General features: G+C 42.3%; 2 protein-coding genes across 7 annotated transcripts in view; one reads left to right on the forward strand and one right to left on the reverse strand.

The window, feature by feature from the left end:
* Positions 1-332: 332 nt before the first annotated feature.
* tax1bp3 (Tax1 (human T-cell leukemia virus type I) binding protein 3) lies at positions 333-68,560 on the forward strand. Its single transcript, XM_059991815.1, has 4 exons — positions 333-488; positions 15,006-15,125; positions 37,860-37,937; positions 67,087-68,560. Exons 1-4 carry the CDS (start codon positions 450-452, stop codon positions 67,219-67,221), a joined length of 372 nt encoding a protein of 123 aa, XP_059847798.1. The 5' UTR covers positions 333-449; the 3' UTR covers positions 67,222-68,560.
* A 19,611-nt stretch (positions 68,561-88,171) lies between these two features.
* Positions 88,172-144,179, reverse strand: part of ctns (cystinosin, lysosomal cystine transporter) — a 72,712-nt gene continuing 16,704 nt past the window's right edge. For 2 of the 6 annotated variants that reach the window (XM_059991806.1, XM_059991807.1), the window contains 10 exons: positions 140,281-140,356; positions 136,765-136,843; positions 127,320-127,404; positions 115,979-116,073; positions 110,821-110,958; positions 106,770-106,869; positions 103,543-103,662; positions 101,228-101,398; positions 99,544-99,661; positions 88,172-96,336 (listed from right to left, as the gene is read on the reverse strand). In XM_059991806.1, coding sequence (XP_059847789.1) covers positions 96,191-96,336; positions 99,544-99,661; positions 101,228-101,398; positions 103,543-103,662; positions 106,770-106,869; positions 110,821-110,958; positions 115,979-116,073; positions 127,320-127,404; positions 136,765-136,843; positions 140,281-140,293 — 1,065 coding nt within the window. In that variant the 5' untranslated portion in view covers positions 140,294-140,356 and the 3' untranslated portion in view covers positions 88,172-96,190. Of the gene's footprint in view, positions 96,337-99,543; positions 99,662-101,227; positions 101,399-103,542; positions 103,663-106,769; positions 106,870-110,820; positions 110,959-115,978; positions 116,074-127,319; positions 127,405-128,787; positions 128,870-136,764; positions 136,844-140,280; positions 140,357-144,179 lie in introns of those variants that run through there. The other 4 variants (XM_059991805.1, XM_059991804.1, XM_059991808.1 and 1 more) reach the window with 3 other exon arrangements.

Genomic DNA, 144,179 nt, shown 5'->3' on the forward strand with positions numbered 1-144,179 from the left:
TGGCGATTGATGATCGTGTTACGATTTTATTGTGGGAGCAGTTAATGTTTCTTTTTAAACGATTTCTATGGTTTTCTGTTTTGTGGTTATTTGGAGAAGAGTTGAATACTGCATACTTTGATAATAAATGAACTTTTGAACACATATGTACTTTGATAATAAATTTACTTTGAATTTTGACGCCGACGCTACTCTAGCAGGCAGCACGAAGTCCAGCTCCTCCGACAACGAACAACTCGCTGATGAGGTAGCCCTGCAGTACTTCGAATTCTTAATGTCCAGCAGTTTCTTGTAATCGTCACAAAAATAAGAGCTTAGGTTGATGCCGCAACAAAGCGAGCCACCGTCTTACCGGAAGTTGCCGAAAGGGTGACGTCAGGGCTGGGGAGCGACCCTGAGCCGCGGCTTGTAGACGGCAGGCGTTGTCTCAGCAACCGGTTGGTCTCAGGATGTCATTCGTGGCCGGGCAGCCGGTCACTGCTATTGTGGTGAGTGAATGTGGTTGGTCGGCCCGTGGCTTCGCTCGGGGTAGCGCCCGGTACCCGAGCCTCCAGCCTTTGTCTGCTCGTCCCTTCCTCCTTGTGCTCTCAGTCGCTGTTTCTTGTTATCAGTCTGTTGTTTTAGGGTGACATTGTCGGGGAGGCTGTCTCTGCAATGATTACGTATAAAGTTTGCAAGCTGTTGTAAATCAGTTTCAAAAGTCCTGATGTTTCCTGTACTGTGTACAGAACAGTCATCTCTTACTATCAGTAAGAGTCAGTCCTGACGAAGGGTCTCTGCGTTCAACCAGCATTTTGAGTGTGTTGCCTGAACAGTCATATTCGGCCCCACTCCTGGAATGCATAGGTGCTTGCCTCTGCATGAATTGAATTCCACACTGTTGTCCTCACAAGTTGTCTGACTGCTGTGAATCTGCTGTCCTGGATAAGGTCGAAATCGATGCACTTCCTTGGGGGGGGGGGGGGGGATTCTTGAAGTGATATTGAAGAGGTGCAGCAAGCGCATTTCAAAAGAATTACTGAATAGTTCATCTGAGCATTTTGTGAAGTACTGACTGTAGGTTGATCACAGTCGCTGAGCTTTCACATCTGCACTGATCAGTCAGTGTCTGTGTGAGGTTTTTGTATTAATGTTATATAATACAGAAACCAGTTCTTTGGCATATCATATCTATGTGGATTTTTACAACTCATGCTCTCAGTGTTATTTTTATTTATAGTTTGTCTTTTGCATATTGTTTTTGTCAGTCTTTGTGTCTAGTTTTTCATAAAATTCTATATTTCATTTTCTTCCAAAGAACCATAGAACATTACAGCACAGAAACAGACCTTTTGGCCCTCCTTGCTTTGCCGAACCATTTTTCTGCCTAGTCCCACTGACCTGCACCTGGGCCATATCCCTCTAAACCCCTCTCATCCATACACCTGTCCAAGTTTTTCTTAAATGACAAAAGTGAACTGGCATTCTCCACTTCATCTGGCAGCTTATTCCACACTGCCACCACTCTCTGCATGAAGAAGCTCCCCCCCAATGTTCCCTTTAAACTTTTCCCCTTCACCCTTAACCCATGACCTCTGTTCTCCCCCCCACCCCCCCCCCCCCCCCCCGTCTCAGTGGAAAAAGCCTGCTTGCATTCACTCTATCTATACCCATCATAATTTTATACACTTCTATCAAATCACCCCTCATTCGCCTACCCTCCAGGGAATAAAGCCCTAACCTATTCAACCTTTCTTTGTAACTCAGTTTCTCAAGTCCTGGCAACATCTTTGTAAACCTTCTCTGCACTCTTTCAACCTTATTAATATCCTTCCTGTAATTAGGTGACCAAAACTGCACACAATACTCCAAATTCGGTCTCACCAATGTCTTATACAACCTCACCAAAACATTCCAACTCTTATAACATTCCAACTCTTATACTCAATACTTTGATTTATAAAGGCCAATGTACCAAAAGCTCTCTTTACAACCCTATCTACTTGTGATGCCACATTTAGGGAATTAATGTATCTGTACCCCCAGATCCCTCTGTTCTACTGCATTCCTCAGTGTCCTACCATTTAACGTATGTTCTACCTTGATTTGACCTTCTGAAGTGCAATACCTCACACTTGTCCGCATTAACCTCCATCTGCCATCTTTCAGCCCATTCCTCCAACTGGTCCAAATCCCTCTGTAGGCTTTGAAAACCTTCTTCACTGTCCACTACACCTCCAATCTTTGTATCATCAGCAAATTTGCTGATCCAATTTGCCACATTATCATCCAGATCATTGATATAGATGACAAACACCAATGGACCCAGCACTGATCCCTGTGGCACACCACCAGTCACAGGCCTCCACTCAGAGTAGCAATCCTCCACTACCACTCTCTGGCTTCTTCCATTGAGCCAATGTCTAATCCAGTTTACTACCTCACTATGTATACCTGGCGACTGAATCTTCCAACCTCCCATGTGGGACCTTGTCAAAGGCCTTACTGAAGTCCATGTATACAACATTCGCTGCCTTCCCTTCATCCACTTTCCTGGTAACTTCCTCGAAAAACTCTGATAGATTGGTTAAACATGATCTACCACACACAAAGCCATGCTGACTGTTTCTACTAAGTCCCTGTCTATCCAAATACTTGTAGATCCTATCTCTTAGTATTCCTTCCAATAATTTACCTACTGCCAATGTCAAACTTACCAGCCTATAATTTCCCGGCTTACTTTTTGAGCCTTTTTTAAACAACAGAACTACATGAGTTATCCTCCAATCCTCCAGCACCTGACCCGTGGATATCGACATTTTTAGTATTTCTGCCAGGGTCCCTGCAACTTCAACACTAGTCTCCCTCAAGGTCCGAGGGAATACCCTGTCAGGTCCTGGGGATTTATCTACTCTGATTTGCCTCAAGACAGCAAGCACCTCCTCCTCTTTAATCTGTATAAGTTCCATGACCTCCCTACTTATTTGCCCTGTTTCCATATACTCTATTCCAGTTTCCTTAGTAAATACAGATGCAAAAAACCCATTTAATATCTCTCCCATTTCTTTTGGTTCCATACATCATCGACCACTCTGATCTTCAAGAGGACCAATTTTATCCCTTACTATCCTTTTGCTTTTAACATACCTGTAGATGCTCTTTGGATTATCCTTCATCTTGACTGCCAAAGCAACCTCATGTCTCCTTTTAGCCCTCCTGATTTCTTCCTTAAGTATTTTTTTGCACCTTTTATACTCCTCAAGTACCTTATTTGCTCCCTGTTTCCTATACATGTCATACATCTTTCTCTTCTTCTTTATCAGAATTCCAATATCCCTAGAGAACCAAGGTTCCTTATTCTTATTCACTTTTCCTTTAATCCTGACAGGAACATACAAACTCTGCACTCTCAAAATTTCTCCTTTGAAGGCCTCCCACTTACCAATCACATCCTTGCCAGAGAGCAACCTGTCCCAATCTACGCTTTTTAGATCCTTTCTCATTTCTTCAAATTTGGCCTTTTTCCAGTTTAGTACTTCAACCAGATCTATCTTTATCCATGATCAAGTTGAAACTAATGACATTATGATCACTGGAACCAAAATGTTCCCCTACACACACTTCCGTCACCTGCCCTAACTCATTTCCTAATAGGAGATCTAATATTGCATCTTCCCTAGTTGGTACATATATTGATTTAGAAAACTTTCCTGAACACATTTCACAAACTCTAACCCATCTAGACTTTTAACAGTATGGGAGTCCCAATCAATGTGTGGAAAATTAAAATCCCCTACGATCACAACTTTCTGTTTCCCGTAGTTGTCTGCTATCTCTCTGCAGATTTGCTCCTCCAATTCTTGCTGACTATTGGGTGGTCTATACTACAACCCTATTAATGTGGTCATACCTTTCCTGTTTCTCAGCTCCACCCATATGGCCTCAGTAGACAAGCCCTCTAATCTGTCCTGCGGAAGCACTGCTGTAATATTTTCCCTGACAAGCAAAGCCACCCCCCCCCCCCCCCCCACTCTTCATCCCTCTGCCTCTACCACATCTGAAACATCGGAACCCTGGAACATTGAGCTGCCAGTCCTGCCCCTCCTGTAGCCAAGTTTCAGTAATGGTAATGATGTCATAATTCCACGTGTCAATCTACGCCCTCAACTCAGCTGCCTTTCCCACAATACTCCTTGCATTGAATATACACACCTCTGAAGATTGTCACCACCACACACAACCTTACTATTTGTGACTTTGCATGAACTACTAACATCGTTTATTTTTACCCCTGTTCCACTATCTACTCTGGCACTCTGGTTCCCATCCCCTGCAAATCTAGTTTAAACCCTCTCCAATAACACTAGCAAACCTCCCTGCAAGTATATTGGTCCCCTTGTAGTTCAGGTGTAACCCGTCTCTCTTTTACAGGTCCCACCTGCCCCAGAAGAGGTCCCAATGATCTAGAAATATGAAACCCTGCCCCCTACACCAGCTTCTCAGCCACATGTTCATCTGCCAGAGCATCCTACTCTTACCCTCACTGGTACGTGGCACAGGCAACAATCTGGAGATTACTACCCTTGAGGTCCTGTTTTTCAACTTCCTACCAAGTTCTCTGTACTCACTCTTCAGGACCTCCTGATTCTTTCTACCTATGTCATTGGTACCAGTGTGTACCATGACATCTGGCTGATCACCCTCCCACTTTAGAATGCTGTGCACGCGATCAGAGACATCCCTGACCCTGGCACCCGGGAGGCAACAAACCATCCGGGAGTCTCTGTCACGACCACAGAATCTCCTGTCTGTACCCCTAACTGTGGAGTCCCTTATCACTACCGCTCTCCTCTTCTTCCTCCCTCCCTTCTGCACTGCACAACCAGACTCAGTGCCAGAGATCCGGCTGCCGCAGCTTGTCTCAGGTAAGCCATCCCCCCGCAACAGTATCCAAATCGGTATACCTGTTCTAGAGGGGAATGGCAACAGGGGAACCCTGCACTACCTGCCCTTTCCCCTTCCCTCGCCTGACGGTAACCCAATTACCTGTGCCCTATTCCTTAGGTGTAACTACCTCCTGGAAGCTACTTAGTAAACTGCTCAGTCTCCTGAATGATCTGGAGGTCATCCAGCTCCTGCTCCAGTTCCCTAATGCAGTTTATTAGGAACTGCAGCTGAATGCATTTTTTGCAGGTATCGTTGTCAGGGAGACTGGAGACTTCCCACATCCTGCAAGAGGAGCATTCCAGCATCCTGCCTGGCATATTCTCTAGTCTGAACAAAAAAAAAACAAGTCTTCCTGTTAATACTTGCAAGGAAATGAATCTCAAGATGGTATATGGTAACATGTATCTACTTCTATAACAAATTCATTTGGAACTTTGTACATCTTCACTAATCCCAGTGCTGGCCTTCAAAGGGTCTCGTCCCAAAACGTCGACAGTGCTTCTTCCTATGGATGCTGCCTGGCCTGCTGCATTCCACCAGCATTTTGTGTGTGTTGCTGGCCTTTAAACTTCAGATTTTGATTAAATTATATGTAGCTTAGTGGAAGAACCCAGTAATGTTATCTGTGTTTTACTGAAGACTGGAGTCTGGAGCAACAATCTGCTGGGTTTCCAACTGAATTGTTGACAGTTTCTTTTCACCCCATGGATGCTGCTTAACTTAATGGGTTCCTACAGCAGATTGTTTGTTGTCACCTGTCTACTTTTGTTCTGAGAGTGTCATCTATTGCTACGTTCTTTTGCTTCTGTGTTGCCAACATCACATTGGAGTTGAAGCTAATGGTGAACATATCTTAATACAGGGTGTGAAATTTAAAAAAATGCTGAAGTAGAAGTCATTGACTGAAGCAAAATAAGACCATAAGACATAGGAGCAGAATTAGGCCATTTGGCCCATTGAGTCTGCTCTGATGTTGTACATTTTTTCCAGAGATAATGGTAAAAATCATGGATAGAGCACTACAGCACAGAAACAGGCCCTTTGGCCTATCTAGTCTGTGCTGAACTGTTATTTTGTCTAGTACCATCAACCCACACTTGGAACCATCTTTCATAACCCTCACGTATCATCCAAACTTCTCTTAATTGTTGCAAATGAATTTGAATTCACCACTAATTCTGGCAGCTATTTTTAAACTAATTTTTTCATAAAATTTCTAATATTTGAGAACTATCAGTATTATTATCTGGTACTCAAAATATCTCCTGGACTTCCCTACATTAACCAGGAAGTTCCATGATTCATTTCAGGCTAGAATTTAAGTTCAATGAGTTAGAGGCATAACAAGTGTAGGCAGGATGGTAGTTCAGGCAATGGAAAGCTGCTCCTGTGAGATGTGGGATTTCAGGGTACCTAACAGTCTCTCTGATGACTGCATTTGCAGGAAGTTTACCCAGCTTCAGCTCCTGACTGATTAGGTCAAGGAACTGGAGTTGGAGCTGGATACATTCTGGACCAGCTGGGAGGCTTAAAACTTCATAGATGGATTTTTGGATTGAGATGGTCGCATGCATCAGAAAGTAGATGAGTAACTACCAGGAGTAAGCAGTCAATGTAGGGTTTTCGCTGTAGCTGTTTCCGTCAGCAACAAGCATACCCCTTTGGAAACTGCTGGGAGGGTCAATCTATCAGGGCACAGCAGGAGCTGGGCCTGTGGCATTGTGATTGGCTCTGGGAATCAGCAGGGAAGGGTAAAGTAAGGTGGAGCAAGACTGACGGGTGACTGGATAATTAGGGCAGGAGATTCTGTGGCTGAGAAAGAGAAGCCAGAGTGGTGTGTTGTCTCAGGTGCTATGGTCTAGGATGTCTTAGAGCAGTTGAAGAAGATTCTGAAGAGGGAGAGTGAGCAACCTGAAGTTGTGGTGCACATTGGAATCAATGACCCAAGTCAAAAGGGGGAAAGGGGTGTTGCACACTGAGTATTGGAAGGGTCGTTATCAGGGATGATGGCAAAACAGCATAGGCTGGAGTTTCCGGGGCAATTCGGAAGGCATGGAATAGATACATCCCAAAGAGAGGATGAGGGAACACTGGCTGACAAGGGACATCAAAGACAACGTAAAAGCAAAAGTGGAACCAAAATTAGTGAGAAATTAAGAGGATTGGGAAGCTTTACAAAAACAACAGAAGGCAACAGGAAATGTGGGATGAACTAAATAAGTATTTTGTATCCATCTTCACTGTTGGCAGTGGCAATATACAGGTAGTCCCCGAGTTACGAATGTCCAACTTAAGGACAACTTGTACTTGCGAACTGAGGAAGGAGAATACCGTCTGCCATTTTAAGTCAGATCGTGGTGCAGTCTGCCATTTTAAATCGTTGCCGTTAACACTGTGTTGAGTGTTTAACTTTGTATTTGGCTTAAAATTTTCTTAGCACGATTCACCCCCCCCCCCCCATTCCGGTCAGCTGGTGGCGCAGTGAGATCAGCGCTGGGCTGGAGAATGGAAGTTTCCGAGTTTGATCTAGTGACAGACCGCTCCCGTGCCAGATTGATGTCGATCCAGTAACTTCCATATCATCCCTACCGGGTTGATGTTGTTCCAGTGACTCCCGTACCATCTGTGCCAGGTTGATGTTGAGCACTGCCACCTCCAGTTTTAAATTCCCACGCGGAATATTGTGGAGGATCAAATACCTAAACCCAGCACAGCCACCACTTGTTCCATTTAACCTATCTCAGTGCGCTGGTCCTTAGGACCCAGCAGACCTCGGGAGCCAGCAGAGCTTGGGAGCTGTCGCCCGCAGTGTTTCTGTTCCATTGACGGGAAGCGATCGTGATTGAAAATAAAGTGGAAATAGTAAAGCGTTTGGAAAGAGGTGAAATGCCATCAGTCATTGGAAAATCGTTAGGCTACAGTCGGTCAAGGATTGGAACAATTTTAAAGGATAACTGATAAAGTGAGAATAATGGAGCATGTGAAAGGCCCTGCCCCAATGAAAGCTACAATTATTACTAAGCAACGCAGTGGTTTATTTATTGGAATACATACGTTTCTTAAATGTTTTATATGCATAGAAAAGTAAAATATATACTATATACTAAGACAAATGTTTGACTAACTGATGCTAAATAATACCAGATATACTTGTTCCGACTTACGTACAAATCCGACTTAAAGACGGACTCAGGAACGGAATTCGTACGTAACCTGGGGACTGCCAGTACTGGAAATTCTAGATCAGAGGTCGGTAACCTTTTTGCCTCTGTGGGCCAGATCGCATATTAATGAGCAGACGGTGGGCCAGATAAATACCATAAAAAACTTGAAATATGGGAATTATCTATTTAAATACATCTAGTTATGTTTTGCCTCAAATTAATGAATAACGCATGCTAGAAAATCATTTGTGCTTAACCAAGGATGCCAATTAGTAATCCAGTAACAGTGTCCTTCATAGGAATTAATTGAATAAACTCTTCAAAAATTTGAAAAGTTGAGGTCACTTCTCGTACAAACACTGCAAGTTGAGCAGAGTCTCTCAAGTCTATGCTCTCATCAAGCGCATTTGGAAAAAAATTGCAGTTCGTTGCAGGCATCCCTTAAACAACTTATAATGTCTGCTGACATTTCTTCAGCTCGACATGTGATCATTCTTGCTGACAGGCTGATAGATGCAAATAACGATTTCTTTTCAGGACAAACAATATCCACCACTGCCAGTAAATAGTCTTTGACAAACTCTCCATCTGTAAAAGGCTTCATGTTTTCTGCAATATGTTTTGAGACTTCCGAGCTGGCACGGGTATTTCCTTCATTTTCACTGCATTTCTTGGCAAAAAATGACGTTTGTTTTCCAAAACTGGCCTTCATTTGCTCAACTTCATCTTTCCTTGCTTGCCCAGTAAACTTGTTAAAATTTCCACTATGGCAGGTCTTGTAATGTCACCTGATACCTGCCACTTCTTCACAGCAACATTTTCTAGGCAAATGAGACAAACTGGTTTCCCAGCTTGCTCGATGAAGAAGTAATCTAGTGTCCAAGTGTCTTGGAAATTTCGGCACTCAGTGTCTACCTTCCTGTATTTTGCATTCATTGCCATTGGAATTTTTTTCTTTGATTTTATTTCCAGACATGAGTTATTCAACAAGTATCGTAGCACATGTAAATATCTGGATATTTAGCATGGATTTCTTGTTAAAACACAGTGATGCTGTTTCTGTTTACAAATTTGAACGATCCCATCTGAAAACCTGAGTTTTTGCACGGAGAGTATCTAATACATATTAGTAAAGTAGTTTGCCTTTCTGTCATTTGTATATACCAGTGTTTGGTTTGGAACAAAACAGAACCTGGGGCCAGTGTAACAAGGCACCATGCATGTCCATCAGTGTTGGTCACATGAAACACTCAGAGTAAGGAAAAATCGTTTGCGGCTGGATAAGCATAGTATCCCAATATTTGCTCACGGGCCAGTACAAATACCTTCGCGGGCCTTAGGCTGCCTACCCCTGTTTTGGATTATCAGGAGACAGAAGTGAATGCTTATGATGCTGAAAGGTCTGAAGATGGATAAGTCACCTAGACCAGATACACTACACTCCAGGGTTCTGAAAGAGGTGGCTGAAGAGACTATGGAGGCATTAATAATGATCTTTCAAGAAACACAAGATTCTGGAATGGTTCTGAAACACTGGAAAAATTGCAGATGTTACTCCACTCTTCAAGAAGGGAGAGAAGCAGAAGGAGGGAAACTATAGGCCAGTTAGTCTGACCTCAGTGGTTGGGAAGATGTTTAAAAAAAACATAGAAAACCTACAGCACAATGCAGTGCCGAACATGTCCCTATCTTAGAAATGACATGGTTTACCTATAGCCCTCTATTTTTCTAAGCTCTATGTACCTATTGTGGTGAACTACATATACCTGTCTGGACATGCCCCCTGCTGACTGCTCCTGTGGCTCCTCCCACAGACCCCTGTTTAAAGGCGATTGAGGCCGGAGCCCGGCCTCTCAGTCTCCAGGATGTAGTATGGTGGTCACTCACTGCTTGTTCCTTCTTCCAGTCAATAAAAGCCGATATCCTGCCTTTATGTCTCAGAGTGAGTTATTGATGGTGCATCACCTATCCAAAAGTCTCTTAAAAGGCCCTGTCATATCTGCCTCCACCACCGTTGCTGGCAACCCATTCCACGCACTCGCTACTCTCTGAATGAAAAAACTTACCCCTGACATCTCCCCTGTACCTACTCCTCAGCACCTTAAACCTGTGTCCTCTTTGTGGCAACCATTTTAGCCCTGGGAAAAAGCCTCTGACTATCCATACGATCAATGCCTCTCATCATCTTATACACCTCTATCAGGTCACCTCTCATCCTTCGTCGCTCCAAGGAGAAACGACAGAGTTCACTCAACCTATTCTCATAAGGCATGCTCCCCCATCCAGGCAACATCCTTGTAAATCTCCTCTGCACCCTTTCTATGGCTTCCACATCCTTTCTGTAATGAGGTGATCAGAACTGAGCACAGTACTCCAAGTGGGGTCTGACCAGGGTCCTGGACAAAGCTGCAACATTACCTCTCGGCTCCTAAATTCAATTCCACAGTTGATTGTTAAGGATGAGGTCTCAGTATACTTGGAGGCACATGATAAGATAAGCCACAGTAAACGGTTTATTCAAGAGAAAATCTTGCCTGACAAATCTTTTGCAATTCTTTGAAGAAATAACAGGCAGAGGAGAGTGGGTGGATGTTGTGTACTTGGACTTTCAGAAGCTCTTTTACTAAATGCCGCACATGACGCTATTTAACAAGATCGGAGCCCATGCAATTGCAGGAAAGATACTAAATGGAGGAAGCATTGGCTGATTGTTAGGAGGCAAAGAGTTGAAATCAAGGCAGCCATTCTTGTTGGCTGCCTATGTTGTGGTGTTCCGCAGGGTTCGGTATTGGGGCTGCTGTTCACATTATATGTCAGCTGTTTGGATGATGGAATTGAGAATCTTCCATTTTAAGATGGCCCTGGTGAAGCTCAGCGACTACTTGCTGGTGGCAAAAAGATTAGAAAGGCAACAGCTGAACACTTTATAAATCACATTTTCTGGTAAATGGTCACTGCAAACAATAGCCAGTAACTTCCCCATCTCTGTTGAGCTTTTGAACCGCTTTTACAACCTGATATTTTTGCGGTGTGAACTATTTCAAAGGTGCAGTGTGGTTGCAGTGCGGCCTGTACAGGCTGAATTGAAGTGGTGAGGTCTGGGCTGGAGAGCAGGGAATGAGCCAATGCATGGCCATTGCTGAGTAGACTAGGGGGTAATGCAATGTGTTGGAGTTGAGGCAGACCCCAGAGCGAGGAAATATCCAAGGTTTGATCAATTTAAGTGCCAAGTTGAATTGGAAATATTGGCCATGGGCTGAATTGAGGCGGCACGGCTTGGGCTCGAGTCTGCAAGCAAGGAATGACCAGAGGTTTGGTTGATTTGGGCCAGATTGAAGAGGTCAGGGTGTTGGGGCTGGAAGTGAGGGACAAGCTGGTTCACCTCTCTGCTCTGTGAGATTTACTCATTTCTGCACTGAACTTCAGCTCATTGCTCTACAGTTTCTCGTCTTGTACGGAACAGAGGCTGTGGCCTGTAACTAATAGGCTTCTGAATCTGCCTGACTGTGTCCTCACTTTTGTGACCTTCAGTTTCGCACATTGGGTGTTTCAGCTGTGTTCTTTTGTTTTAATATATTCTATTTGATTTGTTTGTTTTGTGGCTGCCTGTAAGGAGAAGGATCTCAAGCTGTATAAACTATGCATACTTTCATAAAGAGCTTTGAACTTTGACTTTGTAACGAAGTTTGCAAACGTTACAAAGATGGGTGGAGGGGCAGGCAGTGTTGAAGAAACAGGGGGCCTGTAGGAGAGCAGATTGGGAGAATGGGCAAAGAAGTGGCAGATGGAATATAGTGTAGGGAAGTGTGTGGTCATGCACTTCGGTAGAAGGAATAAATGCGTAGGTTATTTTCTAAATGGAAGCAAATTATAAAATCAGAGGTGAAAAGGGACTTGGGAGCCCTTGTCCAGAGTTCTCTGAAGGTTAATTTGCAGGCTGATGTGGCAGTAAGGTTAGCGTTCATTTCAAGAGGACTAGAATGCAAAAGGAAGGATGTATTGCTAAGGCTTTGTAAGACATTGGTCAGACCGCACTTGCAGCATTGTGAGCAATTTTGGGCCCCTTATCTAAGAAAAGATGTATTGGCACTGGAAAGGGTTCAGAGGAGGTTCATGAGAATGAATCCAGTAATGAATGGGTTAATGTATGAGCAGCATTTGATGGCTCTGAGCCTGTACTCACTGGAGGTTAGAAGAATGATGGGGGATCTCATTGAACCTTATTGAATATTGAAAGGCCTAGACATAGTGGATGTGGCGAGGGTGAGTCTTGGAGCAGACGGCATAGCTTCAGAATAGAGAATCAGTCATTTGGGTTAGAGATGAAAGGAATCTCTTTAGTCGGAGGGTAATGAACCTGTGGAATTCATTGCCACGGACAGTTGTGGAGGCTACATCACTCAGTATACTTAAAGCAGAGGTTGATAAGTTCTTGATTAGTCAGGGCATCAAATGTTATAGGGAGAAGGCTGCAGAATGGGGTTGAGAGGGATAATGAATTAGCCTGATGGAATGGTGGCCCAATTCTGCTCCTATCTCTTATGATCTTTATACCGGATGAAACTATATTATCATCTGAAATTGTAAACAAACTCCCCACTATTTACATCTGTTCTTGTTCTTGATATTTATTTATTTATTTATTTATTTATTTATTTATATTTTCTACTGTAAATTCTGGTGTATAAGCTGAGAATTTGGCCCTAAAATTAGGGGGTCGGCTTATACAGAGGGTGCCAACTTTGGAAAAATGAACACACAGAAGACAGGTTGTATTTATTGGCTGTTTTTGAGTTAAAGTGGTTCTACTGTCGACTCATGAATTCTTTGGTTTGTTTAAACTCGCATCTAGTGGCTGAAGCACGGACATCAAACCACCGGGGATGACTGCAATGTATGTATTTTCAGCTTTCAATGCTGCTTTTGTCTCACCTGACAAGTGCACTTTGAACACGTCCCAGACAAGTAACGACTTTTCCTTCCTGACACCTTTGTGACGTCGACGCCACACCTCTTTAACCCAATTCACGCAACCCGCTTCGTCCATCCAGCAGCGTTCTTGAATGTAAACAACACCCTGTGGGAATTTTCTAAGCAATCTTTGTTTTTTGTCTCAACACAAGATCACGTTTATTCATAAATCAGGTGCACCAACTTCGTGTAGCTTTGAATTTTTTGCTGCCCTCACGGTGCTTTTTCTCCCAGTTCAACACTTGAACTCGAATCATTTCTCTGGTAACAGTGTATCCAGACAATCGCTGGTGATTCACCCACTCTAAAACTTTTTCTTCCAGTTCTGGCCACCGGCATGTTTTCCTGCGGTTTGCACATTTCGTCTTTGACATTTCCCTCAGCGTGTTCTCTGCCTTTCTCCACTCTCTCACTCTCTCTCGTTTACACTAAACTTCTTAACAGCTGCAGAATTATTCATTCCTTTAGCAAAATCAACAACCTTCAGCTTGAAGCCAGCATCATATCACATTTGTTTTAATCTTTTGTACATGGTGGTCACAAACTCAATAAGGAGTACACGTACTGATCCCACCACCCCGTGCTATGTTTTAACTAGATTATGATGGGCGCTAAATGGTTTCACGGTGGTTACATTTCCATTGGAGACCTAATCCAAAATTTCTCTCCCTGATTTATTTATTAAGAATTTGCCTATAATGCTCTACAATGTGTAAGCCTGTTTTCTTAGCAGGTACTAGTTCACAAAATTTCCAGGGTCAGGATCCGGCAAAGCTGAGGGCATGTGAGATCTTGTGATCTTTTCCGGTTAAATCAAAAACTTCAACAAAAGGGGTCAGCTTATACAAAGGTAACATGAAAAAGTCACTTTTTTAACCTTGAAAATGGGGGGTTGGCTTATACTCCGGGTCGGCTTATACCCCGGAATATATGGTATTTGAAAAGTTTGTTGTCTTCTGTGCCTTTGTTTGTTTGCCTTGTATGTGGTTTTTCATTGATTCTATTGTTTCTTTGTATTTACTGTGAATGCCTGCAAGAAAATTAATCTCTGGGTATTGTGACATAATTTATATAAAAGAAACAGCAGCCAACAAAACACACAGTTCTTTAATAGCTCCAGCCTTTACTTGCATTGTATGGCACTTGCCTTGCACCTAATGAGGATCAGAAATTTTCAGGAGAATTGACTCAGAGACTGTTGTATTATGTAAACTATAGTTGAAACTTGCATCTAACTGCTAGTGTTACTTACAGGCACATGGCCTACAAGAAAATTGATGGTTCTGTATTTGAAAATTTATGAAGAAGTATTCTTTTGTAACTGTACTAATTGGGTCATAGAGTCAGAGAGCATTTCAGAACATAAACAGGCCGTTCAGACCATTTAGTGCATGCTGAACTGTTATTCTGCCTTGTCACATTGACCCACACCTGGGCTATAGCCCTCCACACCTCTCCCATCCATGTACTTGTACAAATTTCTCTTAAATGTTGAAATTGAATCAGCATCCAACCTTTCCATTGGCAGCTCTTCCTACAATGGCCACACTGTGAGTGAAGGTGTTCCCCTTCAGATACCCCTTAAAAATTTCATCTTTCACCCATGACCTAATCTCAGGAAACCTCAGTGGAAAAAAGCCTGCTTGTATTTACCCTATTTATACCCTTGTGCTCTCCCTAGAGATCACTGAAACATTGAGTGGATTTTTTAAAAACAATATTGTGAAGAAAGGAAGCTGATGGAATTGATTAATTTTGCATGGTAGAAGACTGTTGACAAGGATAGTATAAATGGATAGCTAAGCATGGAGGGAGAAACCCTCTGCTGAGTTGTTGCAAGAAGGCTGAGCTCTTTTTAATTAATTGTGCACTTGGAGATAGAGTTACTGTATCCATGTTTAGAGTTTATTCGCCACATATTTCCAGGTCTTCTTTTTTTTTCAGCAACGTATTGAAATCCATAAATTACGCCATGGTGATAACCTAATCCTGGGATTCAGTATTGGAGGTGGAATTGACCAGGATCCTACACAAAACCCCTACTCGGAAGATAAAACAGACAAGGTACGAAAGTGTCATACCAGGGAAAAAAATGGCTCTATCAAACTGTCTCTCCCCCTCCCCCCCTCTATCCCTCTACCCCTCTCTCTCAAGATATATCTATCTTCACCTCAACACTTTATGCCACTAATGTTCAAATGTATCATGGAGTCATTTAGCATGAAAACGGGTCCCCATGCCACAATTTCCACACAGACTAGTCCCATTTGCTGATGTTTTCACATAACCTTTTAAACCTTTCTTATCCCTGTAACTGTTCATTTAATTGTCTTTTAAAAGTTGTTATTGTACCTGCCTCAACCATTTTCTCGGGCAACTTATTTCACATGAATACTGCTCTGTGCTTTTTGCCCCCCGAGTTCGTATTAAATCAGGTAGAGGTGTATAAGATAATGAGAGGCATAGAATGAGTGGACAGTGGGCACCTTTTTTCCAAGGACAGCAATGGCTAAGTGCATTGATATAAATATTAGAAGTAGAAAGAATAAAAAAAGTAAATTACCACAAACAGTCTAACAAGAGGAGATCCTTAAGACACATGAGCAGAATTGTGCCATTCAGTTCATTGACTCTGCTCCGCCATTCCATCGTGGCTGATCCCGTATTCCTTAAATATACACATGGACTTGGCCTCTACCACGGTCTGCAGCAGAGCATTCCAGAGATTCACTACTCTGGCTAAAAAAAAGTTACTCCTTATCTCTATTGTAAAAGGTCTCCCCCTCAATTTTGAGGCTGTGCCCTCTAGTTCTGGATACCCATACCAGAGGGAATATCCTCTCCACATCCACTCTACCTAGTCCTTTCAACATTTGGTAGGTTTCAATGAGATCCCTACATATTCTTCTAAATTCCAGTAAGTACAAGCCCAGAGTTGCCAAACGCTCCTCATATTTTAAACCCTTCATTCTCGGAATCATCCTTGTGAGCCTCCTCTGGACTCTCTCCGGTGACAACACATCCTTTGTGACAACACGGGAATATGGGGCCCAAAACTGTTGACAAGAATCCAAGTATGGCCTGACAAGTGTCTTGTAAAGCCACAGCATTATCTCCTTGTTTTAATAGTCTATTCCCTAAGCCCCTCTGCACCTCTGACTTTTGAACCTTCTCTCCATTTAGATAATAGTCTGCACTATTGTTCCTTTTACCAAAATGCATCATCATGCATTTCCCAACACTGTATTCCATCTACTACTTTTTTGCCCATTCTTCCGAGTCCTGCTGCAATCACATTGCTTCCTCAGCACTACCTACCCCTCCACTTATCTTCGTATCATCAGCAACTTTTGCCACAAAGCCATCAATTCTATTATCCAAATCACTGACAAGCAATGTGAAATGTAGCTGTGCCAATACTGACCCCTGAGGAACACCACTAGTCATCGCAGCCAACCAGAAGAGACCCCTTTTATTCCCACTCGCTGCCTCTAGACTGTCAGCCATTCCTCTATATATGCCAGTATCTTTCCTGTAACACCACAGGATTTTATCTTGTTAAGCAGCTTCATGTGTTACACCTTATCAAATGCCTTCCGAAAATTCAAAAATTCAGAAGACATCCTCTGCCTCTCCTTGGTCCACTCAGCTTCTTACTTTCTCAAAGAACTTGAACAGATTTGTCAAGCAAGATTTCCCTTCGAAGAAACCATGCTGACTGACTTATTTTATCATTAATCTCCAAGTACCCTGAAACCTCAGTCTTAATAATGGACTCCAACACTTTCCCAATCACTGAGGTTAGGCTGATAGGCCTATAATTTCCTTTCTTTTCCCTTCCTCCTTTTTAAAGAGTGGAATGACATTTGCAATCTTCTAGTCCTCTGGGACCTTGCCAGAATCAAATGATTCTTGAAAGATCATGACCAATGCATCCATTATCTCTTCAGCACCTCTCTCAGGACTCTGGGATGTAGTCCATGGTCCAGGTGACTTATCCACCTTAAGACCTTTCAGTTTGCCTAGCACTTTTTCATTTTTAATAGCAATGGCACTCACACTTGCTCCCCGACACTCCTGGACTTCTGGCACACTACTAGTGTCTTCCACAGTGAAGGCAGATGCAAAGTACCCATTAAGTTCATCTGCAGTTTCTTTATCCCCCATTACCTCGTCACCAGCATCATTTTCCAGTGGTCCAATATCAACTCTCACCTCCCTTTTATTATCTGTGAAAACTTTTGGTGTCCTGCTTTATATTAATGGTTAGTTTGCCCTCACATTTCATCTTTTCCCTTATAGCTTATTTAGTTACCTTTTGTTGGATTTTAAAAGCGTCCCAATCATCCAACTTCCCACTCATTTTTGCTACCTTTATTGCTCTTTTCTATGCTTTTAAGCAGTCCTTAGTTTCCCTTGTCAGCCATGGTTGCCTATCCCTGCCATTTGAGAACTACTACTTCTGTGGGATATGTCTATCCTGTTCCTTGTGAACTACACCCAGAACCTTCAGCTATCCCTGCTCTGCCGTCATCCCCGTTGGTATCCTCCTCCAATCCACCTGGGCAAGTTCCTCTCTCATGCCTCTGCAATTCGTTTTATTCAATTGTGATACTGATACATGTGACTTGTGTTTCTCCCTTTCAAATTGCAGTATGAATTCAATCATATTATGATCACTGCCTGCTAAGGGTTCCTTTATGTTGAGCTCTCTAATTAGATCTGGGTTATTACATAAATTCTAAGATGGCCTTTCCCTTTGTAAGCTCAAGCACAAGCCGCACTTAAAAAAAAACTTGTACACATTTAACAAATTCCCTCTCTTATGATCTAACACCAACTTGATTTTCCCAATCCTCTTGCATATTTAAGTCCCCCATTACAATTGTGTAATGCCTTTTATATGCCTTTTAGAGCTCCCTTTGTAATCTCAGCCATACATCCTGGCTACTATTTGGAGGTCTATATATGATTTCCATAGTGGATTTTTTATCCTTGCAGTTTCTTAACTCCACCCACAAAGAGTCAGCATTCTCTGATCCCGTGTCATCTCTTTCTAAATATGTAATTCCATCTCTTACCAACAGAGCCACACCACCACCTATCGTTTGATTTTAAGCTCCCACCTTTCCTTCAGCCATGACTCAGTGGTGCCCATAGGATCATACCAACCAATTTCCAATTATGCCACGAGTTCATCCACCTTATTCTGTATGCTATTCTTACTGTTGCATGGCTCACATATCAATCCCGAGATTACTAACCTTGAGATGCTGCTTCTCAACTTCCTTCCAAACTCCCTGTTTTCTTTTTTCATGACCTCCTCCCTTTTTCTATCTATATCGTTGATAAGAATATGTACCACGGCTTCTTTTTTTCAATCTTTTTATTAATATCAACATATTGAAAATAACAATTGGTACAGGGGAATTAAGTCTCCCAAAATCACACATAATACAAATATGATGTACACAAAGCAAAGAAAATTGGAATGACAATAAGAAAAAAGAAACAAAAAACAGAAAAAAATATATATCCCAAAAATCTAATCTATCCTAGGCTAAGCACTAACTTAAAAAAAGAAAAAGAAACATGGGCTGTTTATAATATCTAAAAAAAAAAGATAAAGAACCATAAGTGTCATCAACTCCAATCCTCTCTACATATATAAAACCAGAAAAAAAAATTCACATAGGATTTATATGAATATAATAAGGAACTAATTTATCCTAGGACATATGGGCCCTGTGCACAACTTTAAACTGTATCTACGAATGTTTGGAACATGTAGAGGATGAATTAACTAATTGAAGAATTTTTTCCCATTTTTCAATAGGTAAAGTAAACTTAACTTCCCTTTCCCAGTCATTCTAATTTTATAAGATACATCTGAACATATTTTCATAATTATGTTGTAAACAGTTGCTATTACACCTTTCTGAAAAGGATTTAAATCTAAATTTTTTTCCAAAATACCCATAGAATCCAGATTCGGGAAGGTCGGAAGCACAGTGCTTAAAAAGTTTCTAATCTGTAAATATCTAAAGAAGTGGGATCTAGGCCAAATTATATTTATTAGATAATTGTTCAAAAGACAAGAAACAATTATCCAAAAATAAATCGGAAAATGGTAATATACCTTTAGTTTTCCAAGCTGAATAGGCTTGGTCCATAATAGAGGGATGAAAAAAGAAATTAGATATAATAGGAATTGCTAGAATAAATTGGTTCAACCCAAAGAATTTCCGAAATTGAAACCATATTCGTAAAGTGTATTAAATTATTGGATTATCCATTTGTTTATGCAATTTAGAAAAAGCAAAGGGAAGTGAAGTCCCTAAAATAGAACCAATGAAAACCTTTGTACAGATTTACATTCGAGATTTACCCAATGAGGACTTGAAGTTATATCCAAGTCCCATAGACAAAATTTCAAATAGCAGATATTAATTGCCCCCAATAATAAAATCTAATATTCGGCAGTGCCAGACCACCCTCCTTTTTAGATTTCTGTAAGTATATTTTACCTAACCTAAAATTTTTATTCTGCCATGTATATGAAGAAATTTTAGAATCAACATTATCAAAAAAGGATTTCGGAATAAAAATTGGTACTGCTTGAAATATATTTAAAAATTTAGGTAAAATAATCATCTTAATAGCATTAATCCAACCTATCAGTGACAGAGACAATGGTGACCACTTAGTGAACAAATGTTTAATCTGATCGATTAAAGATAAGAAATTAGCCTTAAATAAATCCTTATGCTTTTTTGTAATTTTATCCCCTAAATATATAAAGTGATCGGTAACCAATCTAAAAGTTAAACTTCCATAAATTGGAACCTGCATACTTAGGGGAAACAGTTTGCTCTTATTAAGGTTCCGTTTGTAACCAGAAAAATTACTAAAATGAGCCAACAAGGATATAACTGCGGGAATGGATTTCTCAGGATTAGAAATGTTTAATAACAAGTCGTCCACATATAGTGATAATGTATGTATCTCCATCCCACGAGTAATACCAAGAATATTAGGTGATTCTCAAATAGCAATTGCTAAAGGGCAATATCAAATAGTAATTGACTAAGAGGACAACCTTGCCTAGTACCCCGAAATAGGCGAAAAAAGGGAGATCTTTGATTATTAGTAAGAACTGAGGCTACTGGGGTGTGATATATCATTTTAATCCAAGATATAAATATCGGACTAAAATTTAAATTTCTCAAGCACAGTAAATAAATATACCCATTCAACTCTATCAAATGCTTTCTCAGCATCTAATGAAATGACACATTCTGGAGTACTACGTGAAGGAGTATAAACAATATACATTAACTTCCTGATGGTAAGAGATGAATAACAGTTTTTGATAAATCCAGTTTTGTCCTCAGAGATAATTTGAGGTAATACCTTCTCTTACCTAGTTGCCAATATCTTGGAAAAGATCTTAGAATCTACATTCAACAGGGATATTGGTCTATAGGATGCACAATCAGTAGGATCTTTGTCTTTTTTTAAAATTAAAGAGATAGAAGCTCTATAAAATGATTGTGGTAATTTACCTAATCTAATTGCTTCTTCAAAAACCCTACCTAACCAAGGAGAAAGAGTAGAAGAAAAAAAAACATGAAAAATTCAACTGTATACCAATCTGGACCTGGTGCATTTCCAGAACTCATTGAGGAAATGACGGCTTTTATTTCTGCATCTGTAATAGGAGTTTCTAATGTTAAACGTTCTTCAGGTGATAGTTTTGGAAAATTAAATTTCCCTAAAAAATCATGCATGGTATTGGGATCATGAGGAAATTCAGTGTGATACGGAGAGGTATAAAATTCTTGAAAAGATTTGTTTATCTCGTCATGATTAACTGTCAAATCATCATTCTGTTTATGAATCTTAATAATTTGACATTTCACCGAGGCAGTTTTCAATTGGTTGGCTAATAATTTGCCCGATTTATCACTGTGTATATAAAATTCACTTCTGGTTTCATTAATTGATTTTCAGTCGAGGATATAAGTAATAACATGAGAAAATCTGCAGATGGTGGAAATTCAAGCAACACACACTAAATGCTGGTGGAACACAGCAGGCCAGGCAGCATCTATAAGGAGAAGCACTGTTGATGTTTCGGGTCGAGACCCTTCGTCAGGGTTAGTCCTGACGAAGGGTCTTGAGCCAAAACATCAACAGTGCTTCTCCTTATAGATGCTGCCTGGCCTGCTGCGTTCCACCAGCATTTCGTGTGTGATGTAAGTAATAAGCTGTGTTCCATTTGAAGCTCAACTCTTTGTTTATAAAGCTCCTTACTAGGAGCAATAGAATATTTCTGATCAATTTCTTTGATCTTATCAACCAATAAGAGAGTTTCATTCTTAATACGTTTTCTCAAACCAACAGGAGATAATCTATCCATATATATATATATATATATATATATATATATATATATATATATATATATATATATATATATATATATATATATATATATATATGCTTTAAAAGTGTCCCAAAGTGTCCTGCTGGAAATTTCTATTGTATTAGTTGAAAAGAAGAAATCAATCTGTTCCTTCACAAATTTAACAAAGTCCGAATCTTGAAGCAGAGTAGAATCAAATCTCCATTGTTTAATACTAGGAGCTGTATCCATTAATTTGATAGAAAGTTTCATTGGAGCGTGATCAGAACTGGCTATAATGTCATAATTACAATCAATTACAGATAAAATAAAATGAGAGTCAATAAAAAATAATCAATTCTTGAATAAGAATGATAAACATGTGAGAAGAATGAAAACTCTTTGTCCTTAGGGTGTAGAAATCTCCAAATATCCAAAATTGCAGAGTCAGTCAAAAAAGAGTTGATAAGAGTAGCCCACTTATTTGGTAAAGTCTGAGTAGTTACAGATCTATCCATCAAGGGATTTAAACAACAATTGATATCACCACCCATTATCAACATATATTCATTTAGTTTAGGTAGAGAAGTAAATAAAGACTTAAAAAATTTGGTATAGTCCACATTTGGAGCATAAACATTGACCATAGCAACCTTTTTATTAACATGTAACCTAGTAATTAACAAAAATCTACCATTTGTATCCGAAATAATATCATGCTGAACAAATGTAATTGAGGAGTCTATAAAAATTGAAACTCCTTTTACTTTGGCATGCGAGTTCAAATGATACTGTTGTTTCTTCCAAAACCTAAAAAAACATTGATTATCCTCTTTCCTCTCATGATCTTATACAAAAATAATATGAGGATTCAGTCTTTGGAATACTTTGAAAATCTTTTTCCATTTAATTGGATGGTTTAAACCATTTGTATTCTAAGAGACAAAATTAATAATCTGAGCCATATTTCCTAGGAGCGACCCTTTGGTATATAAAGAGTTAACCAGACTGAACTCATGAACCTGGAAGAGGAACAAAAATTCAGGGAGGAACTGGAAGTGACGACACTGCAGACACTTTGGTAGTTCTAAATCAGCCCAAATGAAAAAAACTAGAGAAACTAATAAAAAAAGATCCGCCCACGAAGACCCCAAACTAAGCCTGAAGAAGGCCAGAAAAAAGAAGAAGAATACTAAATCTACCCCCATGTCTCCAGAAGGCAACTCCAAAGATATATGTTTAAAAAAAAGAACCACCCAAAATCCAAAAGAATTGTTAAACACTATACTAAAACAATCCTTGTAATATAGTTTCTAAAAAGAGAAGAGAAAGTAAGCACCGGTACTATATTATATTATAAGTCGGGTAAAAACCAAAGCATATAGGTTACAAAAAAAGGCATTATGGGAAGAACGTGAAAAAAGATGGCGAGGTAAAAGATCAAAGGGTGTTTTAAAGAAAGGAAAATAAACCACCATCTTAATTATACAAAAAATGAGAAAAACAAGATATTCATCCAGAATACAAATTCACCATTAAATCATTAATAAGTGTCCAGAAAAAAGAACTAAGTAGTTAAAATTAGTAAATTAAAAAAAAGATAAATACATCAGCAAAGAAAAACTTTAGTTGAAATATAAAATGAACCTTCACTAGTAACCAAAAATGAAAATCTTAAACTTATCTCAAACTTCATAAGATGATTATAGTCTTTAAAAAAAATACGAACGAACAGACAGCCATACATTTATTAGAGCTGAGAGACCGACACAGTAGGATAATGCTCATCCAAGAAACTTCAAGCTTCACTTGTAGAGAGAAAAATACGACGTGGTCCTTCCAAAGGTGAAGTTCTTAGGTGCGCAGGGTATAATAACGCTGGTTTGAGATTTTTCTCATACCATTCCGACATCAAAGATTTGAAGGCATCTTCATCACTTCTGGGCTATAATCCTCTACAAGGTAGAAATGGTAATCTTGAAAATTAATCATACCTTGCCGACGAGCAATGCGGATAAGATACTCTTTAACATGAACATAATGAAATCTTACAACTACAGCCTGTGGTTTAGTTGAGGAAATTGGTGTCTGGCGCGTGGTGTGGTGGGCTCGGTCGAGTAATGGAGGGTTCTCTGGGAATTCAGAGGAGAATGTATCCTTTAAAAGTTGAGAGAAGAATTTTGAAGGGTCCCCTTTCGCAATATCTTCAGGGAGACCAATTATACCTAAGTTCTGTCTTCTGGATCGATTTTCAAAATCGATAATTTTGGATTTAAGAGTCTCCAACTGTTAACTGTCAAGGATAATTTTTGTTCCAAATTCTCAATTTTCAAATCCCTCTTCCGAGCATCATCTTGCAGACTTACGATGTTGGTTTGATGCTGTTTAACTTCGAGACCAATCGTTTCCAAAGAATCCTGAAATGACTTTAAATCTTCTTTAATACTTTGACGTTGTTCATCAAATTTTTCACTTAAAAGCTCCAACAACATGTTAATTCAGTTAAGTTAATTCAGTATGCTTAGATTCAGGCTGTTTCTTCTTTCCATTGCCATTGGAATCTTCCCCATTTTTAGGCTCTCACCCATTAGATCTTAAAGCCATTTCTGTGCTCATATCTTCTGAAGATATGAAATATCTGAAGATAATTCAAAAGAAGTAATAAAAATCTTCGTGTAGGTAAGAGCAAGTTAAATAAGGGTGATCATGGGTTAAAAAAAAGTAAAGGTAATGAAGCAAATCCAAAGCTGACCTCACTCCATAAGCACCTGCTGGAGAATCATACCATGACTTTTAGCAGCTCTCCCTCCCTTTTCAGGATCTGGTGGACATGTTCAGAAACATTATGGACCCTGGCACCTGGGAGGCAAACTACCATCTGTGTTTCCTTTTCGTGCCTACAGAATCGCCTGTCTGCCCCCTGACAATAGAGTCCCCTATTACTGCTGCCATCCTTCTCCGTTCTGTACCCTTCTGAGCAACAGGACAAGACTCGGTGTCAGAGGAATGGCTGCTGTTGCTTCCCCCAGTTAGGTCATTTTCCACCCCCCCCCCCCCCCCCCAAATGGAGTACTACTTATTGTCGAGGAGTACGGCCCATTCGATATTCTCACTTCTGACACTTTATCTGTCTCCTGTAGCCTTGGGCTGACTACCTGTAACTCTTATCACTGCTTCACTTTCCCTAACAAGCCGAAGGTCATCGAACTTCAGCTCTAGTTCTCTAACATGGTCTGTAAAGAGTGGTGCAGATGTGGTCATCAGGGAGGCTGGTAGTCTTGTGGAAATCCCACATCTGACGCCCAGAGCAGATGCTGAGGGTAAAAATGACCTCATATAGTGCAGTTGTCTTACTCTATTACTAAAGTGCTCCTCTGTTCAGCTAAGGTGGCATGCAGAGGGTGCAAAGCATTGTCCAGAATTGCCAGGATTTTCTGTAGGGTCCTTTATTCTACCTCAGCCTCCAGTATGCGCAGTTTGACTCCTATAACAGAGCCAGTCTTTCTAATCAGTTTTTCAAGCCTGTTGGCATCATAGGAACATAGAAAACCTACAGCACAAAACAGGCCCCTCGGCCCACAAAGTTGTGCCTTACATGTCCCTACCTCAGAAATTACTAGGCTTACCTATAGCCCTCAATTTTACTAAGCTCCATGTACCTATCTAAAAGCCTCTTAAAAGACCTATCATATCCGCCAACACCACCATTGCCGGCAGCCCATTCCGTACACTCACCACTCTCTGAGTAAAAAAACTGGCATCTCCTGACATCTCCTCTGTACCTACTCCCCAGAACCTTAAACCTGTGTCCTCTTGTGGCAACCATTTCAGCCCTGGGAAAAAGCCTCTGACTATCCACATGAACAATGCCTCTCATCATCTTGTATACCTCTATCAAGTCACCTCTCATCCTCCTTCGCTCCAAGGTGAAAAGGCCAAGTTCACTCAATTTATTCTCATAAGGCATGCTCCCCAATCCAGGCAACATCTTTGTAAATCTCCTCTGCATTCTTTCTATGGCTTCCACATCCTTCCTGTAGTGTGGTGACCAGAACTGAGCACAGTACTCCAAGTGGGGTCTGACCAGGGTCCTACATCAGTGGTCCCCAACCACTGGGCCATTGACCGATACCGGGCTGAAATGTTATGAATTGGCGATATGAAACTATATTAGTCAGCTGCACCTCTCCTCATTCCCTGTCACGCCCACTGTTGGAACTTGAACGCACACAAGGCCATTACCCACGTGTCGGTGTGGGAAGAAGATCAACTCCTCGAGCTTGCAGATGATGGTGGGCTGAAAAGTATGTTTGACATAACATCTCTGCCAGCATTCTGGATCAAAGTCAAGGCTGAATATCCTGAAATAGCCACGAAAGCAATGAAAACGTTGCTTCCATTTCCAACATCATATTTCTGCGAAGTGGGGTTTTCTGCAATGAATACAACAAAAACTAAATTGTGGAATAGACTGGACGTAAGGAACCCCCTTCACGTATCGCTGTCTCCTATCACCCCTCAATGGGACCATCTTGTTGCAGGGAAACGAGCCCAGGGCTCCCACTGATTCAGTGTATTGGTATGTTGCAATGATATATATTCATACGATGAAAATATGCGCTGTGTGTTTATTAGCCAAACGTTACTTAATGTTATGATGCTGTAGGTGATGAATTATAAGTGACTTATAATTGACTTATCACTATATTCAAGCGAAGAAACTATGTGGTGTGTGTTTAATATTAAATTCGTTGGATAAACCCTTTTAGAAACGAAATTGAGTGTATTAGCCACTTATAAGTGACTTATAGTTGACTTATCACCTATATTCTGGTCTTGATTAACACCCCCCACCGTCCGTCCCTCTTGGCCAGTCAGCAAGAATATTGTCAATATTAAACCGATCCGCGGTGCAAAAAAGTCTTACATAGCTGCTACATGACCTCTTGGCTCCTAAATTCAATTCCACGATTGATGAAGGCCAATACACCGTATGCCTTCTTAAAAACAGAGTCAACCTGCGCAGCTGCTTTGAGCGTCCTATGGACTCGGTCCCCCATGATCCCTCTGATCCTCCACACTACCATTAATACTATATTCTGTCATCATATTTGACTGACCAGAATGAACCACTTCACACTTACCTGGATTGAACTCCATCTGTCACTTCTCAGCCCAGTTTTGCATCCTATCAATGTCCTGCTGTAACCTCTGACAACCCTCCACACTATCCACAACACTTCCAACCTTTATGTCATCAGCAAACTTACTAACCCATCCCTCCACTTCCTCATCCAGGTCATTTATAAAAATCACGAAGAGTAAGGGTCCCAGAACAGATCCCTGTGGCACTCCACTGGTGACCGACCTCCATGCAAAATATGACCTATCTACAACTACTCTTTGCCTTCTGTAAACAAGCCAGTTCTGGATTCACAAAGTAATGTCCCCTTGGATCCCATGCCTCCTTACTTTATCAATAAGCCTGCCCCAGCACACCACCATATTGAAGATTGTACTGGCAACAACAGACTGGTGGGACATGTGAAGTAGAGGCCTGTGATATCCAAAGGAACTCAGTCTCCTCAGGAAGTAGAGTCGACTCTGGCATGTTTTGTACACAGCCTGTGTGTGGGTGCTGCACATCTGTCATCCAAATGCATCCCCAGTTACTTGTAGGTCCTCACCACCAATAGTAACATGGAGCAATGTAGGCTTAGTCTTCCTAAAGTCCATCACCATCTCCTTTGTCTTACTAATATTGAGCTGCACTTCATTCAGCTTGCACCATTTGACAGTCCTCCACCAAGGCCCTGTACTTATCCTCCCATCCTTCCTTGATACACCCAACTATTGATAAGTTATCAGAGAATTTGTGCAGAAGACATAACTCAGTGTTGTATCTACAGATTGAGGTATAGAGTGTAAACAGGAAAGGAGTCGGTGCTTTCAAACAGCTGACGCACAGCTCTAAAGCCGCACATACTGTGGTCTGCCAGACAAGTAGTCATTATCCAGGATACAATAGAAGTGCTAATTTGCATTGAATGGAGCTTTCCCCCCAGCTATGATGGCTGTATGGTATTGAAGGCACTTGAGAAATCAAAAAACATGACCCTTACAGTGCTGCCCTGCTTATCAAATGGGAGTAGGATCTGTTCAGCAGGTAGATGACAACATCATTGACTCCAATGTGCTCCTGGTAGGAAAACTGCAGGGATCGAAGGCTGATCTGACCAGTGGTCAGAGGCGAGCCAGGACCATCCTCTAAGGTCTTCATGATGGGTGAGATAAGTGGACATAATTTTAACACAAGGGACATAATTTTAAGGTGATTGGAAAGTTTAGGGGAGATGTCAGAGGTACATTTTTTTATATGGAGAGTGGTAAGTGCCCGGAATGCACCATGGGGGATCATGACAGAGACTGATTCGTCAAGGACATTTAGGGGACTCTTATGCTCATGGATTAAAGAAAAATTAAAGGTTATGGACCACTAGGAGGGAACTGTTAGATTGATTTGTAGTAAGTAAAAGGTCAGAATAACATAGTAGTCTGTATTGTTCTGTTTTCTAAATGGGTTGGGCAAGTTTTTTCCCTGAATTTGGTGCCAAAGTTGATGCTGGCTAATTCAAGTGCTTTCAGTAGCATTTTCTTTTGCAAGTTCATCATCAAATTTAGAGTAAAACACATGGCTGTGGATCTGAAACCAAATTGCTAAATAATCTAAAGCAGTGGACTGAAGGGCCACTACATCTATGCTGAACTTTTTTTCCTCATACACACCAAATCACAGCAAGAGGCGGAGAGGGAAGAGCTAAAAGAAGCTCGGAGAGAAGCTGTTTTTTCTTAACTGATTGTGGCAAAGAGGCTAGACTGCGCAGACACGTGATGTAGCGTGCCAAAGGTTTAAAAAGAAAGACCGACATATACAGTGGCCATCGTTGGAGTGGACTGAGGCAGAGTGGGTCGGCTTTGGCGAGAACAGGCAGAGGCAAGGTTTGAACGGGGCATAACTGCGCAACTGCTTGAAAGCGGGGGAATTTAAATAGCGAGCAGAGGCTGAGTATGAGCTTCACTCCAGGTGAGGTAAGGCCGGGTAAGCTCCTTTAATTAATCTTAATTAGATTAGGAGTAGGTAATGTAGGCAGCTGAGTGCTCCGTTTGCAGTATGTGGGAAGTCAGGGAGAGCACAGCTGTCCCTGATGACTACACCTGCAAAAGGTGCATCCAGCTGCAGCTCCTGACAAATTGTGTTAGGGAGCTGGAGCTGGATGAACTTCGGATCATTCGGGAGGCAGAGGCAGAAATAGACAGGAGTTTCAGGGAGATAGTCACCCCTAGGAGTCAGGAGACTCAGGAGAGGGAAGGGGAATAGACAGGAAGAGCAGGGCACCCCTGTGGTCGTTCCCATCAACAATAAGTATACCGTTTTGGATATTGTTGGTGGGGATGACCTACTAGGGACAAGTTGCAGTGGTTGCGTCTCTGGCACCGAGACTGGACCCTCAGCTCAGAAGGGAAGGAGGGAAAAGAGGAGAGCAGTAGTGATAGGGGTTCGATAGTTTGGGGGACAGATAGGAGGTTCTGTGGAAGAGATCGAGAAACCCGGATGGTCTGTTGCCTCCCTGGTGCCAGGGTCCGCGATATCTCGGATCGAGTTCTCAGTATTCTCAAGAGGAGGGGTGAGCAGCCGGATGTCATGGTCCATGTAGGAACCAATGACATGGGTAGGAAGAGTGAGGAGGTCCTGAAAGGTGAGTTTAGGGAGCTAGGTGCCAAGTTAAAGGACAGGACCTCCAGAATAGCAATCTCAGGATTGCTACCAGAGCCACGTGCAGGTGGGTTTAGAAATAGTAAGATAGTGCAGATCAACACGTGGCTGAAGACATGGTGCAGGAGGGAGGGCTTCAGATTTATAGATAATTGGGCAGTTTTCCAGGGAAGGTGGGACCTCTTCTAGTGGGCTGCTTAACATCTGAACTGGAGGGGGACAAATATTCTTGCTGGCAGTTTACTAGAGAGGGTCCAGTGGATTTAAACTAGATATGAGGGGAGAGGGGAACCAGAGTGTAGGGAGAAGGAAGAAAAAGAAGACAGTAAAGTTTTTTATACTGTTAGAGATAAACAGAGGAAGAGGTGGAGAATTTCTTAAATGCATTTATTTTAATGCTAAGACCATTGTAAAAAAGGTGGATGAGCTTAGAGCATGGATTGATACCTGGAAATATGATGTTGTAGCTATTAGTGAAACATGGTTGCAGGAGGGGTGTGATTTGGAACTAAATATTCCTGGATTTCATTGTTTCAGGTGTGATAGAATCGGAGGGACAAGAGGGGGAGGTGTTGTGTTGCTTGTCAGAAACTATTACAGCGGTGCTCTGACAGGATAGATTAGAGGGTTCATCTAGGGAGACTACTTGGGTGGAATTGAGGAATGGGAAAGGTGTAGTAACACATAGAGGTGTATTATAGACCATCCAATGGGGAGCGAGAATTGGAGGAGCAAATTTGCAAGGAGATGGCAGATATTTGTAGTAAGCACAGGGCTGTGATTGTGGGAGATTTTAATTTTCCACACATATAAAAGAGATGGATGGTTTGGAGTTTGTAAAATGTGTGCAGGATAGTTTTTTGCAGCAATACATAGAGGTACCAAGTAGAGAAGGGGCAGTGTTGGATCTTCTGTTAGGGAATGAAATAGGTCAGGTGACGGAGGTATGTGTTAGGGAGCACTTCTGGTCCAGTGATCATAATTCCATTAGTTTCAATATAATTATGGAGAAGGAAAGGACTGGACCCGGGGCTGAGATTTTTGATTGGAGAAAGGCTAACTTTGAGGAGATGTGAAAGGATTTAGAAGGAGTGGATTGGGACAATTTGTTTTATGGGAAGGATGTAATAGAGAAATGGTGGTCATTTAAAGGTGAAATTTTGAGGGTACAGAATCTTTATGTTCCTGTTAAGTTGAAAGGAAAGGTTAAAAGTTCGAGAGAGCCATGGTTTTCAAGGGATATTGGAAACTTGGTTTGGAAAAAGAGAGATATCTACAATAAATATAGGCAGCATGGAGTAAATGAGGTGCTCGAGGAATATAAAGAATGTAAGAAGAATCTTAAGCAAGAAATTAGAAAAGCTAAAAGAAGATACGAGGTTGCTTTGGCAAGTAAGGTGAAAATAAATTCGAAGGGTTTCTACAGTTATATTAATAGCAAAAGGATAGTGAGGGATAAAAGTGGTCCCTTAGGACAGGATATTCCCTAGGACCTTGAGGGAGGTTAGTGTAGAAATAGCAGGGGCTCTGACAGAAATATTTCAAATGTCATTAGAAACAGGGATGGTTGGCGTATTGCTCGTGGTTTAAAAAGGGTTCCATTGTTTAAAAAGGGTTCTAACACTAAACCTAGCAATTATAGGCCTGTCAGTTTGACGTCAGTGGTGGGTAAATTAATAGAAAGTATTCTTAGAGATGGTGTGTATAATTATCTGGATAGACAAGGTCTGATTAGGAACAGTCAACATGGATTTGTGTGTGGAAGGTCATGTTTGACAAATCTTATTGAATTTTTTGAAGAGGTTACAAGGAAAGTTGACGAGGGTAAAGCAGTGGATGTTGTCTATATGGACTTCAGTAAGGCCTTTGACAAGGTTCTGCATGAAAGGTTAGGAAGGTTCAATCGTTAGGTATTAATATTGAAGTAGTAAAATGGATTCAACAGTGGCTGAATGGGAGATGCCAGAAAGTAGTGGTGGATAACTGTTTGTCAAGTTGGTGACTAGTGGTGTGGCTCAGGGATCTGTACTGGGTCCAATGTTGTTTGTCATATACATTAATGATCTGGATGATGGGGTGGTAAATTGAATTAGTAAGTATGCAGATGATACTAAGGTAGGTGGCGATATGGATAATGAAGTTGGTTTTCAAAGTTTGCAGAGAGATTTAGGCCAGTTAGAAGAGTGGGCTGAAAGATGGCAGATGGAGTTTAATGCTGATAAGTGTGAGGTGCTACATTTTGGTAGGTATAATCCAAGTAGGACATACATGGTAAATGGTAGGGCATTGAAGAATGCAGTAGAACAGAGTGATCTAGGAATAATGGTGCATAGTTCCCTAAAGGTGGAATCTCATGTGGATAGAGTGATGAAGAAATCTTTTGGTATGTTGGTCTTTATAAATCAGAGCATTGAGTATAGGAGTTGGGATGTAATGTTAAAATTGTACAAGGCATTGGTAAGGCCGAATTTGGAGTATTGTGTACAGTTCTGGTCACTGAATTATAGGAAAGATGTCAACAAAATAGCGAGAGTACAGAGAAGATTTACTAGAATGTTACCTGGGTTTCAGCACCTAAGTTACAGGGAAAGATTGCACAAGTTAGGTCTTTATTCTTTGGAGCGTAGAAGGTTGAGGGGGGACTTGATAGAGGTATTTAAAATTATGAGGGGGGATAGATAGAGTTGACATGGTTAGGCTTTTTCCATTGAGAGTAGGGGAGATTCAAAAGAGGACTTGAGTTGAGACCTAGGGGGCAAAAGTTTAAGGGTAACATGAGGGAGAATTTCTTTACTCAGAGAGTGGTAGCTGTGTGGAATGAGCTTCCAGTAGAAGTGATTGAGGCAGGTTTGGTATTGTAATTTAAAGTAAAATTGGATAGGTATATGAACAGGAAAAGAATGGAGGGTTATGGGCTGAGTGCAGTTCAGTGGGATTAGGTGAGGGTAAGCATTCGGCATGGACTAGAAGGGCTGAGATGGCCTGTTTCCGTGCTGTAATTGTTATATGGTTATATGGTTATAATCTGTTTGCCTGCATTAGGACTGTATGTGGCAAATGTTCTGGTGATATTTGTGTGGAGTTCTGCATAGTTATGTTCCAGTGAAACAGGGAAGTTATGGTAGGGTACAGGAATCATGGTGTACAAAGGCTGTAATAAATCTAGTCAAGAAGAAAAGCTTATGGAAGGTTCAGAGAGCTAGGTAATGCTAGAGATCTAGAAGATTATAAGGCTAACAGGAAGGAGCTTAAGAAGGAAATTAGGAGAGCCAGAAGGGGCCATGAGAAGGATTAAAGAAAACCCCAAGGCATTCTATAAGTATGTGAAGAGCAAGAGGATAAGATGTGAAAGAATAGGACCTAGCAAGTGTGACAGTTGGGAAGTGTGTATGCCAGAGGTACTTAATGAATACTTTACTTCAGTATTCACTATGAAAAAGTATCTTGGTGATTGTAGTGATGATTTGCAGCAGACTGAAAAGCTTGAGCATGTAGATATTAAGAAAGAAGATGTGCTGGAGCTTTTGGAAAGCATTAAGTTGGATAAGTTGCTGGGACCAGATGAGATGTAACCCAGGCTACTATGGGAGATGAGGGAGGAGATTGCTGAGCTTCTGGCAATGATCTTTGCATCATCAATGCAAAGAGGTTCTGGAGGATTGGAGGGTTGCGGATGTTGTTCCTTTCTTCAAGAAAGGGAGTAGAGGTAGCCCAGGAAATTATAGACAGGTAAGTCTTACTTCAGTGGTTGGTAAGTTGATAGAGAAGATCCTGAGAGGCAGGATTTATGAACGTTTGGAGAGGTATAATATGATTTGGAATAATCAGCATGGCTTTTTCAAGGGCAGGTCGTGCCTTACGAGCCAGATTGAATTTTTTGAGGATGTGACTAACACATTGATGAAGGTAGAGCAGTTGATGTAGTGTATATGGATTTCACCCAATGCCAGGATTATTGTGAAAGTAAGGCAGCATGGGATCCAAGGGGACATTAGTTTGTGGATCAAGAACTGGTTTGCTCACAGAAGGCAAAGAGTGGTTGTAGTTGGGTCATATTCTGCATGGAGTTCGGTCACTAGTGGAGTGCCTTAGGGATCTGTTCTGGGAACCTTGCTCTTTGTGATTTTTATAAATGACCTGGATAAGGAAGTGGAGGGATGGGTTGGTAAATTTTCTGATGACACAAAGATTGAGAGCTGTCAGATGTTACAGTGGGACATTGATAAGATGCAAAACTGGGTGGAGAAGTGGCAGATGGAGTTCAACCCAGATAAATGTGAGGTGGTACATTTTGGTAGGTCAAATATGATGGCAGAATATAGTATTAATTGTAAGACACTTGGCTGTGTGGAGGATAAGAGGGATCTTGGGGTCTGAGTCCATAGGACGCTCAAAGCTGCTGTGCAGGTTGACTCTGTGGTTAAGAAGACATCTGGTGCATTGACCTTCATCAATCGTGGGATTGAGTTTTGGAACCGAGAGGTAATGTTGCAGCTATATAGGACCCTGGTCAGACCCCACTTGGAGTACTGTGCTCAGTTCTGGTTGCCTCACTACAGGAAGGATGTGGAAACCATAGAAAGGGTGCAGAGGAGATTTACAAGGATGTTGCCTGGATTGGGGAGCATGCCTTATGAAAACAGGCTGAATGAACTCGGCCTTTTCTCCTCGGAACGATGGAGGATGAGAGGTGACCTGATAGAGGTGTATAAGATGATGAGAGGCATTGATCATGTGGATAGTCAGAAGCTTTTTCCCAGGGCTAAAATGGTTGCTACAAGAGGGCACAGGTTTAAGGTACTTGGGAGTAGGTACAGAGGAGACGTCAGGGGTAAGTTTTTACTCAGAGAGTGGTGAGTGCGTGGAATAGGCTGCTGGCAACGGTGCTGGAGGCGGATACGATAGGGTCTTTTAAGAGACTTTTGGATAGGTACATGGAGCTTAGAAAAATAGAGGGCTATGAGTAACCCTAGTATAGGTTTCCCTCGCTATTCGAAGGTGGAGCATTTCTGTGAAATGGTTTGCAAGCTGGAATGTCGTAAAGTGAAGAAGCTATTACTATTTATTTATATGGGAAAAATTTGTGAGCTTTTGCAGACCCAAAAAATAACCTACCAAATCATGCCAAATAACACATAAAACCTAAAATAATTGTAATATATAGTAAAAGCCTGATAAATACACAGCCTATTTAAAGTAGGAATACTTTTCTGCAATCATTGCAGCACTGTCCACCGTAGCGAAAATCTCATGTAAGCGCTCTCGGCAGAAAGACTCAGCACAAGCGCTATCGGCAGAGGCACTCTTTCCAGTAACTTTTAAGCTATGAAGCTGCCAAATTATACCAAATAACATGAAAATACACAGCCTATATAAAATAGAAATACTATATGTACAGTGTAGTTTCACTTACTGGAATTGGGAAGACAGGGAGCACAATTGGGAAGACATTGATGGTATGTTAGGCTGCGTCATCGGAGGTTGGGGTGGTGGGAGACTGGGGTGTCATCTGATCATCGTCTGTTTCCATCAGGGCAGGCAGGTCACCTTCTATGTCTGCCTGCCTCGGTGTTGAAGGTCGAGGTTTGTTGTCTGCTGTGGCTGATGTGGAAGGCTTGAAAAACGCCAGTATGCTTGACTGCTTAGCCTCGCGCATTTTTCTATCATACAGATCTTTGTAAGCACTCAAAGCATCCTGCAAACATGCCCTAAACCTTCGTGCCCTTTCAAAATTATGGTCATACTTTTCTGCAATCATTGCAGCATTGTCAATCACAGTGAAACTCATGCAATTGCTTCACGTTCAGTTCCTGGACGACTTCACTTTCGCTACTGCGTTAGGTTTCAATTGTTATCCTTTGCTCTTCATCAGCTCTTCATCTGTCAGTTCTTGGTCATGGGATGCCAAAACTGCTTCAAAATCATCTTCGTCTGCTTCCACACACCCAGCCTCTTTAGCCAAACTCACTATGTCCTTACTTCGTTCACCACGATCAAAACAATTAATTATGTCTAGTTTTACGCTGTGTAACACCCTACGTGCTCTTTTAGGCTTTTCTGATACCAGAACTTACCTTGCTAACGGATGCACAAAATAAATTGACATTATGCACAGATGCTCACAGCCATGTGTTTAAGCAATGCTGGCTAGAATGCAGTTCCGAGGGAGGGGCTTGGCTGCTCGGGGTGTGTGCTGCCTTTTTTCGTAACAGTGAAAACACCTTCTGTAAGCGAAAACAGGTAACTAATGTAGGTCTTTCATAACAGTGAGGTGTCGTAAAGCAAATGTTCGAAAAATGGGGGACACCTGTAATTTCTAAGGTAGAGACATGGTTGGCACAACTTTGTGGGCCAAAGGGCCTGTATTGTGCTTTAGGTTTTCTATGTTTCTATGTATCCTTCAGTGCTTTGCTTATTTAAGCATCTATAGAAATATTTCTTTAATTTCTTTTCTTCCTTCATTTCGGTGAATACAAGACCAACTTATACGATCTCTCCATATAACTAATCTCCTCAAATCTAGACAACATTCCAGTGAATCTCTGCTATCTCCTGTGCAATCACATATTTCCTATAGTGTGGTGACCAGAACTGCACACAATACTTCAAGTGCAGTCTAACAAGTATTTTATAAAGTTGCACATAACCTCCTTTCTTTATTCTAAACCCCAGCCCATGAAGACCAGCATACCACATGCCTTTACAATCTTTATGACTCATGTTGCCTACTATGCACAGGTTTGTTCACCTGTTATAGAGATAGCATTAATAAACTGGAAAGAGAGCAGCGAAGATTTAAGAGGATGCTGTCAGGGCTTGAGTGTCTGAGTTATAAGGAGAGGTTCAGCACACTAGGATTTTTTTCCCTTTAATAAAGAAAATTGAGAGCTACTGTACAAAATCATGAGGGGTGGATAGGGTGAATGTACACCATGGTCAGAGTTCAATTCCAGTCTGTAAGGAGTTTGTATGTCCTGCCTATAAATGTGGGTTTTGTCCAGGTGCACTGGTTTCCTCCCACTTCCCAAAGTCGTACCAGTTTGTAGGTTAATTGGTCAGTGTAATTTGTCCTGTAATTAGGCTAGGGCTAAATTGGTCAGTTGCTGGGTGGTGCAGCTCATTGGACTGGAAGGGCAGTTTCGTGCTGTATTTCAAAATAAAAATTGAATAAATAAAAACTAATGGGGCATTGGTTTATGGTGAGAGGTGAAAATTTAAAGTGAGTCTGAAGAGCAACTTCATGTGGTGGGGATGGGGGTGGTACATTTGAAATGAGCTGCTAGAGAAACGGTTGAGACAGTTACAATGTTAACATACAAAAGACATTTGGATAAGACATGCATGTTTAGAGGAATGTGGGGAAATGGGACTTGCTAGGTGGCCAACATGGACAGGTTAGGCTGCAAGGCCTGTTCTGTGCTTTGTTACTCTATAGAGCACTTGTCTCCCAGAATTGTGGGGTGATGACTTCTACCACTAGCCCTGTCATTGACAGATGTTGCTGAAAATTTATATTAGCAAGGCTTTGGAGAGTGTGTGGAAGGGATTAACTACACCAGTTATAAGTTTGAGGAGCTTACACTTAGAGGTACTTCTTGGGACAGAAATTTCATAATGGTTGTGCTTTAAAATCCTGAAGCCTATGGACAGAGTAGAATGAACAAAAAATTCTCATTAGCAAAGGCATCAAGAACTAAGCAATTCAGAAAGAAAATTTTTGATAAAACCAAGGTTATCAGCTATTGTTATATTTCCAGTGTCTTCTACCAAGACACTGGTCTAGTAGTGACAAACACAGGAGATTCTTGCAGATGCAGGAAATACAGAGCAACAGACACAAAATGTTAGAAGAACTCAGCAGGTCAGGCAGCATCTATGAAAATGAATATACAGTCAAAGTTTTGGGGTGAGTGCCTTCTCCAAGATTGGAAGGAAGGGGAAGACACTAGAATAAAAAGGTGTGAGGAGGGAAAGGAGGACTAGCTAGAAAGTGATGCAGTAAGTAAAGCCAGATAGGGAGGAAGGGTAAAGGGCTAGAGAAGAAGGAATCTGATGGAAGAGGACAGTGGACCATGGGAGAAGGAGGAGAAGGACAGGCACCAGGAGGCAGTAATAGGCAAGTGAGGATAAGAGAAAAGAGGCCAGAATGGGGTATTGAAAAAGAGGGGAACTATATTATTACCAGAAGGAAAAATTGGTATCCGTGCCATTAGGTTGGAGACTACCTAGATGGATTATGAGGTGTTGCTCCACTCTGATAGTGACTTCATCATGGCACAAGAGGAGGCTATGGACTGAAATGTCGGAATAGGGATTGGAATTAAAATGGTCGGCCACTGGGGAATTCTCCTTTTGGTGGGAGGTGTAGAGGTACTCCATATTATATTTAGCATCGCTGCCATTTCTGTTGCCAATCATTAATTCCTCACTCCCCTCGAGGATTAATGTTTTACTTTATCTTTTGTGTCCATAAAATATCTTGAAATTTGTGTTTATATAATTTGCTTGTTTAATTTTGTGCTTTGTCTTCCTTCTGGGTCACTATCATTGGTTATTGAGTCTGAATTAACTTGCAGCATACATTTCATTGCCATAACCAATTGCTCTGTTTTCACAGGGTATATATGTTACTAGAATCTCAGAAGGTGGACCAGCTGAAGTTGCAGGACTGCAGATCGGGGACAAGATAATGCAGGTGGGGGTTCTGAAATATTATCATTACCAATTGAAGCAATAAGTTTTTGAAGAAGCAGGAGCAGCAACATGAGGGTTAGACCATGGAATGACAGGGAAGGTGGCAGAAATAAGATGGAAGTAGAAATAAAGGGCAAGGTTATCAACAAGACTCAAGTAAGAGGGCTACCAGGGGAAGAACAGGTCCTATCGAAGATAAACAAACACAAGAAAATCTGCCAAAGCTGGATATCCAAAGCAATGGACAAAATGCTGGAGGAACTTGGCAAGCCAGGTAGCATCTATGGAAAAGAGTGTTACGAAATTCCCGTAACTGGATCATTTACCAGCAAAAATAGAGAGGTCAGTTGAAGTCTGATGGTACTATTTTTAAAAGTCTTCATTTATAAAGGGGCACAAAAATAAGATTAATACAGACATTCAGATAATATACGTTGTCAATACTCGATCTAAAAAACGCGGGTATAATAATAATCATCAAATAAGCAATAGCTCTATCGTTTGTCTAGGGCAGGGGTCAGCAACCTTTACCACTGAAAGAGCCACTTGGACCCGTTTCCCACAGAAAAGAAAACACTGGGAGCCGCAAAACCCGTTTGACATTTAAAATAAAATAACACTGCATACAACGTTTTTTTTGCCTTTATGCTATGTATAAACAAACTATAATGTGTTGCATTTATGAAATTGATGAACTCCTGCAGAGAAAACGAAATTACATTTCTGCATGCAACAAAAACATTTTGAACTCCGAAAAAAAGACGTTGGGTTGAAAGTTACTTTTAAGTAAAATATTCAATGTCTATTTGAGTCCTTCTTGTATTTATGAAAAACGCCGAACTTAAATTTTCCGCCAGCAGCAAACCAAAAATAACGTCAGCCAGCTGTCATCCTGAAAAATGAAAGGACTATTTCACTGAACAATGAAAAAATATGAATATAAGTAAAATAATAGGCAATTAAAATATTTATCATACTTGGTTAATGGGATTTCTGCTCCTGGACCTCAGCGCACAGCGTCTGCACATCAGGGCTGTATGATGTCACCTTCATCTTTACACAGGATCGCAAGCTGTCATCTGTGAGGTTTTCAATATCACTCCATTTGTGTTTCTGAGCAAGAACGGCCTTCTGACGGGCAACATCTTCAAGGTCTGCTGTCAAGCGTCTAAACTTGGACACCCATATGTCTTTGTCGGCTATGTCGGCCAGTTCCATCTCAAGATCAGGTTGACTCACACCTGCCAATGCAGTCGTATTCAGTAGGGAAGGATCGATGCTTAAGGGAGTGACCGGGAAGGATAATGTGTTTTTTTCCTCTCTGAACTCACAGAAGCGTTTCCCAAACGATGTTTGCATTGCGATGATTGCAGAATGTAAATACTCCGAAATTATCATGTCGTGACCTTGTTTGAACTCTCTCAAATTGGGGAAGTGAGACAAAGTGCCTTTCTGTAAATCTCTGGCAAGCACTGTCAACTTGCGCTCGAATGCCAAAACATCCTCCAACATGTGCAGGGCTGTACGTCCTTTCCCCTGAAGAGCTGTGTTCAGCGTGTTCAGGTGCGCTGTCATGTCTACCATGAAGTGTAGCTTTTCCAGCCACTCTGGCTGTTCCAGCTCAGGAAAGGTGAGCCCTTTGCTGCCCAGGAAAGTTTTCACTTCTTCCAGACACGCGACAAAGCGTTTCAGCACCTTCCGTCTGGACAGCCAGCGATAAAAACACGTTGTAGCGGTGTCAGTAAACTGCAGTCAAAGATAGCTTTATTCGAACTAAACAGCCTTGCTTTTCAGCTTCCCTCAACCCAGCCCCCATGGACGCAGATGCTGCAAAAGACGCGTACTCACAAACCCCCGTAGGCTATCTCCCTTAGCCGGAATGCTGGCTAATTGTGAGCCGTTTTATGATGTGGCAGGAAATGTGTCGCTACACTTAGGTTGTACAAGATCACCATAATTACATTTCAAAAGCTAACAAACTAACATAAAATACATTTTAATTAAATACTGACCAATTATTTCCCAAAGCCACAGGGAGCCGCAGCACAGAGGTGAAAGAGCCACAAATGGCTCGGGAGCCGCAGGTTGCCGACCCCCGGTCTAGGGGATATTGTATTGTCCGATGGAAAGATAAAAGTCACTGTCCTTTCAAGCTGCAGCTCTGTGGGTTTAAGAGAGAGACAGTTTGAAACTTGCCCGGGTCTTTTATGAGGCCAATCCGTTGAGTCGGGGGGAGTTGGTTCCCCATTGTTAGTTCCAAGTCGTTTTCCGTGGTACCAGTCACCAGCCCCAGGCAAGGGAACCAAACGCACTTGGCTTCCTTCAAATGGCTTCCCGCTATTACGGGATCGCTAGCGTTTCTTCTGGTGCGTCTGAAGGGGTTGTTCCCCCAGACCCTCTTTTATACTTCCTCACGGGGTCTCAGATGTCAGTCAGGTTGGGATGATGCAATCCCTCTCTCAACCAGCCCACTTTGCCCGAGGGCTTGCACGTAGCATAGTCCCCAATCCACAAACGTTGTCTCCAGGAGACAATGGCCATGTCTCTCTCTCTCTCATTTCCTGGGTCCTCTGACCCAACCCAATAATGCTCTTGCAATTCTCACAAAGGAGGGGGCTACCCCGCACCCTTCGGCCCCTCAGAGCTGGGGTACATTCATAACAGAGTAAACAGTCGATGTTTCAGGCTGAGACCCTTCTTCAGGACTAGAAAGAAAGAGGTCAGTATAAGAAGGTGAGGGAGGGGAGGAAGAAGTACAAGGTGATAGGTGAAACTGGGGGAAGGGGGTGAAGTAAAGAGCTGGAAAGTTGATTGGTGAAGGGGTAAAGGGCTGGAGAAGGGGGAATCTGATAGGAGAGGACTGAAGACCATGGAAGAAAGGAAAGGGAGAGCAGCATCAGGAGGAGGTAATGGGCAGGTAGATGAGGTGAGAGAGGGAAACAGAAAGTGGGGTGCTGTGACTGGAAGCTGGAGAATTCAATGTTCATGCCATCAGGTTGGAGGCTACCCAGACAGAAGATAAGGTGTTGTTCCTCTAACCTGAGTGTGGCCTTATCGCACCATTAGAGGAGGCCATGGACTAGATTAGGGTAGCACTTCAGCTTAGCATGCTGCTTTACAGTACCAGCAACCCAGTTTAATTCCTGCTGCTCTCTGTAAGGAATTTGTATGTTCTCTGCATGACCACATGGGTTTCCTCCAGGTGCTCTGGTTTCTCCCATAGACCAAAGACGTTCATTGAAACCTTTCAAATGTTGAAAGACCTAGACAGAGTAGATGTGGAAAGGATGTTCCCATGGTGGGAGAGTCTAGGACTAGAGGGCACAGCCTCAGGATAGAGGGGTGCCCTTTCGAAACAGCTGCAGAGAAATTTATTTAACCAAAGGGTGGTGATTTTGTGGTATTTGTTGCCACACGCGGGCTTTGGGTGTATTCAAGGCAGAGATTGATAGATTCGTGATTGGAGGGTTACAGGGAGAAGGTCGGGAACTAGGGTTGAGGAGAAAGAAAAAGCTATCAGCCATGATTGAATGGTGGAGCAGACTCGATCAGCCAAATGGCCTAATTCTGCTCCTGTGTCTTATGGTCTTATGTTCCGGTTGGTAGGTTAATTGGTCATTGTATTAATTAGACTGTGATTAAATTTGGGTTAAATGAGGGGCTGCTGGGTGGCATGGCTTGAATGGCTGGAAGGGCCTACTGCATACTGCATCTCAATAAATAATATCTGTGCATGGAACTGGAGAATGTGGGTGAAGTCTTTCATAATTACAAGAAAGTGCAGGGAATATGTATCTTTAGAGGGAAGTGCATTGTTGGAGAATTAGGGGAGGGGGGATTAAAGAACAAATCACTGTTGGAAACAGAAGTCAGAGATGTCTAGGCAGGCCAGATGTGGTGATTCCCATAGTAGCCCAGGGTACAAGGCAGGGGATTTCCGAGGCCCTGACTCTCCTAAGTCGAAGTAGGGCAAATTATGAAGGCATTATGCAGGAAATAATTGTAACACTTTTTTCTGGCACAATAGATATGTGGAGGGTGATTAAAGATCAATTGCACACAGTACAGGAAAGTTATGTTCCTGTTGGAAGGAAGAACAAGGTTGGAAAGATGAGAGAACCTTAGATGTCCAGAAAGGTGATGAATTTTGCTAAGGAGGAAAAGAATGTGAAGCTTTGGTTGGGATCAAACAGAGCACATGAGGATTATAAAGAAGCCAAAAAGGAACTAAAGGGAAATAGGAAAGTCAGGTGGGGTCATAAAAAGTGTTTGGCAAGTCAGATTAAGGTGAATCCTAAGACATTCTATACATGCATCAAGATCAAGACGATATCTAGGAAGAGTGTAGGACCATTCAAGAATAAAGAGGGGAGCATTTGCTTGGATGTGGAGAATGTAGGTAAGGTATTTAAGTATTTTCTTCAGTTTTATCATGGAAAAAGGACATGGAGGACTAGGAGTTAAACGCTGAGTGCATGTTAGGGTGTTTAGAGGTTGAGGAGGAAGAAGTATTGGGCCTACTGATGAGTATTAAGGTGGATAAGTCCCTAGGGCTTGGGAACTATAGACCAATGAGTCTCATGTCAGTTGTAGGGAAATTGCCGGAGAAGATTCTTGGGTATAGGATATATAAGCATTTGGAAACCCATGGACTATATAGGGAGAGCCAGCATAGCTTTATGCAGGGCAGGTTGTGTCTTACCAATCTGATTGAGTTTTTTGACAAGGAGAGAGATCGATAAAGGTAGAACAGTGGATGTTGTCTACATGGATTTTAGTAAGGTGCTTGACAAAGTCTGTCATAGGAGACTAATCCAAAAGATTAGCATGCATGGTGTCTGCAGCAAAATGATTGTTCGGATTCAGAACTGGCTTGCATATAGAGTACAGAGAGTAGTGGTCCAGGAGACATTCAAGCTGGAGGTCTTTAATTGGTGGTGTTCTACTGGGATCTAGACTGGGCGTCTGCTCTTTGTGATGTATATAAATGACCTGGATGAAAGTGTAGATGGGTAGGTTAGTAGATTTTTGGATGAAACCAAGATAAGTGGAGTTGAGGATAGTGTAGAAGACTGGGAAAGAATACAGCGCAATATAGATCAGTTGCAGATACAGACAGAGAAGTGGCAGATGGAATTTAAGCCACATAAACATGAGGTGTTGCACCTCGGTAAGGAGACAGTACACTGTTAAGGGCAAGGACCTTAAGTGTTGCTGAGCAAAGAGATCTTGGGCTCCAAGTTCATAGATCCATGAAAGTGGCTACACAGATCAATAGGGTGGTTAAGAAGGCTCATGGAATGCTTGCTTTTATTTGTCAAGTTCCAAAGTCAAGAGGTTATACTGCAGCTTTATAAAGCTTTGGTTAGGTCACACCAGGAGTATTGCATATAGTTCTAGTTGCCCTACAATAGGAAGAATGTTGAGGCTTTGGAGAGGGTACAGAAGAGGTTTACCAGGATGCTGCCTAGTTTAGAGAGCATATGCTATCATGAGAGGCCAGACAAACTTGGGTTGTTTTCTTTGGAGCAGTGGAGGCTGAGGGGAGATCTGATGGAGCTTTATAAGATTGAGAGGCAAAGATAGAGTAGACGGGAAGTAACTTTTTCCCAGGATAGAAATGTTTAATATCAGAGGACATGCATTGAATGTGGGGGTTCAAAGGGGATGTGAGGGGTAAGTTTTTATGCAAGAGTGATGTTTGCCTGGAATGTGCTGCCTGGTATGTTGGTAGAGGTAAATACATTGGAAGCTTTCAAGAGATGTTTAGATAGGCACATGATGGTGATGAGAGGGCGTACAGGAGCAAGATATGCCAACTAGTGGAGTGGTGTGGTAGGAACAAACTGGCACTCAGCATCAGTAAGATGAAATAGCTGATTGTGGACTTCAGGATGGGTAAGATGAAGGAACATATACCAATCCTCATAGAGGGATCAGAAGTGGAGAGAGTGAGCAGTTTCAAGTTCCTAAGTGTCAAGATCTCTGAGGATCTAACTGGTCCCAACATATCAATACAGTTATAAAGAAGGCAAGACAGTGACTATACTTCATTAGGAGTTTGAAGAAATTTGGTATGTCAACAAATACACTCAAAAACTTCAATATATGTACCGTGGAGAGCATTCTGATAGGCTGCATCACTGTCTGGTATGGGGTGGGGGGGTGGGGAGGGCTACTGCACAGGACTGAAAGAAGCTGCAGAGGGTTGTAAATTGAGTGGGTCTATCTTGGGTATTAGCCTACAAGGTACCCATGACATCTTCAAGGAGCGGTGTCTCAGAAAGGCAGCATCTATTATTAAGGACCTCCAGCACCCAGGCATGTCCTTTTCTCACTGTTCCATCAGGTAGGAGGTACAGAAGCCTGAAGACACACACTTAGCAATTCAGGAACAGCTTCTTCCCCTCTGGCAATTGATTCCTCAATGGGCATTGAACCATTGAACACTACCTCACTTGTTGAATGTATACTAAATCTGTTTTTTGCACTATTTTTAATCTATTCAGAATACGTATACTGTTAATTCATTGTTTTTTTCTTCTATATTATGTATTGCATTGAACTGCTGCTGCTAAGTTGGACCATAAGATTTAGGAGCAGAAGTAGGCCATTCAGCCCAACGAGTCTACTCTGCCATTTAAAATCATGGGCTGATCCACTTCATCCAGTCATCCTTACTTCCCTGCTTTCACCCCATACCTTTTGATGCTAATTAAGAACCTATCTATCTTTGCCTTAAGTACACTCAATGACTTGGCCTCCACAGCCACTCGTGGCAACAAATTCCACAGATTTACCACCTTCTGTGTAAAGTAATTTCTCTGTATCTGAGTTCTAAAAGGACTTCATTCAATCCTGAAGTCATGCCCTTTTGTCCTAGTATGCCCTACCACGGGAAATAACTTTGCCATATGTAATCTGTTCAGGCCTTTTAACATTTGGAATGTTTCTATGAGATCCCCCCTCATTCTCCTGAACTCCAGTGAATACAGCCCAAGAGCTGCCAGATGTTCCTCATACGGTACCCTCTCATTACTGGAATGATTCTTGTGAATCTTCTCTGAAAGCTCTCCGATGTCAGTATATCCTTTCTAAAATAAGGAGGCCAAAACTGCACACAGTACTCCAAGTGTGGTCTCACGAGTGCCTTATAGCATTTATTTTAATGCTAGGAGCATTGTAAGAAAGGTGGATGAGCTTAGAGCATGGATTGATACCTGGAAATATGATGATGTGAAACATGGTTGCAGGAGGGGTGTGATAGGCAACTAAATATTCCTGGATTTCGTTGCTTCAGGTGTGATACAATTGGAGGGACAAGAGGGGGAGGTGCTGTGTTGCTTGTCAGAGAAAATATTACAGCGGTGCACTGGCAGGATAGATTAGAGGGCTCGTCTAGGGAGACTCTTTGGGTGGAATTAAGGAATGGGAAAGGAGTAGTAACACTTACAGGGGTGTATTATAGACCACCTAATGGGGAGCGAGAATTGGAGGAGCAAATTTGTAAGGAGATGGCAGATATTTGTAGTAAGCACAGGGCTGTGATTGTGGGAGATTCTAATTTTCCACACATAGACTGGGAAGCCCATTCTGTAAAAGGGCTGAGTGGTTTGGAGTTAGTAAAATGAGTGCAGGATAGTTTTTTGCAGCAATATATAGAGGTAACAACTAGAGAAGGGGTAGTGTTGGATCTCCTGTTAGGGAATGAGATAGGTCAGGTGACGGAGGTATGTGTTGGGGAGCACTTCGGGTCCAGTGATCACAATGCCATTAGTTTCAGTATAATTATGGAGAAGGATAGGACTGGACCAGGGTTGAGATTTTTGATTGGAGAAGGGCTTACTTTGAGGAGATGCGAAAGGATTTAGAAGGAGTGGATTGGGACAATTTGTTTTATGGGAAGGATGTAATAGAGAAATGGCGGTCATTTAAAGGTGAAATTTTGAGGGTACAGAATCTTTCTGTTCCTGTTAGGTCGAAAGGAAAGGTTAAAAGTTTGAGAGAGCCAAGGTTTTCAAGGGATATTGGAAACTTGGTTCGGAAAAAGATAGGGTTCTACAATAAATATAGGCAGCATGGAGTAAAGTGCTCGAAGAATATAAAGAATGTAAAAAGAATCTTAAGAAAGAAATTAGAAAAGCTAAAAGAAGATATGAGGTTGCTTTGGCAAGTAAGGTGAAAGTAAATCCAAAGGGTTTCTACAGCTATATTAATAGCAAAAGGATAGTGAGGGATAAAATTGGTCCCTTAGAGAATCAGTGTGGACAGCTGTGTGTGGAGCCAAAAGAGATGGGGGAGATTTTGAACAATTTCTTTTCTTCGGTATTCACTAAGGAGAAGGATATTGAATTGTGTAAGGTAAGGGAAGCAAATAGGGAAGTTATAGAAACTATGAAAATTTAAGAGGAGGAAGTGCTGGCGCTTTTAAGGAGTATAAAAGTGGATAAATCTCCAGATCCTGACAGGATATTCCCTAGGAATATGAGGGAAGTTAGTGTAGAAATAGCAGGGGCTCTGACAGAGATATTTCAAATGTCATTAGAAACGGGGATGGTGCCAGAGGATTGACGCATTGCTCATGTGGTTCCATTGTTTAAAAAGGTATCTAAGAGTAAACCTAGCAATTATAGGCCTGTAAGTTTGACGTCAGTGGTGGGTAAATTAATGGAAAATATTCTTAGAGATGGTATATATAATTATCTGGATAGACAGGGTCTGATTAGGAACAGTCAACATGGATTTGTGTGTGGAGGGTTATGTTTGACAAATTTAATGCTGTTAAGTGTGAGGTACTTCATTTTGTTAGGAATAATCAAAATAGGACATACATGGTAAATGGTAGGGCATTGAAGAATGCAGTAGAACAGAGGGATCTAGGAATAATGGTGCATAGTTCCCTGAAGGTGAAATCTCATGTGGATAGGGTGGTGAAGAAAGCTTTTGGTATGCTGGCGTTTATAAATCAGAGCATTGAGTATAGGAGTTGGGATGTAATGTTAAAATTGTACAAGGCATTGGTAAGGCCGAATTTGGAGTATTGTGTACAGTTCTGGTCACTGAATTATAGGAAAGATGTCAACAAAATAGCGAGAGTACAGAGAAGATTTACTAGAATGTTACCTGGGTTTCAGCACCTAAGTTACAGGGAAAGATTGCACAAGTTAGGTCTTTATTCTTTGGAGCGTAGAAGGTTGAGGGGGGACTTGATAGAGGTATTTAAAATTATGAGGGGGGATAGATAGAGTTGACATGGTTAGGCTTTTTCCATTGAGAGTAGGGGAGATTCAAACAAGAGGACATGAGTTGAGAGGTAGGGGGCAAAAGTTCGGGGGTAACATGAGGGGGAACTTCTTTACTCAGAGAGTGGTCGCTGTGTGGAACGAGCTTCCAGTAGAAGTAGTAGAGGCAGGTTTGATATTGTCATTTAAAGTAAAATTGGATAGGTATATGGACAGGAAAGGAATGGAGGGTTATGGGCTGAATGCAGGTCGGTGGGACTAGGTGAGAGTAAGCATTTGGCACGAACTAGAAGGACTGAGATGGCCCGTTTCTGTGCTGTAATTGTTTTATAGTTATAGAACCTCAACATCACATCCCTGCTCTTATATTCTATACCTCTAGAAATGAATGCCAACATTCAGTTAACAAATTTCTTGACACATGCCAGTGATAATGAACTTGATTCAATTCTGACTATGAGGAAGATGGAGGGTTATAGACATTGTGTAGGTAGGGGGTACTAGGTTTTGGGGGTTTTGATTTACTTCTTAGCTGGTTTGGCACAGCATTGTGGGTTGAAGGGCCTGTCCTGTGCAGTGCTGTTCTATGTTCTAAACGTGCTTCCTTCAGTCAAGAAGGAAATTGTGTAGGGTGAAAAACACAGGACTGGCTGGCAGTTGGAGAAGCAATCAAAATTGGTCAAGATTATTGGAAGACAGTGCAGTTGATGCCATCTGCATGGTCCCCCAGCAAGTCTGATCCAAAAGCTCAAGGGATTTGAGTTATTTTGCCAAATTGGATCCAATTTGGTTTGGGAATGGGAGGCAGAGTTGGTGATGATAGATGGTTGTCTTGTGATTGGAAACTTGTTCCCAGTGGTGGATCACAGGAATTTGTATTGAGGACCACAGGGACTGCAGATGATGGCGTCTAGAACAATAAACAGTCTGCAAGAGGATCTCAACTGGTCTAGCAGCATGGGGAAAGGAACTGTTAATACTTTGGGTCAAAGCTCGCAATAGGACTGAGGGTATAGAGGGGAGATAGCTGATGTTAAGAGGAGAGGGGGGAGTGTGAATAGTGCAAGATGATTAGTAGTCTGAGGAGAGGTGAAGGATGATGGATAGTGTGAAACAGGGGAGGAGACAAGCTGGTGGATGATGGAGGTAGACAATGAGAAAACAAATGGGAAGCAAATGGACCGAAGTGGGGAAGGTGAAGGCCAAAGATAGCTGCATAAGGGATTTAAGCAGGAACACAAAGGCTTCTGCTGCAGGATTAGACCATACCACATTGGAGCAGAATTAGGCCATTCAGCCCATTGGGTCTGCTCTGCCATTCCATCCTGGCTGATTCCAGATCCCATTCAACCCCATACACCAGCCTTCTTGCCAAATCCTTTGATGCTCTGACCAATCAGGAAACTTTCAACTTCCACTTTAAATACACTCATGGACTTGGCCTCCACCACAGTCTCTGTCAGAGCATTCCACCAATTCGCTACTGTCTGGCTTAAAAAAATTATTCATTACTCTGTTCTAAAAGGTTGCCCACTATTTCTGGATACCCCCACCATAGGAAACATCCTCTCCACATCCACTATATCTAGTCCTTACAACATTCAGTAGGTTTCAATGAGATTCCCCGCGTTCTTCTAAATTCCAGTGAGTACAGGCCCAAAGCTGCCAGACGCTCTTCAAATGTTAACCCCTTCATTCCCAGACTTGCCCACATGAACCTCCTTTGCTCTCTCTCCAATCTTTACACATCCTTTCTGAAATATGGGGCTCAAAACTGTTGACAATACTCCAAGTGCGGCCTGATTAGTATCTTATAAAGGCTCAGCATTACCCCTCCACCTAAGTTCTTCTTATCTGCAAGCTTTGCCACAAAGCCATCAAAATCATTGACAAACAATGTGAAAAGTAGCGGTCCCAATACTGATCTCTGAAGAACACCACTAGTCACTGGCAGCCAACCAGAAAAGGCCCCATTTATTTCCACTTGCTGCCTCCTGCCTGTCAGCCATTCCTCTATCCATGCCATTATCTTTCCTGTAATGCCATAGGATTTTATCTTGTTAAGCAGTCTCATGTGTGGCACCTTATCAAATATCTTCTGAAAATCCAAGTAAATGATACCTGCTGTCTCGTCTGTGCCCACCCTGTTTGTTACTGCCTCGAAGAACTCTTAACAGATTTGTCAGGCCAGATTTTCCTTTAGAGAAACTATGCTCACTTTGACTTATTTGATAATTAGTCTCCAAGTAATCCGAAACCTCATCCTTAATAATAGCTCCAACACTTTTCCAACCACTGAGGTTCAGCGAACTGGCCTATAATCTCTCTTTTATCTTCCCTCTTAGACTGGAGTGGTATTTGCAATTTTCCAGTCCTCTGAGACCATGCCAGAATAAAGTGATAATAATGCTTCTGTTATCTCTTCAGCAACTTCTCTCTCGATTCTGGGATGTAGTCCATCTGGTCCTGGTGACTTATCCACCTTAAGACCTGTACAGACAGACAGACATACTTTATTGATCCTGAGGGAAGTTGGGTTTCATTACAGCCACACCAAGAATAGTGAAGAAATATAGCAATGTAAAACCATAAATAATTAAATAATAATAAGTTAATCATGCCAAATCGAAATAAGTCCAGGACCAGCCTATTGGCTCAGGATGTCTAACACTCTGAGGGAGGAGTTGTAAAGTTTGATGGCCACAGGTAGGAATGACTTCCTATGATGCTCAGTATTGCATTTCGGTGGAATGAGTCTCTGGCTGAATGTACTCCTGTGCCTAACCAGTACATTATGGGGTGGATGGGAGTCATTGTCCAAGATGGCATGCAACTTGGACAGCATCCTCTTTTCAGACACCAATGTCAGAGAGTCCATTTCCACCCCCACAAAATCACTGGCCTTACGAATGAGTTTGTTGATTCTGTTGGTGTCTGCTACCCTCAGCCTGCTGCCCTAGCACACAACGGCAAACATGATAGCACTGGCCACCACAGACTCGTAGAACATCCTCAGCATCCTCCGACAGATGTTAAAGGACCTCAGTTTCCTCAGGAAATAGAGATGGCCCTGCCCCTTCTTGTAGACAGCCTCAGTGTTCTTTGACCAGTCCAGTTTGTTGTCCACTCGTATCTCCAGGTATTTGTAATCCTCCACCATGTCCACACTGACCCCTTGGATGGAAACAGGGATCACTGGTGCCTTAGCCCTCCTCAGGTCCACCACCAGCTCCCTAGTCTTTTTCACATTAAGCTGCAGATGATTCTGCTCGCACCATGTGACAAAGTTTCCCACCGTAGTCCTGTACTCAGCCTCATCTCCCTTGCTGATGCATCCAACTATGGCAGAATCATCAGAAAACTTCTGAAGATGGCAAGACTCTGTTGTAGTTGAAGTCCGAGGTGTAGATGGTGAAGAGAAAGTTTGCCAAGCATTTTTTCCTTTGCAATAGCAATGGCAGTCACTCTTACTCCCTGACATTCACGGACCTCTGGCACACTAGTAGTGTTTTCCACAGAGAAGACAGATGCAAAGTATCCTTTAAGTTCATCTGCCATTTCTTTGTCCCCCATTACTACCTCAGCAGCATCATTTTCCAGTGGTCAAATATCAACTCTCACCTCTCTTTTACTCTTCATATAACTGAAAATTTTTTAGTATTCTGCTTTATATTATTGGCTAGTTTGATCTCGTATTTTATCTTTCACCTTTTTATTGCTTTTTTAGTTGACTTTTGTTGGATTTTAAAAGCTTCCCAATCATCCAACTTCCCACTCACTTTTGCAACCTTGTATACCCTTTCCTTGGCTTTTATGTAGTCCTTAACTTCCCTTGTCAGCCACGGTTGCCTACCCCTGCCATTTGAGAACAGCTACTGCTGTGGGACTTATCTCTCCTGTGCCTTGTAAACTATTCCCAGAAACTTCAGCCATTTCTGCTCTGCCGTCATCCCCGTCAGTATCTTCCTCCAATCCATCTGGGCAAGCTCCTCTCTCATGCATCTGTAACTCCATTTATTCCATTGCGATACTAATACATGTGACCTGTGCTCCTCCCTCTCAAATTGCAGTATGAATTTAATCATATTATGATCACCGCCTGCCAAGGGATATGTTAAGCTCCCTAATAAGATCTGGGCTATTACACAACACTCAATCTAAGATGGCATTTCCCCTCGTATGCTCAAGCACAAGCTGCTCTAAAAAACCATCTTGTATTCACTTAACAAATTCCCTCTTATGATCTGATACAAACCTGGTTTTCTCAATCCCCTTGCATATTTAAGTCCCCCATTACAATTGTGTAATGCCTTTTATATGCCTTTTAGAGCTCCCTTTGCAATCTCAGCCCTACATCTTGGCTAATATTTGGAGGCCTATATATGATTTCCATAGTGGATTTTTTTATCCTTGTAGTTTCTTAACTCCACCCACAAAGAGTCAACATTCTCTGATCCCGTGTCATCTCTTTCTAAATATGTAATTCCATCTCTTACCAACAGAGCCACACCACCACCTATGCCTTTCTGCCTGTCCTTTCGATACAAAGTATATCCTTTGATGCTTAACTCCCCACAATGGCCTTCTTTCAGCCATGACGCAGTGATGCCCACAGTGTCATATCAACCATTCTCTAAATGCATCATGCATTATGCACATTTAAATACAGCACCTTCAGTCCTGCATTCTTCACCCTTTAGAATTTTGCATCTGTGGTACTATTTAACTCTTCACTCTGGCATTTGTACCCAATCATTGGCTTGTCCTTACTTACATTCATGTTAACACCCATCAACTACTTGTAAACCTACTGGCTCTTCATCAGCTCTATCATACTGGTTCCCATTCCCTAGTCATATTAATTTAGAGCATTCATAACAGCTCTAGTAAACCTGCTCGAGTAGAGGAACCATTTGGGGAGGTGAGTGAGAGATGGAACTGGAAAGGTGGAGTGGGGGGAGAGGCAGGTGAACTGTGTGTGTGGTGGGTGGTTGGAACTGGGAGGAGAAGGGGAATAGCAGATAGCTTTGGGGAAGAGGAGGTGCGAAAGAGGACAAAAATGGGAGGACTGGAGGAGGATCAGAATGGGGCAGGCACCAGAAGAGAGGGTTACCTAAAATTAGAAAATCAGTTTTCTCCTTTGTCAATCTTCACCCCTCCTCAGCCACTGATCATTTCCAACTGCTTTCTCATCCCTCTTTCACTACATTAACTATCTTTCCTCTGATCCTGATACAGGGTTTCAACCAGAAACATCAGCAGTTCCTTTCTTCCCATAGATGCTGCTTTATCTGCTGAGTTCTTCCAAAAGATTGATTGTTGCTCCCAATTCCAGCAGCTCTTGAATCTCAGTGGGTGACAGGCAGCTGGGGACACTACTGGAGGGTGTTAAATGGGGGCTACGTGGGGGCACAAAGTCTCTTCTGGCATGTAGCCTTTGTTACCTCCTCAGATTTCAGTGTCTGCAGCTCCCTATCTCTGTTTAACTGCTGAGTTCCTCCATAAAGTTGTTTCTTGATTTCTATTGAGTCTCTTGCTGTTCGTTAGATTAATGATCTAGGTTTGAATATAGAATGTATGGGTAGTGAATTCACAGATTATCAGAAAATAGGTGGTAGTGAGTGTAATCTTCAACTACAGAAGATATAGAAAAGAATGAATTGGTAAAATGTGCAGGTGGATTTTAATCCTGGTTACAAGTGATACTTTATGGGAGGGCTAAGGGTATGAATGGTGGACGTTGAGGCACTGGGGAACAAAAGGACCTTCTGCAATTGTGCACCATGACTTGGGATTGCTTGTGAATAAATTATAAAAGGTTGGTTTGTAGGTGCATCAAGTTGTCAAAAGGCAAATTGAATGTTGGTCATCATTTCTGGAGCGATTGAAGTTAAGTGCAGGGACATTATGCTGCAGCCGTACAAGGTATTGATGAGGTTGTGCCTGGTCTCCTTTGTGCAAAAATATACTCGCTTTGAAGGCAGTACAGAGGAGGTTTGCCAGATTAATTCTGGATATAAGGGTGTTAAACTATCAGTAGAGATTGAGTCACGGGGCTAGACTTGTTGGAATTCAGAAGAATGAAAATAATGGATAAGATAGAGAAAGGAAAATTGTTTCCACTAATAGGTGAGACTAGAACTAGGAGACATAGCCTCAAGATTTTGGGGGCAATAGATTTAGGATGGAGATGATGAGAAATTGCTCTTCCCAGTGAATAGTGAGTCTGGAATTCTCTTGCCCAGGGAAGCGTCTTTATATAAATATATTTAAGACACAGGCAGAGTTTTGCATAGTATGGTAATTAAGGGTTACGGGTAAAAAGGCTGGGGTAGTGGATGGAAGAACGGATTTAATTTTTCACAAAATTTCAGGATTGCTACCTGTACCATGTGGTATTGAGGCCAAAACTAGGAAGATTATACAGTTTAATCTGTGACTAAGGAGTTAGTGTAGGAGGGAGGGCATAAGATTTTTGGATGATTGAGTTCTCTTCCAGAGAAGGTGGGACTTGTGCTGAAGGTACAGTTTGCATCTGAACTAGAGGGTAACCAATATCCTAGCAGAAAGATTTATTAATGCGACATGGTGGTGTCCAGTGAATGTTGAAAGGAAAAGATAGGGTGGATGTGGAGTGAATGCTCCCTATGACGGGGGTATCCGGAACTAGAGGGCACAGCCTCAAAATTGAGGGGTGACCTTTTAGTACAGAGGTAAGGAGGAATTTTTTTATCTAGAGAGTAGTGAATCTGTAGAATGCTCTGCTTCAGACTATGGTGGAGGCCAAGTCCACGATTTATATAAGGCAGAAGTTGATAGTTTCCAGAAGACAGGTGTATGGGGGTTGAGTGGGATCCGAAATCAGCCATCATGGAATGGTGGAGCAGACTCAATGGGCTGAATGGCCTAATTCTGCTTCCATGTCTTTATGGTGGGGTTTAAACTAGAGTTGCAGGGGGATGGGAACCGGAGTACCAGCGCAGTAAATGGAGAGGTTGTGAAGGTAGATGTTGGTAAGACCTCAGATAAAGTGAGGAATCAAAAGGTTGAGCATGGTGCGACTAGTATCCTGAGCTGTGTATGTTTCAATGCAAAAAGTATTGTAGGAAAGGTGGATAATGGTGTTGAAGATGACTTATTAACAAGAAGCAATGCGTGGTGAGGAGAGGCTGTTGTTAGGGCAAAATTGCAGTCAACATGATGAGTTACAACATAAAAGGCAGTCAAAATCTTAAAGGGTGAATAGAGGACTGAAGGTGTTATATTTGAATGAGCACAATATTCAGAACAAGATGGATTTGCGGTGCAGTTGCAGATTAGCAGGTATGATGTAAAACCCCCGGTTTCCTTGGCTGTATAAGTCTAGGGAAGACAACCTCTGACCCACGAAATTCACGAGATTGAGGCGCTCTCCCACCCCAACCCCCTGTTTGTGAGGATGCTGTGTAATGTGCTACCCTGTTACAAATTAGTGCCACGAAATAACAGACAGTACACTGCAGACAATTAAAAGATTATCTTTATGTTTCTTAATTTGACTAAAGGGTTAGTAAAGAAAAGAGCCCATTTTAATGAAACTGTCTAATGTGCACAAGTTGGAGCTCACAGTTTCTCCACAGTCACCGTTCCTCAATAGATCTCATCCTTGGCTTCCTTGAATCATGGTCCCATTCTGGGTTGAATCCTACAGCCTCTTCTCTCCTGCATCTTCCCTGTTCATCTCCTCTCAAACCAAAGCCTCAAGCCCAACCTTAATGTCCCTCCCTTAATTCGACCATCCTAATTGGATGGCACATATTTTTCATCATCTTTTATCCCAAACAAGCTGAAAACAGGACAGGCTGCTCTTACAGAACTGCCAAAATGAAATACCTACAGCATAACAGTAAAAAATATGGACCAGGGCATCACTGAATCATTGCTAAAAGGTGATTATAGCTGGGAGTTTAATGTCCAAGGATGCACATTGTATCAAAAAGACACGCAGAAAGGCAGAAATGCTTGGTTGGTTAAAAAAAAAAGAAATCAAATCATTAGAAAGAGATGGCATAGGGTTGGAAGGTGTTGAATCATTGTGGATAGAGCTAAGGAATTGCAAGGGTAAAAGCTGATGGGAGTTGTTTACAGGCACCAAAACAGTAATAACGATGTGGCTATAAATTACAACAAGAGATAGAAAATGCATGCCAAAAAGACAATGTTATAATATCATGAGAGACGATTTGCAGGCAGATTGGGAAAATCGGGTTGGTGCTGGATTCCAGGAGGGAAAATTTCTAGAGTGCCTGCGAGATGGCTTTTTAGAGTAGCCACTAGGGAATCAACTATTCTGGATTGGATGTTGTGCAATGAACAAGAATTGATTACAGAGCTCAAGGTAAAAGAACCCTCTGGAAAAAGTAATCATAACCCCATGGGGAAAGGTAAAAAAATTTGTCTTGAAATTTGAGAAAGAGAAGCTGAAGTCAGGTGGAGTGGAGTGGAGTCAAAGGAATTACAGAGGCATGAGAGAAGAGTTGGCTAGAATTGATAGAAAAAGAACACCGGCAGCGATGATGGCAATCCAGAAGGCATGGGATTTATAAATCCCAAAGAAGAACAAGTATTCTAAAGGAAAGATGATACAACCATGGCTTGCTAGAGAAGTCAAAATTATGGGAAGTTACAGGATTGGGAAGCTTTTAAAAAAGCAACAGAAGTCAACTAAAAAAAACTCATTAAGAAGGTAAAGATGGAGTACAAAAGTAAGCTAGCCAATAATATTAATGAGGATACTAAAGGTTTCTTCAGATACATTGTAAGAGAGAGGTGAGAGTGGATATTGGACCGCTGGAAAACTATGATAGAGAGGTAGTAATGGTGCACAATGAAATGGCAGAGGAACTGTAAAGTATTTTGCTACAGTCTTCACTGTGGAAGACACAGCAGTATGGTGAAAGTTCCAGGTATCAGGGGTCATGAAGTGTGTGAAATTACTGTAACTAGAGAGAAATTTTTTGGGTAACTGAAAGGTCTGAAGGCAGGTAAGTTGCCTTCATACATTCAGATGGGTTCTGAAAGAGGTTCCTGAAGAGATTGTGGAGGTATTAGAAATGATCTTTCAAGAATCAGTAGATTTTGGAAGACTGAAAAATTGCAAATGTCACTCCATTCTTCAAGAATGGAGAGAAGCAGAAGAAAGAAAACTATAGGCTATTCAGTGGTTGGTAAGATGTTGAAGTCGATTATTAAGGGTTAAGTCTCAGGGTACTTGGAGGCACATGATAAAATAGGCCATGGTTGGCATAGTTTCCTCAAGGGAAAACCTTGCCTGACAAATCTGTTGGAATTATTCGAAGAAGCAACAAGCAAGGTTAACAAATGAGAATTGTTTGATGTTATGTACTTGGATTTTCAGGCGGCCTTTGACAGTACCACATATGTAGTCCTGTAGGTGGTGTGGCACATGGCAGCAGTGGCCTTTCGGATCTGGTGCTACTTTAATTTAGTTTTTTAATTTAATTTTAAGGCACAATTAGGGTTTAGGGCAATGGATAACAGAGTGACTATCTACCATAGCCAGATACTGCTACAATACAGAGATCGCCCAAAAACAAACCTTCATGAAAATCTGCTGGTTGGATTGCGCGACCATGGCATGCTGAGGGAATCGGGCCTGCAGTCCTCGGAGTTGCCTGATGCCGGCGGCTGGGAGGTGGGGACGTCATAAGCGGTGTGCGAGGAAGCGGAAGCGAGGCGAGCAGGCAGGAGTCTGTGCCAGGAAAAAAGTAAGCTCTAGCCGGCCGGCTCTCCCATCCATTCTGCTCTCCAATGGACATTAAGTTGGACTATATCTGTGGCAACAAAATACTCGGCAGGAGTACAGAAATGGACGGAATCCCGGATGCCGCCATTCAGCTGTTTATATATGTAACAGATTTTCCCCTAAGCCATCGGACTACCAACCTACTGACCTCTGCTGTGCCTGTTGTCCTGTTTGTTATTTATTGCAATGCTGTGTTTTATTATTTATTGTTATTCTGTGATACCTTATGCAGTACTGGGTATGTCTGTAGTCTAGTGTAGTTTTTGTGTTGCTTTACGTAGTTCAGTGTAGTTTTTGTATTGTTCATGTAGCACCATGATCCTGAAAAACGTTGTCTTGTTTTTACTGTGTACTGTACCAGCAGTTATGGTCGAAATGACGATAAAAAGTGTCTTGACTGACTTGAAGCTGCTTAAAAAGCTACTAGCCCGTGGTATCACAGTAAAGATTCTAGCATGAATAAAGCAGTGGTTGATAGGCAGGAGACAAAGCGTGGGATAAAGGGAGCCTTTTCTGTTTGTTGCCGGTGACTGTTGGTGTTACACAGGAGTCTGTGTTGGGACCAATTCTTTTTACGTTATGTTTTTAATGATGGAATTGATGGCTTTGTTGCAAAGTTTTCAGGTGATATGAAGATAGGTGGAGGGGCAGGTAGTTTTGAGGAAGTAGAGGGACTACAGAGGGACTTAATTAGGAGAATGGGCCAAGAAATGGCAGATGGAATACATTGTTGGGAACAGTATGGTCATGCACTTTGGTAGAACAAATGAAAGGATTGACTATTTCTAAATGGAGAGAAAATGCAAAAAACTGAGGTGTAAAGAGTCTTAGGAGTCCTTGTGCAGAATTCCCTAAAGGTTAATTTGCAGTTTGAGTCTGGTGAGGAAGGCAAATGCAGTGTTAGCATTCATATCAAGAGGGCTAGAATATAAAAGCAAGGATGTAATGTTGGGACTTTATAAAGCACTTGGAGTGTTTTGAGCAGTTTTGGGCTCATTTTCTTAGTAAGAAGGTGCAGAAACTGAAGAGGCTTCAAAGGACGTTCTCAAAAATGATTCTAGGATTTAATGGCTTGTTATATGAAGAGAATTTGATAGCTCTGAGCCTGCATTCACTAGAATTCAGAAGAATGAGGGGTGACCTCATTGAAACCAATCAAATGGTGAAAGGCCTTCGTAGAGTGGATGTGGAGAGGATGTTTCCTATGGTGGGAGAGTCTAAGATAGAGGACACAGTCTCAGAATAGGGGTGTCTTTTTAGAATGGAGATGAGGAGGAATTTCTATAGCTAGAGGCTGGTGAATCTGTGGAATTTGTCACCACAGGCTGCTGTGGAGCCCATATTTATATATATATATATATATATATATATATATTTAAGGCAGAGGTTGATAGATTCTTAATTGGTCAGGATGCGAAGGGATACAATGCGAAGGCAGGAGATTGAGGCTGAGAGAAAAATGGGAAAATCCATGATGAAGTAGTAGAACAGACTCAATGAGCCAAATGGCCTAATTCTACTCCTATATCTCATGGTCTAAAACGGTGGTTGAAATGTGGCAATGCTTGGGGTGATAGAGGGGGATCACAACATGTACTGGGTATTTAGATGAGTATTTGAAGTGCCAAGGCAGAGAAGGCAATATTGGGTAATGTGATCCATGCAGATGTTACTGGAGGTGGTGGGGTGAAGGGCCATTTTCTGCTCTGAATGAGGTGAGTAGAGATAGATGGTGACTAAATAGTTTTAAGGTTAGGAACCGTGTAGAGAAAAATATCAGAGTACATGGAGGGATGGTGGATGGGCCAAAGGGAAATAAGTGGTAGGGAACTGTAGTGTTGAATATTTGAGGAAGAGAGCAGTGATCCGTGCCTCATATGACTGCAGTTTGCTAATCTGAAAGTCATGATTGATTATGCTCCTGCCTTTACAAATAAAACAATGGGGAAAGCCAAGTCATCAGAAAAGATGTGATGGAACAGGAGGAACAGAGACGTGAAGTGCAAGCAGGATGGGAAGGGTTGTAGTTGAGATGTATGAGAGTCTGGGAGTTTCTAATGTATTTTGGTCACTAACCTGTCACTGGCTGTGTTTTGCTTTTTGAACTATCACATGGTTCTATTCAAGCACCTAGGTTTAGTTCTAGTTCTAACATTTGTAATGTCCATTCCTTGTCATTGATTGTTGGCAGTTGCTCGGATTGTGAATGATTTGTCCCCTTGGCCCCTCTCTGGGTTCAGATATGACATGTTCTTTTTTAGGAGCTATGGGCTGAACCTCAGCTGGTGTATGCTGGGTCAAGCAGTTTATTTGCCCTCTTGTGCAGTTCAGTGTGTACTTGTGCTTCCAGATCCTGCAGAGATCAGTACCCTCTGTTGGTTCAGTGAATCCACCTGGCTGGAGAATGATTTTTCAAATGGAGATTTTGGAGTAAATGAGGCAGTTCACTTGTTTGGTGTTATTGACTGAATGTGGTCCTTCTACTTCTGCTATTGAGGTGGTGGGGGGGGGGGGGTTGTTGGTGAACCTCAGTTGAAGCAGTGCAAATGGTCATGTAAGCCACCAGTAGTGTGAAGCTACAGTCTGAGCTCACTGATCAGTACACTAGTTATTGGTGAGACTGAACTTGTGTATAGTTTTGGTCACAATATTATAGGAAATAGATTGCCAAGCTGGAGAGGGTGCAGGGGAGAGTTATGAGAATGCTTCCTAAGCTAGAGGGCATGAGTTATAAGGGGAGGCTTTTCATGCTGATCTATATTCCTTAGTGCATTAGGAGAATAAGAGGTGACTGCATAGAAGTTTATAGAAGAGTGGGTGTCTGGTCATAGTCTTTTCCCAGGGTAGGGGAGTCCAAAACGCAAGGGCACAGATACAAGAGGGAAGAGATTTCAAAGAAACCTGAGAGGTAACTTCAGGTAGTGATACCTGGAAAAGAGTTGCCAGAGGAAATATGATAATATTATCATATAAGATTATCATAATATGATAGAATGCACTCCACAGTTTGAGAGGGAGAGAGAGAAGCTGAAAGTCAGATGTATCAGTGTTACAGAGACATGAGAGAGGAGCTTGAAAATTTAGCTTGAAGGGGACACTAGCAAGGATGACAGCAGAACAACAATGACTGAAGTTTCTGGGAAAAATTTGGAAGGTGCAAGACATGTAAATCCAAAATAAGTATTGTAAAGGCAGGATGACACAATTGTGACAGGGGAAGCCAAAAACAACATAAAAGCAAAAGAGGGGCAAAAAATAGAGCAAAATTAGTGGGAAGTTAGAGGATTGGGTAGCTTTTTAAAAACCAACAGAAGGCAACTACATTCATAAGGAGAAACAAACCAAAATATTAGTCTATAGTATTCCCATTGTTATGAGTATTTGAAGTGCCAAGGCAGAGAAAGCAATATTGGGTAATGTGATCCAATATTAGCAAGCTAGTCAATACTTCCAAAGACAATACCAACATTCAGATATATAAAGAGTTTTTACATATACACCCATATACATATTAGCCAGGCAGCTAATCCTCTATTGATGTTAGTACCTTTCCTGTAACACCGTGGGCTCTTGTTCTCCCTATAGATGTTGCCTGGCCTGCTGTGTTCCACCAGCATTTTGTGTGTGTTGTAGATAGAGCATACAACTAGGCAAAAATTATTGGGAAGATGGAGGATTGTGAAGTTTTTTAAAACCTACAGAGAGCAGCTAAAAAAATCATTAGAAAGGAAAAGATAAAATTTGAAAGTAAGCTAGCAAATAATATCAAAGTGGATAGTATAAGTTTTTTCAAGAATTTTAAAAATAAAAGAGAAATTAGAGTAGATACAGGATTGCTGGAAATGAGGTAGGAGAAATAATAACAGGGGACAAGGAGATGGCTAATAAACTAAATTAATATTTTGCATCAGTCATTACTGTGGAAGACACTAGCAGTATACCTGATGTGTGTGAAGAACGAGAAATGGGTACAGTTACTGTTACAAGAGAGAAGGTTCTGAAAAAGCTGAAAGACCTAAATGTACATAAGTCACCCTGACTAAGGTTCTGAAAGAGGTAGCGTTAGAGATTGTGGTGGCATTAGAACTGATCTTTCAAAAATCATTGAAATGTGGCATGGTGCCAGAGGACTGGAAAAATGCAAATGTTACTCCACTCTAAGAAAGCAGGAAAGCAGCAGAAAGGAAATTATAAACCAGTTACCCTGATCTTCAGTGGTTGTGAAGATGTTAGTGTCAATTGTTAAGGATGAGGTGATGGAATACTTGGTGACACAGGACAAGATGGTACAAAGTCAGCATGGTTTCCTTCAGGGAAAATCCTGCCTGACAAACCTGTTGGAATTCTTTGAGGAGATTACAAGTAGGAGAGATAAAGGGGATGCAGTGGATGTTGTATATGTGGAGTTTCAGAAGGCCTTTGACAAGGTGCCACACACGAGGCTCCTTACCAAGTTAAGTGAATGGTATTACAGGAAAGCCAATAATCATGGTCAGCTATGATTGAATGGCGGAGCAGACTTGATGGGCAGATAGCCTAATTCTGCTCCTATGTCTTATGGTCTAAATCTGTTGGAATTCTTTGAGGAAATAACAAGCAGGATAGACGGGAGAATCGGTGGATGTTGTGCACTTGTATTCTCAGAAAGCCTTTGATAAGGTGCCAAGTGTGAGGCTGTTTAACAAGAGCCCATGGTGTTACAGGAAAGGTACTAGCATCAATAGAGGATTAGCTGATGGCAGGAGGCAAAGAGTCAGAAGAAAAGGACCATTTCCTGGTTGGCTGCTGCTGACTAGTGGTGTTCTGCAGGGGTTGGTGATATGACTGCTTCTTTTTACATTATTTGTCAGTGATTTGGATGATAGACAATAGACAATAGGTGCAGAAGTAGACCATTCGGCCCCTCGAGTCTGCGCCGCCATTCTGAGATCATGGCTGATCATTCACTATATATATATATACCCAGTCCCTGCCTTGTCCCCATATCCCTTGATTCCCCTATCCATCAGATATCTATCTAGCTCCTTCTTGAAAGCATCCAGAGAATTGGCCTCCACCATCTTCTGAGGCAGTGCATTCCACACCTCCACAACTCTCTGGGAGAAGAAGTTCTTCCTCAACTCTGTTTGAAATAACTGACCTCTTATTCTCAATCCATGCCCTCTGGTACTGGACTCTCCCAACATCTGGAACATATTTCCTGCCTCAATCCTATCAAATCCTTTAATTATCTTAAACGCTTCAATCAGATCCCCTCTCAATCTCCTCAATTCCAGCGTGTACAAGCCCAATCTCTCCAATCTCTCTGCGTAAGACAGCCCTGCCATCCCAGGAATCAACCTAGTGAATCTACTACGCTGCACTTCCTCAATTGCCAGAATGTCCTTCCTCAAACCTGGAGACCAAAACTGTACACAATATTCCAGGTGTGGTCTCACCAGGGGCCTGTACAAATGCTCTTGTACTCAATTCCCCTCTAACAAAGGCCAACATTCCATTTGCCCTCTTCACTGCCTGTTGCACTTGCTCATTCACTTTCATTCTGGCATCTTCCCACTTCCTTTCCAGTCCTTGTGAAGGACCTTGGCCCAAATATTCAACTCATTATTCCAGAATGCTGTCTGATCTGCTGAGTTCCTCCAGCATTTTGTGTGTGTTGCTCTGAATTTCCAGCATTTGTAGAATTTCTTATGTTTATGATAAAGTTTGATCTATTCCAGTAAACTAATTCTTGTTCCACTGTCATATTCTTCTAGTTACCTGGTTCACATAGAAACATAGAAAACCTACAGCACGATACAGGCCCTTCGGCCCACAAAGCTGTGCCAAACATGCCCTTACCTGAGAAATTACCTAGGGCTACCCATATCCCTTTATTTCTCTGAGCTCCATATTCCTATCCAGGAGTCTCTTAAAAGACCCTATCGCATCCGCCTCCACCACCGTCACCAGCAGCCCATTCCACACACTCACCACTGTGTAAAAAAAAAACTTAACCCTGATATCTCCTCTGTACCTACTTCAAAGCACATAAAAAATGTACCCTGGGCCATTCAGCCATTTCAGCCCTGGGAAAAAGCCTCTGACTATCCACATGATCAATGCCTCTCATCATCTTATATACCTCTATCAGGTCACCTCTCATCCTCTGTTGCTCCAAGAAAAAAAAGGCTGAGTTCCCTCAACCTATTCTCATAAAGCATGCTCCCCAATCCAGGCAGCATCCTTGTAAATCTCCTCTGCATCGTTTCTATGGTTTCCACATCCCTCATGTAGTGAGGCGACCAGAACTGAGCACAGTACTCCAAGTGGGATCTGACCAGGGTCCTATGTAGCTGCAACATTTCCTCCTGGCTTCTAAGCTCAATCCTATGATTGATGAAGGCCAATGCACTGTATGCTTTCTTAACCACAGAGTCAACCTGCGCAACCTGAGCGTCCTATGGACTCGGACCCCAAGATCCCTCTGATCCTCCACACTGCCAAGAGTCTTACTATTAATACTATATTCTGTCATCATATTTGACCAACCAAAATGAACCACCTCTCACTTACCTGGGTTGAACTCCATCTGCCACTTCTCAGCCCATGTTTGCATTCTTTCAATGTCCCGCTGTAACTTCTGAGCCCTCCTCACTATCCACAACACCTCCACCCTTTGTGTCATCATCAAACTTACTAACCCATCCCTCCACTTCTTCATCCAGGTCATTTATAAAAATCACGAAGATTAGGAGTCCCAGAACAGATCCCTGAGGGGCACCACTAGTCACCGACCTCCATGTAGATAATGACCCGTCTACAACCACTCTTTGCCTTATGTGGGCAAGCCAGTTCTTGATCTACAAAGCAATGTCCCTTTGAATCCCATGCCTTCTTTCTCAATAAGCCTTGCATGGGGTACCTTGTCAAATACCTTGCTGAAATCCATTAACACTACTGCTCTACCATTATCAATGTGTTCAGTCTCATCTCAAAAAATTCAATCAGGCTCGTGAGGCACGACCTGCCTTTTCACAAAGCCATGCTGACTATTCCTAATCATATTATGCCTCTCCAAATGTTCATAAATCCTGCCCCTTAGGATCTTCTCCATCAACTTACCAACCACTGAATTAAGACTCACTGGTCTATAATTTCCGGGGCTATCTCTACTCCGTTTCTTGAATAATGGAACAATATCGGCAACACTTCAATCTAACAGAACCTGTTCCATCCCATTGATATTGCAAAGATCATCGCCAGAGGCTCAGCAATCTCCTCCCTCACCTCCCACAATAGTCTGGGGTACATCTTGTCCAGTCCAGGTGACTTATCCAATTTGATGCTTTCCAAAAGCTCCTGCACATCCTCTTTCTTAATATCTACCTGCTCAAGCTTTTCAGTCCGCTGTGTCATCCCTACAATTGCCAAGATCCTTTTCCATAGTGAATACTGAAGCAAAGTATCATGAAGTACATCTGCTATCTCCTCCAGTTTCATACACACTTTTCCACTGTCACACATGATTGGTCCTATTTTCTCTCTCTCTCTTGCTCTTGACATATTTGTAGAACGTCTTGGGGTTGTGATCACTATCTCCAAAATGCTGTCTCACTGAGAGATCTGACACCTGACCAGGTTTGTTTCCCAATACCAGGTCAAGTACAGCCTCTCCTGTTATGGGTTTATCTGTGTATTGTGTCAAGAAACCTTCTTGAACACACCTAACAAACTCTACCCCATCTAAACCCCTCACTCTAGGGACATGCCAATCGATATTTGGGATTTAAAGTCTCCCACCACGACAACCCTGTTATTATTACACCTTTCCAGAACCTGTCTATCTGCTCCTCGATTTCCTTGTTACTATTGGGTAGTCTATAAAGAACGACCAAAAGAGTTATTGACCCACTTCCTGTTCCTGACTTCCACCCACATTGTCTCTGTAGACAATCCTTCCATATCTTCCTCCTTTTCTACGGCCGTAACACTATTTCTGATCAACAGTGCAATGCCTCCATCTCTTTTTACTCCTTTCCTGTCCTTTCTGAAACATCTAAAGTCTGGCACTCGAAGTAACCATTCCTGCCCCTGAGCCATCCAAGTCTCTGTAATGGTCACAACATCATAGCTCCAAGTACTGATCCATGCTCTAAGCTTTGTTCATAATACTTATTGCATTAAAATAGATGCATCTCAAGCCATCGGTCTGAGCACGTCCCTTCTCGATCAGCTGCTTATCCTCCCTCTCACACTGTCTCCAAGCTTCTCTATTTGTGAGCCAACTACCTTTTCCTCCATCTGTTCAATTCGGTTCCCACCCCCCAGCAATCCTAGTTCAAACTCTTCCCCAATAGCCTTAGCAAACCTCCCTGCCAGGATATTGGTCCCCCTGGGATTCAAATGCAACCCGTCCTTTTTGTACAGGTCACTCCTGCTCCAAACCCTCAGGCAGACATCCTCCACCTCACTCTATTCCTCTGCTCACTGTTGCATGACACAGTTAGTAATCCCGAGAATACTACCCTTGTGGTCCTGCTTCTCAACTTCCTTCCTAACTCCCTGTAGTCTGCTTTCAGGACCTCCTCCCTTTTCCTGCCTATGTTGTTGGTACCAATATGTACCACAACCTCTGGCTGTTCTCCTTCCCACTTCAGGATATCTTGGAGACCCTGGCACCTGGGAGGCAAACTACCATCCATGCTTCTTTCCTGCATTCACAGAATGGCCTGTCTAACCCCCTAACTATGAGTCCCCCATCACTGCTGCCATCCTCTTCCTTTCCCTACCCTTCTGAGCTACAGGGCCAGACTCTGTGCCAGAGATTTCCCCCAAGTAGGCAGTCCCCCCCCCCCAACAGTACTCAAGAATGAGTACTTATTGTCAAGGGGCACAGCCACAGGGGTGCTCTCTAGCCTCTATCTCCTGCCTTTCCCTCTCCTGACTGTTACCTACTTATTTATCTCCCCAGGCCCTGGTGTGACTACCTGCCTATAGCTCCTCTCTATCACCTCCTCATTCTCCCTGATCAGACAAAGGTCATTGAGCTGCATCTCCAGTTCCCTAACACGGTCCCTAAGGAGCTGCAGCTCCACGCACCTGGTGCAGATGTGGCCGTCCGGAAGGCTAGGAGTCTTCTGGATATCCCACATCTGACACTGAGCACAGAACACCAGCCTCACACACATACTTCCTGTTTGTATTCTACTTGGGCAACCTACCTCGCCTTGACCCGATTACGCTGAAGCCCCGTTGAGCAAAGCCTTCCTACTCTGTCTCCCTCTACTCTGTCGCCCGCTCTATAAAACTGTCTCCTTTTAAACTCTTCTTGCTGTTCTCCTGGCTGGCTGACATCCATCTAGTAATCATCTATCAGTGTAAAGCCTGTGTGAGGCAGGGGAGATCACAGATGTGTGATCTTCTAGTAAGATGGAATATTTTGGTTGTGTGTGTACACTCTACTCACTTAAACATGGAATTGAGCTATAGCATTAAAGCTCTAGGTAGTTTTTTGGACAGCACTCACATATACAATTGAACAACAGTAAAACTGAGAAATAAGCATAGGTACTCAATGCAGCAAACCCATGATGATTAAGTCACACATTCATGAGAAATAAGGAATATGAAGCTAGTTGTACATGTAAAATATCTTAAAATTATACACATGAGTAAACAAAGTTTCGAAATGTGCAAGATTAATATCATGTAAGCATTCCTTAAGTTACCAAGTCCTGTCAAATGCTATACTGATAATGAAGAATAAATGTTCAATGGTTCCATTTAATATCAGAGAATGTATACAATATACAGCCTGACATTCTTGTTCTTCACAGGCATCCACAAAAACTGGGGAGTGCCCCAAAGAATAGATATTAGTTAAAAATATAGTGCCCCACACACAGGCAGCAGCAAAGCAACAACCCTCCCTATACTCCCTATATGTTTAAAAAAAAGCATCAACACCCTCCACCAACCAAGCATGCAACAGCAAAGCCCCAATAAAGACCATGATAGTGGGTGGAGCTAAGGAGAAAATGGTGCCTAATGGCAACTCCTTTGTGCTTGCATCCTCAGAAGCAGCTCCATTTTTATCTTTAATATCTCTGTTTCCTTTGCAGGTAAATGGTTGGGATATGACGATGGTAACACATGACCAGGCCAGGAAACGTCTCACAAAGAAAAATGAAGATGTAGTTCGGCTTCTGGTAACCCGTAAATCTCTACAGCAGGCCTTGCATCACTCAATGCAGTAGGCAGCTCTCACTGCAGTTGGTGGCCTACTGGAATGTAATGTAATGATTTATTGAAAAATTATCCTGTAGCTGAAAACTTCAATTTTTGCTCCATACTGTGGTCTGTTAATCCTCAACACTGGCAGACCATGTAACACCCAAAATAACTGTAGATCTCACTGAGAATTGCATGAAACCTACCTTTTCATATACTTAACTATTAAACTGATTCAGCAACATTACTAGTGGGACCAAATTTAAAGGACTCAGAATCTCAAGCTTGTTACCAGCATTAAAGTTCCTCTTTGTTACTATTTGAACACTTAATCTTTTTTAATTGGCTTTGATCCTATAACCAAATACAGGTTTGCTGACCAAAACCGTTCGTGGGAACCTTGGGCGAGCTGAACTGCCCCTAAGCTGTTGGGAAACATGGCACTGAAAGAGAAAAGCCTTTGTAAATGATATATTAAGAAATACTTAATTTTACTGACACACCCTCCCCCACCCCACAAGGACAGTTGAGTTGAAAGTACAAGTCTAATTTCCACAATGCTAAACTGGGCAGATACTACACGGCTTTATTTGATATGTACTAGTGAGTAACAGTGAATGATAGTGGTGTGAATTCTGTGACTGGCTTTGGATAACGGCAAGCATGATGCTCTGGTTGATGTGCTTCATTTAAAACAACAACTTAATGCAAACATCTGCATCCTTAAATATTGAACCTGGGCAGGTTTCCTGAAGTTCTTGATCCACCAGAGCAACCTTAAATTTTAATTTTTTTAAGGAATATTTTTATGGTATTTTAAACTAAACCCTGTGCCTTCACACGTATCTACAACTTCTGACTGAGATAACATGTATCCTCGAAAGGACATGTACCACATTATATTTAGAATAATACTGAGCTACTTTTATCTATGACACAATTTGTTAACTATTCAGGGCCTCCTTAAAGTGCCTTCTGATTCATTCTCTGATTGTTAGTCAGAAACCAAAGTGGCTGCTGCATTTGCATGATCCTTTTGATTTCACTGTAGCCTTCCTTCAATGGGGTAATATACATGTGGTATCATGGCTCCTTCAGACTGAGACTATACTCCTTCCACCCTAAACCTGTACCCGTGGAGTTAGAATCTTCCATTTTTTAGTCAGCAAGTGGTTACACTACATATTTTGCAGGCTTTCTGCATTACTTGATTTAAATCCTGTCTCACTTTAGTCTTGTATTACATATAAACAATCACTGTATGCATCCACTGGTGGATGATCTGGAAAAAATGAAATTGTATATTACACAATTACTGTAATTAAATTGCTTTCAATAAATAAAAAAAACACTTTCTGAAGTTGATCACTGTACTGAAGTTTATTTTATGCCTAAAGCACTTTGTTGTGTGGTTGTGATGATCCTGTAACTGTGCAGCCTTCAGTGGGCAAGTCAATTCTGGATCCACAAAGCAAGGTCTCCTTGGATCCCATGCCTCCTTACTTTCTGAATGAGCCTTTCATGGGGAACCTTATCCTGAAATTCATATACACTACATCCACTGCTCTTATCTTCATCAGAGTATTTTACATCCACAAAGAATTCAATCGCACTTGTAAGGCACGACCAGCCCTTGACAAAGCTGACTATCCCTAATCAGATTGTCTCTCCAAATGCTCATAAATCCCGCCTCTCAGGATCTTCTCCAACAACTTGCCCACCACTGAAGTAAGACTCATTGGTCTATAATTTCCTAGGTTATCTCTACTCCCTTTCTTGAACAAAGAAACAACATTTGCAACCCTCTAATCCTCTGGCACTTTCCCCCTCCCTATCTCAAAGATACCCTCCCAAAGATCATTGCCAGAGGCTCAACAATCTCCTCCCTTGCTTCCCATAGTAGCCTGGGGTATATCATCTGGTTCTGGTGACTTATCTAAATGCTTTTCAAAGCCTCTAGCACATCCTCTTTGTTAATGTCTATATACCCAAGTCTTTGAGTCTGCTGTAAGTCATCCCCACTACCTCCAAAATGCTCTCCCACCGAGAAATCTGACACCTGATCATAACATGATAAGTTTTTATCTACAATTTGAGAGGGGTAAGGGCAGATCAGAGGTGTCAGTGTTGCAATTAAATAAAGGAGACTACGGAGCCATGAGGGAAGAGCTGGCCAAAGTTAAATGGGCGGATGCCCTGGCAGGAAAGACAGTGGATCAGCAGTGGTAGATATTCTTGGGGATAATACAAAAGATGCAAAAGCAGTTCATTCCAATGAGAAGGAAGGATTCAAAGAGGGGGAAGGGGCCACAGTGGTTGACAAAGGAAGTCAGAGATTGTATAGCATTAAAGAAAAGGAAGTATGACAGGGCTAAGATGAGTGGGAATACAGATGATTGGGAAAGTTTTGAGGAACGGCAGATCTTAACTAAAAAAGCAATACAGAGAGAAAAAATCAGGTATGAGCTCAGTCTAGCCAGGAATATAAAAGGGGATAGCAAAAGCCTTTTTAGCTATGTGAAGAGAAAGAAGATAGTTAAGAACAATGTTGGCCCCTTGAAGAATGAATTGGGAGAAATTGTTATGGGAAACAGGGAAATGGCAACCGAATTTAATGCGTACTTTAGATCTGTCTTCACCAGGGAGGACACAAGCAATCTCCCAGATGTATGGATGGGCCAGGGTCATAAGATATCAGAGGAATTGAAACAGATTGACATTAGGAAAGAAACTGTGATGAGTAGACTGATAGGACTGAAGGCTAATAAATTCCCGGGTCCAGATGGTCTGCATCCGAGGGTTCTAAAAGAGGTGGCTCAGGAAATTGCGGATGCATTGGTAATCATTTTCCAATGTTCCTTAGATTCAGGATCAGTTCCTGAAGATTGGAGAGCGGCTAATGTTATCCCACTTTTCAAGAAGGGAGGGAAGGAGATAACGGAGAACTATCGCCCTGTTAGCCTAACGTCAGTCGTGGGGAAGATGCTTGAGTCCATTATTAAGGACGAAATAGTGGCACATCTTGATGGCAGTAATAGGATTAGGCCGAGCCAGCATGGATTTACCAAGGGCAAATCATGCTTGACTAATCTGTTGGAGTTTTTTGAGGGTGTAACAAGGATGTTAGATGAGGGTAAGCCAGTGGATGTAGTGTACCCAGATTTTCAGAAGGCATTCGATAAGGTGCCACATAGGAGATTGGTGAGTAAAATCAGAGCTCATGGCATTGGGGGCAGGGTTTCAACATGGATAGAAAACTGGTTGGCAGATAGAAAGCAAAGGGTAGCAGTGAATGGGTGTTTCTCGGACTGGCTAGAGGTGACTAGTGGGGTACCACAGCGCTCTGTATTGGGACCACAGCTCTTTACGATTTATGTCAACGATTTAGATGAGGGCATTGAAAACTATATCAGCAAGTTTGCTGATGATACTAAACTGGGTGTCAGTGTGACATGCGAAGAGGACGTTAGGAGAATACAGGGAGACTTGGATAGGCTGGGTGAGTGGGCAGATACTTGGCAGATGTCATTCAATGTGAATAAATGTGAAGTTATCCACTTTGGAAGCAGGAACAAGAGGGCAGAGTATTGTCTGAACGGTGTAGAGTTAGGTAAGGGAAAAATGCAAAGAGACCTAGGAGTCCTAGTTCATCAGTCAATGGAGGTGAATGAGCAAGTGCAACAGGCAGTGAAGAGGGCAAATGGAATGTTGGCCTTTATTACAAGGGGAATTGAGTACAAGAGCAAGGATGTCCTTTTGCATTTGTACAGGGCCCTGGTGAGACCACACCTGGAATATTGTGTACAGTTTTGGTCTCCAGGTTTAAGGAAGGTCATTCTGGCAGTTGAGGAAGTGCAGCGTAGATTCACTAGGTTGATTCCTGGGATGGCAGGGCTGTCTTACGCAGAGAGATTGGAGAGATTGGGCTTGTACACACTGGAATTGAGGAGATTGAGAGGGGATCTGATTGAAACGTTTAAGATAATTAAAGGATTTGATAGGATTGAGGCAGGAAATATGTTCCAGATGTTGGGAGAGTCCAGTACCAGAGGGCATGGATTGAGAATAAGAGGTCAGTTATTTAAAACAGAGTTGAGGAAAAACTTCTTCTCCCAGAGAGTTGTGGAGGTGTGGAATGCACTGCCTCGGAAGATGGTGGAGGCCAATTCTCTGGATGCTTTCAAGAAGGAGCTAGATAGATATCTGATGGATAGGGGAATCAAGGGATATGGGGACAAGGCAGGGACTGGGTATTGATATTGAATGATCAGCCACGATCTCAGGATGGTGGTGCAGACTCGAGGGGCCGAATGGTCTACTTCTGCACCTATTTTCTATTGTCTAAAACCTGCCCAGGTTCATTTCCCAATACCAGATCAAGTACAGCTTCTCTTCTAGTTGGCTTATCTACATATTGCATCAGGAAACCTTCCTGAACACACCTCACAAACATCACCCCATCCAAACCCCTTGCCAGTTTCCAATAGGAAAGATTAAAATCTCAAATCACAACAACCCTATTATTATTGCACTTTCAGAATCTGCCCCCCATCTGCTCCTTGATGTGCCCTTTACTGTGGGGAAGGGTGTATATGTAAAAAAAAAGTAGAGTTATTGCCCCCTTCTCTTTCTGACTTCTACTTACACTGACTCAGTAGATAATCCCTCCATGACTTTCTCCTTTTCTGCAGCCGTGACATTATCCCTGATTAGCAATGCCACGTCTCCACCTCTTTTACCTCCCTCTCTGTCCTTTTGAAACAAAGGACAGACTCAGCAGCCAATCCTACACCTGAAACATCCAATTCTCTGTAAGAGTACAATTGTTTGTGTATTATTAGTGTAGGCAAATTGTGTCTGTCTATTATTGTGACTTGGATGAAGATCAGACCACATTATAAGTAATTAATGCAGAAAACCAGGAAATTGCAGAGGGTTGACGAACTTTTTCTTGCAATTATAAGTATAATTGTATTGTTGCAAGGAGTTGGTGCAGAGAGAAACTGATGCAAGCACCTTGTTCAGTTATGAATAGATGTGCCCAGATTAGAACTAACCTGTTGTACAACAGAGTGACTAGTTGTACGTAAAGTCCACCTTATATGCAGAATCATTGAAGCCTACCATTGAACACCTTTCTATATTAATCACATCTCCCAGCACTTGGTCTATAGTCTTCTCTAACTCATCTGGACTCATTAAATGCTTTCAGTGACCCAGCCTCAAACACTCAAGACAGCTCACTCCAGGTACTTTCTACTCTGAGTGAAGATGGTTCCCCCTTAGATCCCCTTTAATTTGCTTCTCCCTTACCTTAAATCTGTTTACTCCACTTAGAGTCACGGTAAACTACAGCACAGAAACAGGCCCTTAGGCGTATCGGTTCATGCTGAACCTTGTTTCCCTTAAACATTCCAGCTTTTACCCTTAACACATGACCTCTAGTTGTAGTCTCACTCACCCTCAGTGGAAAAAGCCTGCTTGTATTTACCCTGTCTACACCCCTCAATTTTATATATATCTCTACCAAACCTCCTCTCAATCTTCTATGTACAATGGAATACCGTTCTAACCTATTCAATGATTTCCTTGAAACTCTGGTCCTTCAGTCCTGGAAACAACCTTGTAAATTTTGTCTGTACTCTTTCAATCTTATTTACATATTTCCTGTAGGTATGTGACCAAAACTCCAAATTAGGCCTCATCAACATCTTATACAACTTAAACATACCATCCCATCTCCTGTACACAATTCTTTGATCTGTGAAGGCTAATGTTCCAAATGCTTTCTTTATGACCCTTTCTACCTGTGACATCACTTTCAATGAATTATGGACCTGTATTCCTAGATCCCTTTGTTCTACCACACACTCCTCAGTGCCCTACCAACGTGTTGGTCCTTCCAAAGTGCAACACCTCACTTGTCTGCACTAAATTCCATTTGCCATTTTCAGCTTGTTTTTTCAGCTGATCCAGATCCTACTGCAAGATTTGATAGTCTTCCTCACTGTCTATTACGCCCCATCTTGATGTCTTCCACATGTAATGCTCTGTAAGGTTTCACAGCTAATGTAATGGTTTCTCTGTAGCAGCAGTGTTTGGGTTATGACTAGAGATAACAGGGGCTTTGGAATGTGCGCCATTCAATGAGAGGTGTGTTGCTTCTTGTGTGTGTCTGAGAGGAAGTATTCGCAGTCTTTTGTCGGGGAGAGATAAAGAGAGAAGACATGCGAGGAGGGAGTTGGTAGACTGCAGGATGAAGTGGACTTGGAGTGAGGGTCCAGGAGTCGACAACGCTTGGAGGAAATTGATGGGACAGCAAACTGAGCTCCAACGTGCACAATAGATTATTTCATTACAGTGGGCCCTTTTCCTTTTTGTTTTCTGTACTAACCTTATAGTCAATTTAAGAATTATAAAGCTCAATTGCTTGATTGCGAATGGTGTCCTGTCTGATCTTCCCTGGTACGGAGTTGTAACGGGAACACATCACGCAGCATCCACAAAATGAGATTTCATCAGTTTGGTGAGGGTGGTGACTGTCTTTCCCCTAAACTAATGTAGCTCACTGAACCTGGGGGGGGGGGGTTACAATTGTGGGGGCTCGTCCGGGATTGATTTTGTTGAACGCTGTGTGTTGACCTGAGCTTTGAACCAGTGGGTTGTGTGTTTAAGTCTGTGCTGGTTAGGATGCTGCTGGGGTGGAGCGGTGGTGTACCTCCATGGGGATACCAGTAACCAATGCATGCATGTTGAGTAGGGTAGATATTCGTACTTCACGTAAGTTGTTAATTCACCTTTTACGTACTGTTAAAGTTGTTGGCAAAATTACAATTGCAGGTAGGAGATTTGATAAAATGGCGAGCACAAACCTCGTTTTACAGCAGACTAGCACTGACGTAACGTTAGTGGAACTGCCCACTACTATCGGTGCCCGGGGAGGCGGGGCCATGGCCTGTCCATACTGTCAGGGAGGGGGAGAGTGTAGAATGGGCCAAGTCACAAGTCAAACTTCTGTAGCTGGGGGTGGAGACTTCAAAGATGGGGTTCTTTCATTTCTGAGGAGCGAGGGGAAAGAGTGGTCAAATTTGATATAATTAGTCCCTGACCCCCAGTGAAGAGTGAGAGTTCTGAGTTGGCATCAGCCTTTATCTTTCTGATGAATAAGTGGCCCAGTGCACAGGCAGAGGGTACCCGCCAGAAGCTGAGAATGTTCTCTGGAATAACACCCACCCTGAGGGGGAAGAGGAGTATGAGATGTGGGCGGAGCAGACCTTTCAGTTGCTAGATGAGTGGCAGTGCTCTGATGATGTAAAGCGACAGCGATTGGTTGAGAGTTTGAGAGGGTGGGCCATTGATGTGTGAGAGCTATGAAAACCCGGTGCCCCCTACCTAATACTGCCGATTATGTGGGGGCATTGGAAGATGCATTTGGCACAACAGTGAGCCCAATGGAGCTCATGATGGGGTTTCAGAACACACAGCAGGAGCAGGGGGAGAAGTTTTCTGCCTGCATTTCTCAGCTGGAGCAGCAGCTAAACTGCTTGCGGTGCAGAGAGATCATTCAGGTGGCTGAGTGGATCAGTTAAGAATGGACCAGATTGTAAAGGGTGCCCAGTCCCAGGACTTGATGGCTTGTGGTCTCCGACTGTCTTGTAAGATGCTCCCCCTCACTCTTTTGTTGAGCTGATCAGAGAGAGACAGGAGAAAGAGGATGCATTGGATGTGTGGGGGGGGGGGGGGCTCCATCAGCAGGGTACAGTCCTCAGTAGTAGCCCCTTGTGGTGAAGTGACCACAACTAGCCCAACCTGGGGATGATAAAGAAGACTGTGACAGAGTTGAGAACTGAGATGTCCCGGTTGTTAACAGCTGGTGTGCCTCCCCCACCATGTATGATGGGACAGATAGAGGGGCGGACCCCTAAGGGGACGGATTATGCAGAGGGCAGCCGGGGGCCAGGGTTGTCTGTTATATCTGTGGTGAAGAGGGATACTTCAGGTGGGAGTATGAGTGGCGGGAAGCCCCTTGGAGAGTGAGCCTGGATACCTAAACAGAGAGAGTCGTCCAGAAGCTTAGAGGAGACCCAGTGAGGGAACAGTCTGGTGTCTCCGAGGGAACACGTTCGCAGCAATATACCAAAGAACTCCTGAAAGCAAAAGACCCTGTTTCTGAAGGCTTAGTGGGGCAAAGCTCCAAGGTTATCGCTACGGATAGAGGGCATTTATGCTAAAGCCACCGAGACGCAGGTTAAATTCTTGTACCGTTCGTTTTACAACTGGTATCTGACACATTTACTATTTAGACCATTCAGTGCTCTGGGGATCTGAGGTCTTAACACTGGTGATTATCCATACGATGGTTATTTGTCAGTAAGCTGGAGTTTTTGGAGGCCGATGTAGGAGTGTCGGAGGTCCTTGATCCCGTTGAGAAGGGCAGCGTTTCAATTTGGGTGGGGACCAACACCTCTCTTCTGAGGAGGCTCATGGGGGCCTGCAAGGAGAAAGTTGCGGATAGCTTTCTGGGAACATTGTCTGTGCACCTGATGTTTTGGAGTGCTTTTGAGAAAGTGCATGGCTGCATTGGGCCGGATACTGAACTTAGTCGAGTGATGGGGTGGTTCACCCAGTCAAAGCCGATAGCATTACAACACAGGAGTGATGGAGACACCAAAATTTCCTGGAATGCCTGAGGACAAAGCGCTGTTAGTGGACACTTCCAAAGACCATGTGGAGAAGTCGGGATTTCCTTCTGGGGTACTGCAAAGCGGGATATGCCCTGGTGCATCTATTCCCGGTGACGGTAATGTCGAGCACCCTGGTGAGACAAGCTGGGGAGAAATCCTCTGTAAAGGGGAACAAGTTGACAACTGAGTCATTCAACTTCAGGGACCTCCCGGTACCTGCGGGTTGAAAGGGGAGGTCAGTAGAGTAGATGTCGAAGCTGGAAGGTGTGTTTTTCACTGATGAGTTTGACGTGGGTTGTTCTAAGAGCAATTGTCATATTATCTGGGTGACTGAGGACACCCTGTTCAGAGAAAGGTCACAGTGACTAGCCCCTGCAGAGATGGAAGACACTTGATAGCACTTGTGTAAGTTGAAGGAAGCTGGGATCATCACCGAGTCCCAAAGCCCCTACGCGTCCCCAATAGTAGTGTCCAGAAAAAAATGGGAAGGTACGGATGTGTGTGTACTATAGGACTCTGAACAGGTGTACCATCCCCGTCCAGTATAAGGTCACATTGGCCGGTCTGAGTGGAGCTAAGTGGTTCAGTGTACTGGACTTGAGGAGTGGATATTACCAGATTCCCATGAGTGAGGCTGACAAAGAGAAGATGGGCATTTATATGTCCACTGGAATTCTTCCAATTCGAAAGGATGCACCAGGGCATATTGGGAGCCCCTGCAACCTTCCAGCGGGTCATGGAGAAAACAGTGGTGACAATGAACATGCTTGAGGTATTGATATATCTGGATGACCTCATAGTGTTTGGTCCACTTTGGAAGAGCGTGAAGCAAGGCTACTGAAGGTGCTGGGCCAGCTGAAAGCTGAAGGTTAAAACGTACCCTGGAAAAGTGCTAGTTCTGTAAGACATCTGTCAACTATGTTGGGCACATAGTCTCAGGGGGTGGAGTAGGCACATATGCGTCTAAGCGGCGGTGACCACCTGACCAAGGCCCCGGACTGTGAGTGCTTTGTGCTTGTTCCTCAGGTTCTTTGGTTACTATTGGAGGTTCATGAGGGCCTATGCGAAAGTGAGTCACCAGTTGAATCAGCTTCTATGTGGTTACCCTCACTTGGTGAAGAAATGGAGGAAGGTAAATAGTATATTAGCCCTTCAGAGCCTTTTGGACCAAGGTGGGATGAGAAATGTGAAGAGATCTTTCTGTCACTGAAGGAGCTGATGACCCAGGTTCCTGTGCTGGCTTTCGCAGACCCCTGATTGTTGTATGTACTGCATTTGGATGCCAGCAGAGAGGGCTCAGGGGGTGTCCTGTATCAGGATCAGAGCACTGGGTTGAGACCTGTTTGTCAGCTGGAGTCTGTCACCCTCTGAGAAAAACTATCCCATGTACAAGTTGGAGTTTCTGGTGTTGAAATGGGCAGTGGTGGATAAGCTGAGTGTCTACCTCTATGGTGCCAATTTTGAGGTGAGGATGGATAACAATCCCCTAACCCATATCCTAACCTTGGCAAACTGGATGCCACAAGCCGTTGGTGGTTGGCGATGTTGTCTGCCTATGATTTCACCCTGAAGTACTGGCCAGGAAGCAGGAACATAGATGCTGATGCTTTGTCTCAACGGGTGCATGAGGGACTGGACAGGGACGAGGAGTGGGAGAGCATTTCGGCTCCAGGGTGAAAGTCATGTGTCAGTTTGCCATCACGGTGAAGGTGGACAGAAAGTAAGGACAGGATCAAGCCGTAGATCAATTGGAGCTTCTGATGACACCCTTCCACAAGTTTACTGTAACCGGACTGCTCTGAAGGCAAACCAGTTACTGTAATTGAGTTCTGGGGGCAAGTGGTAGCTGCTCTGCGAGATGACCTGGATATTGGTACCATTTGATCAGTGGTCGAAAAGGGAGATATAGCTCAGGCAGAGAAGACAAAACACACTGGGGTGCCTCCATTACTGAGGGAGTGGCCCATGTTGGAGTTGAGGAACCAGATCCTATACCGGATCACATCAACAGCTGGTTCTACCTGAGAAGTATCGGAGGATTGTGTTGAAGTCACTTCATTATCATTCCAGCCATTTGGGGGGTGACAAGACCTATGGATTGCTCAGAGACTGGTTCTATGGGCCCCAAATGAAGACAGAGATCAAAGAATACTGCAAGAAGTGCATTCAATGCATATGGAGGAAGACGCTGCTTATGAGGGCAGCTCCCTTGTCCCACTTGCAGAGTGGACCTGGACCTGGTGTGTATGAAATTCCTGGCAATCGAGCCAGATGCCAGCAACATGGCAAATGTCTTAGTCATCCCGATCACTACACCAGATATGCGCAGGCTTTCCCAACCAAGGACAAGAGGGGGTCTACGGTGGCAAAAGTGTTAAGGGAGAAGTATTTCATTTATTATGGCCTCCCTCCCTAGGCGGATCCGTAGTGCTCTGGGATGTGATTTCGAGAGCAGACTCATCCTGGAGTTACTGATTACCTTGGAGTCAAGGACTACTCCTTATCACCTGCAGGCTTCCGCACACTACTTTGAAACTCGCTACCGTTCCTCTACACAATTCTGTGGCTCATCTGTGGTACACAAAATATGCAGACCAACTCCACTCATTTCTTTTAAGTTTTCTCCTTAACACAATCCAATGTCTCCTCTGGAACTGTGGTGTGGGAAACGTTCCGACAACCCCGGTCACTTGTTTTAAACTCTCTCCCTCTACTAATGTCTGTTCGGGAACTGTGGCGCACGAAATGTACCAATTGCACCCCTCTCTGCTCCGTTCTTTTAAACTCGCGATCCCTCTACGCAAACTAATGTCTCCTCGAGAAGTGGGACTACCCCCGTGTTTTAAACCTTTTCTTCCGCTAAACAATCCAATGCCTGCGCAGGAACTGTGGCGCATAAAACACCCTCCCAGGCCACCCTCTATGGTGTTCTCTGCCACCCCTTTTGTATGAGCACGAATTAGAATTGAAAATACACGTGGACTGAGATGTTAACTGTCCTGTGCTATCATCAGTGGGATCATCAGTTGATCTGCTACCTGTCTTCAGGAGTTTCAGCCCACTTATGATCAAGATTCCCTCAAGGTGTTGGGCCAGCAGTGCTAAAGCACCACCTCCCACTGGTGAGCTTAACAACTTGGCATCTGCCTCTATCAGAGTTGTTGGTCGCTTCCATCCAACAGATAGTCTACTCTTCAGGTATCTATGCAGCTACTGAAGAGTTTACAAAAGATGGATACATTGTCTGAATATCTGCCCCTCTGGATGTATTTGGTCCACACCCATGATGATCCTTCTTCTGCTGCCTCAGCTACAGCCCTGCTGGTTGATTTGATCTCTCTTCTAGTGAAGCCAAGGTCACGCAGCCACTTCTGGAAAGTGAATGCAATAAAGCCACGGCACCCTACTTCGAATGGATAGCATGAGATCTTCCACCCTCTGTCTCTACACTCTGATCTTAATTCTGCATACTTGGTTAACTTGCGCTCATGGGCTCCATTGATGTCGTCTTCCCAGGGGACTGTGAGTTCACCAGTAACCACTTCTCTACCAGTGTCAGACCAGACGATAATTATCTGGATGCAATGTGGTGAAAACTATTTGCTCCAGGAAACTGCCTTTCCCATCCAGGTCGGCCTTGACACACCAATCATTGGCTGAAGAAAGTATGCTTGATCGTGGGCCTGCGCTGTACACCCTTGACTTGGAGCCATCTTACATAAATGATATGCGATGTTCTGTGCAGCATGGGGCATGAGATAAGTTGTGCTGCAGTACTCTCTGCTCAACCGCTTCTGTTACAACTTTGAGAACGTTGTTATGTCTCCAAGTGTACATGCCGCTGGAAAGATTGAGTCTGCATGCACTCAAAATATGTTGAAGTGTTCCCTTCTCAGCACAAGCAGCATACCTGTCTGTCATATCTTCATACTAGGTGCTGAGGTTGGCAGGTGTTGGGAGCAGGTCATACACTGCTCTATATAGAAAAGAAATGCGGAGCGGTTCCATCTGTCACTGGACATTCCAAGATAGATGTCGTTCTTCAACACTTTCCCACTAGGTCCAAGCCCCTTGTTTGGTCAGATCAGCTGCTTTAGCTAACATCTTCTCCTTTTCTACCTCTCATATCTCTTGCGTTACAAGCTCACGATGCTCCTTACCTGTAGAAGATGACCACCACTTGTGGGTTGTCCATCCAAGTCCCTGGCGGCCTAGCTGGGTAGCCCCAACCGTCTCCTTGTGTTTCAATCTAGACTCTGCCTCATCAACTGCTGCCCGGGCTGACCACTTCCTGCCTGATCTCACATCCAGCTGGGTGTTCTTGATGACAGGATCTTTTGAGTCTTGAAGCATCAAGAATGATTCTACCTTGGCTACCTTGACCTCTTCAGCAAGGGATTGCACTGGGATGGTAAGCTTTGTCTGGCTACTGTGGATTGCAATTTTAGTGAGGCTGCTCGGTACTCCAAGCCACTTCTTCACATACTTGTTGATCTTCTGTTCCATTGCCTCAACATGGGACATTGCCACTTCATAAAGAGTTAGTGGCCACATTATGCGTGACATCAGTTCGTACTGCAAGCACCACAACTTCAACTTGCCAGGCAAGCCACACTTGTCTACAGACGTCAGACCTCTGCTGATCTGTCTCCTGTCTCTCAGCTCCTCAGTGTACCATCGCCCGAGGCTCTTAACTGGTTGGTCCTGAATGGATGAAATCTCCTCTCCACAAAGGGTGAAATGAAAGTCAACCAGCTTTCCTCTCCTAAGAACAAGGCTCCTTGACTTCTTGGTCTTGAACTTCATTCTTCCCCAGTGCATTAGCTTCTTGAGTCTAGATAGTACACTTTCCACTGCCTCCTAAAAGGACCTAAAAGGATGAGATCATCCATGAACACTCGTATTGGTGGTAACTCCCCTCTGCCATCAAGTGCAACACTTGGTCCCACTGATTCTGCAGTCCTTACAATGACCTCCATGGCTACCACAAAAAGGATGGGTGAAATCACACATCCCCTTGGGATACCAACGTCCAAGCTCTGCCATCTAGTTGTAAACTGCTGAGTGAAAAACCTCATCCGGAAATCGTTGTAGTTCTGCATAACGAAGTACCTCACCTTAGCAGGAATCTATAGGAATTCCATCGCAAACTCAATCAGGACATGGGGATCAGAACCATATGCATTTGCAAGATCAAGCCAAACTACAGCTAGATTTCTTCTTAACCTTTTTGACTCCTGGATGTTATGCCATATTATACTAGTACGTTCAAGGCATGCCGGGAAGCCTGGTATTCCTGCCTTCTGCACAGATGTATTTACCAATCCATTCTCTATCACAAATGAAGATATTCTTTCTGCTAGAATACCAAACATAATCTTCCCGTCTACATTCAGGAGTGAAGTTGGTCGGAACTGATTCAATGTAACAGAAATCTCTTCCTTCGGGATGTATACTCCTTCAGCCTCACTCTGTGACAAAGGAACAACACCTTGTCTCCACACCACCTTTAACAATCTCCACAAGTATTTCCTCAGCTCTTCACACTTCTTGAAAACCTTATACAACACTCCATTAGGTCCTGGCACTGAACCTGACCTTGCCTTTCTGATGAACCGCTCAACTTCTGCCAGTTTGGGTTCTGACAGATCGAACTTCACTCCTGGCTCGGTAGACTTCACAAGCCCGGAATGTCAAGCAAAGGAGACTCCCGCTGTTCGTTAGAGTAAGTGCTTGTCAGGTGATCCTCAAGTTCTTGTTGAGAGATGTTAAGCTGCCCGCTCTTATTTTGTTCAATCTCTTTGTGAACTGGTTAGGGTTCTCAAAGAACGCCTTTCTTGTCTTCTCTCTCTTCTTTCTCTTTTTACGTTGTGACTCTGCATGATGGAGTGATGCTAACTTTATTTGAAACTGCTCTCGGAGATCAGCAAGCCCTGGCTTGTCACCCTCACTTGCTACCTTCCACCTCTGTCTCAATGATCTAAACTCTCTCCTCAATCTACTAATCTCCTTCTGTCGTCTGCTTGGCAACTAAACCAAACCTGTACTTTTCAACATCATAAATCATATCACCCATCACTTCCAACTTTCTCTTTGATGTTCCCCTGAGAGTGTTCTCCAACATCATACTGATAACCATATAACCATATAACAATCACAGCATGGAAACAGGCCATCTCGGCCCTCCTAGTCCGTGCCGAACTCTTGATTTCACTGAGTCCCACCTACCCGCACTCAGCCCATAACCCTCCACTCCTTTCCTGTCCATATACCTATCCAATTTTACCTTAAATGACACAACTGAACTGGCCTCTACTACTTCCAGGAAGCTCATTCCACACAGTTATCACTCTCTGAGTAAAGAAATACCCCCTCGTGTTTCCCTTAAACTTTTGCCCCCTAACTCTCAAATCATGTCCTCTCGTTTGAATCTCCCCCACTCTCAATGGAAACAGCCTATTCACGTCAACTCTATCTATCCCTCTCAAAATTTTAAATACCTCGATCAAATCCCCCCTCAACCTTCTACGCTCCAATGAATAGAGACCTAACTTGTTCAACCTTTCTCTGTAACTTAAGTGCTGAAACCCAGGTAACATCCTAGTAAATTGTCTCTGCACTCTCTCTAATTTATTGATATCTTTCCTATAATTCGGTGACCAGAACTGTACACAATATTCCAAATTTGGCCTTACCAATGCCTTGTACAATTTTAACATTACATCCCAACTTCTGTACTCAATGCTCTGATTTATAAAGGCCAGCGTTCCAAAAGCCTTCTTCACCACCCTATCTACATGAGACTCCACCTTCAGGGAACTATGCACCATTATTCCTAGATCTCTCTGTTCCACTGCATTCCTCAATGCCCTACCGTTTACCCTGTATGTTCTATTTGGATTATTCCTGCCAAAATGTAGAACCTCACACTTCTCAGCATTAAACTCCATCTGCCAACATTCAGCCCATTCTTCTAACCTGCATAAATCTCCCTGCAAGCTTTGAAAACCCACCTCATTATCCACAACACCTCCTACCTTAGTATCATCGGCATACTTACTAATCCAATTTACCACCCCATCATCCAGATCATTTATGTATATTACAAACAACATTGGGCCCAAAACAGATCCCTGAGGCACCCCGCTAGTCACCGGCATCCATCCCGATAAACAATTATCCACCACTACTCTCTGGCATCTCCCATCTAGCCACTGTTGAATCCATTTTATTACTCCAGCATTAATACCTAACAACTGAACCTTCTTAACTAACCTTCCATGTGGAACTTTGTCAAAGGCCTTGCTGAAGTCCATATAGACTACATCCACTGCCTTACCCTCGTCAACATTCCTCGTAACTTCTTCAAAAAATTCAATAAGGTTTGTCAAACATGACCTTCCACGCACAAATCCATGCTGGCTACTCCCAATCAGATCCTGTCTATCCAGATAATTATAAATACTATCTCTAAGAATACTTTCCATTAATTTACCCACCACTGATGTCAAACTGACAGGTCTATAATTGCTAGGCTTACTTCTAGAACCCTTTTTAAACAATGGAACCACATGAGAAATACGCCAATCCTCCGGCACAATCCCCGTTTCTAATGACATCTGAAAGATCTCCGTCAGAGCTCCTGCTATCTCTACACAAACTTCCCTCAAAGTCCTGGGGAAGATCCTGTCAGGACCTGGAGATTTATCCACTTTTAAATTTCTTAAAAAAGCCAGTAAATCCACCTCTTTAATTATCATAGGTTCCATAACTTCCTTACTTGTTTCCCACACTTTACACAATTCAATATCCTTCCCCTTAGTGAATACCGAAGAGAAGAAATCGTTCAAAATCTCTCCCATGTCCCTCGGCTCCACACATAGCTGACCACTCTGATTCTCTAAGGGACCAATTTTATCCCTCACTATCCTCTTGCTTTTAATATAACTGTAGAAACCTTTCGGATTTACTTTCACCTTATTTGCCAAACCAACTTTGTATCTTCTTTTAGCTTTTCTAATCTCTTTCTTAAGATTCCTTTTACATTCTTTATATTCCTCGAGCAATTCCTTTACTCCATGCTGCCTATATCTATTGTAGACATCCCTCTTTTTCCGAACCAAGTTTCTAATATCCCTTGAAAACCATGGTGCTTTCAAACCTTTAACCTTTCCTTTCAACCTAACAGGAACGTAAAGATTCTGTACCCTCATAATTTCACCCTTAAATGACCTCCATTTCTCTATTACATCCTTCCCATAAAACAACTTGACCCAATCCACTCTCTCTAAATCCCTTCGCATCTCCTCAAAGTTAGCCTTTCTCCAATCAAAAATCTCAACTCTAGGTCCAGTCCTGTACTTCTCCATAATTATATTGAAGCTAATGTTATTGTGATCACTGGACCTGAAGTGCTCCCCAACGCATACATCTGTCAGCTGACCTATCGCTTTCCCTAACAGGAGATCCAACATTGCCCCATCTCTAGTCGGTACTTCTATGTATTGTTGCAAAAAACTATCCTGCACACATTTCACAAACTCTAAACCATCCAGCCCTTTTACAGAATGAGCTTCCCAATCTACGTGTGGAAAATTAAAATCTCCCACAATCACCACCTTGTGTTTACTACAAATATCTGCTATCTCCTTACACATTTGCTCTTCCAACTCACGCTCCCCATTAGGTGGCCTATAATACACTCCTATCAGTGTTACTACAGCTTTCCCATTCCTCAATTCCACCCAAATAGTTTCCCTAGAGGAGCTCTGTAATCTATCCTTCCAAAGCACCTTTGATGATATCCTCATCAAACACACGCCAAGCCTTCTCATCTGCCATTGCTGGCCACTTGACCTTCCTCTTCTTCTCTACTTCACCATGTGAAGGATCTGCCTGGATACTGTGGTCTGCAACCTGACCTGGGTTATATCTCATCTGATCTCTCATTCTCTCCAAAGCAAATCGCTGTGGCTTGTTGAAAAGACCACATCTTCTGTGTAATTTCATCTCCATCCACTGGGATGGAATAGCACTTCAACTTTGCTTGGTGGACTCGTAAACCTTTAATGCTGGAAAACACTCTCACACACCAACACATTGGACACTCAGAGCCTCTTATCCTAGCAACACACACAAAATGCTGGTGGAACACAGCAGGCCAGGCAGCATCTATAAGGAGAAGCACTGTCGATGTTTCGGGCTGAGACACTTCATCAGGGCTAACCAAGAGGAAAGATAGTAAGAGATTTGAAAGTAGTGGGGGGAGGGGGAAATGCGAAATGATAGGAGAAGACCGGAGGGGGTGGGATGAAGCTAAGGGCTGGAAAGGTGATTGGCAAAAGTGATACAGAGCTGGAGAAGGGAAAGGATTGTGGGACAGGAGGCCTTGGGAGAAAGAAAGGTGGTGGTGGGAGGGGGGGGAGAAGCACCAGAGGGAGATGGGGAACAGGCAGAGTGATGGGCAGACAGAGAGAAAAACAAACAACTAAATATGTCAGGAATGGGGTAAGAAGGGGAGGAGTGGCATTAACGGAAATTAGAGAAGTCAATGTTCATGCTATCAGGTTGGAGGCTACCCAGCTGGTATATAAGGAGTGACTCCTGATGAAGGGTTTCTGCCTGAAACGTCGTCACTACCTCCTCCCATAGATGCTGTCTGGCCTGCTGAGTTCTGCCAGCATTTTGTGTTTTTATTTATTTCCAGCATCTGCAGATTCACTCGTGCTGCCTTGGTATATAAGGTGTTGTTCCTCCAACCTGAGTTTGGATTCATTTTGACAGTAGAGGCAGCCATGGATAGACTTATCAGTATGGGAATGGGATGTGGAATTAAAATGTGTGGCCACTGGGAGATCCTGCTTTCTCTGGCAGACCGAGCGTAGGTGTTCAGCGAAATGGTCTCCCAGTCTGCGTCGGGTCTCACCAATATATAAAAGGCCACACCGGGAGCACTGGACGCAGTATACCACACCAGCCGACTCACAGGTGAAATGTCGCCTCACCTGGAAGGACTGTCTGGAGCCCCGAATAGTGGTGAGGGAGTAAGTGTAAGGGCAGGTGTAGCACTTGTTCCGCTTACAAGGATAAGTGCCAGGAGGGAGATCGGTGGGAAGGGATGGGGGGGGGGGGGGAACGAGTGGATAAGGAAGTCATGTAGGAAGCGATCCCTGTTGGAAAGCAGAAAGTGGGGGGAGGGAAAGATGTGCTTGGTAGTGGGATCCCGATGGAGGTGGCGGAAGTTACGTTGCATACAGGGCTCTGTATTGGGACCACAGCTCTTTACGATTTATGTCAATGATTTAGATGAGGGCATTGAAAACTATATCAGCAAGTTTGCTGATGATACTAAACTGGGTGGCAGTGTGACATGCGAAAAGGACGTTAGGAGAATACAGGGAGACTTGGATAGGCTGAGTGAGTGGGCAGATACTTGGCAGATGTCATTCAATGTGAATAAATGTGAAGTTATCCACTTTGGAAGCTGGAACAAGAGGGCAGAGTATTGTCTGAACGGTGTCGAGTTAGGTAAGGGAGAAATGCAAAGAGACCTAGGAGTCCTAGTTCAGCAGTCAATGAAGGTGAATGAGCAAGTGCAACAGGCAGTGAAGAGGGCAAATGGAATGTTGGCCTTTGTCACAAGGGGAATTGAATACAAGAGCAAGGATGTTCTTTTGCATTTGTACAGGGCCCTGGTGAGACCACACCTGGAATATTGTGTACAGTTTTGGTCTCCAGGTTTAAGGAAGGACATTCTGGCAATTGAGGAAGTGCAGCGTAGATTCACTAGGTTGATTCCTGGGATGGCAGGGCTGTCTTACGCAGAGAGATTGGAGAGATTGGGCTTGTACACGCTGGAATTGAGGAGATTGAGAGGGGATCTGATTGAAGCGTTTAAGATAATTAAAGGATTTGATAGGATTGAGGCAGGAAATATGTTCCAGATGTTGGGAGAGTCCAGTACCAGAGGGCATGGATTGAGAATAAGAGGTCAGTTATTTAAAACAGAGTTGAGGAAGAGCTTCTTCTCCCAGAGAGTTGTGGAGGTGTGGAATGCACTGCCTCGGAAGACGGTGGAGGCCAATTCTCTGGATGCTTTCAAGAAGGAGCTGGATAGATATCTGATGGATAGGGGAATCAAGGGATATGGGGACAAGGCAGGGACTGGGTATTGATAGTGAATGATCAGCCATGATCTCAGAATGGCGGTGCAGACTCGAGGGGCCGAATGGTCTACTTGTTCACCTATTGTCTATTGTCTATTATACGTCGGACCCGGAGGCTGGTGGGATGGTAGGTGAGGACAAGGGGAACCCTATCCTGAGTGGGGTGGCGGGCGGATGGGGTGGGGGCAGATGTGCGGGAAATGGGAGAGATGCATTTGAGAGCAGAGTTGATGGTGGAAGAAGGGAAGCCCCTTTGTTTAAAAAAGGAAGACAGGCTGGGTAGCCTCCAACCTGATGGCATAAAAATTGACTTCTCTAATTTCCGTTAATGCCTCTCCTCCCCTTCTTTTCTCTCTCTGTCCATCACTCTGCCTGTTCTCCATCTCCCTCTGGTGCTTCTCTCCCCCCCCCCCACCACCTTTCTTTCTCCCAAGGCCTGCTGTCCCATGATCCTTTCCCTTCTCCAGCTCTGTATCACTTTTGCCAATCACCTTTCCAGCCCTTAGCTTCATTGCACCCCTTCCAGTCTTCTCCTATCATTTTGCATTTCCCCCTCCCCCCCACTACTTTCAAATCTCTTAGTATCTCTCCTTTCAGTTAGTTCTGACAAAGGGTCTCGGCCCGAAACGTTGACAGTGCTTCTCCTTGTAGATGCTGCTTGGCCTGCTGTGTTCCACCAGCATTTTGTGTGTGTTGTTTGAATTTCCAGCATCTGCAGATTTCCTCTTATCCTAGCTCTTGGTCGCAGTCGTTCCCTGTAATTAACTGTATCCGTCCAGTTGGGTCCATCATTCTCCCTCCCTCTCAGAGGACCCCGAGGGTACGTAGTACTGATGTGGTTAATTGAGCCGTATGTCCCTCTGGACTGTAGTAATGATGGTGGTCAGCCATCCTTTGAACTCTCAGCACCTGGTTTATTCCACATTCCACCATTAGCATCATTTGGACATTTGAGTTACAAAGTGACAGAGAAGAAAATATAGACATTATTCAGGAATTTCAGATTTACCAGCAAATTGCTTGGCTGTCAAATGACTAATAAAATGACTGGAAAGATAGATGGGAATTGCGTCAGTACAGTGATAAAACGGGTGTGGCAAAGAACTGGAACACAAAATGAAGGCAAGTTTCCTTTTTGGAAAAAATTTAATAAATTTAATTTGATAAATTGTGAACATTGCTAAAATTTACAAAAAGTTCATGAATGTTAATATTTTAAGTCAGCAAGTGATTTCAGTGAGCCAAAGACATATTCAAAATGTAAACCCAATTCAGGAAGGTCGAAGAACCTGAAGATGTACAGACAACACATGTAACACTAAATTCAGCTCAGAAATAAGGCAGCCTTCCAAGACAGAGGGAGTTTCACAATAATTTTCTAGTATCACACCTTAAAGCAAAAAAATTATCCACATACAAATGGAATTATGTGAACAATAAATCCCCCCCTTTTCCAAAAGATAATTAGAGGTACATACTGATGATTACAAAGTAAATTGTGAGGCCTGTTATTTGACCCATCTCCCAAACTGGCAAAACAAATTAGACCCATATTTGTAAATCGTTAATACAAACACAACTAAATTAGAAAGAGGAACAGGGTTAATGATCATTTTGCAGATGTGCAAAAAAGTTCTAAATTAAACAGCAGACCATGGAGAGGTGAGAACATAGGACAGCAAACATAGAAAGGCGGCGAATGAGGAAGACTGGACATAATTGTTAATGGGTGTAAATAAGCCAAAGATATATCTGAGTGAGTTATAGCCAGCAGTAACAGAATTGCTGAACTTGTAACAAGTCTGTAAGACTAATGTGCCTTTTTGAATGATGAGGTATTGTTCTTGGAGCTCAGCTTGAATTTCATCAGACTCTTAAGGTTGGGTAGGACTGGAGGTGTGATCAATAGATGTTCAGAATCACAATATGATCCATAAGATGGTCACCCAGTCTGGGTTTGGTTGCTCCTGATACACCTAGGATAGTGATGCATCTGGAAAGTGATTGGCCCAATTGAAGATTGGTGTTGGAAGGGGCACAGGAGTGGGATGTTGGTAGCAAGCGAGGAGTGAGTGGGATACTGTGCTGGATGAAGTAAGTATTCTGAATGTTGGAAATAGCAGGGGATGATTTTGTTAACATCGAGGCTGGTGGTGAGGAACCATGGGAGGGTTGAGAATGAATCAGACATGATCAAATTATGAAGATAGTTGAATGAGTTAGAGGTTTTCTCTTTTGAATGAAGGAGGATGAGAGGTGACTTGATAGAGGTGCATAAAATGATACGAGGCATTGATAGAGTGAGTAGGCAGAGGTTTTTTCCCAGGGCAGAAATGGCTAATTGAAGAGTCATAATTTTAAGGTGAGTAGAGGAGAGTATCAGGGAGGGTGATGAGGCTTTATGGTATGGCAGAACTGAGGAATAAAAAAAAAGGTATGAGCATGTTAGTGGGATTACATTATAAACCACCCAATAGTCTGCAGGATTTAGAGCAGCAAATTTGTAGAGAAACCACAGACTGTTGCAACAAAGTTGTGATAGTAGATGAATTTAACTTTCCACATATTGACTGGGACTCCCATACTGTACAAAGGCTGGATGGGAAAAAGTTTGTCAAATGTGTTCAGGTAAGTTTCTTCAATCAGTACATAGAAATCCCAACTACAGAGAGTGTAATACTAGATCTCCTATTAAGGAATAAGACAGAAGTTTGTGTAGGGGAACACTTTGCACCCACTGGTCATAATATCATTAGTTTCAAGGTAATTATGGAAAAGGTCATCAGGTTGAACAGAGTGATCGAGGAATAATGGTGCATAGTTCCCTGAAGGTGGAATCTCATGTGGATAGGGTGAAGAAAGCTTTTGGTATGTTGGCCTTTGTAAATCACAGCATTGAGTATAGGAGTTGGGATGTAATGTTAAAATTGTACAAGGCATTGGTAAGGCTGAATTTGGAGTATTGTGTACAGTTCTTGTCATTGAATTATAGGAAAGATGTCAACAAAATAGAGAGATTACAGAGATTTACTAGAATGTTACCTGGGTTTCAGCACCTAAGTTACAGGGAAAGATTGAACAAGTTAGGTCTTTATTCTTTGGAGCGTAGAAGGTTGGGGTGGGGGGGGGCTTGATAGAGGTATTTAAAATTATGAGGGGGATAGATTGAGTTGACATGGATAGGCTTTTTCCATTGAGAGTAGGGGAGATTCAAACAAGAGGACATGAGTTGAGACTTAGGGGGCAAAAGTTTAAGGGTAACATGAGGGGGAATTTCTTTACTCAAGAGAGTGGTAGCTGTGTGGAATGACCTTCCAGTAGAAGTGGTAGAGGCAGTTTCAGTATTGTAATTTAAAGAAAAATGGGATAGGTATATGGGCAAGAAAGGAATGGAGGGTTATGGGCTAAGTGTGGATCAGTGGGACTAGGTGAGTTCGGCATGGACTAGAAAAGCCGAGATGGCCTGTTCCCATGCTGTAATTGTTATATGGTTATATATATGGTTGAGATTCTAAATTGGAGAAATGTCAATTTTGATTGTATCAGAAAGGATTTGGCAAGTGTAGATTGGGAGAGTCTGTTTTCTGGCAAAGACTTTTTGTGTGTGTCAGAGCCTCAGCGAGCACATTTTTCAAAGTGGTTGTCTTGGAGGAAAGATTCTGTGAGTGGTTCCCCACATCCTTCTCACAGCACAGTGTTTTTTTTATGAGGCTGAGTTGCAAACTTGACACTCAACCCGGCACGGATGGAAAGCGTGTCCAGGAGCGGCCCGACTGGATTCAAACTCGGGAACCTTCGCTCCGGAGTCCGGTGCTGATGTCACTGGCAAAGATGTACTTAGTAAATTAGAGGCCTTCAAAAGTGAAATTTTGAGAGTAGGGAGTTAGTATATTCCTATCAGAATAAAAGGCCAGGATAACAGGTTTAGGGAATCTTGGTTTTTGAGAGATATTGAAAAAGAAAAAAGAACATGGTGCAGGCAGGAACAAATGAAGTACTTGAGTAAATAAATGCAAGGAAACACGAAGAAATCAGGAGGGCTAAAAGAAGACATGAGATTGCTTTAGCAGACACGGCGAAGGCAAATTCTAAGGGCTTCTACAGATACATTAAGAACAAAAAGATAGCAAGGACAAAATTGGCCTTCTGGAAGATCAGAGTGGTAATCTATTCATGGAGCTGAAAGACATGAGGGAGATTTTAAATTAATTTTTTGCATCTGTATTTACTCGGGAGATGGACACAGTATTTGGATGTGAGGAAATGCAGCAACAAAGACATGGTTCCTATACAGATTACAAAGGAGTTTGCTGTCTAGAAGCAAAGTAGGGTGGATAAATCCCCAAGGCCTGTAAGGCATTCCCTCAAACCCTGTGGGAAGCTAGAGCAGAAATTTCAAGGGCCCTAGCAGAGATAATTAAAATATCCTTAGGCATGAGTGCTGGAGGATTGAAAGGTAGCTAATGTTATTTCATTGGTTAAGCCTGGAAATTATAAGCCAAAGAGCCTGACATCAGCAGTGGGAAAGTTACTGGAAGGTATTCTAAAAGACCAGATATATAAGTACTTGAACAGACAGGGACTGATTAGGGATAGTCAATATGACTTCATGTGTGGTAGGTCATGTCTAACCAATCTTATAGTTTTTCAATGAAGTTACTAAAGGCAAGGCAGTGGATGTTGTCTACATGGTCTCCAGCAAGACCTCTGACAAGGTCCTTCATGAGAAGTTGGTCAAGAAGGTTCAGTTGCTTGGCATTCAAGATGAGATAATAAATTGGACAAGATAATTGGCTTCACAAAAGAAGCCAGAGAATTGTACTGATTGGTTGCCTCTCTGACTGGAGGCCTGTGACTTGTGGAGTGCTGCAGGGATTGTTACTGGGTCCATTGTTGTTTGTCATCTATATCGATGATCTAATGATAATGCGGAAAAATAGATCAGCAAATTTGTGGATGACATCAAGATTGGGGGTGTAGTAGACAGTGAGGAAGAGCATCAAAGCTTGCAATGCGATCTGGACCAGCTGGAAAAATGGCTGATGGAATTTACTACAGACAAGTGTGAAGTGGTGTAGGTCTTACACAGTGAGAAGTAGGGCACAGAGAAGTATGAGAATTTAGGGATCTGGGAATATATTTTCAGAATTTGATGGAAGTGGCGTTACAGGTAGCTAAGGTTGTAAAGAAAGTTTCTGGCACATTGGCCTTTATAAATCAAAGTACTGAATACAGGAGTTGCATTGGAATGTTGAAATTGTATATTTGGAATATTGCATGCAGTTCTGTTCCCCTACCAATAGGAAAGATGTAAGTAAGATCAAAAGAGTGCAGAGAAAATTTACAAGGATCTTGCTGGGACTTGAAGACCTGAGTTATAATAGAAAGGTTGAATAGGTTAGGACTTTATTCCCTAGAATACAGCATACTGTGGGGAGATTTGATAGAAGTATACAAAAGTATGAGGAGTATAGATGCAAGTAGGGTTCTTCCATGGAGGTTAGGTGATATTATAACTGGAGGTCATGGGTTAAGGATGAAAGGTGAAATGTTTAAGGGGAACATGAGGTAGAACTTTTTCACTTAGAGTTGTGAGAGTGTGGAATGAAACTCCAGAGCAAGTGGTGGATGCAGCATTAATTTCAATATTTAAGAGAAATTTGGATAGGTACAAGGATGAGAAGGGCAGGTCAATGGGACCAGGCAGAATAATGGTTCGGCACAGACTAGTTAGGCCAATGGGCCTGTTTCTGTGCTATAGTCTTCCATGACTCTATGATGCTAGAGATAAGTTGGCTACACAGAGAGTGATGGGTGTGTGGAACGCCCTGCCAGTAGTGATGGTAGAGAAACTTACATTAAGAAACTCTTAGATAGTCACATAAATGATTGAAAAAAAAATGGGAGTTTTATGGAGGAGGGAAAGGTTAGATTGATCTTAGAGTAGGTAGAAAGGTCAATACATCATGGGCTGAAGAGCCCGGATTGTGGTTTAATGTTCTCTGTTGAGTCCCTGTGAATGCTGGTGGGTGTGCAAAACACTAAAACAGTAGGACCTGGAAACTGGACGTTACTGGAAAGTTGGGGGATGGGGGTGTGGCCAGTGTGAATGGGGTGAAAATAAAGAGGGGTAAAAGTCAAGAGAGATCTGAATAGGTTAGAACAATGGCTCCCATAAGGCCACCCACATAGAGGAGAAAGGTGAAAACAGATTTTCCGGGTATTTAATGTTGAAGATGTGATCAGTGACATACTGAGAAACAATGCATTTACTGGTAAGGTCATGCCTTGGGTATGAAAAGGTATCAGAAATTTGTAAGGTTTCAACTAGGTACTGCTATCAATGATGTCACATTTGACAACAGTTTTTGGACTGGACTTTAGCAGTATATGTCACATTGAATTCAAGTCCATTTGTTAAATCAGTCTGAAAACAAGCTGAGTTACTATGGACAACACTATCATTGAGAACAATCATATGCAATGGTGTAGCTCAGTGAAATAATCTTTCCCCCCCCCCACCCAACACACACACAATGACATCAGGGACACTCATCCAGGACTTTGGGTTGCCTTAGAAGCCCTAAAGACAAACTGGTTAAGGTACTTTTATTTACTCTTTTGTGAACTTTACATACAAATCAAAATCAGGAGTCTATTTTAACACTCAGGAGGAGTGTAATCTCACTAGAGTACCTGTCAACATCCAATAACTCTCGCATTTCTGGCTCAAGAATCTGTCAAACTACACCTTCAAAGTATTCAAATACTCTGCTTTTACTGACTCAGAGGAAATAACACTCAGAGAAACATTTTGTCTCACCTGTCAAAAAATAAAAAAGGCAGTGAGCTCAGTTCTGGGTTCTCCCATTATATGAAACATTTATAACAGCATTCACATGTCCAAGATGATCCACAATATTGAGAGATGTTCTTAACTGCATTAACCCAACATTATGAAAGTCTCACAGGCACTTTGGCACCTTAAATGAAGTCAGGTTATGCCAAGGTTAGAAACCATTCATCTGGTAGAAACCTCTGTTCTATGCTTGCCCAAGCACCATGAAATCCAATGGTCAGTGGTCAGCGCAAACACTAATGTTTTTAAACAAAATTAATGTATATAAAACTGAAGTAATATCAATGAGATACTAACCTATTTTAATTAAAGGTTCTCCCAATTTGGCACCAAAGTCCAGAGTGAGTTTTAGTAAGTAAATCTTCCATTTTAACACCCAAGTTTTACAGAATGCCTGCTGCTACATCACACTGCTCCCAGGGGAAAACCCTTGTTGGCTGATGTCAATAGAAATAAGTGTGTGTGTGTGTGTGTGTGTGTATATACACACACACACACACACACAAAACACACACACACTGCTTCTAAAACACAACTCTAGTTACATTAATGATTGATGATTTAGTTTAAAAATAACCATGTTCCTTAATTTTACAGCACAATGGGTGCAACTGCAACCATTTAAGAGCAGTTCTGTAGCAAGGTCTTGAAGTTGAAGACTGCCCAATGAATGCTAGTAGGAGTGAACCCACAGCTAGTGAGATATAAACTGATTCCTAAGCTCCAGAACCTGGGTCTTAGCACTCAGATCTGCAGCTGGATCTTCAACTTCCTCACAGACAGGACCCAGGCTGTAAAAATAGGGGACAAGCTCTCCTCTACAATCACTCTGAGCACTGGTGACCCACGAGGCTATGTACTCAGCCCCCTGCTGTGCTCACTGTGCACCCATGATTGTGTCACCAAGTTTGCATCGAACTCAATATATTAAGTTTGCTGATGAAACCACAATTGTCGACCGTATCTTGGGTAATGATGAGTTTGAGTACAGAGAGGAAATTAAGAACCTGGTGTCATGGTGTGAAGACAATAACCTATCCCTCAATGCCAACAAGACGAAGGAATTGGTTGTTGACTTCAGAAGGAATAGCAGACCGCACAACCCCATCTACATCGGTGGTGCGCAGGTGGAACAAGTCAAAAGCTTTAAGTTCCTTGGGGTCAATATCACAAATGACCTGACTTGGTCTAACCAAGCAGAGTCCACTGCCAAGAAGGCCCACCAGCACCTTTACTTCCTGAGAAAGCTGAAGAAATTTGGCCTGTCCCCTAAAACCCTCACTAATTTTTATAGGTGCACCGTAGAAAGCATTCTTCTAGGGTGCATCACAACCTGGTATGGAATTTATCCTGTCCAAGACTGGAAGAAACTGCAGAAGATCCAACACAGCCCAACACATCACACAAACTAATCTTCCATCCTTGGACTCACTTTACACCACAGTCGGAGCAGTGCTGCCAGGATAATCAAGAACACAACCCACCCAGCCAACATACTTTTTGTCCCACTTCCCTCCAGGAGAAAGTTCAGGAGCTTGAAGACTTGTACGGCCAGATTTGGGAACAGCTTCTTTCCAACTGTGATAAGACTGCTGAACAGATCCTGACCCGGATCTGGGTTGTACCTTCCAAATATCCGGACCTGTCTCTCATTTTTTTTGCACTACCTTACTTTCTCTTTTCTATTAATGATTTATAATTTAATTTTTAAATTATATTTACTATTGATTCGTACTCCAGGGAGCGTGAAGCGCAGAATCAAATATCACTGTGATGATTGTATGCTCTAGTATCAATTGTTTGGCGACAGTAAAGTAATAAAGTATAAAGTAATAATTCATCTTCTGTAATACACCTTATGCCTGGGAAACCTTTACAGTAAAGTTTATGTCTGCCACTTCTATTTAAGATTTTCCACAGGTAATTTCCAATAATATCAACTTTCCCCCATTTATTTTAACGCCTACAGTCTTCCACTGCCTTATACCTTACTGTTTGCTCTGACCCTTTTTGTTCATTTCAATTCTGTTTAGATCTAATGTTTCCTGATGAAAAGTCATTGATATGAAATTTTTATCTCCAGATTTCCCTCGACAGATGCTGCCTAACCTGCTGAGTGTGGCCATGTTATGTTGGTGCTGGAATGTGTGGTAACACACTTGCAGGCTGCCCCCAGCCCATCCTTAAATTGTGTTGGTTGTGACGGGTTTTAATGTACATGTGATAAATAAATCTAAATTTGACCTGAATGTTTTTTTTGTTTTTTATGTGCGTAGCAGGAACAGCCTCAGTCATCCCCATTCATTGGACTGTAGTGATGACCTTTAACTCTGTACAAACAGTAATGCTGTACAATGAAGAGAATATCAAACAAAACGGAGAATACTCCAAGGCCAAACTTGGTTGGATCTCCAAAAATCAGCAACCATTCATCTGTAATAAAAATAAAACATTTGCTCAGTGAACAGCACTTACACTACAATCCAAACAAGTTCAATTTGAATCAATCAGTATTTCAAACAATCCACATTTCACCCTAACTAAACCTCTACTGGCACAAACTTTGTGCCGCCACACCACCTTTGAACTACAAGAAAGCAGAAGTTCATCAGCAAATTTACCCACAACAGATTTCACCACATATTGTGCACTTTATTTAAAACAAAGCTTTATCTTAACAAATTTCTAAGCAAATTAACACCAATCTCTTCATTCTGTGTTAATGCTCAGATTCAATTGATGGGACTTGAATCCGGACTTTCTGTATAATTAGCTCGCAATATACAGTGTTACTGAAGGCATCCAGAGTACAGTACTGAAAGTGCCAAGAAAAATCTGAGCTAATGTTCCATTTTTTGCATGAGAAGGTGGAGGAATAATGTTTTATTTACAACTTCCATAGTGAGGATTTGTTGATAGTATTTGCATAAAAACTAAAACCCACAGGTTAAATCCACTCAGGATTTAACTGTTGAAGGGTAGGTTTTGATATTGTACCCTGCACAAGATCCATGGTGTTCTATAGAGAGCTCTTTAACTTCCACCATAGGCTTTTATGAAAAGATGATGTATGCATGGTGGGAATATGTGTGAGTAATGTCCAGAAGCGTCTGTGTGCTCTTGTACTATTTACAGAGCAAGGTCTGCAGCCATCTGGTTTAAGCTGAAAATGGCCCTGCAGAGACAAAGGCTTGGGCACTGAGGTCCAGAGCAATACCTGGTGAAGGGTGTTTGAAATGTGAGAAAAGCTGGCCTGCACTGAGATAGACTATGCCCATCCAGGCCTTTGATGGCCAAGTGGTGGGAGTGTGGAATGATCTGCCAGATGAAGAGGTAAATGCAGGCTCACTTTTAACATTTAAGAAAAACTTGGAAAAACTTGAAAACTTGAAAAACTTTAAGTACATGGATGAGAGGTGTATGGAGGGATATGGTCCAGGTGCAGATCAGTGGGACTAGGCAGAAAAATGGTTCGGTACAGCCAAGAAGGACCAAAAGGCCTGTTTCTGTGCTGTAACGTTCTATGGTTCTAAGTGTACATATTTAACTTCACAAAAGATTTACCAGGATGTTGTATGGACTTGGGATGGGGGCGGTTACAAGAACTTCTGTAGTCTGGGAACATTCTTGAAACATAAGAGATTGAGGTATTTCAGATCATAAGGGGCATAGACAGGATGAAGGCACATGACGTTTTTCCCAAGAAGAGGGTCCCGAAAATGAGACAGCTCAGGTTTAAGATCAGACGCAGGAAATTTAAAAGGGACATCAGGAGCAGCTTCTTCATAGAAAGGATGGCCTGTATTTGGAATGAACCGTAGAAATAGTAGTTGAGGCAGGCACATTAGCAACATTTAAAATCCACTTAGATAGGATAACAGAGATGTAGAGGGCCATGGGCCAAATGAAGGCAGATGGTACTAGCTCATTGTGCAACAGAATTAGTATGGATAAATTAGGCAAAAGGACTTATTTTTGTGCTGTAAGACTCAATGGTCTAATGTGGAGGCTTTGGAGAAAATGCAGAAGAATGTTACCAGGATGCTGCCTAGATTTAGAGATCATGTGGTATTAGGAGAAGTTGGACAAACTTTGGCCATTTCACTGGATTGGTGGAGGCAAGGTGAGACCTCATATAAGTTGTAAGATTACGAGAAGTGCAGATAGAGTAGGGAGCCAGTATTTCTTTACTCAGGGTCGAAATGTCTAATGTTAACAGGGTTTTGGTCTGAAATGTCATCTGTTAATAAACTTAACAAATGCTGCTTGATGTGCATTTTTTGTGTGTTTCACAAGATTTCCAGCATCTGTAGAATCTCCTGTTTATGATAATACCACAGAGCATGTATTTAAGGTGAGAGGCATAAGCTCAAAGGAGTTGTGCAGACCAAGTGTTTTTTTTTTACACAGAGTATGGAATGTACTGCCAAGGGTGCAGGTAATGGGGCAAATATGATAGACATTTAAAATGCTTTTGGATAGACATGTGAAAGTGCAGACAATGGAGAGATACTGCTTAATTAGGGCAGAAAGGACTAGTTTAATTAGGCATTTAATTACTAGTTTGATTAGTTCGACACAACATAGTGGGCCAAAGGACCTCTTCCTGTGTTGTACTGTTCTATATTTGGTATGGAACTTGGATATTCATGGCAAGGCCAGCACTTCTAGATCTCCTAGAATTTGCCAAGGACATGGTGATCAGCTACCACCTTCCACTGCTGGGGACGCAATGTTTAGGTGGCAATGCAAATGAGCCCAGCCTGAGCTTTGTATTAGTTGTAATGCAACTTGGAACCTTTTGGTATACAAGCTTCCTTGAATTTAAAAGTAAATTTATGTTACTTTATTATATACATTAATTTGGACACAGGATTTCCATGTTCATTACTCATTTATGGGATCTGGGCAATGCTGCTAAGGCCAGGCTTTGTTGACCATCTTTCATGGCCCCTCAGAAAGTGACAAGCCTCTTGCACGTCTGCAGTCCTTCAGATGAAGGTGCTCCACATGGAACTCTAGGAATTAAATCCAGTGACAATAAAGGATCAGTCAGGATGGAGCACAACCCGGAAAGGAACCTGCAGGGTGGTGATGCTTCTAAGCACCTGATTCCCTTGTAGCAGAGGCTGTGGGGACATGTGAAAAGAATGGCAATGCTAAGATTACTCCCCTTAAAGCAAAAATGTCTAAGAGAATATCTCATGGATAGGCAAGTAAGCAGTGTTCCGTTGAGAGGAGGGTTGATAACCAAAGGGCACTGACTAACATGCCTCGCAGAAAAAGATCAATGTGTTTTTCTTTAAATATTATGAGTTGTTGTGGGTGTGAAGGCACCCAATGCAACATTAAATTGCAGTACACAATACAGTATATATAGAAACAACATAAAGTCTAATAGGCTGCCTGAATGAAAAGACCAGGATTTGAATGTGAGCTATCCACATATGCAGGGACTGAACAGCAGCACCATACAGAAATAACTGCAGGATAGCTTTCCTCTGTGGCTGGGAGCACAGAGGACACAGATGCTAGCAAAGCATAGAACCTTTGGAATTTCAGGGCCTTTGATCCTACCACACACTGAAATTTAACCTTCCCCAAGTAAATATATCATTTCCCAAGGCAGGGTGCCATTACCGTTATTGTAGGACTGCAGGAACATCTGTACAATGCTGAAGCTGCCTCCAGTAAGATCTAACAGCACGTTCCCAATGGACCAACCATCTGTACTCTTCCTTCGATAATTCATTAGGGCCTACGGTAGACAGTGAAACACAAAGGACACAATAAACACAGACTAAACAAGAAGCACTGCCAGCACCTGATAGTGAGCTTCTAATTTGCATTACTGCTTGGTGCCAGGGATGTCAACACTTTGTTTCCCTTAAGGGAATTCAGCAGAAACACTATTGTAAAGAGACCAAGTGATTTTATAGATAACATGCACTCTTGTGTCAACCAGTGAGGATACGGGGAGGAGAAGCTATTCTCTCTTGCTATATCTCTGCTGAGGGATTACATAGAATGCAAATGTGGAATGAGGGTGCAGCAGTAGGAAGAGGGGAATGTCTAGACCTAACACTATCGCTGCCTTACATGCAGTGAGTTAGTTATTTCTCATCTCCCAGTTCTATATATTTGTATTAAGTCTTCTCTCCCCCTAACACATCTTAATTTTGTCCCTCAATCGAAGTTTCAAAGGCAGCAACTTAACTAGAGGTTAATATTGACATCACCAGGTGTTGGCATTCTGGTCATTAATATGGAACGGGGAATATCAAATGCTGAGCAGCAATCCTTCCTTTCAATTTCAAAATACAAAGTAAATTTTATTATCAAAGTACACGCGTCACCACACATAACCCCGAGATTATTTTTTCTGCAGGCATAGAATAGTAACCATAACAGAGTGCAGAAGTCAACAAACTGTGCAAATGCAAATGTGAATAAATATCAAAAATAATGAGAACGTGAAATAACAAGATTAAGAGTCCTTAAAGTGAGATTATTCATTGTGGGAATATCTCAATGGATGGGCAGGTGAGTGTAATTATCCCCTGTTGTTTAAAAGCCTGATGGTTGAGGGGTAGCAACTGTTCTTGATCTGGTGGTGCAAGTCCTGAGGCTCCTGTACTTTTTACCTGGTGGCGGCAGCAAGAAAAGAGCATGGCTTGGGGGTGGGGATCTCTGATGATGGATGCTGCTTTCCTACAACAGTGTTTCATGTAGATGTGGTCAGTGGTTGGGAGGCCTTTCCCTGTGATGTACTGGCCCAAATCCACTACCTTCTGTAGGATTTTCCACATTGGAATTTCCATATCAGGCTGTGATGCAGCCAGTAGATTCACTCTCCACTACACACCTATAGAAGTTTATCAGAGCTTTGGTGACCTACCAAATCTCTGAAGACTACGGAAGTAGAGGGGATGCTATGCTTTCTTCTTTGTTGTTTTTCGACAACTGCTACCTCCCAGAAGTTGCAGTCCTTAGCATAGCTGGTGATTAAATGAATCACTCACATTTGAGGAGCATTAGATTTCCCTGCTCATATGTTGCACAAATAAAAACCAGCAACATACTCACACTGTATCCTGTGACATGCATGATCATCACTGTTACTTTTTGTGATTACAAAACATAAAACAAATTGAAAGAAAAACACGGAGCCAGGAATAACGTGTCTACTCTTAGACATGGTGGTATAATGATATATGCCATTCACGTAGTTTTACAATGAATTATGTAAATAACAAAGGATGAAATAGTTACAATATAACCCAAATATTACTGAAATATTAAACGCATAGCAATCACTACTTACCTGAGGGATGTATTTGATCAGTGTGATCGCAAGTTTGATGTAAGAGAAATCGTAGAGATATTGTAGCCATGTGATTTTGCCGGCGATGGCTATAAACAGGGTGATAAGACCAAATAGCCAGATAGCTGCTAGAAGTAAAGTGGCAAACTTTGATACTTTCTGCTCCCCTCTCTGTGGCATATGAATGCAAGACAAAATGTCAAAACACAGCGTTACTTCAAAGATGTTGAACAAAAATTCTCAAATGGCAAAAGCACAGAGATGTATTTGAATGAAGCCAGGCTCAGTCTATAGGAGCCTCTGGGGTGGATAAGACAGAACTCTGCAGATCATAAGGTGACAATATTAAGTAATCCTTTCATCAATGGAAGGCATGCAATGGGAAGTTAAAAAGGAATTTTAAATGCCATGTAAATTTGCAAACATAAGACATAAGGCAGTGATAGATTAAAATGGCATAGTTAGATAGAACAGTTACAACAGCACAAAGTTAGGGCAAATGAATAGTTTCAAGACTGGTGGAAAAAAGATAATGACAACATTTTATTTTTGTAAATTATTTGCAGGAACAAAATTTTTTCTGATACTAAATGCAGGAGTGAAGAGGAGTGCTGATCAGTTAGCAGAATGACAGAAAATACAATTCAGTGCTGAGAGAAAGGAAGCATCAGAAAGACACTGTAAATCAAAGACTTGAAAGGTAATCACTGGAAAAACAGAGATCCAGTTACATGGAGAAAAATGCAGAAATAGCATCTTATAGATCAGGGCAGATAACAAGGTAAAGCTGAGTGAGTACAGGACATGGATTCAGTACAAACTGTTCTGTGTGGTTCCAGAGATTTCATATGGTAAACATTTGAACCTTGTCTCTAAAGGGAAGACTGCAGATTCACTCAAATTTTACCTGAAATGAACGATTAACAGTTGGAATGGTATCCAGTTCAGGGTGGAAGGCATGACATAATGGAGGAACAGGTAGTGTTGAGGAAATAGGTATGCTACAGAACGACAGATTAGAGGAAATGAAATACAATGCTGGAAGATGCACGGTCCTGTACTTTGGTAGTAGAAATAAATGTGCAGACTATTTTCTAAATGGGGGTAAAATCCAAAAATCTGAGATACAAAGGGACTCGAGAGTCCTTATGCAGAACACCCTAAAGGTTAACTTGTAGGTTGAATCGGTGGTGAGGAAGGCAAATGCAATGTTAACATACATTTTCAAGAGGTCTAGAATACAAGAGTAGGGATGTGATGCTGAGGCTTTATAAGGCACTGGTGAGGCCTCACCTTGAGTATTGTATACAGTTTTGGGCTCCTCATCTAAGAAAAGATGTGCTGGCATTGGAGAGGGTCCAGAGGAGGCTCACAAGGATGATTCCGGGAATGGAAATGATATCATATGAGGAACATTTGATATCTCCGGGCCTGTATCCACTGGAATTTAGAAGGATGAGGGCAGGGGATCTCATTGAATCCTTTCAAATGTTGTAAGGCCTAGACAGACCTGATGTGGAAAGGATGTTTCTGACAGTGAGGAGTCTAAGACAAGAGAGCACAGCATCAGGATAGAGGGGCATCCATTTAAAACAGATGCAGAGAAATTTCTTTAGCCAGAGGGTGGTAGATTTATGATTTATTACCACAGGCAGCTGTGGAGGTCAGGTCATTGGGTGTGTTTAAGGCAGTGTTTGATAGGTTCTTATTGGACATGGCATCAAAGGTTACGGAGAGAAGGGTAGGGAGCGGGGCTGAGGAGAGGGATAAAGGATTAGCCACGATTGAATGTCAGAACAGACTTAACAGGCCAAATGGCCTAAATCTGCTCCTATGTCTTATAGTCTTATTTAATAAGGTCTTGTGGCGACCCATTTCCTAGCGTATCCGAACCGACTCACAATTAGATAGCCTACGGGGGTTTGCGAGCACAGAGCTTTGGAGCCTCTGCGCCATGGGGGGCCAGTTGACAGAGGCTTAAAAGTGAGGCTGAAGTTTTCGAATAAAGTTTTTTCCTTCGACTGCAGTTACCGACTCCGTGTCGTAATTTTAGTGCTGCGTGTAGCACACCGCTACAGTCTTACAATTCTGACAGATTCTCAGAGGCCATTGTATAAATTATTGAGGGAAGCAAGGATTCAACAAAAACAGAAGTTAGAAGCAACATTTTTTACAGTCCTTAAAGGCAACTGATTAAGAGAAGCTTAAAATAGTATTGGAATAGGACCTGACTAGGAGAAGTACAAGTAAAAGTAGGGAAAATACCAAATCATCCCAAAATCATGAATATATTACCCTCCCAGAAGATGACTAACCTCATACAGAAAGCACTGACAGACTGTAAGTACTGTCAGCAAGACGGCATGAAGACTGAAGAAGACATCACTGGCACCTACTGGGTTTATCCCTCCTGGATTATTCTTCAAAAACTCATTCTGGAACAGCAAAAAAACATAATTATGCACAATTTCTGAAAATTAAGTTAATAACATTAAGCTTGGAATTAAAGCCCCAACCAGACCAACAAACTAAACATCTTACAAGTGCCAGGCAATGACCATCTCCAACAAGAGAGGCTCTAACCATTGCCCCTTGACATTGAGTAGCATCAACATCACTGAATCCCCTACTATTCACAACCTGGGGGTTACCATTGACAGAAAACTAAACTGTCTGGCCATATAAACACCAGAGCAGGACAAAGGTTAGGAAGCCTGTGGCGTGTACCTCACCTCCTGACTCCCCAAAGCCTGTCCACCATCTACAAGGCTCAGGTCAGGAGTGTAATGGAATACTCCCCACTCGCCTGGATGAGGGCAGCTCCATCAACACTCAAGAAGCCTTACATCATCTAGTACAAGGCAGCCCACTTGATTGGTACCCCTTCCACAAGCATCCAACCCTTCCACCATCGAAGAACAGTTGAGGCAGCGTGTAGTATCTACAAGATGCACTGCAACAACACACCTTCCAGACCCACGGCCACTACCATCTAGAATGCTGAGAACAGCAGATACCTGGGAACACCACCACTTGGAAATCCCCCTCCAAGTAACTCACCATGCTGACTTGGAAACATTTCACCGTTCCTTCAATGTCACTGGGCTAAAATCATGGAATTCCCTCCCTATAGTTCCTACACCTCAGGGACTGCAGCAGTTCAAGAAGGCAGTTCATCATCACCTTCTCAAGACCAATAAATGCTGGCTTAGCTGTCAATGCCCACTTCCCATAAATGAATAATTTTTAAAAAAGTAGAAACACACATTGGACTATTATAGAGTCTTAGAGTAATACAGCATAGAAACAAGCCCTTCAACCCAATTGGTCCAACCTGACCAAGATTCCCAATTAAGCAAACCCCTTTACCTACATTTGATCCATACACCCCGAAATCTTTCCTATCCGTCTTTGAGCATTGTTATAGCATCTGCTTCCAATGACAGCTCATTCCATATACACACCACTCTCCGAACAATGAAGTTGCCCACATTTTAAATCTGGCCCCTGTCAGCTTAAGCCTACGCCCTCTTTCCTGGGAAAATGACTGAGTGCATTCACTCTATCCATGCCTCTCATGATCTTATAATCTCATGATCTATAAAGTTATTCCTCCAGCTTCCACAATTCAAGGACAAACATCCCAGACTGCACAAACTCACCTTGTGAATCAGTTCCTGGCAACATTCTTGTAAATCTCTTTTTAGTTCTTCCTGTAACCAAACTGTACCCAGCCGCTTCTACCTGTGATGCCACATTCAGGGAACTAACCACTTACATCCCTAGGTCTTTCTGATCTACAACACATAAAGAATTCCAAGGACTCTGAAACCTACAAGAGACTAAATGTTTCCTGTATGAAATGGGTTCTCCTTATTTTGAGATTACAACTTACCATATGATAAAAAAAACTGCATGTAGAGGTAATAACATCCTTCCTTAAATAAGGAAGCCAAACCTATATACAATACTCTTAAGGTGTGGCCTCACATATAGTTCTTTCCCTACATTTTCTACAAATTCACGCTTTTCTTTGAAAGCTGGTTTTCAGTGTCTACACTTTGTAAGTCCCTTGTGCTGCAGCTTCCCCTATTTAAGCCTGTTTTATCATTTTTCCTTCCAAAGTTAACCATTTCACATTTTCCTACATTATATGCACTTGCTCACTCACTCAACCAATAATGTACATTATTGTCATATGTACAGAGAGACAATGCAAAGCTCACATTTAGTGATACACAACAGGAAAGATGTGAGTGCATGAGAGAGGTTCTTCACCAGTTTTCTCTGTTTCAGTTATTGAGGAAGGACTGAATAGGTTGGCACAGGTAAGGAAGATAGCAGGAAACTTTTTCCAACAGCAGACAGGCAGGTAGGCAGCATGGCTCCTTTGGGACAAAAAATGAAATAAAATCCTTGGGAGGAGGATGCCATAGGATAGAAAGATGTGGAGAAGAGTAAATAATCAAAGGGCACAGATGTAAGCAATGACGAGTGGAGAAGAAACATTTCTGTAAGAATACTTAATTATTTGGATGTGAGGGTATCCAGAACAAGAGGGCACAGCCTCAAAACTGAGGGGCGATATTTTAGAATGGAGGTAAGGAAGAATTATTTTAGCCAGAATCTGTGGAATGCTCTGCCAAAGACTGTGGAGGAGGCCAAGTCTGTGGGTATATTTAAAGCAGAAGTTGATCACTTCCTGCTCAGTCAGAGTATCAAAGGATATGGCGAGAAGGCAAGTGTATGGGGTTGAGTGGGATCCGGGATCAGCCATGATGGAATGACAGAGCAGACTTAATGGGCTGAATGGCCTAATTCTGCTCCTACGTCTTATGGAATGCATTGCTTGAAAAGCATTGGAACAATATTCATAAAAAACATAGAAGCATAGAAAACCTACAGCACAATATAGGTCCTTCGGCCCACAAAGTTGTGCCGAACATGGCCCTACCTTAGAAATTACTAGGCTTATCCATAGGCCTCTATATTTCTTAGCTCCATGTTTCAGAATCACAAAAAAAACCTGCAGATGCTGGAAATCCAGAGAACACACACCAGACAGTAAAGAAACTCAGCAGGTCAGGTAGCATCTACGGAAAGGAATATAGAGTCCTGACGAAGGGTCTTGGCAAGAAACATCTACTCATTATTCCTTTCCATAGATACACCTGACTTGTTGAGTCCCTCCCAAGATTTTGTGTGTGAAACAAGACTCAGTATTACCTTACAATTTGTTAAATATTTGTAGGGCGCATGATAAAGTAATGTGTTAGGACTAATTGGACAGCTCTTCTAAAGAGCTTGTAGAACAAGTTGAGTGTTTTGAGTTGTATGATTTGATGATGCAATGAGCAAGGAATAGCTTACTGATATTTTTAAACCAGTATTAACACATTTTTTGCTAGGATGAAGCCCTTTGCGTGATGTAACCATGTACTTTATACATTCCCAAAGGATATAATTAGAAAAACCTACAAGTTTTTAGCACTTGGAGAGAATGAAAATGTAGGTTTCAGTAATATGTGGAACTGAATATTACCTTAATATCTGGAATCCAGAACAGACCAACATTAAACATTCCATATGCAATATGACCAGTCAGATTTAGTGCCAGAAAATCAAAATTCAGTCCAACCACACTGAAAGAGAAAAGAAAGGCATCATGCAGTAGCACCTCAACGATTATAAACCCATCTGCTTACATTAAATTTGCAAATCCGCCACACAATTCATTTTGTAGGCACACTTCCAAATCTGAGATGCACAGCGCAATAACAGGCTCTTCAGCTCTCCATGTCCCTTCACAGCACTTAGTCTGTAGCCTTGTATACTTGGTTCACGGTATACAAGAATCATACAGCACAGACAAAGGCCCTCCAGCCAGACTCATCCATGCCAACCAGAAGCCTATCCAAGCTAGTCTTATTTGGCCATAACCTTCTAAACATTTCCTCTTCATGCACCTGTCCAACCCTCTCTGAAAAGTTGTTATGGTACTAGCTTCAACCACTTTCTCTGGTGGCTCATTCTCTTCATACTAACTTTTATGTAAAAAAAAGTTGTCTCTCACCTATGCTCTTTTGTACTTGATTCTCCAATCCTGATAAAAATGTGGCGCATCTTTACACTGTCTATGGCCCTCAAGATTATGTACACTGCTCAGATCACCTATCAGAATCTTAACACTCCAAGGAATGAAGTTCTAGCCTGTCCAAGATCTTCCGTCAACTCAGTCCTAGTGACATCCCTGTAAATCTTTTCTGCACTCTTTGCAGTTTATTAACATCCTTCCTATAAAACTGAACACAGTTTTTCAAGTGCAGCTTCATCAGTACTAGAAGGAATCCAGAGATGACTACCTTTAAGATCCTGCAGTTCAGCTTCTTCACTAACTCCCAATACTCAATGCACAGGACCACTTCTCCCTTTCCACCTACATCACTGGAGCCTACGCGCACTGTGATTTGTGGCTGCTCATTCTTCCTCTTACGCAGCCTCTCTGAGGGATCCTTGACCCTTTCACCTGCGAGGCAACACACCATCCTGGCATCTCTTTTGCAGCCACAGGATCTCCTGTCCGTCCCATTAACTATTGAATCTCCCATTCCTATTATTTTATCTGAATTTACCCTTCCCTGCTGAGCCTTAAAACTAGCTCACCAGCCTCTCTGCTGCTTTTGTGCCCTGAAGGTCATTTCTCTTCTCCAACCCCAAGCAGTATTTAAAAGGGTATACTTGTTTTAAGGGGAAGGACCACAAGGAAACCCTGCACTAACTCCTTACTCCCTTTACTTCTCCTGGTGGTCATGTTTCTGAAGCCTGCACTTTGGGTGTGACCAATCAGTAAAGTCTCATCTGTGAGGTTTTCAGCCTCCCTGATGGCCCTGATCTAGCTCCTTAACCTTGTCAGTCAGGAGCTGAAGTTGGCTGCACTTCCTGCAGATGTAGACATCAGGGAGACTGTCAGGTTCACTGGAATCCTATGAGGAGCATTCCACTACTGGACTATCATCTTACCTACTATTGTTATCCCTTTGATTTTAACATCTTAAGCTTAAGTTCTACAATTAACTAAACAATTCCAAATGAATCAGCAACCTTAGCTTCTGCCTGTCCTTACCAAAGGATGACCATTTAACACTGGCCCACTCCCACAATGGCTGTTCCACTTAAACCTCACTTCTTTTTATTGGGCCTTGCTAAGTTACTAATAACCCAAGTAACTTCTCACTCAGCACACGTCCTGACAGGATCTGCTCTCTTTATAAATCTGACACATAAAATACAGAAGGAACTGTCTCCAACTCACTCAGCAATTTCCCGCTTAGCTTTTTAGTTTAACTTTTAAATTAGCTTTTAACTTGTTATATGGTTATGGTTGGGGTCCAAGAAATCAAAGGATGGCACTGCATCCCACATGTCAACAAAACCTTTGTCACTTTTTGAACCTATGAGCCATAGGTATACCACCCCTAGGCTCAAGATAGTACAGGTTTCCCCCGCTATCCGAAGGTAGAGCGTTCCTATGAAACTATTTGTAAGCCGAAATGTCGTAAAGCAAAGAAGCAATTACCATTAATTTATATGGGAAAAATTTTTGAGCGTTCCCAGACCCAAAAAATAACCTACCAAATCACACAAAATAACACATAAAACCTAAAATAACACAAACATATAGTAAAAGCAGGAATGATGTGATAAAAATACAGCCTATATAATATAGAAATATTGTATGTACGGTGTAGTTTCACTTATTAAAATCAGGAAGACAGTGAGCCAAAATCGATGTGGAGAAAAAAAATCAGCACATACATACAAGCGCATGTACACGCATACATACATACACGCATGCGCATGCACACGCATATATATGTACATGCATGCGCACACAACTGCCTGCACAAGGCTTCACGGTCATGGTAGTCTTTCGTGGGATAACACACATAGAAAGCAGGCGTCTTCTTTTCATAAAAGCAAAAATCCTCTTTGGTTAGCGAAAACAGGTCTCTTGTAACAGCGAGCTGTCGTACAGCAAATGTTTGAAAAACGGGGGCCACCTGTACTTAAATATTGTGACAGTATCTGCCTCCACCACCTGCTCAGGCAGATTGTGAGATTCCAATCACCCTCTGAGTGAAAAAAAATCTCTTCCTCTGATCTCTACAACTCAAAGCCCATGACTGTTAATCTTTGACACTCTATGATTGGGCAAAAGTTTCCTACTATTGTACTATGCTCTTCTATTCACACTCTTCTTATTGCTAAAACAGTATCCCAGGCAGCAACAGTATTCTTTCCAAGTCTTTCCCCGACAATACGAGAAAACCTCTCCCAGAGGTCTTCAAACTGTTCCTGTTCAGATGCAACTTCTCCAGCTTCTACAGGGATCATCATACCCAGAATCTGTAGCTCTCCCTCCCACCTTCATCTCCCTCCCTATTTTCATCTGACCCATCCACCTATTCCTACACAAACTAGAATGTGACACTGGAGTAAAGGTTAAAACTTTAGGGGTCCTTAAATACAGACTACAGGATGAAAACCCTGCTCCTTCAGGTTTAAGGTAAGGTTTAGAGGCAATGAAGGAAGAATTTATCATCCACAAATGGCATGCAGAATACACTTCCTGAGAGACCTGTGAAAACACGATCTCTTACAACATTTTAATATCTAAATTATCACTGGTGCATTGGAGGCACTGGTAAAGGGATTAACACAGATGGTTGATAAGGGATATGGTGCTATTCTTTTTGGGATATGTATAATGAATATCCCTTATCGAGGAGAAACTCTAGGCAAAACTCAGTGCTGATACTTTAATTATTAATGATCGACCACTGAGCAGATACTGAGCCATCACAGTTAACCCACTTCTTTTAAAATCAGGCTGAATTAAGGAGACTCCTAAGGGATTCTATACAAATAATACAGTACAAAAGCCTTAGGCACATATGCATAGCTAGGGTGCCAATACTGTATTTGACAATATGGACAGGAGAGGGAGTTTGTAAATCTGGCAGAAACAAAGAATGTTGGGAATGGCAAGGGTTGTGTGCTGCAGGAGGGATGTGGGACAGGTGGGAGAAAAGGAATGCCAGGGATAGGGGTGGTGCCAGTACAGACACACCCAGGACAGGTAATTTGATTCTGAATAATTGGTTTATTGATCATTGCAGAATGACTCTGTAGTGCTTCCCACTCCCTTTCTCTTTTCCCAACTATGATCCCCTTCTCTCTGCGCCCATCCCTTTCAGGGCCTCATCAGAGACACAGACCAAAATTAGGTTTATCATCACTCAAACATGTCATGACTTTTTTTGTGTGACAGCAATACAATGAAAACCAAAATTATTACAGTACTGTGCAGAAGTCTTAGGCACCCTAGCTATACAGTATATATCGTTCTAAGACTTTTGCACAGTACTGTATATCAAGAGAAAGAGGATACCTAGAGAGAGATGGGCAGCTGTTGAAAAACCATCAACTTCCAACAGCAAGAACAGAAGTTTTCAGAATTCAGCAATTGTTTAAATTCCTTGAAACCTAAAAGAGCTCCGATGTAATGAATGTTATCAACATGTAAGATTTACCTTTTACGCCTCCAATTTTCAATCACTTGAGGGTAGAATGAAATAGACCAAGCCAGAAAGTAAATCCAACCGATCACTTGACTTAGGAGGAGCAGAGCACTGTTCCGCATGACCAGAAAATTAATTCTTGCCAGATTTCTACAAAAGCAGATCTATATTATAAACAGGTTATATTCAGCACAACTAAACAACATGACTGTATAACACATAACAGAATAAATATTCAGTGGAAAATATTGGGGAGGATGATAAAAAACTTGGTAAGAGGGATGAATTTTTGTGGAGGACCTATAGGAAATAGATGGGTTTAGGGAGTGAATTCCAAAATCATGTTCTAAACACATTTGCCAACATTGGAGCAAAGTAAGGACCCTCAATAGTCAATGGATATGGCATGGAAATAGGCCCATTTAGGAGCAGAACCAAGCCATTTGGCCACCAAGTCTCTTCCACCATTTCATCATGTCTGGTCCAATTTTCCTCTCAGCTCCAATCATTTGCCTTCTTCCCACATCCCTTCATGCCCTGACCAATCAAGAACCTATCAACCTTTGCCTTAAATATAAAGATTTGGCCTCCAAAGCTGCCTGTGGTAAAGAATTCCACAAATTCACCACTCTCCGGCTGAAGAAATTCCTTTTCATCTCTGTTCTAAAAGTCGCCTCTCTATTCTGAGGCTATGTCCTCTGGTCTTAGACTCCCCCATCACAAGAAACATCCAATCTAACAAGGCTTTTTCACCACTGTGTTAGCCATCATTCTTCTGAATTCCAGTGAGTACAGGCCCTAAACCATCAAACACTTTTCATATGACTAGCCATTCAATCCTGGAATCATTTTTTGAACTTCCTTTGAAACCTCTCCAGTTTCAACACATCCAGTTGGGCATATATGGGCCTAAAACACTTACAATACTCCATGAGGCCTCACTTGCCTACGCTGACCAAGCTGTGTAACTGAGCTAGTCTCATTTGCTGCATTTGGTCCATATTCCTCAAAAGTTTTTCTCTATCTGTCTAAATTTTTTTAACTGGTCTAATTGTAGACATCTTTACCCTTTCCTCTGGCAACTCACTCCATAAACAGCACCCTCTGTTTAGCAGGTCCTTTCTAAATCTTTCCCCTTTCATGTTCTCTGGCTTTGGTCTCCCCTTACCTGGGAAAAAAGAGTGGCTATTCATCTTATCTATGACGCTCATGATTTAGTATAGCTCTAAAATTTCTCAGCCTCCAGTGCTCCAGAGAAAAACACCATCCAGCCTCTTCTTCTAACCCAAGCCCCCCAGCCCCAGTAACATTCTTTTATATCTTTTATTTCAGTTCAGTTTCAGTTTATTGTCATTTAGAAAGCACAAATGCAATGCAGTTAAAAAGTGAGACAATGTCCCTCCAGGATGATATCACAAAAGCACATGAAAAACTGACTACACCAGAAAATCCACATAACGTTTGGTAATCCCCAAATCCAGAGTCCGGAGGCTGTGTATTAATATTGTGCTACCGTCTTAGCACGATATTCCCCGGAAAGGAGCTCCACATCCACCCGATGAAACAAGACTGCCCAGACACACCAAGTCAGGCAACCATCTCCAGTTAAATGACTTCCTTTTTATAGCAGGGCGACCACAACTGTGCAGTGTAATCTAAATGAGGTCTTATCAACATCTTATATGGCTATAACATGACAACTATATACCTGTCCTCAATGTTCTGACTGATAAAGGCAAGCATACTAAATGCTTTCTTCACTATCAAGTCTACTTGTGACGTCACTTTGAAGGAAATATGTACATGTTGTTCTGCTCTTTGGGAAATTCATTTTTTTTTTCTATGTGATTAAGCACATTCACTGTGTAATGCAAACTGTTGTTGTTCCAAACAAATCAAGGGTTAAATGAAGCACAAGGGAAAACCATCAGCTGAAATAAGCCATTAAGGTTACATGTCATTCTTTAGGCTAAATATGAATGTATCCATGCAAAATGTAAATAGCTTGATACATACAATAAACCTGGGCTGCTTTACCAGAATAAACAGAAAAATGATCCTCAACATCACAAGAAATGCTCAGCTTTCATTTCTGGCCAACAGAAGAAAATCTCCCATGATTAATACCAAACATTTTACGACTCTACCTCTTGTAAATGTCCCATTTTGTCAGGGACACAAAAGGTTTTGCAGATTCTGGAAAAACCTGGTAACAACACAAAATGCTAGAGCAACTCTGCAGGTCAGGCAGCATCTATGGAAATGAATAGACACTTGACATTTCAGGCCGAGACTCTCTCTGGAAACTGTTTTCAGGGAACCTTTTCATTACAAAATTAACTTCTTCTGTACAATTCTCAACTGGAGATCTCTGCCAATACATTTATTTAGCTTCATCTACACTCTACGGAGCCAATATACCAATCCTTACGCACTTTATTAGAGACATAAAATGCACTTATACCTGTACCTGTTCAAATGTCTTTTAAACATTGTTATTGTAACCACTGCTACAGCTTCCTCTAACCCAGGTTGGGTTCTCAACCTGGGGTCCATAGACTCCTTGCTTAACAGTATTGGTCCATTGCATAAAAAATGGTTGGGAACCCCTGCTCTAAAAGCTTATTCCATATATTCATCCCACACTCCGTGGAAAAAGTTGCCTTCAACTCCCCTTTATATCTTACTGATGTCACCTTATTTTAACAATACTCAGGGATTAATACTGTGACTATCCACCTCATCTATGTCTCTCATGATTTTAAAACCTCTGTATTATCACTTCTCAGCCTCTTATGCGCCAAAGGAAACAGTCCCAGCCTATCCAACCTCTCCTTATAACACAAGTTCTCAAGTCTTGGTAAGATCCTTGAGAATCCTTTCTGTACCTTTTACAGCTTAGTGCCATCCACAAGACTGAGTGGTCATAAAGCAATATGGGATAGAAACTGGCTCTTTAGTACAACGAGTGTGCCAAACCAAGGTCAGAATCAGAATCAGGTTTATTATCACTGGCATGTGATGTAAAATTTGTTAACTTAGCAGCAGCAGTTCAATGCGAAACATAATCTAGAAGAGAAAAAAAATTAATAAAATAAAAATAATTTGCTTTCAAGTTACTTCCAGTTTCTTGTATTCAGTCCATATGCCTCAAGCTCCTCCCTTCCATCTGGACTCACCAAAGACTTGCACAATTCAACCACAAGAGCATAATAGTAACATTACATCCCAACACTTATACTCAATGACCAAAGGCAAGTGTGCTAAACATCGTGTCAATATCTGTCACCACTTTCAAGGAACTATATACCTGTTCCATTGGTCCACAACACTCCCCAAGACCCTACCATTTACTGGGTAAGTCCTGGCTTAGTTTGTCTTTTTAAATTAAACTCATCATCGACCCAACTGCCCAGTTAATCAAGATTCTACTGTAATTTTAGATAACCTCTTTCACTGTCCACTATGCCACTAATTTTAGTGCCATTCACCAAATACATCCTCATTGGTATAACTCACATACAGGACTGGACCCAGCAATGATTTCTGTGGCACAGGCCTGAAAAACAGCCCTCTACCATCACCCTCCATCACCTATAAGCATAAGTAAACAGCTGGTGTATACCTCTTTCTACTAACTTATCCAACTTGTACCTTAGCTTTTAGAAAAGCTGCCCATCTCTGATAGTTATCCATCTTCCTTCCTTCCTTTTGTTAATTCATTTTGCACTTTCATTGTTTTGGGCCAATAGTAGAATACCAATCAATTCAATCTTACAGCTTCTTACTTTTTATCTCCTCAAATGTTTTTTGTTTACTCATGTACAGGCTCTCTTTCTCTAAATGATACTAGCTACATCTCAGCTTCTGTGGCTCATCCTAACCTCAAGTCCTAAATCAGCAAATGTTTAACAGACTGATCACCCTGCTCATCCTCTGTTGAATATTCCCAAAATTTTCTCAGAATCTCCGCTGGCAGGTAACTTAAGTTGTCAGATTCCCAGAGCACAAACTACAGTATCTACAAATGTCTGTGTTCACATACTGGAGGGTAGACTTTAAAGGAAATACATTAGTATAGAGGCATCTGGCTTTTGCTGCTCTTTTTCTTGGGATCAAGATGAAAGGGAATTAAAGTAGAGACAGTTTTTATTAAGAAATGATGATAAAGACAAACCTTGCATTCACAGAAAACGGTATTTTTAGTTGTTTATTTTGAGGTACAGCATGGTAACAGGCTCTTCCAACCCAAAAAGCACATGCCAAGTACACCCATATGATCAATTAACCTATTAATCCATGAATCTTGGGAATGTGGGAGGAAATTGGAGCACCTAGAGGAAACCCACGCAGTCACTGGAAAATGTATAGGTTCCTTACAGACAGTGTTGGAATTGAATCCAGGTCACTGAATCCAGGTCACAGATGTAATAGCTATATTATTGTGCCGTCCTTGAACCATGACTTTCTATAATGCAAGGCCACATTATCTGCACGTGTCAAAAAACGTGAATTGAAAAAAAAAGTGTTTATTTATTTACTTTTTGGCCCCAGAGATTTTGTAAGAGCAAATGCTTATTCCATATGCCAAAAAATTTGGTAGCAATTTGCAAATTCTGTAAACACCTACTTCACTGACTTGATCCACTATTCCACAGGGGCTGCCAGTACTTGGCAAATTCAGGCCTGTGGGTCTGACAAAGAGATTGTCGTCGTCGGTAGGTCACATCTGGAACTTCCAGTTGGTGGATGATTTCTCTCCACGCCGCTCTGACGTATTGGGAAATCATGTATGTGGCAGGTTACAGCAGTGGTTTGCCTTTGCCTTCTGCCTGGTGAGTTTTTTTTTAAAAAGAGATCACCAGCTCTTAACCCAGCACGGATGGAGCGTGCAAGGGAGCCAGTTGGAACTCGGGACCTCTCGGCCCCTAAGTCCAACGCTGATGCCACTACGCCACCAGCCGTCTGATGAAGAAATAGGTACATGTAACATTTTTTATACAACCTACAGCACAAAAAAGATGAAAATCGTGTTTACCTTCATTTATAATCATGAATATCTTCCCCTTCATGTTGAACCATATGCACATAAAAACAAAATCACCTTTGAAAAAGCTACAGTAATTAACACAGAAAATAAATTCAGACCTTCCACAGGCCATCAGCCCACCTGGTGCTGTTTTCAAGGAAGACAGTGACCTGCCCAATTCCAACTCCTTTAACTTGGAAAATTGTTGCACTTGTTGAGTTAAAGGGCAATGTAATCTGTTAGAATAAAACACACATTTAATGGAGACACAAGAGACTGCAGATGCTGGAATCTGGAGGAACTCAGTGCGATGTTGCACAGAGATTAATATTAACAATACTTCACAGAAGGTGCAGTAGTAAGTAGTAAAATGGACATTTTACAAAAATTATGTGGGATTTCAATCGGCAGGTAGATTGGGAAAATCAGGTTCATGTTGGATCCCAAGAGGGGGAATTTCTAGAATGTCTATGAGTTGGCTTTTCAGAGCAATTCGTGGTTAAGCCCACCAGAGGATCAGCTATTCTGGATCGGCTGTGTGCAATGAAGCAGAATTGATTAGAGAGCTTAAGGTAAGGGAACCTTTAGTGGAGCGGGAGGGGGGAGGTCAGTTACCATAATATGATAGAATTCATTTTGCAATTTGGGAAGGAGAAGATAAAATCAGATGTATCAATATTACAGTGGAGTAAAGGGAATTACAGAGGTATGAGATAATAGAACAAAAAATAGTGGGGAGTTAGAGGATTGGGAAGCTTTTAAAAGACAACAGGAAGCTACTAAAAATGTCATAAAGAAGGAAAAGATGGAATATGAAGGTAATCAGCAAATAATATTAAAGAAGATACCAAAAGTTTCTTCAGATATATAGTGTGTAAAAGAGGGGCAAGCATAAATATCGAACACCTGGAAAATGATGCTAGAGAGGTAGTAATGGAGAACAAGGAAATGGTAGATGAACTGAATAAGTATTTTTGTAACAATCTTCACTGTGGACACTGGAAGTATGCCAGAAGTTCAAGAGCATCAGGGGACAGAAGTATGTGAAGTTGTTGTTACTAGAGAAGGTTCTTGGGAAACTGGAAGACAGATAAGTCACCTGGACAGATGACATATACTCAGGGTTCTGAATGAGGTGGTTGTGGAGGCATTAGTAATGATCTTTCAAGAATAAATTGATTTAGTCATGGTTCCGGAGGAATGGAAAATTGCAAATGTCGCTCTACTCTTCAAGTAGGGAAGAAGGCGGAAGAAAGGAAGTTATAGACCATGAGACTATAGGTGCAGAATTAGGCCAATTGACCCATCAAGTCTGCTCTGCCATTTCATAATGGCTATTCCAATTTTCTCTAGCGGCCCCAATCTCCTGCCTTCTCCCCGTACCCCTTTATGCCTTGACCAATCAAGAATATATCAACCTCTGCCTTATGTAAAGACAGCCTCCACAGCTGACTATGGCAATGAGTTCCACAGATTCACTACCTTCTAGCTATAGAAATTCCTTCTCATCTGAGGTTCTATTCTGAGGCTGTGTCCTCTGGTCTTAGACTCTCCCGCCATAGGAAACACCCTCTCCACATCCTCTCTATCAAGGCCTTTCACCACTCGCTAAGTTTCAATGAGATCATCCCTCATTCTTCTGAATTCTAATGAATACAACCCAGAGCCATCAAACACTCTTCATATGACAAGTCATTCAATCCTGGAATTATTTTTGTGAACTTCCTTTGAACCCTCTCCTTTTTTTCAGCACATCCTTTTTTAAGGGGCCCAAAATTGTTCACAATACTCCAAATGAGGCCTCACCACTACTTTATCATGTCTCAACGTTACATCCTTGCTTTTATATTCTAGTCCTTTTGAAATGAATGCTAACACTGCATTTGCCTTCCTTACCAGACTCAACCTGCACATTAATTTTTAGGGAATCTTGCACAAGCACTCCCAAGTCCCATTGCACCTAAGTTATTTGTATTTCTCTCCATTTAGAAAAGTCAACCTAGAATCGGAAAATGGTTTATTATCACTGGCACTTGATGTGAAATTTGTTAACTTAGTAGCAGCAGTTCAATGCGAAACATGATATAGCAGAGAAGAAAAAATAGTAATAATAATACATAAAATAAAACATAATAATAAATAAACAAGTAAATCAATTATGTATATTGAATAGATTTTTTAAAATGTTGAAAAACAGAAATACTGTATATTAAAAAAAGTGAGGTAGTGTCCAAAGCTTCAATGTCCATTTAGGAATTGGATGGCAGAGGAGAAGAAGCTGTTCCTGAATTGCTGAGTGTGGGCCCCCAGGCTTCTGTACCTCCTACCTGATGGTAACAGTGAGAAAAGGGCATGTCCTCGGTGCTGGAGGTCCTTAGTAATGGATGCTGCCTTTCTGAGACACCACTCCCTAACTATATCCTGAGTACTTCGTAGGCTAGAACCCAAGATGGAGCTGACCAGCTTTATAACCTTCTGCAGCTTCTTTCAGTCCTGCGCAGTAGCCCCTCCATACCAGACAGTGATACAGCCTGTCAGAATGCTCTCCATGGTACAACTATAGAAGTTTTTGAATGTATTAGTTGACATACCAAATCTCTTTGGATGGGGGGTGGTGGGAGATGGACTTTCCTCAGCCTTCGCAGAAAGTAGAGATGCTGCTGGGCTTTCTTTGCTACGGAGCTGGTGTTGAGGGACTAGGTGAGATTCTCCGCCAGGTGAACACCAAGAAATTTGGTGCTCTTAACGATCTCTACCGAGGAGCCATCAATGTTCAGCGGGGAGTGGTCACTGCATGACCTCCCTTAGTCAACAACCATCTCTTTTGTTTTGTTCACATTCAGAGACAGGTTGTTGGCTCTGCACCAATCCATTAGCCGCTGCACCTTCTCTCTGTAAGCTGATTTGTTGTTCTTGCTGATAAGACCCACCATGGTCATGTCATCGGCGAACTTGATGATGTGGTTCGAACTGTGTGTTGCAGCACAGTCATGGGTCAGCAGAGTGAACAGCAGTGGACAGAGCACACAGCCCTGGGGAGCCCCCGTGCTCAGTGTGATGGTGTTGGAGATGCTGCTCCCGATCCTGACTGACTGAGGCCTCCCAGTCAGGAAGTCTAGGATCCAGTTGCAGAGGGAGGTGTTCAGGCCCAGTAGGCTCAGCTTTCCAATCAGTTTCGGCGGGATGATTGTGTTGAATGCTGAACTGAAGTCTATGAACAGCATCAGAACGTATGTGTCTTTTTTGTCCAGGTGGGTTGGCAATGGCGTCGTCTGTTGAGCGTCACATGGAAGGGGCTTGCTTTCTTTTTCCTTTGTTCAAGACATAACTATTGGGAAGGTATGCTCTGTGTGCACTTTTAAACTAAGTATTTGTTAAATGTACATATAGTGGCATGCAGAAGTTTGAAATTTCTGTTACTGCGAATAGCTAAGTGAGTAAAAGATGACCTGATTTCCAAAAGCCATAAAGTTTAAAATGGCACATTTCTTTAATATTTTAAGATTACTTTTTTATTTCCATCCTTTACAGTTTCAAAATAATAAAAAAAGGAAAAGGGCCCAAAGCAAAAGTTTGGGCACCCTGCACGGTCAGTACTTACTAACACCCCGTTTGACAAGTATCACAGCTTGTAAACGTTTTTTGTAGCCAGCTAAAAGTCTTTCAATTCTTGTTTGGGGGATTTTCACCCATTCTTCCTTGCAAAAGGCTTCTAGTTCTGTGAGATTCTTGGGCTGTCTTGCATGCACTGCACTTTTGAGCTCTATCCACAGATTTTCAATGATGTTTAGGTCGGGGGAGTGAGGGCCATGGCAAAACCTTCAGCTTGCACCTCTTGAAGTAGACCATTGTGGATCTTGAGGTCTGTTTAGGATCATTATCCTGTTATAGAAGCCATCCTCTTTTTATCTTCAGCTTTTTTTTTTACAGACGGTGTGATGTTTGCTTCCAGAATTTGCTGGTATTTAATTGAATTCATTCTTCCCTCTACTTGTGAAATGTTCCCTGTGCCACTGGCTGCAACACAAGCCCAAAGCATGATCGATCCATCCCTGTGCTTAACAGTTGGAGAGGTGTTCTTTTCATGAAATTCTGAACCCTGTTTTCTCCAAACATACCTTTGCTCATTGCAGCCAAAAAGTTCCATTTTAACTTCATTCGTCTACAGGACTTGTTTCAAAAATGCATCAGGCTTGTTTAGATGTTCCTTTGCAAACTTCTGATGCTGAATTTTGTGGTGAGGACACTGGAAGGTTTTCTTCTGATGGCTCTTCCATGAAGGTCAAATTTGTGCCAGTGTCGCTGCACAGTAGAACAGTGCACCACCACTCCAGAGTCTACTAAATCTTCCTGAAGGTCTTTTGCAGTCTAATGGGTTTTGACTTGCCTTTCTAGCAATCCTTCAGCAAAAGTTCTCTCGGAAACTTTTCTTGGTCTTCCAGACCTCAACTTGACCTCCACTGTTCCTGTTAACTGCCATTTCTTAATTACATTACGAACTGAGGAAACGGCTACCTGAAAATGCTTTGCTATCTTCTCCTTCTCCTGCTTTGTGGGCATCATGACTTCCGGAGATCAGTTCATCTCCTATTCACTTAACTATTCACAGTAACAGAAATTTCGACCGGGATGCCCAAACTTTTACATGCCACTGTATGTCCATTGAGTACTGGGCTTTGTAGTGTCTGTAACTTAGGGAACATGAATGTTTGATCGATTTTTACTGTTTGTAAAAAATGGCATTTGCAGAGAGTGCTTTCTGTATCACTTGCCAGACCAATGAAACTGATTCAACGTTACTTTTGGCGCTGATTTGAGCAGAAATGCATTTCTTTAAGAGGTTATTTAAAAGAGAGGATCCTTCATTTGAAAGATGCAGTCCCAGGGTAGGTAGATAGTAGTGAGGGCTTTGGAACTCTCGCCAAGTTACTGATGGGTTGTGGAATGCCGGTAGATTGGTCAGACCAGTTTGATGTCGCCAGGGTTAAAATGGGACATCACAGTTTCTATACTTAGAAACATAAAAAGCCTACAGCACAGTACAGGCCCTTCGGCTCAGAATGCTGTGCTGAACATGTCCTTACCTTAGAAATTACCTAGGGTTATCCATAACCCTCTATTTTTCTAAGCTCCATGTACCTATCCAGGAGTCTCTTAAAAGACCCTATCGTATCCGCCTCCACCACCGCCGCCGGCAGCCCATTCCACAAACTCACCACTCTCTGCATAAAAAACTTATCCCTGACATCTCCACTGTACCTACTTCCAAGCACCTTAAAGCTGCATTAGCCATTTCAGTCCTGTGAAAAAGCCTCTGACTATCCACACGATCAATGCCTCTCATCATCTTGTACACCTCTATCAGGTCACCTCTCATTCTCCTTCACTCCAAGGAAAAAAGGCCAAGTTCACTCAACCTATTCTCATAAGGCATGCTCCCCAATCCAGGCAATATTTTTGTGAATCTCCTCTGTACCCTTTCTATGGTTTCCACATCCTTCCTGTAGTGAGGCAACCAGAACTGTACACAGTTCTGCAAGTGGGGTCTGACCAGGGTACTACATAGCTGCAACATTACCTCTCAGCTCCTAAACTCAATCCCACGATTGATGAAGGCCAATGCACTGTACGCTTTCTTAACCACAGAGTCAACCTGTGCAGCAGCTTTGAGTGTCCTGTGGACTTGGACCCCAAGATCCCTCCGATCCTCCACACTGTCAAGAGTCTTACCATTAATACTATATTCTGTCATCATATTTGACTTACAAAAATGAACCTTCTCACACTTATCTGGGTTGAACGCCATCTGCCACTTCTCAGCCCAGTTTTGCATCCTATCGATTTCCCACTGTAACGTCTGACACCCCTCCACAGTATCCACAACACCCCCAACCTTTGTGTCATCAGCAAATTTACTAACCCATCCCTCCACTTCCTCAACCAGGTCATTAATAAAAATCATGAAGAGTAAGGGTCTGAGAACAGATCCCTGAGGCACTCCACTGGTGACTGACCTCCATGCAGAATGTGACCTGTCTACAACCACTCTTTGCCTTCTCTGGGCAAGCCAATTCTGGATCTGCAAAGCAAGGTCCCCTTGGATCCCATTCCTCCTTACTTTCTCAATAAGCCTTAAATCATTGGGTTTGGCCAAAAGAAAAGAAAGCGGGAAGATGCTTCCTGGCTGTTTGCAGCAATTGTAAGGTATCAGTGTAAAAAGATAACAAGTCTTGAGCATTAATTGGAATTAATTGGAAGATGTCAGTCAGTGCTGTATCATGCTGTTGATGGCTCAAAGTAGGGCTACATAGTTAGAAGATACGAACATACAGATAGCCTACGGCTAATGAAAGTACAGAATTTAGAGGTAGCTCGAACGGTCAATTGGGAACTTGATCCCGTTAAGTTTCGAGCCACATTGAGACAGGGCGACAATCCTCCTGTAGGGCTGGGAGATGGGGATATCTGGCTGGATGATGAAAATAAGGGAGAGAGAATGGACCTCTTGGCTTGATCCTTGAAATGATCGTTCCCTCCCTTGTGTGTCCGAAACTCCGAAACTGAATGGGCCAGGTCAGTGGTTACAAGCTCCCATACCTGCCATGGGGGGATAATCGGCCTGCAGCTTCTTCTTCTCAGGTGGATGAGGGGAAGGGGGCTCAGAATGTGCAGGGGATGGTGTAAGGAATTGGAGAGTTTAGGGGATAGGTACAGTCAAAAGGCTGGGGAGTCTTTGGCCATTTGGTTATTGAGGTTATGGGATGAGGGAGGTACCAGAGTGAGCCTATCTAATAGAGGGATGGGTGCCTGAGGGAGCCTATCATCCCAAAACATGGTCAATAATGCCCTGCTTGCTTCCCCTGAGCATAAAGCATCACTATGAGTTCAGAGAACAGCAGCAGTTAAACTTAGGTATCCCACTCTTACTGAGTGGAGTTTAAAACCCAAGTGAAATGGAGCACAGTAGAGAAGGGTACTAAAGTTCTACGTCAGTCTCTTATCACAGAAGCATACTGCTATAGTGGTATCCCATCAGAGGATACTGAACTAACTCTGGAATGGTGGGACATGTGGTTACAGCGGCAGTATTTCTAATAGAAGGGGGAGGGCTGCATTTAATAACACTGTTGGTCATCCTGTAAATACAATGATTCAATTATTACAAGGTTTAGAGATTGTAGAAGAGGATGCATGTAGCGAGGTACGGAAGTTAGACAGGTAGATGGGGAATGGGGGATCCCGCATGTCCCGTAAAGACCGTTACCGTTACTTAAAGCTGGGGTTCCAGAGGAGCAGGTAAAAGGGATTCCTACCTCCATCCTCTATGCAAAGTGGTAATACTGCCAGGAGGAGCAAGAAAAGGAGACTTTTCAGGGGGAAGGGTCATTCTTCAAGTCCTCTGCAGATAAGGGTTCCTTTTGTCTTCCACCAGGGTTCCTTACAAAGGTTAATGTTCACTGGCCTAGGGAATCGGGGTGTGGTAAATACATTTGCACCTTATTTGATTTGAATCCCTCTACCCCGTAAATAGAGCATGAATGATTTCAATGTGGAGAAATGTGAGATGCGTCAGTTTACTTTTGTGTGCGTGTGGACTTTGTCTTTAAGAGACTCTGAATATATTGGGTCCTACCCAGTTGCTTTTTCCTTAAGTTTTTGCAGTTCCATACTTAGTTTTAAAAGAGGGGTACAGCCTGGGCTTTGTCTTGTGTTCTAATTTGTTATGTGTTTATTGTGTCTTAATCTCTTACTTTGTAATTTGTTTTCCCATGGTTTTTGTAACTGGTTTTAGGGATGACTCATTTTTCATAGAGGCCATATGAAATTTGAGCTGATAATTGGTAGAAATTTGGGTAATTTTATTCTGGATACAAGATGCCCACATTTCAGAGGGGACTGAGCACTTGGGGAGCAATTTTTGTAGTTCTATTGTTTTTGTGCTTTCTAAATACCCAGTGATTAATCAGGAGCGAGTGCATTTCTATCTCCCTGCATTACAAAATGACAAAGTGGTGAATGCTAATTTGTGGTAGGAGATCCTGTGGATGGCGTTTGAATTTGCACTCTGGACCAACGGGTCAGATTGCTGAATTTTCATGAAGACTCCTTACTACATCACAGAAGGGACCACTGATATCAATCCCTTTGGCAACAAAGAAAAGACTATTGGGAGTAATTGCCTGGTTTCTTGGGTTTTGGCATTCTGTTTTGGGGGAGCTGGGAGGGAGTAGTCTATTCCAGCCAATCGCGACCCAGAGTATGGTAACAGCCTTAAGGGGCTTGAGCCTTAATAGCCTGGTGGAGTGAGTGATTGAAGGGCAGGTATTTCCCAATGTACAATTTGTTTAATTGGTGATTTCCCCACCTGTAGGTGGTCTGTTGAGTACAGGTACAAGGTGCAAAGTAGATGGCGAGTGTGAGTAGTAACAGTGTCCTGGTTCGGTTGTGTCCATGCTAAATGGTGTTGTGAAGCTGGGCACTTACTGGATGTGCAGTTCTTAGGCCTACCCGTTGTTCCCAAAGGGTTGTGTGGTTGATATGTGGTGCTGTATGTATACCACCCAGTGTCCTGAATAAACACCTTATGGATGCTGGTCGGTAACAGGGCTGTTACGAAGGAAGGATGTTTTGAATGATAGCCTTTCTCAGCATGGTATGGCCCAACTGTCCCAGGAACTGATGCCTTGGAACACCTGCTCATAAAGGAAAGTGGCACTTGTACTATTATTGGTTAAGAATGCTGCACCTATGTTCCTGATGGGTTGGTGAACATCTCTCACCTGGTTGATCATATCACAGAGTCAGTGTATAAAATTAAGTGGGGAATCAGCTCGTTGGCTATTACGCTCCAGGGTGGGGCTGGTGGCCTTTTGGGGCAAGGGGAAGCTGGTGGATTACTGTAGTACACTGGGAGGTGACTATTGGCTTTATAATACTAGGTACTGTACTCTTGTGCTTTATGTATAATTTAGTTGGGGAGTTCATATACTTGTCTGAGAGCTGGATTATCACATTTGCAACTTTCGAGCAGAATAGCCTGTGGGGGGCATGCCTTATTCTGATTGTTGAAAGTCGTTTCCATTGTGATTGGTTAGTTTAGAAGCTGCAGCTGCTTTTCCCATTGGCTAGCTACCTGGTGTCCAGTTTCATATGCCCTAGGTATATAAAATAGCACATGAAAGAGGCTTGCTCTCTATTTCCTTTGCTTAAGGAATGTGCAGTAATAGGCTCAGAGGTTGGGAAGATGTTGGAGTCGATTGTTAAGGATGTCACTTGGGGGTACTTGGAGGCACATGATAAAATAGACCATAGTCAGTGTGGTTCTTGCCTGACAAATCTGTTAGAATTATTTGAATAAATAACAAGCATGATAGACAGAGGAAAATAGGTGGTGTTGTGTACTGAGATTTTTAGAAGACCTTTGACAAGGTGCCACACAAGGCTTCTTAACAACTTAAGAGTCTGTGGTATCACAGGAAAGATATTAGTATGGATAGAGCACTGGCAGGAGGCAAAGAGAAGGTGCCTTTTCTGGGGCCGTGTTGGGACTGATTCCTTTTATGTTACATGTCAATGATTTGGATGATGGATTTGATGGCTTTGTGGCCAAGTATGCAGATGATATGAAGATTGGTGGAGGGGCAAGTAGTTTTGAGAAACTAGAGAGGCTATGGGAGGACTTAAACAGATTAGGAAATGGGCATAGAAGAGGCAGGTAGAATACAGTCGGGAAGCATATGGCCATGCATTTTGGGAGAAGAAATAAAAGTGTAGGCTATTTGCTAAATGGAGAGAAAGCTCAAAAATCTGAGCTCTAAAGGGACTTGGGAATCCTTGTGCACGATTTCCTAAGGTTTAATTTGCAGGTTGAGTCAGGTGGTGAGGAAGACAAATATTAGAATTCATTTTGAGAGGACGAGAATATAAAAGCAAAGATTTAATTTTGAGGCTTTATAAAGCACTAATGGAGTACTGCGAGCAGTTTTGGGCCCCTAATCCAAGGAAGGATGTGCTAACATTGGAGAAAGTTCAAAGGAGGTTCACAAAGATGACTCTGGAATTGAAAGGCTTGTCATATGAATAATGTTTGATGGCTCTGGGACTGTAATTACTGGAATTCAAAAGAATGAGGGGTAACCTCATTGAAAGTCATCAAACGTTGCAAGGCTTCGATAGACTGGATATGAGGAGGGTGTTTCCTATGGTGGGGGCTTTGACCAGAGGACACAGCCTCGGAGGAGCGCCCTTTTAGAACGGAAATGAGGACGAATTTCTTTAGACAAAGAGTGGTGAAACTGTAGAATTCATTGCCACAATGGAGGCCAAGTTATTTGGTAGAAGTTGATACATTCTTCATCAGTCAGGGTATGAAGGGATATGGGAGCTGAGAGGAGATTTGGGCTGAGAGGGAAAATGGATCAACCATTATGAAATGGCAGAGCAGTCTCAATGGGTCAAATGGCCTAATTCTGTTCCTATATCTTATGGAAGGGGTCCAAAAGGAATGGTGAATAGGCAGAGGGGTGTGGCTGATGGAAAACTGTAAAATAACCAACTGAATCTGCAAATTACAGACAATTTGGTGATACAATCCTATCCTCCAACATAAGACAAAGTGAGCTGGTCTTCAGTCTTCAAATGGTTGCAAATGCACTTAGCATATGCACTGAGGCTAGCAGAATAATTTAGTTCAGCCATTTTTTTCTAGAAAGTGTATTAGCCACAGTTGCCATGACAACCCGTGAAAAGAGTGGATGGGAAAACAGCCCCACAGGTAGGACAGGGAGAGGAGCAATAGTAATACCCAGATGGGTGGGAGTGGAAGAGGGGAAATCCCTAATTTCTCAGTCCTTTGCCATCCACACAGCATCTGAACAACATAATAATTTCTTGAAAAATGGTGTTACGTTTTCCTAATCCTGAATACTTTCTAGAACCAAATGAAGGTCATTAGATTACAACCAACCCAGACACCGATTCTGCAGCCACACAAGGTTCGATTGATATTTTTTTCAGAATTACATAAAATGTCATTAACAGTGCACTATGTGCAGTATTTAACAGTGCAGTATGTTAGTTTCACTGGAAATTTATGTACAAATTGGACCTATTGTGGAAGATTCATCAATGGCCCATTCATTTACTGAATTCTAAATTAAAGATGGCAGTATTTTTACAGAGGGCTGGAAGTATGAGACAAAAACAATATTTTCTGATAAAAATGCTACTTGTTTCTTGTTAATTAAATAGTCTACTGTTATCTGTGCTGGTAGGAGAGGCCAGTTATTTTATGTGTATGAGTCATGAGCATGATTTCTGCCTCTCAACCAAATTTATGTACAAATTGGACCCATTGTGGAAGATTCATCAATGGCCCATTCATTTACTGAATTCTAAATTAAAGATGGCAGTATTTAATCTCCCAAGCAAACAAACATCCAGCTAAACGTAACATTAAGCAGAAGTTTCTTTCATTACTTACATTTTCTGGAAGCTCAACAATTGAGGTCTGTTTAGATGAGAACGTCATATTAAACCTAATAAATAATGTTTCCTGTGGAGGTTCACTGAGGAAAGAACAGAACATTTCTTCATGCTCATAATGGTAACTATCTGCATTTATATAGCAATTTTCAAACCCCCTAGGATGTCCAAATGCAATCAAAGTGTTGAGGAAAGACAGCAACTAATTTGTCTACAACGAAGTCTCACAAACCCCAATAATTTTTGATTATATATTCTGTCTTCGGTTATATCGGTTTTCACAGAAGTGTATGGTGCAGAAATGCGCCCTTCAGCCCTCTATTAACCATATTGAATCAACCATCTACATTGACTGCATTATAGGACTGTATCCTTCTATGTCTTGCCAATATAACTATCTGCCTAAATGTCTCTTAAAAATTGTAATTGTATCTGATTCTGCCATTGCCTCTGTGTAAGAAAAGTTATCCCTCAGATTCCTTTCAGAATCCTTTCAAGTCTCCTTACTCTAACATTAAATCTACGCTTCTGATACTCCTGTCAAGGATAAAAGATTCTGACCATCTTCCTTACAATCTCATAATCTAATATTCTTGCACCGAGTCACCCCTCAGCCTCCTTCCATCCAAGGAAAGCAAGCCCTAACTTGGAAGCAGGTATGGAGATCTGAAGATGAGGAGGACCCATCGAGGGTGTACAGTCACACTTAAAAAGCAAATTAGGAAGGCAAAGAGGGGTCACAAAATATTACTTGCAGACAGGATTTAGGTAAATCTAAAGGGGTTTTATAAAAATACTACGACCAGAAGAATAACCAGAAAGAATGGTGCCTATTAAGGGCAATCTATGTACATCCAGGTATCCAATGCAGCTTCTTTTTAAGAAAACATGTGCTGGGCACAGGTAAAACTGAACTTAGGGTCCTGATGCCTCCACCCCCTTCCATCATCCTGGCTAATGGAAAATAAAATTAAGGACCTTAGAGCAAAAACTGCTGAAAGAGGGACAGCAGGGACTGCTGCATACTTTGTTCCACAAAATGGCTTAGCCCGGCACTCCAAACTTCCACCACATGGACTGGGCAATGGTATCAGATAAAGGCAGAGTTGATGGTGTTTGCTTCATGATTATTCACCAGTGTGCACAGATGCAGTGATTTTAACTCAATACTAATCTCCCAACTTAAAAAATCTGGTGGTCAAGTGCCATCTATTTTATCTGCTGAGGGAGTTTTCCACCATCATCTCGCTGTAGTTAATTCCACCTGTACATTAAGCAGGCATCAGAGGAACTGAAGACCGTAATTATCAATCATGAGGCAACACATACTGATAGCTTCCCAATCACTGTGGGGGATTTCCAACAGGCCAACCTGAGGAGGACTCAGACCAACTACTACTCGAACCTGTGGAACCGGAGAAGCTAATACACAGGACCATTGTTACAAGACCATTAAAAATGCTTACTGTTCCACCTTACGCATGCACTTTGTCAAGTCCGATCACCTGGCTGTGTTCCTACTCCTGGCATACAGGCTGAATCTGATGACTGGAAAGGGAAATGGAGGACCACTTACAAGACTGCTTTGAACCAGCGGATTGGACCATATTCAGGGATTCATCGTCAGATCTGAATGAATACGCCTCAATTGTTACCAACTTCATCAAGAACTATGTGGATGAGTGTGTGCCTTTAAGAACATATGGTGCATACCCAAACCAGAAGAAGTGGAAGATCAGGAGATTCACAGTCTGCGTTCAAGACTGATGATCTAATAGTCTACAACAAGTCCAGGCGTGATCTATGGAAGGCTCTCTTTAAGAGCAAAAAAGCAATTCCAGGTAGAACCCACTGGTTTTCTTGACTGTGTAAGTCTAGTGAAGACACCCTCCGGTCCCGCCAAACTCGTTTTAGTGTGGATGCTGTGTAATTTGCTACCCTGTTACAAAATAGTGCCACAAAATGTCAGACAGTACACTGTATAAAAGGGATTATATTTATGAATATATTTATATATATGAATCTTAACTAAAGAGTTAGTAAAAGAAAACAAAAAAAAAGAGCCCATTTTAACAGTCAAATGTGCACAAGTTGGACTTCTTGAAATTCTTGGTCACTCACGCGCTGGGCCCATCATTAATAACAGTGTTAACAATGACTGGATTACAAATTACTTCAAAATCACAAGGACATAAATATTTTGGTGGGGGGAGAGTGTCATGTCCTGGTTCACATCTTTATTGTTATGCTATTGCATTGCCCTTAAGGCATTTGTTTAGCTTTATTACACTTTCGCTTTAGTAATTCGTTTGTAATTATTTTCTAGTTAAAGTTAAGGTTGTTGAAAGTAAATTCATTGTCTTTGATGTATCGCGTCATGCGATGGCGTCACACCCGGTTTCGCCGCGTCTTGTGAGAAAATACTGGTTTGGAGAAACGGGAAGGAGGGGGCTTGTGTGTGCAGGATCAGCGTGAGGAAAGTTTCTTTCTACGCACTAAGAAACATAATAGAAGCAACGCTGTAAGTTTATAAGATAATCGATATGTTGAAGTAAAAATGTTAACGCTGATTCTGTTAACAGTAATGACGATTGATAAAGTTTATTTTATTTGTTATTGAAAGCGTTGCTGGATAGTTTGTGTGAAGTGTATTTAAAGCCAGTTGATGGCGTAGGTAGATTCTGACTGTATGTTATACGTTAATGAGACTTTAATGTAATACAGTTTGTTGTAGTTTTACTTTTACAAGTATTTATGATGTAAATGCGATGCCAAGGAGGAAACAAATACTGTATATATTTTGTATTGTTTTATCAACAGTTTTCACCATACGTTAATGTGAAAGAGTGAACAGTAAACGGTTAATCTTACTGGGATCGTGCCCTCATTGACCACGGTTTACCTAGGTGTTTAGTTCAGAGTTTTTACACCTGCACGAGAACATTACAGCTATATGTATTTCATTTAGCAGTTCTGTAAGAGCAGTCTGTTCTGCTTTCAGCCTCTTTGAGTTATTGAGCACACACCACCTTCTGAACGTCGCTTGCAATCCATCTCAAACAAATGAGTCTCCCACCCAATCGTATCACACGACCAGCTCTCCCCAGCATCTTCTCTGTTCATCTCCCGCCCAACAAAAGTCCCAAGGCCAAACTTAGTGTCTCTCACCAGAGAAACCTGCGCTCAGTTCTACAATCCTAATTGGATGGCACACATTCCTCATCATCCCTTATCTTCAACAATAAGTCACTGCAGGACCCCCTGTGGCCATTACCCTCAGCAACAGGTATACCCCTTTGGATACTGCTGAGGGAAATGACCTATCTGGGCACAACAGCAGCAGCCAAACCAATAGCACTGTGGTTAGCTCTGAGCCTCAGGAGGGTAGGGTGAAGTCAGGCAGAGCAATAGTCAGAGGGGACTGGATAGTTAGGGGGACAGATAGGAGATTCTGCAGCAGCAAAAGAGATGCCAGAATAGTGTGTTGCCTCCCGGGTGCTAGGGTCTCAGATGTCTCCAAGCAGTTGCAGAATATTTTTGAAGGGGAGGGTGAGCAGCTGGAGGTGGTGACACATGTTGGTACCAATGACATAGGTAAGAGAGGGATAGAGGTCCCGTGCAGTAAGTTTAGGGAGTTAAGAAGGAAGCTGAAGAGCAGGACTTCCAAGGTGGTAATCTCCACATTACTCCCAGTGCAAAGAGCTAGGGAAGCTCAGACAGGAAGATAGCGTAGATGAATAGTGGATGAGGAGATGGTGCAGGGGGCAGGGTCTTGGATCATTGGAACCTTTTCTGGGGATGGAGTGATCTGTACAAGTGGGCCAGGTTGCACCGGAACTGGAAGGAGACCAATATCCTAGAAGGGAAGCTTGCCAATGCTACTGGGGAGGGTTTAAACTAGATTTGCAGGGATGGGAACCAAGATGAAGAGGCAGAAGATGGAGTGTTGGTGCACAAGTACAGACAGCTTGTAGGGAACTTGTGAGGAATGATAGACAGCTGACAGAGCAAAGATGCACTCAGCCAGATGGTTTGAGATGTGTCTATTTTAATGCAAGGCGGATGAACTTGGAGCATGGATCAGTACATGGAACTACGATGTTGTCATTATAGATGCTTGGATGTCTCAGGCAGGAACGGCTGATAAGTGTGCCAGGTTTTAAATGTTTCAAAAAGGACAAGGAGGGAGGCAAAAGAAGTGGGGGTGTGGCATTGCTAATCAGGGATAGTATCACGGCTGCAGAAAAGGAATAAGTCAAGGAGGGTTTGTCAACTGAGTCATTGTGGGTGGAAATCAGAAACAGGAAGGGGACAATAACTTCACTGGGAGTTTTATTATAGTCTCCCCAATAGTAACAGAAACATCAAGGAACAAATAGGGGGGCAGATTCTGGAATGGTGCAATAATAATAGGGTTGTTGTGATGGGTGATTTAAACTTCCTAATATTGACTGGCATCTCCTTAGAGCAAGGGAGTTGGATGGGGTGGAGTTTGTTAGGTGTGTTCAGGAAGGTTTCATGACACAACATGTAGATAAGTCAACTAAAGGAGAAGTTGTACGTGATCCGGTATTGGGAAATGAACCCGGTCAAGCGTCAGACCTCTCAGTAGGAGAGCATTTTAGAGGTAGTGATCATAACTCTATCTCCTTTATGCTGGAGAGGGATAGGAGCAGACAGTTTGGGAAAACATTTGATTATAATAGGGGCAAATATGATGCTGTTACGCAGAAACTAGGGAGCATAAATTGGGAGCTGATGTTCTTGGGGAAATGCATAGCAGAAATGTGGCAAATGTTCAAGGAACATTGGCATGACATTCTGCATAGATATGTTCCATTGAGGCAAGGAAAGGATGGTATGGTAAAAGAAGCATGGTGTACAAATGATGTAGTAATTCTAATTAAGAAAAAAAGAAAATCTTTCGAAAAGTTCAAGAAACTAGAAACTGTTAGAGCTCTAGAAATTTACAAGGTTGGCAGAAAGGAGCTCAAGAATGAAATTAGAAGAGCTGGATAGGGTCATGAGAAGGCCTTGGCAAGCAGGATTAAGGAAAACCCCCGGGCCTTCTACAAGTATATGAAGAGCAAGACAATGAGCTGTGTGAGAATAGGACCAATTAGGTGCGATAGTGGAAATGTGTGCATGGAGTCGGAAGTGGTAGTGGAGGTACTTAATGAATACTTTGCTTCAGTATTCACCAGGGAAAAAGACCTTGACAGTTGTGGGAATGACTTATAGCAGACTGAAATGCTTGAGCATATAGACTTTAAGAAAGAGGACATGCTGGAGATTTTGGAAAGTATCAAGTTGGATAAGTCACCGGGACCAGATGAGATACTGTGAGACATGAGCGAGGACATTGCTGAACCACTGGCAATGATCCTTGCATTATCAATGGGGATGGGAGAGGTTCTGGAGGATTGGAGGGTTGCAAATGCTATTCCCTTGTTCAAGAAAGGGAGTAGAGATAGCCCAGGAAATTATAGACCAGTGATGGGCAAGTTGTCGGAGAAGATCCTGACAGGCAGGATCTATGAGCATTTGGTGAGACATAATCTGATTGGGGATAGCTTTGGCTTTGTCAAGGGCAGGTCTTGCCTTATGAGCCTGATTGAATATTTGAATATGTAACAAAGCACATCGATGAAGGTTGAGCAGTGGATGTAATGTATATGGATTTCAGTAAGGCATTTGATAAGGTTCCCCATGCAAGGCTCATTCAGAAGTAAGGAGGCATGGGATGCGAGACCTTGCTTTGTGGATCCAGGACTAGCTTGCCCACAGAAGGCAAAGAGTGGTTGTAGACAGGTCACATTCTGCATGCAGGTTGGTACACCAGTGGTGTGCCTCAGGGATCCGTTCTGGGACCTCTCCTCTTTTTAATTTTTATAAATGACCTAGATGAGGATGTAGAAGGGTGGGTTAGTAAGTTTGCTGATGACGCAAAGGTTGGGGGTGTTGTGGATAGTCTGGAGGGTTGTCAAAAGTTACAGTGGGTTATTGATAGGATGCAGAACTGGGCTGAGAAATGGTACATGTTCAACCCAGCTAAGTGTGAAGTGGTTCATTTTGGTAAGTCATATTTGAAGACAGAGTATAATATTAGGATAAGACTCTTGGCAGCATAGAGGATCAGCAAGATCTTATGGCCCTTGTCCACAGGACACTCAAAGCTGCTACACAGGTTGACAATGTTGTTAAGAAGGCATATGGTGTGTTGGCCTTCATTAGCCATGGGATTGAGTTCAAGAGCCGTAATGTGATGTTACAGCTACGTAAGACCTTAGACCCCATTTTGAGTTCAGTTTTAGTCACCTCACTACAGGAAGGATGTGGATACTATAGAAAGAGTGCAGGGGAGATTAACAAGGATGTTGTCTGAATTGGAGAGCATATCTTATGAGAGTAAGTTGAGTGAAATTGTCCTTTTCTCCGTGGAGCGATGGAGCATGAGAGGTGATCTGATAGAAGTGTATAAGATGATGAGAGGCATTGATCATGTGGATAGCCAGAGGCTTTCTCCCAGGGCTTAAAAGCATTAGGTTAGATAAGTTGCTGGGTCTGGACGAGATATACCCCAGGCTACTGTGGGAAGCAAGGGAGGAGATTGCTGAGCCTCTGGCAATGATCTTTGCATCAATAGGGATGGAAGAATTATCAGAGGATTGGAGGGCTGCAAATGGCTAATACGAGAGGGCACAGTTTTAAAGAGCTTAGAAGTAGGTACAGAGAGGATGTCAGAGGTATGTTTTTCACACAGAGAGTGGTGGGTGCATGGAATGCACTGCCAGTGACAGTGGTAGAGGTGGATACAATTGGGTCTTTTAAGAGACTCTTAGATAGGTAGATAGAGCTTATAAAAATAGAGGGCTAATCAACAGGGAAATTCTAGGCAGTTTCTAGTGTAGGTTACACGATCAGCACAATATTATGGGCCAAAGGGCTGTGCTGTGGCTTTCTATGTTCTATAAAACACCTGGATCTACTGCAATTTGCCCACTGCCACAATAGGTCTCTTCACTCGGTCTTGGACCATCTAGACAAGAGCAATGCCTACATCAGGCTGCTGTGTATTGATTATTACTATCATCCCCTCAGTACCAGTCAACAAGTCTCAAAACAGGCCTCTCCTCCTTTGTACTTCCTCATCGGGAGGCCACAGTGAATCAGTGTCAGAAATGATATCTCCTCCTGACAATCATCACAGGAGCACCTGTGTTTAGCTCACTGTTCTACTCGCACTATACTTGTGACTTAAGCACCATCTGTAAATTTGCCAATGGCACAACTGTCATTGGCAGAATCTCAGATGGTGACAAGGAGGCATACAGGAGCGAGGTAGATTGGCTAGTGGAGTGGTGTCACAACAATAACCTTGCATTCAACATCAGTAAGATCAAAGAACTCACTGTGGATTTCAGGAGGGGGAAGTTGGGAGAACACACACCAGTCCTCACCAAAGAGTAAGCAGTTTCAAGTTCCTGGGTGTCAATATCTCTTAAGATCTATCCTGAGCCCAACACTTGATGCAACTAAAAGGAAGACATGCCAGTGACTTATATTTCATTAAGACTTTGAGAAAATGTGGTATGTCACCAAACACTCTAGCAAATTTCTATGTATGTACATAGAGCATTCTGACAGGTTGCATCACTGACAGGTATGCAGATACCAATGCACAGGATTGAAAAAATCTGCAGAGCATTATAAACTTAGCCACTCATCATGGGCTTTAGTCTCCCACCATCGAATGCATCTTCAATAGGCGATGCCTCAAGAAGGTGGCATCCATCTTTAAGGAGCCTACCATCAGACAGGAACTACAGGAGCCTGAAGACACACTCAAAATTTTAGAAAAGCTCCTTGCTCTCCGCTATGAGATTTCTGAACATAGCATGAACACATGAGCACTAACTCACTTTTTGTTCTCTTTCCGCACTACTTTTTAAAATATTTCTTATTGTAACTTTGTATTTTTTATCTGTTGCACTGTACAGCTGCTGCAAATTAACAAAACGCATGACATACTGTATGTCAGTGACAGTAAACCTGATTCTGATTAATGCCAGGCTGATGTGGGAGACAAAGTAAGGGAATGCTGTAGATAGGGAGAGATTCTTAAATCTTCACCAGCCATAACTGAGATACCAGATGACTCGAGGGGAGCAAATATAGTTTTTTTTCCAAGAAGTCTGTAACTACAGACCCCTGGGTCTAACATAAGAAGTTGGGAACTTATTCAACAACATTCTGAGGGACAGAGCAGGGGCCAATCAGAGATCTCAAACTTGGTTTTGTCGAAGACAAATCTTGTGTCTGACCAATACAATTGTATTATTTGAATAGGTAGAATGGTACAGTAGATGTGGTTTACACGGACCTCAGTAAAGCCTTCAACATGGTCCCACAAAATGAATCCAAAAGATTAGAGCCAATAGAATTCAGGGCCAGATGGCACATTGGATCCAGCATTGGCTTGGCAACAGGAGACACTGGGTGACGGTAGAGGGCTATTTTTTTTTTGATTAAATGTCCATGACTGGTGACAGTTGGATATTTGCTGTTACTAAATGAATTGGATGCAAATGCTGATGGCACAATCAGCAATTTTGCAGATGATGTGAAGATTGACAGGGTCACTGACAGATGTGGATTGCCCAAGTATATCTGTCCCCAATTCACTCTACCTAGCTGCTGCCTAATTTTCCCATAATTTAACTTCCCCTAGTTTAACATTTCCTGTAGGGTCCGTACTTAACCGTATCCATAGCTATCTTAAGATTTAAGGGATTGTGATTTCTCTGGAATGGAGAAGATTAAGAGGGACAAAATTGATGTACATAAAAATTTGAGGGTTCAGATGAGTAGCCTGCAGGAAAGTTATTCAGATGGGAATGAAAGTAGAGAACATATATTTAGGGTAGGGCCAGGAGTTGAGAAAGAACCTGAGGGAGTAATAGGAACACACTGCTTGAGTGAATGATGGAAGCACAGTCACTGACAGCATTTGAGAAGTATCTAGACAAGTACTTGAAACATCTGGACACAAGGCTATGATTCAAGTGCTGGGAGATGGGATTAACATGAATTGGGGTCCACTGGTTGGTGTGGAGATAGGAGGTCAAATGGTCTGTTTCCATACTGTAAGACTCTATGACTATCCCTATTTGAAGTGCACCAATCGAGGCACAACCTCATCTGCACTCTTTCCAGTGCCATGGCACCCCTCCTATACTGTAATTTTACTGGATTACAGTACAAATAAATCACCCGAATGTTGCCCGAATGTTGGGATTGCCTTAAGAACTGAAGACTGACTGCATCTGTGCATCTGTACATCTTCCCTGAATTGTAATAACCTTCCCATGCATCAAGACTTGTGCAACTAATCACCAAGCTGGTATTCTGCTTGTCTAAGGATTAAATCAAACAACACCCACCTTGGAGTAACACTGATGTTTCGAAGACTACCAACTTCTAAATCAACGCTTTCAGGTGTCTTAAGCTTCATGGCAGTTTCTGTTTACAGACAGAGAAAGCAATAAGAATCAGGATGCAATCACAATAATAAAGGCTTAAAACAAGTGCAACTAGAACAGATTTAAATCATCCAAATGAATCCTGTGGGTTGATGCACCACACATATCAGAAAATCCTAGCTCAGTCACTGCATCAGGTTAGCTGGCCATAAACTGGTGCTTTTGATAAAGGAGCTGCATTTCCTGGAATCAGCAAGTCAAAAAGACCCAGGGAACAATGAGAGGAATCTAGTGGATTGGTAGAGGTTGAGGAAATTGATTTGAGAAATAAAAAGTTAACAATATGAAGAATGGGTTTAAGTAAAGATAGAGCTATTGAAACAAATTAGGGAGCTGGTTAAAGTCTGAACTTCAGGCAATAAACAGGCTTTGAACAGAGGTAGGTTGGATTTCTGAGGACTGGAGAGAGATTGAAATAGGATACATGAGTGAAATCAGCTGTAGGTACAGTCATCCCTTGGTATCCGCAAGGGATTGGTTCCAGGACCCCCCACGGATATCAAGATCCATGGATGCTCAAGTCCTTTATATAAAATGGCTTAGTATTTGCATATAACCTACGCACATCCTCCCATATACTTTAAATCATCTCTAGATTACTTATAATACCTAATAGGATGTAAATGCTATGTAAATACAGGTATGCATCGCTTAACGTGCACGATACTTCCTGTGAAATCGGACGTTATGTGATTTGGACATTGTGTGAACACCATATCATATGCTTTGCCTCTTGCTGCTGCTATCACTGGGAGTGGTTTTGCTGTGTTTGGAAGCCAAGATGCGCTTTATGATAATATTCTCGAAAGAAAATTAAACAAAGAGATAACACTACTACACTCAAGAGACTTGCAGTACATGAGATTGATTACATCCGCTAGGTCACGTTCTCCGATCGGGACTACGGAGGTATATGTGATCGGACGTTGTCCGAATAGATGTTAAGCAGCGCACACCTGTAGTTGTTATACAGAGAGTTCCCAGGTTATGAACAAGTTCTGTTCCTGATCTGTCTTTAAGTCAGATTTGTATTGTTACGTACCCCGTAACTGGATTACCAAACCAACAGAAATGGAATACACGTTGGAGTCTGTAATTACTAGTAACTAATACAGTTTATTAGCAAACTAAGTAATACAGTACAAAAATAAAATGCAAATATGTATATATTACAGGTTAGCAATTATGTGTGTGTGTGTATATATATACAGAAGTGTGGTAAAAGGAATCAAAAACCAAGCTCTTCCAAAGTCTAGGGGTAAATGAATAGTCTTAGGAGATGATGAAAGTTCAGTTCAGTTCAGTTTAGTTTAGTTTAGGTCGAAGTAGTTGCTGGTGTAACATTGGAGAGAGAGAGAGAGAGAGACAGAGTGAGCAAGATGTGAGCAGCTGCAGCAGGCAAACCTTCCGTTGTCTCCTTGTTCCATTGTACTGATGTGGTCATGCAGTTATGAACCCTCCGTTCTTGGCTAGACCGTTCTTCCGTGGTGGACTCGTCACTCTGGCGTGAGTGGACACACAGACAAGCCCCCACCAGTCCTGCCGTCACACTGTGAGCTTTGTGACCGATCTCCCAATTCGGTCCTCTAAGGCCCCACCTTCCTGTGGGTGCACAACACTCTTGCAGAGTCTCGTGGCGTGTCTGCCGGTGTCTCAGCAGACCCGTCTTTTATCTCCCCTGAAGGGGTATCAGCCATCCATCAACTGACCATGTCCATGTCCATCAAACTGGCCACACTCCCTCCTGTCTCAGCAGGCACCTGGCATCACTCTGCTGTGTCAGCAGGGATCCACACAAACAGGCCCAATGTCCTTGGCGTTAAAGTCAAAAATTAGCAAAGAAGCCATAATACTAAATCATCCATTTTAATCCTTGTCTCTCTCTCTCCCATCTGTGTTGCATGACTCTCCCTCCCTCTCTGTTCTTCATCTCTCTCTCGTTAGCAGCACCAGTTCACGGGGGGGTGAGGTGGTCAGTGTCTAAAAGCCAGCCTCATTCTACTGACATTTTAAAGTGATTGTCCACAGAAAATATGAAACCTCGGGGTACATAACACCCCCCCCCCTTTTAGGAATTTTTACGGGGCATAAAAATTAAAACATGCATGCACATTACAGAGTCTAATATGGTCTACAGATAGTCATTAGTCGACAGAGTAATACAGAGGATTTTTAAAACTAACACCTAGATAAACAATCAGCAATTACATTGTCAGTTCCCTTTATATGTTTTATCTTCACATCAAATTCTTGTAAGATCAGACTCCAACTTACTAATCATTTATTCTTATTCTTCATGTTAGTCAAAAATACCAATGGGTTGTGATCAGTATAAACTATCAGTGGCTTTTGTGCTGGACAAATGTCAGCCTCAAAATGTTCTAACGCCAGAATGAGTGACAGTAATTCTTTTTCCACAGTGGAATAATTTCTCTGGTGCACATTGAACTTCCTAGAGAAATAAGCAACTGGGTGTTCAATTTCGTCCTCTGCTCTCTGCAGTAGGACTGTCCCTACAGCCTCGTCACTGGCATCAGTTGCCAGGGAGAAGGGTTTCGAAAAGTCAGGTGCTTTTAACACAGGGTGGTAACATAGTATAGTTTTCAGCCTCTCAAAGACTCCTTGGCAAGGACTGCTCCACACAAACTTTTCATTCTTTTGCAAGAGCTTTGTAAGAGGGAGGGCAATATCTGCAAAGTTCTTACAAAACTTCCAACAGTACCCCACCAAATCCAGAAACCTTCTCAGTGTCCTCTTATCAGTCAGGACGGGAACTTCAGAAATAGCCTGTACTTTCGCCTGCACAGGGGCCAGCTGCCCCAGACCTGCCACATACCCCAGGTATGTGACTGTGGCGTGGCTGAACTCATTTTCATTGAGGTTCACTGTGAGATTGGCCTCAGACAGCCATTTAAACAGTTTTTCTACCAGCTTGCTTTCCTCCGAGGTCACTCTGTAGGGATGCTGCCTAATAGCCTGGCCTGAATTTACAATGACATCATGCATTGCACACGTGCACAGTCTTAGAAAATCAGGGAATAAACCTTTATACTTGTCAATTAAGCTCTTCAGTTGTTTTTGCTGCTTTGACTGCAAATGTTGAATTTTTCCATCAATATTTTCCAAAACATCAGACTTTCTGAGTCTTGTGAAAACTACAGGGTGTTCAGTAAAATGAATGGGTACTCCAGTACTAGACACAACAATCTTCTCTGTTGTCATAACAGTACCCACTGGTGCAGGGTAGGAGTCATAATAACCCTTAATCACATTTTCATTCTGGTCTGACCATTGCTCTCTCAGTAAGGTCAAAGGTGATACAATATGCTTAGCTCTCAACCCTTTAACTATCCCCTGGAATGTTCTCGACGTAAAGTTACTACCCTGGACAGATTGGATTCCTTTAGGTAGACCTACCAGTGTAGAACATTTTATAAGTCCTTTTACCACAGTCTTGGCCTTGATGTTCCAGAGGGGCACCATTCCATGGAACCTAGACACAGCACACACGATGGTTAACAGATACTAGTATTCATCTGCAGTCTTTGGCAATGGGCCCACACAATTCACTATGACCCTGGATGATGGTTCACCAAGAACAGGTATCGGCCTAAATGGTTCTGCTAGGATCACCTGATTAGGTTTTCCTGCCCCCTGACAGGTACGACAAGCCCTGTGCAAGCTCACAACATCCTTCCTTAAATTAGGCCAGTAGAATTCCTTCTCACTTCCATTTACTGTCTTTTCCACTTCAAAGAGTCCACCTAAAGACAATTTTAAGCCACGTTTAAAATTTTGGCCCTGTAAACTTTCAGGACCATCACTTGATGTTCAATCGCTCAATCCTCATTTGCAAACCCAGTTGGTGGTCTCCACCTCCTTATCAATACCCCATCTTTCAGGTAATATCCTGCTGACCCTCTCCGAACCTCTTTTGTGAGAGCTGTTTCCTTTAACACAGTAATTTCAGAATCTCTACCTATAATTTGACAATTTGCCTTTCTCATCCTCCTTACTCTCCAAATCCTGCTGTAACATGAGAGGTAGAAAAGTCTCTGACAAACTTCCATAAATTAAACTCCTGTCTCTGCTAACTGCGCCAGAATCTGTGCCTGGGTTGCCAGCCACGAGTTTGCTCGTTAGCCGTTCCACTGATTTAATTTTACCCTGGATAGGTGCCAATTTAATGTTTACCAAGTCCAACACCATCACTAAACTTATGAAAACCATGTTTACATTCTGGAAATTCCCAAATAAACCATCTAATCTGTTTCTTCGACTTTTACTTTGATTTGTCCCCATAGTAACCCTGACATGTGGTCTCTCAAAACCAAAACAATCCTTTTTCTCTACATTGTCATCTTGAACAACAGTTCTCCGACCTTGGAGTGGTTTAATTTCAACTTCTAAAACAGAGTTTAACAAGCTGACACGTTCTTCAACAGACCATTGTTCCACAAGCAGGGTCAAAGGTCATGAAACCAGTCCAAACTTCTCCAGTTCTTTATTTAAAAATCCAGACACAGCTCCTTCCTCACTATTGTCCATTAAATTCACTTCACCAGCTTTCATCTCATCACTAACTTTTAGAACACCTTCTAACACAAGTGACTGAGAATCCTCACTTTCCATTGGTGCCAGGGTTAACCCCTTACTCACTGAACCAAGTCCATCTGACCCAAAAGGACTGCATTCCTTTTTAACAAAATCAGTCACCTCAGACCTCTCCCAAGTCTCAACACAAGGTTCAGTACCCTGTGAATCCACAGATACCTCAACAACCTGAACACAGGCAAACGGGACATTTGCCTCTTCTAGGCTTCCAATACCAGTCCCAGTTTCAAATTCCAAGTTCCCCTGATCCTCCCAGTTACTCTCTGGGAAACTCCTATCTGGAGTAAACTCAACCTTGCGGGTTAAAACAACCTCGTCTGCTAACCCAGCAGATTCCCTCAAGGTAGCAGCATCCTTTTCATCATCGGGAACGCACTTCTTAAATTCATCAATTACAACCAGCTCTTTCAAGCTATATACATCATCAATGTCAAACACTGGACCTCCCAACTGCAATATTCTTATCTTTTCTAGCTCAAACTGCCTTTCTTTCTCCCTTTCCTCTCGCTGCTTTTTGGCTTCTTCTCTCTGCCTTTCAACCTTTTCTCTTTCCCTCTCTGCCTCCAGCGTCCTTACTCAGAGCTCATGCTCCCTTTTCCTTTCCTCCTCCTCCATCCTTAATCTTTCCATCTGAAGCTGGAGCTCAACCCTGTTAGGTTTACTTTCAGGAAATAGCTACAACTCCTCTACCTGGAACACTTCCTGGGATACATAATATGCCGCTATTGCTCTCTGCATCTCCGACTTCCTCATTGCCAGTTTCACCATCGAGAGTTTCAACCGTCAGGCAATATTCAACAAATCCAACTTTCTGGCATCCTCTAATGCCTCTGAAGTTGGTTCCCTTAGAAATTTATCAATCTCCATTTCTACTGACTACCTTTTCAAACTCCCACACAGCCAAATCAGATAAGGGAATTTTACCCCGATCAATTCAACAACCTCCCAATTAAGTAATCAAATCCAGAACAAGCCCCCAATTTGTTACATACCCCATAATTGGGTTACCAAACCAGCAGAAATGGAATACACGTTGGAGTCTGTAATTACTAACAACTAATACAGTTTATTAGCAAACTAAGTAATACAGTACAAAAATAAAATGCAAATATGTAAATATTACAGGTTAGCAATTATGTGAGTGTGTATATTTATATATATATATACAGAAGTGTGGTAAAAGGAATCAAAAACCAAGTCTAGGTGTAAATGAATAGTCTTAGGAGATGATAAAAGTTCAGTTCAGTTCAGTTTAGCTTAGGTCGAAGTAGTTGCTGGTGTAACGTTGGAGAGAGAGAGAGAGAGAGCGAGAGAGAGAGAGAGAGAGAGAGAGAGAGAGAGAGAGAGAGAAAGCGAGATGTGAGCAGCTGCAGCAGGCAAACCTTCCATTGTCTTCTTGTTCCGTTGTTATGATGTGGTCATTCAGTTATGAACCCTCCGTTCTTGGCTAGACCGTTCTTCCGTGGTGGACTCGTCACTCTGGCATGAGTGGACACACAGACAAGCCCCCACCAGTCCTGCCGTCACACTGTGAGCTTTGTGACCGATCTCCCAATTCGGTCCTCTAAGGCCCCACCTTCCTGTGGGTGCACAACACTCTTGCAGAGTCTCGTGGCGTGTCTGCCGGTGTCTCAGCAGACCCGTCTTTTATCTCCCCTGAAGGGGTATCAGCCATCCATCAACTGACCATGTCCATGTCCATCAAACTGGCCACACTCCCTCCTGTCTCAGCAGGCACCTGGCATCACTCTGCTGTGTCAGCAGGGATCCACACAAACAGGCCCAATGTCCTTGGTGTTAAAGTCAAAAATTAGCAAAGAAGCCATAATACTAAATCATCCATTTTAATCCTTGTCTCTCTCTCTCCCATCTGTGTTGCATGACTCTCCCTCCCTCTCTGTTCTTCATCTCTCTCTCTCGTTAGCAGCACCAGTTCAACGGGGGTGGGGGGTGGGGGGGGGGGGTCAGTGTCCAAAAGTCAGCCTCATTCTACTGACATTTTAAAGTGATTGTCCATAGAAAATATTAACCCAAGGGGTACACAACAGTATGTGAGTCAGAACAGGTATTTAGCATCAGTTAGTCAAACATTTGTCTTAGTATATATTATATATTTTACCTTTCCTATGCATATTGAACACTTAAGAAACATATGTATTTCAGTAATTAAACCACTGCGTTGTTTAGTAATAATTGTAGCTTTCATCAGGGCAGGGCCTTTCACATGCTCCATTATTCTCACTTTATCCTTTACCTGTATCGTTTAAAATTGTTCCGATTGTTGACCGACTGTAGCCTAACGCTTTTCCAATGACTGATGGTGTTTCACCTCTTTCTGATCGCTTTATTATTTCCACTTTATTTTCAATCGCAATCATTTTCCGTCAACGAAACAGAAAGCTGCAGATTCAGCAGCAGCTGCAGGCGGTAGGTCCTCTGCCTCCCCAGGTCCTAAACTCCACACACTCTGAGGCAGATTAAATGGGACAAGTGGTGCTGACTGGAAAAGGGGGGAGGGCGAGGAGTCAGGGTGAATCTTGCTAAGGAATATTTAAGCCAAAGTGTTTTCTTTAAATTTTTTTTTTACTGAGTTTTCAAATGATTACAGAAAGAAAAAAAATTATCTACCCTTCCCCCCTCTCCTTAACCCCTCCTCCCTAACATCCCTATAGAAGAAAAGAAAAAGAAGAAAAAAGAAAGTA

Source organism: Hypanus sabinus, chromosome 16 (assembly GCF_030144855.1).
Source record: "Hypanus sabinus isolate sHypSab1 chromosome 16, sHypSab1.hap1, whole genome shotgun sequence".
In the NCBI taxonomy this organism is placed as follows: domain Eukaryota; kingdom Metazoa; phylum Chordata; class Chondrichthyes; order Myliobatiformes; family Dasyatidae; genus Hypanus; species Hypanus sabinus.

Excerpts from the sequence above, each read along its gene's own strand:
- tax1bp3 (XM_059991815.1), top strand. The coding sequence starts at position 450 with ATGTCATTCGTGGCCGGGCAGCCGGTCACTGCTATTGTG. Across the intron at positions 489-15,005 it reads AGCCGGTCACTGCTATTGTG|CAACGTATTGAAATCCATAA; the intron begins GTGAGTGAATGT and ends TTTTTTTTTCAG. Across the intron at positions 15,126-37,859 it reads CGGAAGATAAAACAGACAAG|GGTATATATGTTACTAGAAT; the intron begins GTACGAAAGTGT and ends CTGTTTTCACAG.